The 139,960-nt window shown below is 31.0% G+C and overlaps 11 protein-coding genes, 1 long non-coding RNA gene and 1 other non-coding gene across 39 annotated transcripts; 9 read left to right on the top strand and 4 right to left on the bottom strand.

The window, feature by feature from the left end:
• Positions 1-2,100: 2,100 nt before the first annotated feature.
• On the top strand, positions 2,101-11,438 carry LOC122513730 (epidermal retinol dehydrogenase 2-like). 4 transcript variants are annotated; one of them, XM_043630197.1, is made up of 9 exons: positions 2,101-2,238; positions 2,704-2,847; positions 2,915-3,077; positions 3,264-3,401; positions 3,460-3,654; positions 3,762-3,891; positions 4,066-4,183; positions 4,369-4,494; positions 4,618-4,981. In XM_043630197.1, exons 2-9 carry the CDS (start codon positions 2,720-2,722, stop codon positions 4,685-4,687), a joined length of 1,068 nt encoding a protein of 355 aa, XP_043486132.1. In that variant the 5' UTR covers positions 2,101-2,238; positions 2,704-2,719; the 3' UTR covers positions 4,688-4,981. The 4 variants fall into 4 exon arrangements, with proteins under 4 accessions (XP_043486132.1, XP_043486134.1, XP_043486135.1 ...); XM_043630199.1 differs by lacking the exons at positions 2,101-2,238; positions 2,704-2,847; positions 2,915-3,077; ... (3 more) ...; positions 4,369-4,494; positions 4,618-4,981 and adding exons at positions 8,045-8,241; positions 8,835-9,197; positions 9,943-10,051; ... (1 more) ...; positions 10,406-10,516; positions 10,990-11,438 and having other exon boundaries at positions 4,102-4,183; XM_043630198.1 differs by lacking the exons at positions 2,101-2,238; positions 2,704-2,847; positions 2,915-3,077; ... (4 more) ...; positions 4,369-4,494; positions 4,618-4,981 and adding exons at positions 6,416-6,671; positions 8,045-8,241; positions 8,835-9,197; ... (2 more) ...; positions 10,406-10,516; positions 10,990-11,438.
• Positions 11,439-11,590: 152 nt separating this feature from the next.
• LOC122513818 lies at positions 11,591-12,356 on the bottom strand. Its single transcript, XM_043630295.1, has 2 exons — positions 12,215-12,356; positions 11,591-11,925 (listed from the first exon to the last, which is right to left on the bottom strand). Exons 1-2 carry the CDS (start codon positions 12,278-12,280, stop codon positions 11,620-11,622), a joined length of 372 nt encoding a protein of 123 aa, XP_043486230.1. The 5' UTR covers positions 12,281-12,356; the 3' UTR covers positions 11,591-11,619.
• Positions 12,357-12,783: 427 nt separating this feature from the next.
• Positions 12,784-21,081, top strand: LOC122513727 (sodium/potassium-transporting ATPase subunit beta-1-interacting protein). Of its 6 annotated transcripts, none has more exons than XM_043630183.1 (7): positions 12,784-13,170; positions 14,644-14,781; positions 14,884-14,964; positions 15,032-15,223; positions 15,343-15,403; positions 15,751-15,798; positions 19,481-21,081. In XM_043630183.1, exons 1-7 carry the CDS (start codon positions 13,117-13,119, stop codon positions 20,245-20,247), a joined length of 1,341 nt encoding a protein of 446 aa, XP_043486118.1. In that variant the 5' UTR covers positions 12,784-13,116; the 3' UTR covers positions 20,248-21,081. The 6 variants fall into 6 exon arrangements, with proteins under 6 accessions (XP_043486118.1, XP_043486121.1, XP_043486119.1 ...); XM_043630186.1 differs by lacking the exon at positions 19,481-21,081 and adding an exon at positions 16,297-17,020 and having other exon boundaries at positions 12,785-13,170; XM_043630188.1 differs by having other exon boundaries at positions 12,791-13,170; positions 15,765-15,798; positions 19,481-19,573.
• Positions 21,082-23,109: 2,028 nt separating this feature from the next.
• Positions 23,110-32,331, top strand: LOC122513728 (glutaminase kidney isoform, mitochondrial). 6 transcript variants are annotated; one of them, XM_043630190.1, is made up of 12 exons: positions 23,110-23,444; positions 25,248-25,345; positions 27,387-27,422; positions 28,294-28,393; positions 28,724-28,866; positions 29,066-29,439; positions 29,538-29,818; positions 30,022-30,198; positions 30,270-30,430; positions 31,209-31,349; positions 31,426-31,566; positions 31,984-32,331. In XM_043630190.1, exons 1-12 carry the CDS (start codon positions 23,385-23,387, stop codon positions 32,159-32,161), a joined length of 1,890 nt encoding a protein of 629 aa, XP_043486125.1. In that variant the 5' UTR covers positions 23,110-23,384; the 3' UTR covers positions 32,162-32,331. The 6 variants fall into 6 exon arrangements, with proteins under 6 accessions (XP_043486125.1, XP_043486126.1, XP_043486129.1 ...); XM_043630191.1 differs by having other exon boundaries at positions 25,254-25,345; XM_043630193.1 differs by having other exon boundaries at positions 23,112-23,444; positions 31,224-31,349.
• Trnal-caa lies at positions 26,103-26,225 on the bottom strand. The gene is made up of 2 exons: positions 26,188-26,225; positions 26,103-26,147 (listed from the first exon to the last, which is right to left on the bottom strand). It is a non-coding gene; the product is annotated as a tRNA-Leu (tRNA).
• Positions 32,332-38,843: 6,512 nt separating the features above from the next.
• On the top strand, positions 38,844-45,160 carry LOC122513765 (spidroin-1-like). Of its 6 annotated transcripts, none has more exons than XM_043630235.1 (6): positions 38,848-39,289; positions 39,474-39,782; positions 39,916-40,716; positions 41,238-43,016; positions 43,131-43,517; positions 43,717-45,160. In XM_043630235.1, the coding sequence occupies exons 1-6, from the start codon at positions 39,220-39,222 to the stop codon at positions 43,983-43,985; spliced, it is 3,615 nt and encodes a 1,204-aa protein (XP_043486170.1). In that variant the 5' UTR covers positions 38,848-39,219; the 3' UTR covers positions 43,986-45,160. The 6 variants fall into 6 exon arrangements, with proteins under 6 accessions (XP_043486172.1, XP_043486170.1, XP_043486173.1 ...); XM_043630238.1 differs by having other exon boundaries at positions 41,238-41,879; positions 42,117-43,517; XM_043630237.1 differs by lacking the exon at positions 43,717-45,160 and adding an exon at positions 43,592-43,708 and having other exon boundaries at positions 38,844-39,289; positions 41,238-43,517.
• A 1,578-nt stretch (positions 45,161-46,738) lies between these two features.
• On the top strand, positions 46,739-47,373 carry LOC122513788. Its single transcript, XR_006302862.1, has 2 exons — positions 46,739-46,825; positions 46,893-47,373. It is a non-coding gene; the product is annotated as an uncharacterized LOC122513788 (long non-coding RNA).
• Positions 47,374-49,747: 2,374 nt separating this feature from the next.
• LOC122513697 lies at positions 49,748-51,850 on the top strand. Its single transcript, XM_043630133.1, has 4 exons — positions 49,748-49,898; positions 50,928-51,061; positions 51,265-51,496; positions 51,676-51,850. The coding sequence occupies exons 2-4, from the start codon at positions 50,980-50,982 to the stop codon at positions 51,725-51,727; spliced, it is 366 nt and encodes a 121-aa protein (XP_043486068.1). The 5' UTR covers positions 49,748-49,898; positions 50,928-50,979; the 3' UTR covers positions 51,728-51,850.
• A 4,242-nt stretch (positions 51,851-56,092) lies between these two features.
• LOC122513768 (kinesin-like protein costa) lies at positions 56,093-59,470 on the top strand. Its single transcript, XM_043630244.1, has 2 exons — positions 56,093-56,220; positions 56,308-59,470. Exon 2 carries the CDS (start codon positions 56,322-56,324, stop codon positions 58,869-58,871), a length of 2,550 nt encoding a protein of 849 aa, XP_043486179.1. The 5' UTR covers positions 56,093-56,220; positions 56,308-56,321; the 3' UTR covers positions 58,872-59,470.
• Positions 59,471-62,481: 3,011 nt separating this feature from the next.
• LOC122513686 (protein ECT2) lies at positions 62,482-76,892 on the bottom strand. Of its 5 annotated transcripts, none has more exons than XM_043630107.1 (15): positions 75,819-76,892; positions 74,014-74,224; positions 73,607-73,742; positions 73,335-73,544; positions 73,088-73,234; positions 70,662-70,796; positions 70,339-70,588; positions 69,821-69,939; positions 69,169-69,565; positions 68,636-69,076; positions 68,366-68,520; positions 68,055-68,140; positions 66,312-66,486; positions 63,923-64,041; positions 62,482-62,675 (listed from the first exon to the last, which is right to left on the bottom strand). In XM_043630107.1, the coding sequence occupies exons 1-15, from the start codon at positions 75,883-75,885 to the stop codon at positions 62,633-62,635; spliced, it is 2,691 nt and encodes an 896-aa protein (XP_043486042.1). In that variant the 5' UTR covers positions 75,886-76,892; the 3' UTR covers positions 62,482-62,632. The 5 variants fall into 5 exon arrangements, with proteins under 5 accessions (XP_043486042.1, XP_043486041.1, XP_043486043.1 ...); XM_043630106.1 differs by having other exon boundaries at positions 69,821-69,948; XM_043630110.1 differs by lacking the exon at positions 62,482-62,675 and adding an exon at positions 65,162-65,188 and having other exon boundaries at positions 63,953-64,041; positions 69,821-69,948.
• On the top strand, positions 75,341-81,806 carry LOC122513687 (TBC1 domain family member 13). 3 transcript variants are annotated; one of them, XM_043630112.1, is made up of 13 exons: positions 77,751-77,847; positions 78,027-78,211; positions 78,774-79,075; positions 79,189-79,262; positions 79,394-79,519; positions 79,599-79,752; positions 79,825-79,981; positions 80,073-80,075; positions 80,151-80,349; positions 80,431-80,632; positions 80,714-80,836; positions 80,923-80,980; positions 81,085-81,806. In XM_043630112.1, the coding sequence occupies exons 3-13, from the start codon at positions 79,056-79,058 to the stop codon at positions 81,160-81,162; spliced, it is 1,194 nt and encodes a 397-aa protein (XP_043486047.1). In that variant the 5' UTR covers positions 77,751-77,847; positions 78,027-78,211; positions 78,774-79,055; the 3' UTR covers positions 81,163-81,806. The 3 variants fall into 3 exon arrangements, with proteins under 3 accessions (XP_043486048.1, XP_043486047.1, XP_043486050.1); XM_043630113.1 differs by lacking the exons at positions 77,751-77,847; positions 78,027-78,211 and adding an exon at positions 75,341-75,464; XM_043630115.1 differs by lacking the exon at positions 80,073-80,075.
• LOC122513688 (LIM/homeobox protein Awh-like) lies at positions 81,141-107,977 on the top strand. 2 transcript variants are annotated; one of them, XM_043630117.1, is made up of 4 exons: positions 81,141-81,222; positions 102,248-102,705; positions 107,188-107,642; positions 107,769-107,977. In XM_043630117.1, exons 2-4 carry the CDS (start codon positions 102,284-102,286, stop codon positions 107,972-107,974), a joined length of 1,083 nt encoding a protein of 360 aa, XP_043486052.1. In that variant the 5' UTR covers positions 81,141-81,222; positions 102,248-102,283; the 3' UTR covers positions 107,975-107,977. The 2 variants fall into 2 exon arrangements, with proteins under 2 accessions (XP_043486052.1, XP_043486051.1); XM_043630116.1 differs by lacking the exon at positions 81,141-81,222 and adding an exon at positions 99,263-99,530.
• Positions 107,978-109,644: 1,667 nt separating this feature from the next.
• On the bottom strand, positions 109,645-122,512 carry LOC122513689 (LIM/homeobox protein Awh). Of its 2 annotated transcripts, none has more exons than XM_043630120.1 (6): positions 122,266-122,512; positions 116,362-116,645; positions 111,769-111,986; positions 110,987-111,232; positions 110,684-110,854; positions 109,645-110,526 (listed from the first exon to the last, which is right to left on the bottom strand). In XM_043630120.1, the coding sequence occupies exons 1-6, from the start codon at positions 122,269-122,271 to the stop codon at positions 110,459-110,461; spliced, it is 993 nt and encodes a 330-aa protein (XP_043486055.1). In that variant the 5' UTR covers positions 122,272-122,512; the 3' UTR covers positions 109,645-110,458. The 2 variants fall into 2 exon arrangements, with proteins under 2 accessions (XP_043486055.1, XP_043486053.1); XM_043630118.1 differs by having other exon boundaries at positions 110,987-111,235.
• Positions 122,513-139,960: the final 17,448 nt, after the last annotated feature.

Consider the following 139,960-nt stretch of genomic DNA (forward strand, 5'->3'; position numbering starts at 1 on the left):
TTTTTATCAACAATAGACATTTTTATCGATTAATTAACAAATATTTTAATATTTTAATACACTTTCTTTATATTTCAGATTGTTTAAACATATATGTACTAGTATAAGCATTACATACTTAGTAACATACTTTAAATATTAATTAATTTCGATTTTATGTTTTATTAGATGAAAATTTTACCCCTTCCCTCCGAAGTCATCACTGCGCAGGAACATTAAAACAAATGTAAATTAGTTTAAATTATTACATAAAAATAATAAAAATACTAAAATCAGAGCGTTTACATTTTAATTTCACTATATTATAAATAAAATTCTCGTTACACACATAAGCAACTTTCGTAAAGCCATGTACATAACATTGAATAAAAAAATCTTTTCTATATGACAACGTGTCAGTCTTACTGTAGATTTCGAAGAGGAAGGTTCATCAAAAGGTACCTCCATATTTTTAGATTACAATATACATTTCTATCGTTTAATTAACAATTATTTAAGGTATATTGAACAAAGTATTATTCTCTACTAATACTTATATATATAATTGCTTAAACATATATATACGTTATTTTAAATATTACATACTCTCCTATTAACGTATTTTGAATAGAAAATAATTTTAATATGAATTTATTTTTATGATTTTAGATGACTGTGTCTTCAGCTTGGTTGCGTTCTTGGATTGTAACATAATTATAAACTTCTCCAATTACTTAGATTGTTTTTCAATCATTGTTACACAAAATTTAATATCAAACGTTTATTAAAATTTTATTATTTCTTTTTAGAAACAATTCAATGGGTAGCGGGTGGATTTCTTCTTCGCAAAGGGCGCCATTTGTGAAGAAAAAATCTACTTCAGGGATGCGACCCTGCCCACGCGAGCCTTGATTCTATCTTACTCCCAAGGATAGAATCATGTCCTTCCCTTAGCTTTTTAAAGTGAAACGCCCTATTCTTTTTTTTTTTTTTTTTTTTATTTTACTTTGCTTTTTTAACTCGCGATTTTGCAAGCATAGATGTGCACGTAGCATAGGAACTGAAACTGCATTAGAAGGGATGTCTACCAGCGCTATTAGTAAGACGGGCCCAGGGATTAAGTTCTTCAAGCCTGCAGTAAATATAGCACCGGTGGGCAAACTGTACGTGCAGCGTAAGTTCCTCGTAATTAAGATTAGAGTCAGTGGATTAGTCCAATCGGTGGGAAACCACTTAAAAAAAAAACGTAAAAAGTTTCACTTTAAAAAGCCTACTTTTCAACTTCTTCCCTATCCCTTTGCTTTTTTTGTTGCAGGTTACATAGGAGGAGGATCACACCAGGACAGCACGAGGACCACACCAGGACAGCACGAGGACTTAGTTATAATAAAGGATAGTGTAAGATAATTATTTTTATAATTAAATGTATAATTAAATGTATAATTTTACATGTATAATTTTTATCTATTTATTCTTCTCCCCTTAGCATTACACCCGTGTGACATTTATATTTAATGTATTTTATTTGTTCACAGGTTCCATGTTACTTCGATTCCATTCATATTTTACTCCTCGTTTATCATTTTGTTATTTGGTATTCCATCTATTCTCTTCATTCTCGATAATAATTGCAAGGATTTTCCGAATAAAACTCTTAGGGTGGGGCCTAAGAGTGGGGCTCATTAAAAAACGTTCTCAGGGTGATCATTTTCTTTGGTTTCAATTTAATTCGGATGGGGACATCTTCAGGATGCACATCCCGGGTCTTCAGAAGCGGTTACCTCCTCGTGGTTAGACCTGGGCAATGGTATTTTACTTTCAGTATAATGTTTAACATATTTTATATGTTATACATTCCATTGCAAGTAAAATCTAGCCAAAGACCGCTTACCCATAAACATTATAATTGTAATTAGTTTCTTTTAAATCCCTAATTAATATCATATTCCTTTATACTCCTTTTTTTTATTTCTTTTATCCATTTCATCTATAGAAACTAATTACTTTATAATGTATGTTAATATCTTTTATATATTTGCAGGTACTACGTCATACGAACGAAAATTATTTTAATGTAGTTTTCATTTTACTTTTTTTCAGAGAAAGAATAAGAGAGAGAGAGAGAGAGAGAAAGAGAGAGAGAGAGAGACATAGTTAGACTTTGTACTTTTTATCCCTCCTATTCGTAAAAAGAAATTCTTTTCTGTTATATATGTATATAAAATATTCTTATGTATCTCACATGTATTAGGTTGTCCCGTAAGTTCCTTCTTTTTTTTTTATGCGACTTTAATGAACGATATTTGTTGTTTAAAGTTGACTTACTGTGTTATATATGAACCTTTTTGCTCTATTATCTTCTTACATCTTATTTACCGTAATCCAAAGAAACAAAATTACACAATTTAAAAACATTCGATAGATAATTTATTATATATATATATAATATTAATATTAATATTATATATCAAATATATATAAATATATATTTAATTATTAATTTATTTATTAATTTATTAAATATATATAAATATATATAAATTAATATTAATATTATATATTAAATATATATATATAATATAAAATGGTGGAGAGGTTAGAATATTTCCAAAAATTCTTATGATAAAATATTCGATTAAAAATATATATATATATTATATATATTATATATATTATATATATATTATACATATATATACATATTATACATATATATCATATTAGGAAAAACAAAACACGAATGGAATGGAGGAATCGTTTCACATCGTCGTTAGATATTCTAAAATTTTTTGCCATGTCAAGTTATGTTAATTACAAGTTCATCGATATGTCAGATATTAAACCGATCCTGCATAATTCTAATAATCGGTAAGCTTTAAAAACAATCCTGTTTTTTCGAGAAATCATTATACAATATGTTTTTATTAACCTACAGAAAATGGAATATGAAAAATATCTTTCGATTTGTCTGTTATTTTCCACGAGTCATTTCAGACTTGATTATTTTGTCGATAAAAATAAGCTTGGCAATGATAGTTGCATCTTTCAAAATTGTCTTACCTACCCCTGAGAAGAATTTAATCGGAGAAACAGTTTTAGTAAGGGAATATGTTACTTTATTTTTTATATATTTTATTATGTATTTTTGTCAGTATTTTTTTGACAATCATAATTATTGTTTATAATAGAAATATTTATCAGATTAATAATTAATGATTAATAATATATTACCGATTTAATGAATTTCAATAATTTACATCTTAATTAATTTTATATTTTCGAAGATTACTGGTGCTGGCCGAGGTATTGGTCGAGAATTAGCCATTCAATTAGGCTTAATGGGCTGTATAGTAATTTGTTGGGATGTGAATATTGATGCGAATCTTGCGACGATGTCTGCTGTGTCAAAAAATGGTGGAGAGGTTAGAATATTTACAAAAATTCTTATGATAAAATATTCGATTAAAAATAATTTTGAAGGTCTACGGTTTTGTCCTTGATGTTTCGAAAAGATTGGAAGTAAATGAAACGTTAAGAGAGATGACAAAAATTGGAATACCGCAAGTTAGCATTCTTATTAATAATGCTGCCATATTGTATCACCGTTCTTTTCTCAATCATAGTTCCGATGATATTGAACGAACGTTTAACGTTAATGTTTTCTCGCATTTTTGGGTAATATATTATAAAAGCAAAAAATTAATTTAAAATTCATTATTAACTTTTCTTTTTTATTTTCAAAATATGATATTTTATTATACAATTTTATTTTTTGCGCGAAGACGATAGAAGGAATACTTCCATCAATGTTGCAACGAGGAAAAGGTCACATCGTGGCCATATGTAGTATGTGTGGAATTTATGGAGTTTCGCAGAAAGTTCCTTACTGTTCATCGAAATTCGCAGTTAGAGGTTAATACAATGATTATATGTCAATTAATATAATAAATAATATTATTAATTATTAGTTTAGTTTTATTTTTAGTTTTTTAGGTTAGGTTTTTTTGTTTTTTATTATTAGTTTTTTTTTTTTATTATTATTTATTTGTTTCTGTATAATATTAGAAACTTTTTTTTTTATCGAAGGTCTAATGGAAGCTCTGTACGAAGAAATAAGAAGGAATCCTTCGAAACCTGACATACATTTTACAACGATTTATCCATTTTACGTTGATACAGGATTAGCAAAGGATCCTAAGTATAGGTTTATATTCAAATATAAATATACATACAAATTATTTGATTATTATATGAATAAAAAAGTAAAATTGTTATCGCAAATTATCTAAAACAAGAATTCGTAGAAATTAAGATTAATTGAAAAAATGATTGATTTGCTTTTGTTTGTTTGTTTGTTTTTCTTTTTTTTGTTCTTTTTTCTTTTTATAGATTCCCTTACATTTTCGGAATCGTTAGACCGGAATATGCAGCTTGTGAAATAATTCATGCTATTAGGAAAAATTACACGGAATATTCGATCCCACGATGTCTCCTTTCCTTGAATGCCATAAATAGGTTTTTCAAATTTTTCAATTAACTTACCGATTATTGATCATTTAAATTTTTTATTAAGTTTATAAGTTTTTTTTCTCTCCACTTATTATTGTTTTAGTATGTTTCATTCTTATTTTATTTTAGAATCATTCCGGAGTCTGCAATGCGATTGATCCTTGATTTTCTTGCAAACGTCGATCGTCGAATCATCTAAAAAAAATTTATTGCACCTGATTATTATTACATAGCAATTAAAAAAGTTATACAACAAAAGAAAAAAAAAAGGAAACAAAAACTTATTTGTTAGAAAAGATTATGACGCGTGGTTTGATCTCTTCGTGACCATTTCACTATTAATTGTAAATAATTTCAACTTTTTCCATGTTATTCAATGAGTTTGATATTTATAAAAACGGTCATTAAACGAGCGTCGACGAATTCCGGGAATGGATTGTGTATTTGTTTCGTGTAAAAAAAAAAACCATTCGATAAACAAACAATTCTTTTACATGCATTTAAATTAATTAATAAAATGTAATATAGATTTAAAAGATACTTAAAACTTTGATTATATTATAAAATTATTATAAAATTAAATAAATGATCGAAACTTTTGTTATTTTCATGATTAATTTGACAATATTAGACACAATTACTAAATTAAAAATAAATATAATTAATTTAATAATGAAATATATAAATAAAAATTAAATAAAATTAATTTATAAAATATTTATATAATTAATTTAATAAAATTAATAAAACTTCGGTATATATTTTATGGGCCTTATTAATAAATTGGCATTATTAATAAATTAAAAATAAATATAATTAATTTAATAATGAAATATATAAATAAAAATTAAATAAAATTAATTTATAAAATATTTATATAATTAATTTAATAAAATTAATAAAACTTCGATATATATTTTATGGGCCTGTATAAGAAAAAAAATGTATAAGAAAAAAAAAAGAATGTTCTAACAAATAACATATAATATTACACAACATTTCCATGCGAAATTCGATAAAATAAACGAGATACGAAAATTTAATGGACACTTAAATATGTTAACCTTGATTCAAGGTACCTTGCAGTCATTTACCTTTACAGTTCCCTACAGTTGTATTCTTTCTATCTTTCTTTCTTTCTTTCTTATAAAATCATATCTGTATTACTAACTTCAAATATTTCAGAAAGAAATTTTCGTACTCTCAATCAAATATTTGAAAATGTTAATATACTTTTTTCTTTTTTTCATAACAATTCTTTGTTCTCTTAACGAAAATTAAAGAAAAGTTTTATCGTATTATTGAACAAAAGTTAATGATTCAGTATTGTTTGCTATTAAAATTATTATATTAATATAATATTATTATTTATTTATAATAATTAATTATTATATATTTATTATATTATTATATATATTAAATTAATTATTATATATTATATTTATAATAATTAATTAAATATATATTATTATTTATATTTATTTTATATATTAATATATTATTATTATTATTTGTGAATTAAATCTAAATTCAAAAAAACTTGAAACTTTTCTTCTTATTAAATAAATATCATAATCAAATATCGAATTGCAAATAAAAATCGATCATTTATAATACGTAAAAATTGATCGTAAGAGTCGAGAAGAAATTTTTATCGAAAAATTCGAATAATCCGAATTTTGTAATTTTTAATTTTATTTCATTTCAACTTCGAGAACATTTAATTTTAATTAAAACAATATATCATTCGCTTTCATATTACAACATCATGCGGAAATGTGTAACGATAAACAAATGAAAAGTATAAATATGAAATAAAAATTCTTATATAATTGAATATATGAATAAGTAAGTGACAATAATGAAAGGAAAAATAAATTTGACCGTAATATAAAAAACACTTAAAGGGCCTTGAGAACGGCCTTGAATCAGGATAGGTAGAGTTTCTTCAGGTATATAGAAAATGAGAACCACCGCTCAGTCAAGTTCAAGCGGGCAAAGCAAGCTGTTAGAAACGTACGATTCTTTTCCTAGGTGGAAAATTATCCTTAAGATCACGAATATTATTGTTATATTTATTGTGTTCAAATATTTCTAATAATACCTAATAATCCTATTTTTTATTTTTTATTTTTGTGAATATAAAGTGACCGTGTTATTGTGTAAAGTGTATCTCGTTAATGGTAAACAGTTTTATTTTAATGTTATCATTAGTACCATTAAAAGTACCATTAAAGTTATCAATTAATTTTTAAGTTATTCAATATCATTTGTAAAGTCCTATTTTTAATAATTTATTTTGCAGATGAATGATAATTTAAACTAATTGTTTATATTTATTTATATATATTTCATTTTATTAAATTAATTATATTTATTACTAATTTAGTAATTGTCTGATATTGTCAAATTAATCATGAAAATAAGAAAAGTTTCGATCATTTATTTCATTTTATAATAATTTTATGATATAATAAAAGTTTTAAATATCTTTTAAATCTATATTACATCGATGAAAACATCAAAATTAATTGCCCCATATAATGTTCTTATTAGTGGGATTATTTATTTCAACATTGAGGGTTATTGAAAGTGATGAATTTAAATGAAGGTCACATTTTGAATACATATAATCGATTTATATGAACTACCGATACAATTAATATCATTTATATTGTACATTATTATTAATATCGTGTGATATTGTATATGAAAATTATTTGAAAAATCTTATAATTATTCCGCGTATTATACTTGAATATTTTTAAAATATAAATAATTATTGATTTAAATATATAATATATTTCTTTTTAATAAAATAAAAATCTATAATAATATTATATGAACATCATATATGTAAAAAATAATTTAAATAATAATGATCGTAAAAACAAAATATAAAACAATAAAAGATAGAAAGTTTCTTTAGTAAATTATAAAAATAAAATAAGTGTAATTTCTAAAGGGAAGTATTAATGCATTTATTGATCTTATCAAGTCAAAGCATGAAATCTCTAATGTAATAGCACGATATTGTATACGATTATATAATAAGTTTAGCATTATTTTTAATTCCTTATTTACTATCAATTTCACCTATCTACTTTCGATTTCTAAAACAGAAACTCGTATTCAGTAATTTAACGTACGCAATGTTCTTTCTTCGGAACCGGTTATTCTTATTTCGTTGTAAAATTAATTACAATTGTCAATCGAAAATTCATCGAGTTTTAATTTAATTATTTTATGATTTTATTTTTTGAGTGATTGTTTTTTTAAGAGCATACACTTCTTTCCTAAAATGTAACAGAAATTTCATGAAAAAATAGTTAGATCTTAAATAAATTCTAATTTAAATATATCAATCTATAAAATCTGAAAAAAAAAAAAACAAATGAGAGGACACTGCACGAAACGTCAAATTTATTGAAAAATTCAGAACTTCGATGTAATAAAAATCCGGAACATCTACTAATCGATTAATCAAAGACTACTGACGAATATTCAACAAAAACTATAATGGGAAATTAATGAAATTTACTTTTTCTTTTTTTAGATTTCACAATGATATCAGAAAGAGACAAATATGCGAAAGATGAGGTGAAAATTGGACCTCCTTCAATGAAGATCTTTTTTCTGTTTACCATTGAATACTGGATTGCAATTACACTCTACTCTCTCATAAGAATTTTAAATTATATTAAATCTTTTTTACCAAAGCCACCAAGAGATCTAACCAGTGATGTCGTTGTGGTAAATTAACAAATATTAATAATAATTATTAATAAAAGTGTCACACAGGGAAATTGGACAGGTTACAAATTTTTTTAGAATATTATTTCAATCTTATTTTAATATTAATTCGATCAATTTAATATAATTTCAATCTTATTTTAATATTAATTTTATTAATAATAATCATAATTTTTTGAGATTTAATCGTTCATTTTGATCATTTCTTTATTGATTATTTATATAATCAATTATTTCTCTCACTATTGATTGATCTATTTAATTATTTTAACATATTTTATATAATTGGAGCAACTTCAACTTCAATTTGATTAATAATAATCATAATTTTTTGAGATTTAATCGTTCATTTTGATCATTTCTTTATTGATTATTTATATAATCAATTATTTCTCTTTCTACTGATTGATCTATTTAATTATTTCAATATATTTTATATAATTGGAGCAACTTCAACTTCAATTTGATTAATAATAATCATAATTTTTTGAGATTTAATCGTTCATTTTGATCATTTCTTTATTGATTATTTATATAATCAATTATTTCTCTTTCTACTGATTGATCTATTTAATTATTTTAATATATTTCAGATAATTGGAGCAACTTCAACATTGGGCACATTTCTAGCCGAAGAATTTGCTAAAAAAGGATGTTCAATAATTTGTATAGACAAAGATAACAATTTAGTACAGCAATTAGTTTTAGATCTCCAATCTCGTTACACAGGTTTAAAGAATAATATTAAAGGAAGGCAAAGAACAGAAGGAGAATCTTTGACAAATCCAAGAATAATGGCTTATCAGTGCGATACTTCGAATCCTGTTGAAATGAAAGATGTAGCAAACAATTTCAAAAATGAGATAGGTGGAATCGATATTTTAGTAACGTGCATTAATTCACCATCCGTGGATATTTTTGACACCGCAATAAAAGTTTGGAAGAATCATTATTCGGTAAGCATAGTTTTCAAAATTCAATTTCGCAGCTTTTCAACAAATATTCATAGAATATTAATATAATTTGATATAATAATTAATAATAATTTTATTTAATTTATTATAATAATAATAATAATAATTTTTATATAATAATTCATAGAAATTCATCGCAAAAGAAAAAACAAAACAAATATTTCATTCAACAATAATAACAAATGTTTCATCGAAATTCATCGCAAAAAAAAAAACAAATATTTAATTCAAAACTCATTGGAAGAAAACTTTTTTTTTCGTGAACTTACACGATCAAAATTTGTTTAACGGAGAATCTTATCTGTAATAGGAATTATACTTCGTATGATTATGATACTAAATCGTTTGAAACATTTTATTATTCTTCACTGACGTAATATTTTACGTGCGTGATCAAGAAACTAAATATATCCCACCTGAGACAATCTAAACGTATTTATTAACGATTCATAACAGATCAAAGTTCGTTTCATGTTGCAGCGTGTAATTGTCGATTAACGATTTAAAATTATATAAGCTGTCGATAATGTCATTGTGTATCGATAAAAACAATTAATAATAATTATTATTATTATTATGTGTTAAATAAATTGATAATAGAATCGATTATATTGCATTGAACATTTTTGAAACGATCCAAAAAATTCACAAGAAAAATATCAACAAACTTTTCCTGACATTTAATAAACTGTTAATCTCTACCACTTAATTTTGTTTGTTTGTTTAGGCTATACTAGCATTTTTCTCTTTAATGTTACATCAGAAACAAGCTTATGTAATTGGAGTAACGCCTGTAAGCAAAGATACTTCTTTAAGTTCTGGAATTGCTATAAACAGTACGTATTTCTTTTCCTGTAATTTATGAATTTAATATATGCAGTTAGTTATTAAAAAATGAATTTTGTTATCATTTATAATAAAAAAAGATGAATTTTTCTATCTTACTTCTAGTTATAGTATACTTACTTATTTCAAATTACATGATTTTTTGCATGATTTGCAGAACTAATGGAATGCTTGTGTGAAAAAATAAGTGATTTTCTTAATAATTGTACAGTTCTTGCGATAACACCTATAACAGAAAAGGGGTAAAAAATGTGAATTTATTTATTACTAGAATAAAGGTATATATGTGTAAGACATAAATATTTATTATTTACTTATTTGACTTTTTAATGAATGATTTACAGATCGATAAAGCAGAATGAGCAACAAGTTGCAAGAGATATTGTGGAAGCTGTTAGAAGGAATCAATCGAGTTTAATTTATAGTTGGAATTCACGTTTTTTGTATCGAGCAAGGTTAGATAAAATGTTAATTAAACTGTTTTATCATTACATTTTAATTGGATGTATTAATAATTATTGTACGAGTCATATACGGTCAAACTTTGGATTACGAGTAACTTAGTTTCGTATTAGTAATTAAAGTGTACAGATTTAAGTGCAATTTTTATTATTTTTATATGAACAAATTGTGGTACAAATTATTCAATTTTTCATGATGTATTTCTCATGACAAACTTTGATATACGATTGCTTTGCATTAATGGCACCTTTCTGGAACGAATTATGCTCGCAAACCAAGGTTCCATATACATAAGAAATAATGTTTATTATAAATAAATTATTATTATAATTTATTATATTATATAATATATATAATATATTATATTATATTAATAATTATTATTATAAATAATAAACAAATAATGTTTATTATAAATAATGTTTATTATCGCCTTTAATTACACACAGAATTATTTTTATTCCAGTTGCGTAATGTTCGTTATTATAACAAAGTTAACAAAATGGTATCGAGATTGAAGAAACTGCGATAGTATATCAAGAAATAATGTTTATAATTAATAGAAAAATATGTGCCGAAGATTTTTAAAGACTGGAAGGAAATATAACGATGTTAATGTATTTCTGAACATTTCGTATTACCCTATAGATAATAATTCAATCAACAAATATCATTCGTCTTTGATAAAACTTATACATATTTTCTTTTTTTAACAGTTATAAGAAACACTCGATTAATTGTGAACATTAAATGTGAATGATTATCAACTTGTACTAACAATATTTCAATCTATAAAAGCCTTCTATTTATTACATATTTATAAACGATGACTGTGTACAATAACGATTTTAATTAACTATCGATTAATTTAATTTATAATTCATAGAGTGAATATTATACAATTTTCTATATTAATGTAAATATTTTTTATTTAAATCCTAGTACCTATCAATCGTATAAATTACAAAATGTATATATTTTATTATATTTATGTTTACAAAATCTTTTATTATCCTCACAAAAATACAATTTCTTTTTTTCTTTACAAGATAAAAATTATAAAAAGACAATATATAATTGTTATTGTATATGTAATTTACTCGTTGAGTAAAATATCGTAATGACCGCTGTCTGAATGTCCAGTGAAGAGCAACCTGGCAGTCTGACAATAATGATTTATATGACTGTAGAAAACACGTTCTAATTCATTCGAGCCTTCTATTTCACGATATATAGCGAGATTCATATTATAAAGCTTTGTTGCTACCGTACATTCGAGTTCACTTGCAAACGTCCCAACCATTCTCATGTGTTCATAATATTCTTCAGGATTTGATATATTCCATTCGGCCATTACGAAAGGACCATATTCGTGCCAATTATTTTTTATATGTCTAGCAACCTGTATTATAATTTATTTTATTATCTAACATTTTTATTCATCATAAAACAATAACTATGTTTTCTTGATATACGAATAAATTATTTTATATATATATATATATTTATATACTTTAACTAGGTAATATAAGAATTCACATGAAAGTAGTAAAGATATAAAATTAAAATTTGCTTTTATATTAATAAATAATTCGTAATGTTATTCTTTGTTTGTTTCATTATAAAAATGGCTTTTATTACCTATATCATATAGGTATATAAGGAAAGTAATATTATTTGTGCTAGCTAACCGTATTACGCAAATATTGATGTTTTTCTTCATTTTGCCAAAGAATATAGCTGAGCGCACGGAACATACAATTTCCATCTCCATAAATTTTATGCACGTGAAACGTGCTATTGTTACACCTTAAACGAGCCGTATCTGCATTGAATTCATTTTTTTTTCCCAGAGATTTTCTATATAATATAATATAATCGTTACTTCTTTTTTTGCATCTAATTAGACAAATACATAAATCTATTTATGTTATAATCTATTATGTAGACAGAATAGTAAATTGACACTAGCACTTTGAAACCAGAAATATATCTATTCGATTTCGATCGTCATTCTGATAGCAAATTGAATGAATGGTGTGTGTATATATATTTTATTGTTTTTTTTTCTTTTTCAAAATAAGAAAAGATAAGGGTTAATACAACTCATATTTTTGTACTCGAATAAAGATAGTTTGAATTTCTATTTCAAACCGCCAAATTGATACGTCTGGCTAGTCGAGTTGCGCAGTAGTTTACTGCGCAGAAAGAAACTCGTTCGGAGGTCGCTGATTGGTCTATAGCACGCGAGGAATAATAAAGTTGGTTGCCTGGACGACGGATGAAGCGATGCGTGTCATTGCGCGCCGAGGCAACCAGTTGTTTTCGAGAAAGGAGTGAAGAAGTGTATCGTTTCGGAAGTTAACATGGCGTCGTACCGAAACGTGCCATTACTGTGTACAAAGCAACATTAAAATAGCGATACGATATGCAGTTTACGTGTAGTGTAAGGAGATCTTTACCGTTTATCATCGAGTGTATTTAAAATTGTGACGAAGTTTTTAACGACGAAAAAAAAGAAAAAAGAAAAAAGAAAAATCAAAAATTAAAAAAATAAAAAAGAAGAATCACAACGATCATCCGGCCAAATGACATGGGAATTTGCAGCAGGAGACACTTTCTATTGACAATATGCATTCTACAACTCGTAAGTATATATTCAGTGTTAATTATATTAACGGAAATGCACAACGGACATCTCAGGTGCGTTGCAGTTTTCGATCATCATGCACGCACACACTCAGCACACACTTGTGTACTTAAGTACGTACTTCCATACCTACATGCATATACTGCACACATATATTCATGAGAAAGGATACATGCAATACGTTTTTCTAATCTGACAATGAGTCATAAGTTTTTTTTACGGATTACGAATTTTAAAAATCTAGATAAATCATCGCTTTTATCTCATCTTTTATTATATTCTTTTATGTTTTCATCGAAATAATCAATCCCCCATATTTTCATCATACAAATCATGCAAACCATGCAAACCCTATTTCTTTCTTCTTTTTGTCTTAAGATGAGGAATGAATTATATTCCTTTTTCTTGACTAATCGATGCTACGATAGAATTGGTATTACTTTACTTTGTTGATTAAACTCGTTTTATCATTTTATCGATCCCGGTTTCTTGATTTATCTTTCTACGTTGTTCTATTCTGATAAGTTGTGGTTTGCACGCGCGGAAGTATTATTATTATGATATATATAAGGGAACTAGGCTGCTCTTTCTTTTTTTTCTTTTCTTAGGATGATGCTTTCACTCGCAACATTCAAATACTTTTTATATATATATAACGATTACTTTTTATTCAAATAATTTGATATCATATATTTTGTGGTTTTTTCTTTTATTCTTCATAACATTCTAAAATTTGAAGAATACATTTTTATGCATATTTACTTAATTATATTTATAATTGATATATGTAAAACTTGAATAAAATCAAATCAAATATTTTCTCTTTAAGTATCATATATAATTGTTTATAATCTTTTAACACACATGTATGCACATAAGTGTTACAAGACTAATAGAGAATGATCAATCAACTGAGTATTTGGAACACAAGACAATTGGCACAGATTAAGAATACACTAAAAGGAAATGAGTTGAATCTAAGCAATTGTTGGCATACCATTATAAAATGCGTACTTTAATTTTGTTGTCGTTTCTCTTTTATACTTGATTCTTAATATACAAGATGTTCCAGTTTTTTCCTCGCAAAATTTGTTCACCATATTCTATACGTAAAAACATGAATAAAATGTTAGAAAACATGAGCTCTTAAATGCTTCATTAAAAAGTTACAGAAAATCCAATTAACACATTCCGTACCAAGCCATTTGATGTTTAGCGTATTAAATAAATATGACTACGTGTACCACCGGTGGTATACGTGGCCTGATGGTCAAGTTTAATGTGTACCATAAATGGTACATGTGGCATGGAACGTGTTAAATGCTTGCCTGATACATTATGCGCTACTAATACAACAATGGCTAAGCGATCATTAAACCCAACGATAAATAGGCTAAAGAGGATCAATTCCTTGGCGTCTAAGATCACCAGATATTAAGTTAATGGGTTATACTTTCTTTTTCTTTACAGATTACTACTGTAGAGCGTCAAGTTTTCGACTTTCTGGGGTTTATGTGGGCCCCGATACTGGTCAATTTTTTTAATATTATTTTTGTTATTCTGGGATTTTTCGGGGGCTTTCAATACAGACCTAAATATATCATATCGGTGCGTATACTTTATTGAAATTATTTTGATAAGAATATAATGAAAAATTAGGATTGATAATTTTCTACAATTAATGAATGCTCAATTTGTTGTTCATTTCAGTATTGTATATGGAACACACTTTGGTTAGGATGGAATATATTTATGATATGTTTTTATCTTAACGTAGGAGTATTGGATAAAGTAAGTAAATTAAAGTCAACAAATTGGATTCGTTAATTTCGACTACAATAGATATTTATTTTTTTAGAATAGTGATATTTTAAATCTTGGTACTGGTAGTTTTTCCTGGTGGCATGTAAATGGACCTGGTTGTAAAGCTGTATATGATGTGACTGAACCAGAATTATTCAGACCAGCGCGTCCCAGTAATGTGACGGATTGTGTACTGGATTATGAAGTAGTTGAAATCTTACATGCATCTACGCAATGTCTTTTAGGGGTACGTGTATATTATATAAAGCTTTATCTATATCCGTATATTTGATTCTATTTATAGAAAATGATTTATAGCAAATGATGTAAATATCATTTTTAGTAATTTATATTTGAATTTTTCAGTTAATGGCAATTATAGGAGGGATCTGTCTAAGTAAAGTCTTTCTAGAAGAAGATGATAGCTGTAAGTATTAATTTATATAAAAAAAGAATTTATGTTTATGTTTAATCTATTAGTTTTTATAATTTTTTTTTTTTATTATTACAAATAAGATAGAATAGGTGTGTAATATGAAAGGAATATATTTTTACAATTTATATTATTATGCGTTTAAATTTCTAAGACAATTTTAATAGGATTTAGGTATAATAATTAAAGTTATTAAATAATAGTAATATTTAAATCCTGTATTGTGTTATCCTTATGGGATCTAAGTTTTATCATAAGTAAAAGCTGCAGTAAACTATTTCTGCTAGTTTAGTGATAATTATTTAAGCTTATCGGATAATTTATTATTGCTTGAAAAATGGGTTATCAATTACAGTCGATTTCATTGGTGGATTTGATCCCCCATTCTGGTAAGTGCTTTGCCTCATACACAATTTGCACGCATTTATTCATTTGCTCGTTTCAGCACGATTGACTATGTTGTAAAATACAAAATTCTAGAAAAATGTAGTCTTATTATATATATATTTCTTTGATCTTTTTCAATGTACACTTTTTAGTTGGAATGTACATAAGTAGTAAGAAATAACTTTCTGCAGCTTAAAAATTTAATGTAATGTCCATTAGATGTATCGAATTATCATATTCGTGGAAAGTTTATCAGTAATTTCAGCATGGGAAAGAATTCTTGTCTTGTTATTAAAAATATTGGGTAGTCACTATATACATATATATATCAGTGAAGCAAATTCATTTTAATTGTTGAGAAATTGAATAATTAAACAACTTATCGTCACAGTTGTAGCGCTCTTTTATATCTTTTAAGTTGTATTTAAAGGTAAAAATTTCGTTTGAATCACTCCAGCAAATTTACTCTAATATTGTCGATTCTAAATGATATATTTCAGTTGACTTTGTGGGCGGTGATGACTTTGGGTTGGCAGGCCACACACAGTTGCATCCTATGTATGTTAGTTATTCGGCACTTCCAACACCTTCTTATCCGCATAAAAATTCCAGTCAAGATTATCCTGCGGGCACAACTAGCTCTCACCAATCTGTTTATCGAGACACTACTTTTCCAAAAAGAAATGAGAAATCATTTAATAGTACCAGTAATAGTAAAAATAGTAACAAAGATGATACTATCATAAGTAATAGAAGTAATCTATCCAATAACGATATGAAAAATGTAGAATATTCGACTGATTATTCGAATCCTTTAGATCATCTTCAAAGACCTATCTCACCATACGATGAATATGATTCCTTAGATAGTGCAGCAAGGTTAAAATATCAAAAGAATAAGTTATATTATCCACATTCTTCAAAATATGTTTCTGTTACAAATGCTAAATGTAAAACTCAGTCAAGTCATGGAAAACAAACCAGGACACCTAGCAAACCTAGAATTTTTACTGACCATATTCGCGAACAGCCTTTAAGATCGTTTTATTCCGATCCAAAATTGGCCATTGATCGTCATCAAAGTATGAATAATCATGACAGATCAAATAAATCCAAAAGAGAAAGTAGACCTTTATCGTTATGTGCAAGTAATTTTTAGAATTAAAAAATAAGAATATATTCTCTTTAAAGAATAATTATTATAAAAAGAGAAGTTTAGTTCCTTTCTTTTTTTTTTATTTTGTTATTTTATATATGTACGTAGGTACGTGTAAAAATATGAAAACATAAAAAAAAAGATATAGGAAAGAGTGTCTTTGATTTGATTTTAAGTTTTGCTTTGCTCTATACTGCCACTTTTTGGGATATGAAAATGTAACATGAAATTCCTATACTTGCCAAATAGATAAAACAATTGATTAGTGTAGCTAGTTGAAGTGCCACTTCCTTTCGTAACAACTTCCATTTCCCTGGAATTATCTTTTTTTTATAGTTAATAGCTTCACTATAATGATTTATAGTTAATATTCTTCATGTTTTACGTAAGAGATGGACTGATCTAATATTTACAAGTATAAGTTGTGTTAATTGTTGATTTTAATTTTAATTAAATTAATCGTTTGCTGCGTTTAATTTATACACATACGTATTAACTTCACAGTTGTTCAGGGCTTTTTAAATATGTATATGACATTTACTTTATTATTATTATTATTATTATTATTATTATTATTATTATTATTATTATTATTATTATTATTATTATAATTATTAGTTAATATTATTACTATATACTACTACTTTTATTATTATTACTACTACTACTATTATTATTATTATTATTATTATTATTATTATTATTATTATTTCGTCGATAAATTTATAAAACGTACACTGTGATAGATAGATGATTATCCATTAAGAATAGCTTTATGAAATATGCGCCGGTACAAAAAATATTAGATTTCAAATTATAAATTATTAATTGGAGCACAATTTTTGTACGACTTTGGACATGTGCAGAAAACATCAGATTTTGTTAGAATTTAAAATGAGAATTTTGTTTAATTTGTCTTTTTATCGAATTTTCTTTTTCTGCAATATGTGTAAAATAATGATTAACTCGTCCCGTTGTACTTTTTTATTATTATTATTCTATGATATATATAATAATGAATATATATATATATATATATTTTTTTTTATTATATTTTATTATATTTACAATTAGTAAGATATAAACTTCTCAAACATCACATTTTTCTCAAGTAATATGTTATTTTTTAAATTATACTTTGGAATGCATTTTATTAGCTTATTACATATAGCATTGAACGTTTGGTTATTATGTGGTGCTATGGAAAACTATAAATATTAAAGTATGTTTAGTAGTGCATGGTAGTTGGTCTCATTAAAATTTCATCTTCGAACTTTATGAAAATAATTATTTTCTATATATATTCTCATTAAATTACTTAATTTGAATTTATATACGATGCATACTTAAACAATGGTAAATCAATATTTCTCATCAAACAAAAATGTTATAAATTATATTGACATTTGAACAATAAGTATTTATTCTTGACTCGGTTCTTCTGCATGATCATTTTTCTTTTTTTGTTATTATTTTTTATTTTCATTTCTATTTTCTCTTTACTCGTGCGTTAATATTTACGAACTCGTTTCTGTGGTAGATGAAAATTATATCGAGTGTGATGAAAGAAGTGAAAATAAAAAGTTTATTTAGAATTTATTGTAATAAATAGAAAAACGATTATACACGAGTTAGAATATAGTTGTTAGTGTATATAAAATGTGTTCAGATTATATATATATATACATTTGAATTGGATAAATCTTTATCATTCTACGTAGAAAAGTACAAGTTTTCTTGTCACTTCAATTTGCAAAAAGAAAAATAACGCATAATCTTTTAAGAACGTAGGAATTAGTTTTGTATTATTATTTTGACTACTGTATTGCAATTTTGATGCAATTTATTAGTGACAATAAATGTACAATGTTACTATTGCTTGCTTTTTTATTTATTAACTCCCTTCATTTTTCTTCTTTTTCCTTTTTCTAACATTTTCCTACTTTCTACGGTTGGTTGTTTGGTTTATGGGAAATCTTATAGAATTTTGTGTGGCTATATAGCTTTTTGGATAATCATTTTTCTGAAATAATTTTGGGTACATTATTACAAAGAATATATTTTCATTTTTGCAAGGAATAATTATTGTTTACAAATATATGACATCAGTCATTCTTAATCAATTAACAATGAGTATGTTGGAGTGTATTTTACAATACATATAAGCCAGTGATTATGAAAGTAGCTTAAGTTTTATATATATTTATCTTTTTTTCTTTTCTTTTAAATACAATAAAAATACATAAACACAATGCAATTAAATTTTTCTTAGTAACTTTCATAATTACTGACACATGAATGTAAGAGTACATTTTTGTCAAGAAAATAAGTTGTGATTTGAAAAGTTTTGTGATCTCAATCAATTTGCAAAGATACGATAGCAGAACTTTATATTTGTTTCTAACAAAATTGATTTTGTTAATAATCAATTAATATCGCAGATAGAACCAAATACATTTCTTTAAATTTCTGTTTATTTCTAAGCCACTCTATGTACATTTGCTTTATATTTTTCTTTTCTCCAACAGTACAAATTAAGAGGAAGAAGAAGAAAAAACAGCCTCGGCCATTGTATAGCATCGAGTATTCTCAACCAGAACCTCCTGTACATGACGACAGTGTATCGCCTAAGCCAATGACACCTCGAAGAGTGAAGAGACGTTCTGTGATATCAAGAGATGGTACACGTCGATCCAGTCGAAGAAGTTCAGTCAGACAATCGCGTAGAAAAAATCCAGTTAATCGAATAATGGATCATCAGGAAAGTCTTTACGCTAACACAGCACCAAGTAATTTAACCAATCAGAATGTTAACTCTTTGTCCCAAGGAACATTGAATTATGATAGGATTTCGGTTGGTTGGGACAGAGATAGGAATTCCAATTGGCAACCGGAAGCTGTTAACATGGCTGTCTCTTCGCCAACGCTTTGGACTGCACAAGACAGTAACAATTATTCTAACACAAGTAATTATTCCAATCAGAACCTGCCCATTTGGGATGGAAGCAACTCGACAAGGAATCTCACTGACAATTGGCAAGGAAACGATTTGAATACCATGCAATGGCAAGGTCAAAGCAATCCAACTTTTCAACAGACTAGTACTCAAAGTTTGAATGGCGAGGATCTTGAAGATTTGTATAGCAATCGACCAGCTAGTGTTAGGTCAAGTTATAGCAATTATCACGGTGTTAGGGCTACGCCTCAGGTACCTAGTAGAACTGATATTGTCAGACAGAGTCAAAGACAATTTGTTCTTAGTGGACCACCAGCGTATCAGGATACAGTGATATGATACATTGATAATCTCCTAATGATAGCTTTATAATTACTTTTTTGTTTTTTTTTTTTTCATTTTACCATGTCAATGATTTTTAAAGCTTTACCCTAATATGGACTGATGGAAGAGGAATAGACTTTGTACAGATTTTATTTAAGATTTTTATGCAAACTCTTCATTGTGTATCGCTGTTGAATCAGGTGATTTTTTTTTTTTTCAAGCTACGATAATAATTTATAACTTTAAGAAATTCACAAATTACAATCCTAACTTTATAAACATTATACAATGTGAACTATATAAAACAGATGATTTCAATATCTTTTACAATAAGCTATGTCAGATATTGAAATATCTTGTTATGTGAAAAGTTTATTTAGTATACACATATATTAACTGACATCATGCCTTGAATCTCAGGTTTTAGGAACATTGAAAATTTTACACCACTAGGGGATACACGCATACTAGTACGATATACTACTATCAATATTATTTTTATCAACGAATTTAACGATACCGCCACACTATTGTAATTTAGAAAATATTTCTTTAAACGTTCTCATTATTAATTTTATTCTTAAGAATGATCATGGTCGTATTTGTGCGAATTAAAATCAACACTTTTTACTATATGCATCAAATCAAAATTAATCAAAGAAGACAATCGTTCGATATTCTCATTTTAATATGAAATATTTTTCACCGAGATTTTTAATAGAAAAAGAAAAAAAGAAAGAAAGAAATTTTAAAAAGATAAGAAGAGGAACGAAAACTCATACGTACATATCTAAACGTGAACGTGCTACGTTATTATTATAAACATAGTCTTCCAATCGACAGATTTAATTATTAGAATTAGGCAATGATATATATATATATATATATATATAATTATTATTATAATAATGATAATAAACAAAACAAAAATATCACGAGTAGCGTGCAATAAAAAAAAAAAGTTATTTGTCGTTGACTGAATATTTTTACAAATGTCAATCAAAAATATTGAAGGTAATTTGATTGTTTTATAGGAATATACAAATATATATAATACATACATGCGTACGTACATACATACATTATACATACAATTATAATATACACATATTGCACGTATCGTTGTTATTAATTACGCACTCGATAATGTTGTTATGCAACTGTAATACAATATGCGTAACAAGTTGTAGTAGAGAATGTAGAGATATAAACACCAAAGTATTAAATATTGATATAATTAGATACATATCTATAAGTTATCCGCGTATTTAGCATATCTACACTTAATACTTATTTCAAAATTTAATTAGACAAATTTTCTTTTTTTCTAAATCGCCTGGGAACAGAATTAAGTGAGAGCTGTCCAATATAATTAAAAATACAAACATTTTTATTTGAGACAATGAAAAATATTACAAAAATTAAACGTAATTTATATACTCTCAGGGTAAAATGAATAAATTAATGTAAAATAATAATAAGAAACAAGGTCTGATAAAAATGAACGCAATCAAAATGATTTTGACAGCTCTAATTTTGCATTAAGATAAATAATTGTACTCAATTATTGCAAATCATCTGCAATAATTGGAAGTAAATATTGAAATCTCATAATTTTAGTAAATGTCTATCGTCGATAAGACATATGTAAGTATCTATTTACGTAGTTATGTTCGTTACAATTACATATACATGCATACATACATACATACACGTTTCTCGCGTGTATATTATAATTATGAACTTGACCTGTCTTTTGTTTTTTTCTTTTTAATTAATTTTCTCACTTATAATATAGATCAACGTAACGCCAAATAAGTAATAAATGACATTTTTTTATAGATCTTCTTTATTTAAGTCATTCTTACAATTATTGGCACAATTAGAAATTTCATATAAAAAAAAAGTATTATATTGTTTCTTTTTTTCCAAAAAACAATTATAAGTACCTTACCGATAAACCTAAGTGTTATTTTTTAATTAAAAAATGCCGGCTTACGTACTTACGTTAGATATAATATGTTTTTTTTCTTGTAATTTGTTTGAAAAAAAAACAAGCAAATGTTAAATCGAGATTAAGAACTGCAAACCGAAGGTGTTTTTTTAAGACTTTACATTTCGACGAAGATCTTTAATATTATTCGTCAATAAAGCGATGAATTGATGCTCACACATCGCTCTCTTAATGTACAATGTATCATTATTATTAAATAATAATCGAAAGACAATAAATAATAAGTGTTCAACATTGATTACTGTGTGAATTTATAATTTGTACCGAGAGAGATATTAGCCGAAAAAAGAAAATCCAAATAATTAAAAGTCAATAAAATTCCAATAATATATGCATGCGTGGACCATTTTATAATTGTCTTCAATTATAAATAAAACATGAGAGAAAAATTATATAGAAGAGATTGTTGATGTGTGAAGAGATAGATGTTTGATTAAAAAAGCAAAGCAATATTGTGAAAAGAAGCTTAACGAAAATGAAAAGGAAATTTCAAATTCATTGTAAAGAAAATAAGATCTTTCATTTTCATTTATTCATAGACTTTGACTTATGTTAGCACTCTCTAATTCTGTCATGCATTCACATACGGGGAGGATGGGTGGGGGGTTTTCAAGATATGCAGTATATCTAATCATGAGTGATTTTCCTGACAATATAGTATTACTGTATATAGTATTACTGTATATATTATTACTGTATATAGTATTACTGTATATAGTATTACTATTTCATATAGACACTCGATATATAAATATCGAGATACTTCGAGAAACGAATTGGAACGATCGTTCACGAAGGGGTTGAGAAGAAGTAGGGAGAAGCGAGAATAAATGAAATCGCGCATGTCAGTACGTGCATGCATGCAACTACGTCGTCCCTTCGACCCTCCCTTATTACGACAGTTTTCACTGAACCGAACGTTAAGGGACGTCGTTCGTCTCTTTGCGCGGCGCCTTTAAGGCCGCATTACATTCATTCAATCGAATTATATATCAAATAAAAATAAATAATATCAATAAAAGTGATATAAGAAGCGTGAGATAACGTAATAAAAGATTTAACTTGAAGTGTTTTACGTTTAAAGTATATCACAAGATTATAAAGTTCAACGGATCTTTGTCATCTGATTACAATTAGGATGTTCAAAATTGTGAAAGCCGGTTGTACCGGCTTTAAGAGACTTCATACTACTAACAAGGTGAACAGTTAATTATTTATTTCTTTATAATCATGTTTTATTTTTCTCAACTTTCTTGAAATCTTTCAAACATTTATTTCATTACATCCCTAAAGTTAGATATTTTGTTTTCCCTCATATTTAAATCATCGTTATCACGAGATATTTATTTCTTTTGTGTTTTATAATATTGTAAATGCTTTTCGTGTATAGAAAAATTGTTCGATTTTAAACGTAGGATGCATTAAACATCCTTTTCTTTTTTTTTTTGTCTTTTAAGTTTTCTGTCAGCACCACCTGACCTACTTTATTTAAAGTTTTTTTTCTTTTCATTAAAAATGTACTAGGAAAATTGTTAGATTTTTAATTAATGTACAGAGATATAATTCTTTGCAAACGAAAGGTTACTGTTTTATCGTTATTGCTGTTATATTTACAATTTATATCGATATTTATAGAAATATTTTCAGCGATAATAATTTGTAACATTTTGCGTGGATTAATTTTGATCAATAATTATTGATTTATTGTTAATGTTGTGTGACAAAAATTGATATTTTATTTTCAATATATATACTATAGTCATCGTAAATGATACTTAGCGTAAATGAAGCTTATTATATCGATATAATATAATAATAACAATAGTGTTATACAGCTATTATAGAAAATATGATTGATTTAACAAAAATTGCATTGATTGTTAGAGTGTTTGTTAGGTAGGAACGTGCACGCGCACGTGGGCAACAGCAATGGCCTCTTTTAAGTGATAAAAATACCTTTGAAACTTCTCGCGAATGTCGCTTCAATAAGTGTTATAATTAACGACCTTGAAAAGGTTTAGAAACTTTTTCAATTATTTTTTCAATTTGGTCAAAAAATTTTTATGATATTATTATTAATATTATTATCATCATCTAATTAATATTTATGTATTATAATTAGTCATTTATATACAATTAATAGGAAAAATGAAATGAAAACGTTCTATTTGAATAGAATATTATTTTCTTTTGAGAGAGAGAGAGAGAGAGAGATCGTTTGTAAATTTTTTGGCAACTAAATAGACACACACATATACACGTAGAAAAATGATACAACACGTGCTCGCGTGTATTCATTCGCTATCCGATTTGTAGGACACGTGGCAGGTTTCTGCTTATAGTATTAGGGAGTTGATTCATCAAAGGATCAATACGAGGTTACATGGAAAATGAAAGGGAATAACTTTAAAAAAAAAAAAAGAATACTCCGATGGTTAAATTTTGTATAACAGTTTTTAAATCGAAGAGTATTTTCTTCAGATTTTGCATAATATTCAAATGAATAGAGAAAATATTATCATATATCCATTTATAGAAAATTCAAATAATTGTTGAGAAAAAATATAATAATTACTTTGTTTAAATCTCATTTTCAAAAAGATAAAATTGCTTAGAATTAAATTGAAAGTTCAAAAAATAGCTTCACTTTATTCCGTACAGATTGTAAATATTCTCAGATTACGTTAGATAAGTTTGATTAACCAGTTAACGGTGGAATTTAGTTTCAAAAAATCACCACAGGGTGCGAATTAAAAACAATCAACGACGTGTATACACGTCGAACGCAGGGCAAAAGGTACTATTATACATTTTACGAAAAACGAGGACGGGTTACACTTTTATTCGTCAAGAATTTTTTATTTTACACGACGTGTATACACGTTAAACGCACCACAGTAGAGATTTGGTTCGACGTGTATACACGTCGAACGCACTTAACTGGTTAAAAGTAATTTGATAGTCTAAGGGTGGAAATATTGTATTTCTATTTCATTGTCAGAAACAGCTGAATCCTGTGCCTACATCGAAGCTGGGATCATTGAGATACATGGATGTTGCTTTTGGAAGTGCCTTAGAATTAGAACGCGCACAGACACGGTAAGAATAATTTAACATTCGAAATAATATAATAGAATATTTATTTAAATAATTGATAACTATTGTACTGTGTGAAAAAAAGATCTAATCGGTCGAAAGGAAAAGAAGATTTAAAAAAAAAACGATTACAGATTATTATAATATTATTTCGATCAATCGAAGAATTCTATCGAATCGATTAGTTCTAACCGATCTGTTATTGATCCGAATCAATGTGGAACAATTTATCGATTACGAGTATGAATATCAAATGTCATGGCTTTTCATTCAAATAAATCCTATAAGAAGTATCTATGAGGACTAGTTCGAAATAGTAGCTAACTAAATCTCAGTGAAGTGAGTAATAATTATAATAGAACGAAATTTATTCTTTGATTTTACTTACCGTATAAGAAAAAGAAGTTCGAATTATAAACAAGATGGAGGATTACGAATACGGCGGTCATTACATCGATGACTTCGTTGCGTTCGATGAAATAATTTTTGCAAAACATTATTCTCTTTATGGGTAAGAGAAATCTTGATCAATTTAAAATCACATTATATTTTGTGTACGTTAATAATAAATCATTTCAATTATATCCAAAATTTGATAACAATCCCGTAAAGTAATTTGATTTTTCTATTTGAAAAATATAGATAATATTTTTCTTATATTTTGAATAATATTTTAACCGTCACGTTGGAAGGTACGATTTTTTAATAAAATATATAAGAATTATTAGTTTTAAGTGCATGTAGGAAGAAAAAAAAAATTTGTCAGAAGTGGGATTCGAACCCACGCCCTCAGAGAGGACCAGAAGCCTCGAATTTACTCGCATTGGCGAGCAAGGTATGAAAACCTTGAGTCTGGCGCCTTAGACCGCTCGGCCATCCTGACATATGGACGAGGTCCGAGTTAAAATGTTACTAGTACCAATCATAGTTAATATATTATATTGTATACTATGAATTCGCATTAACTTTCATAAGATTATTGAAAAAGCTTTAATAATATATACCTATTTTGTCTATGCTTATAATAGATCGAGGCAAAAATAACATAACCGGAAATTGTAGAAATAACTATTACACAAATAACTATTACAAAACAAAGTATCATCATCTATTTGGAATCCATTCGAATATTCTGAGAATTCAACGTTACCTGACAGATGGTCACTGACACATACGTCATACGACAATCCTAGTTCTAATCATGCTAATCGCTAAATTTATTTATCGCTAAATCCACGGGTGGTACGTACATTTTCTTCAAATTGACAATCATGACGGATTGTTTATATTTGATATATTTGTCTTTTTCCGATGGGATATAAGCTCGATATGTCGAACATTACTTTGACAAAAATTCTAGTTGCTTTACAGAGTTAACATAGATTAACACGTTATTTTTTCGATCCTGTGTCTTACAATCAGAGTATCGATCGCATGTGAATATATTCTGTGTGTGGGCCTGTGCCTTTTTTTTTTTTTAATAATAATAATAATAATATAATAATTTAAATAACAAAATAACGAGAGATAATACACATTTTATCGTTTGTATTTTATAAATTGTGATCGAGAAGAAAGATTAGAAAAATTAATAATCAACTAATCGTTGAGATTCATTCTTTCTTTCGTTTTGTTTGCGATACAAATTTTTTATATAAATTCATTTGATTGCATCTTTCTTTCATTTAACGATCAAACATTCCCTTGTACAGATAGCGATTAAAAATATAATATTAAGATTTACGGGATAAATTTGGGATAGAATTGTGTTGGTTTTTATTTTGCAAAGAAACAAAATACGAAATATTTAAGCATGCCTTATATCGACACGAATGGTCGAGATTCGAACGTAAAATATGATGATTCGTATATGGATTATTCGATAAAATCAAAGATCACTTGTTCGATATGGTTAGAGAAGAAAAATGAAAAGTCGAATATGGTGTTGGCACGATTTCTTAGGTAAAGCTAATTTTTATATTTCTGAGGTATTTGCTGTTATACTAATCAAATTTCTTTCTCCTTTCTGCTTCTCTCTTTTCAGCGAATACAGCTTCATTCATGACAGCCATTACATGTAGTGAGTACCATGAGTACGATGCATGTGGTGTTAACCATTTACACAATTTTTTAAATCTTAATTTTTTTCTTTTCATTAGACACATTAATTCCTTTTTTTCTTCTTTTCATTTGCTTTTCTTATCACAGCTAAAAGAATTTGTATTGTTTTTGTTGGTTCATGAAAATATTTTACAAATAAAAGTGAGCTTTTGACCAAGAATAATGATTTCTTCAATATACACCCACGTATTATTTGTTATAGAAAATAGGAGATTAAAATATATATTGCATGTTATATAATTATTATTAGTCATATTTGACACTCACACATGTGGCTTAAAAGTATAGTAATTTATTGCAATTATAATATTTAATTTTAATTTTATTCTTGTTATAATGATTTGTCATAAAATAGAAAAAAGAAGATTAGTATTATATGAATGATAATATTTGTTTGTAGGTTTTGTAAGTACTTAGATTTAGTTTTGACACGCACACATGTGGCTTAAAAGTATAGTAATTTATTGCAATTATAATATTTAATTTTAATTTTATTCTTGTTACAATAATTTGTTATAAAATAGAAAAAAGAAGATTAGTATTATATGAATGATAATATTTGTTTGTAGGTTTTGTAAGTACTTAGATTTAGTTTTGACACGCACACATGTGGCTTAAAAGTATAGTAATTTATTGCAATTATAATATTTAATTTTAATTTTATTCTTGTTATAATGATTTGTTATAAAATAGAAAAAAGAAGATTAGTATTATATGAATGATAATATTTGTTTGTGTAGGTTTTGTAAGTACTTAGATTTATTTAATTGCGAAAAAATGATTTAATTCGACGAATCTAATTATTAAAAATATTCAAAATACTTTGACAGCACGAAAGATCACGATCATGCTGCGAATGCTGAAGACGTTCTCTTTGACATGTTCAAAAACGAAGAAACTGATCTTCTCCCGGTTGGCAAGTTTATCGCTGTAAGTTTAACAAATTTCAAAATGTTTCATAATTAATCGTTTTGTTTATAAGAAATATAACGATTAGAATTGATTCCTTTATCGTATTCCATGCTCTTATTGGGCTTGGTTACTTGTAAAATAATAGAAACATTGTTGGCGACGTAAAACGACAGTTTTATTGTCGAAGACACGCATATATTGTTACGTAATATGCATGCAAATGACGTATTTAAGATCGTTCTTTTATACGTTCGATCGTATTAAACCGAGTGCAAGCAAAAGGTTTATAGTTTAATCATCATCATTTTGTATATCTTCCGTTTTTAATTTTGTACGAATAATTTGTAGGCACTTAGGACAACCGGTCTACGAAAAAATGATCCTAGACTACAAGAATTTTGCGACAATTTGAGAAAAGAACATTCGAGAAGTGGGGGACACGAAGGTGCGTCACACGAGACGCAACAATTAGATAGGGAACAATTTAGAAGGTAAAATCAAATGAAATGAAATAATGCATTTGAATAAATGCAAAATGAAGTTTGCCCATTCAAACTTTTTTCCCTTTGATAAAGCAACAACTTCACGGGCCTGATTTTTCATCAGCTTTTTATCTTGACATAAATTTATTCTAAAGATTTGATTTTGATTAATAATAACATTATTGTTTTATTATTTTTGTTCGTTTAGAATCGTAAATCCAAACATAGTGTTAATATCGCGAGCATTCAGGCATCAGTTCATCATTCCCGATTGGCAAGGTTTCACAAAACACATAGAAGACTTTTATTGGAAATGTAAAACGAATACGGAAGGCAAAGTCGCATCCTACATTCCACAATTAGCGAGAATGAGTCCGGATTATTGGGGAGTCTCAGTTTGTACGATCGATGGTCAAAGATTCAGTATCGGAGATACGTCAATTCCCTTCACATTACAAAGTTGCAGTAAACCGTTAACATATGCCATAGCATTGGATAGGTTAGGTCAAGAAGTTGTTCATCAATATGTTGGCCAAGAACCATCAGGAAGGAATTTTAATGAGCTCGTTTTGGATTACAATAGTAAGCATTTGCCTAATAATAATAATAATAATAATTAATTGCTTGAATATTAAACGAGGACGAGAACGTAAAAAAGAAAGGTTAATTTGTTAATACAGAAAAACCGCATAATCCGATGATCAATGCCGGTGCGATATTGGTTTGTTCATTACTGAAGACACTCATCAAACCTGAAATGACATTGGCGGAGAAGTTCGACTTTACTATGAACTATTTCAAGAGATTGGCAGGAGATGAAAACTTGGGCTTCAATAATGCAGTTTTCCTCTCGGAACGTGAAGCTGCCGATAGAAATTATGCTCTTGGTTTTTACATGAGGGAACATAAATGTTATCCGGATAAAACGAATCTTCGCGAGATCATGGATTTTTATTTTCAAGTATGTATCCTGGTTTTATTGAACAGTATAAACAAATAAATTAGAAATTAAATTCAATATAAAATAGAATAATAAGTAGAAAAATCAATTCAAATTTTTCTTATAAGAAGCCTGTGATTTTTTATTTATATACAAAGAATATTATACGAATTATTATATAAATTTATTTATTTATTATTATACATCCCGTTTATCTTTATCAGTGCTGTTCCATGGAATCAAATTGCGAGACTATGGCTGTTATGGCAGCGACATTGGCAAATGGTGGTATTTGCCCTATCACAGAAGAGAAGGTCCTCAAACCAGACAGCGTCAGAGATGTATTGAGCCTAATGCATAGTTGTGGAATGTATGATTATAGTGGTCAATTTGCATTCAAGGTTAAACATAAATTATTACTTTAATTAATATTATGACTATTTTCATGACCACTCTTTATTCATATGCGTAGGTTGGAATACCAGCAAAATCTGGAGTATCGGGAAGTCTTCTCGTAGTTATACCAAATGTCATGGGTATTTGCACGTGGTCACCACCTTTAGATCCTCTCGGAAATTCTTGCCGTGGCGTACAATTTTGCGAAGAACTCGTGACCGAGTTTAATTTCCATAGGTAGGAGTCACATTTATTTGAATCATTTTCAAAACGTATGGAGAAATAAATAAATAATCGTTTCGATTTTTACGATCACGGTACTAACAATCCCATTGACACGTATACTTTTTTTTTATAGACTCGTATCAATTCGTAAAGACGAGTATGAATTCGTATATGATAGATTTTAGATTAGTGGTTTGTATCAACCAGTTTACAAACACCCAGTCAGTATTTGTAAATATATTTAATTAGTATTTTAAATAAATGATCAATATATATATATATGTGGGATGCAAGCACCTCCTAGCCAAAACTTAAATAGGCATTCGTGAGGAGATTGGACGGTGGGCCCTGGATAGCTCAATGGTTAAAGAGCAGTCGCATTTTCCCGAAATGCGGAAGATCCGGGTTCGAGTCCCGGTCCAGTCGGTTCTCAACGGCCCAATTTTTTTCACGAATCCTACATATATACATGATTATTTATTGTGAAAAATACTCGCATATAATAATTAAACAAATACTGAACAAATAAATAAATAAATATATATTTTAGTATTGGCAGCTGATAATAACACGTATCTTTTTCTGTTCTTTTTCTTCTTGGTCTTCCTCTCTGTTTCACGACCCTGCCGTACACTAACCTGCATGCGTACACCCGCCAATGCGAAACCACAAAAAATATAAAAAACAAAAAACAAAACGAATATAACAAAAAAAACAAAAACGATGATCGACGTCGGCACACTATTCGTTCTTCGCACTCCTCCTCGTCCTCGGTCGATTAGTGAAGTAGCTACTATGATCATAGGTACGATAATCTGAAGCACGCGACCAACAAGAAAGATCCGAGAAGACACAAGTACGAAACTAAGGGTCTATCAATCGTAAATCTTCTCTTCAGTGCTGCCAGTGGCGATGTTCCCGCAATGAGAAGGTATTATTATTAAATTATAATAATAATAATAATATAATTTTATATATTTTGTAATGTATATAATTAAATATCGCAGGCATCGGCTCAGTGGCATGGACATGACATTGTCCGACTATGATGGTAGGACAGCTTTGCATTTGGCTGCCAGCGAGGGTCACTTGGATTGCGTTGAATTCCTCATCGAACAATGTAGCGTACCTCATGATCCTAAAGACAGGTACAGTTATTTTGTTAAGTTTATGTTAACACTTTGTTCACAGGTAATTTCGATAAACTTTCTTAGTTAAAAAATTTAAAATTATAATATATATATATATATATATATATATATATATATATATATATATATATATATTATAATTTTAAATTTTAAATAATATCAAATATTAAATAATATATAAAATTTTAAAATATATATATTATAAAATAAATATAAAAATTTTAAATTATAATATATATATATTTAATTTAGTTAAAAGTTTTAGTTAAAAAATTTGGAATAGACAATTTTTATTAAATTCATGTATTAAAATTATATCTAGCTAAAATCTGTGGGGGGGGGGAAATAATGTGATTTTTACGAAACAAATATATAAATTGTCTTAATATGAAATATTTCGTATGCGTTATTTAGATGGGGTAAACGACCGATAGACGAGGCATTAAATTTTGGTCACATGCAAGTCGTAGATTATTTGAAAAATTATGCTGTGGCGCACAAAACTAATTCCGAATACGAGGAAAAGCAAGGAAACGAAACGAATGAAGGAACGAAACCACCTGAAAAGGTGGGTCAATCGCCATTACCGTAGAATGGGTCTCATCAATTTAGAAAGTCTCCAAGGATACCAGAAATATCAGCGTCGAAAAAGTCAAAAACTATTATCGATAGATTCGAAAAATTTGCTTACGAGTTGTGCTTACAATTTCCTACATTATCGACTTGTTGTTAGTATGAAATACAAGTCGATATTAACATTTCTCTATCGATTGAATTTACATTAGATTTTTTTTTGGTTTTTTTTTGGTTTTTTTTTTTTTTGAAACAAACTAAGCAATACTTTCTACCTCTATTATATTTCGTAAGGATTACGCGAATCTCTTCTCTATTTAATTATTAATTCATGAGTAATTCATTTATTACTACTTACTTACCTGTACTACTAGTATTCGTTTTTTAATTTATTCCTTCCTTTTTATAGATTTGAATTCTTGGAAGCTTCTACGCTTCTACGATAAATTAATAAATTAAGATTTAAGATCTAAGATCGAAGAAGAGATATTAGGATAGGCGTGATGTCAATTTTTTCGTGATTGCACGAATGTCTAGTACAGAGTAGATTTAATATTATTATTAATATTATTATTATTATTATTATCATAGTTATGCTAAATATGTATATAAAAATGGACATTTTGTTGGATGGACGACAAAATTGACAATAATTAAAATACTTGTGAACGGGTAAAATTACGTGAACTACACACCGGGCATATACGATCGATTAAACTTTTTTTTTCTCAACGATTTATATTTCATAAAGAAATTCAGTTTTGTTTTATATTCGTATTGGGATATAAAATAATTATTCGTGTCTATATCGATTCGTTCTCCGTTGTTAGATTTAACAACGCTTACTTTTAATATCTATATATATATACAAGAATATTTATATAATAAATTTATTTTTATGAAATTATTTATAAAATATCTTTGACAATAATTATTCTGAAAACTTACTCTTTATACTCGGTTAAGAAGTACAAAATTATTATTATCTAATCTCTGATCTAACGGTATAATTAATACTTCAGACACATACGTATTAGTGTACGTACTATGAAATATTTTTATAATATATTATAGGAAAATTGAATTTTCAGTATTAGTAAACTTGAATTTAAGTTATTTTCTCATTTTGTGATACTCGATATTTTCCATATTATAAAATGGAACTTTTGTTTATTTCAATGATTTTACTGCTAACTATTCTCGATCAATTCATGTATTTGCCAAGTTTACGAAATAAATATTATTAATATGTAATCAATATTTTGTTCTAGTTTTTCTAATATTATTCCACACCCATTTTAATATTTATATCTAATCCAAGTAACATGTTTCACTTATATGAAGTAATATTATTTCGTCAGCTCGTATTATAATATAGCTTGGTTTTATCTATGACGTCACATGTTTGATAAAAACAAATATATTCATTATCAATAGACTCTATTTCGTTAAGTTCGATCAAATAATAATTTTTGTATTAGATAATAATCTGAAATTATAATGTTATTTAAAAAAAAAAACATTCTTTTCAAAGAATTCCCCTAATAATTATGAAAATATAAAAATTCTCTCTTCTGAACAAGTTCTCTTTTGAACAAGTTATGGTAAATGACTTAATATTCTATAGAATAACGAAGATTAAAAGATAAAAACATGAAAACCTTGTTCTTCTTCAGCCTTGATCCCACACATTTATTTGCGTTATCTCGTCGTATCGAAGTTCGTTGCATTTTTTAACGATCATTTCTATTTCATTGAATAAGATAGAATTTCCATAGTAGAATGATGTAAGTAAATTTACGAACTAGAGAAATCGGATAAGACTTTATTAGAAAATCATTCTTACCAAAAATTCTATTAATTTTCTATACTTATTTGTATTTTTGCGTTAGTGTGTAAATAAAATAAATATTATTTTGAAAAAAAAGAAAAAGAAAAAAGAAACAACACAATTTATAAAATAATCGCAATTTCTTCTATACTTATTTGTATTTTTGCGTTAGTGTGCAAATAAAATAAATATTATTTTGAAAAAAAAAAGAAAAGAAACAACACGATTTATAAAATAATGGCAATCTTTTTTTCAATGATTTATATATTTTATATTTTCTATACTTATCTGTATTTTTGCGTTAGTGTGCAAATAAAATAAATATTATTTTGAAAAAAAAGAAAAAGAAAAAAGAAACAATACAATTTATAAAATAATCGCAATTTCTTCTATATTTATTTGTATTTTTGCGTTAGTGTGTAAATAAAATAAATATTATTTTGAAAAAAAGAAAAAAAGAAACAACACAATTTATAAAATAATGGTAATTTTTTTTTCAACGATTTATATATTTTATATTTTCTATACTTATCTGTATTTTTGCGTTCGTGTGCAAATAAAATAAATATTATTTTGCAAAGAAAAAGAGAAAAAAAAACAACACAATTCATAAAATAATTGCAATTTCTTCTATACTTATTTGTATTTTTGCGTTAGTGTGCAAATAAAATAAATATTATTTTGAAAAAAAAAAGAAACAACACAATTTATAAAATAATGGCAATTTTTTTTTCAACGATTTATATATTTTATATTTTCTATACTTATCTGTATTTTTGCGTTCGTGTGCAAATAAAATAAATATTATTTTGAAAGAAAAGAAAAAGAAAAAAGAAACAACACAATTTATAAAATAATTGCAATTTCTTCTATATTCATTTGTATTTTTGCGTTAGTGTGCAAATAAAATAAATATTATTTTGAAAAAAAAAAAAAGAAACAACACAATTTATAAAATAATGGCAATTTTTTTTTCAACGATTTATATATTTTATATTTTCTATACTTATTTGTATTTTTGCGTTCGTGTGTAAATAAAATAAATATTATTTTGAAGAAAAAAAGAAACAACACAATTCATAAAATAATTGCAATTTCTTCTATACTTATTTGTATTTTTGCGTTAGTGTGCAAATAAAATAAATATTATTTTGAAAAAAAGAAACAACACAATTCATAAAATAATCGCAATATAACATTACATATTTAAAAACATTACTTTTGTAATTAATAATATCTTAACACCATTGATTTAAAATTTGTCAATAAATTGTATCGTAAAAGACATTTTTGTGTTCTACGAGATGGAACGAAGGAACGAACGTGTGTTACTGCAGAAATGACTACATCACCGTTTACATCGTCTGTTTTATAACGTAACATAACCTTTGGGGTTTTCCTTAGCAATACCGAATTTCTACGTGCATGGACTCTACTCGGTTCTAACGTAAGCGAGAATGAGAATGAGTCATAGTGACGAGATTAAAATGAACGAAGGTCCTTCACGTCATTCTCCAGTTATAGTACGTCTCCTTTTACGGTATTTATCGGTTTCATTTCGTAACGATATCGATCAATAAATAAATTCTTTAAATGTTGATCAAATAAATTGAACATTTCATTCTTCGTTTCACGATTTTCATGAATAAACTAACAGTTCTCTTAGATTTAATTATAATTAGGTGCATTGCGGAAATCATTTTGAAGATAATTCTTTTAGATCATACATCAATGTATGAAACGTTAATTAAATTCTTTGATGTTTCTTTCTCTTTCTTTCATTCTTCACATTTTTTATTATATTAATCATCTAAATAACGGTTATATACTTTTTTCTTTTTCATTCTTATCCGGTTCTATATATCTTGGACAGATCTTACGTAATATCTTTCTTTGTAATATTATATTTAACTTTTAATATCAATCATTTTATTATTATTATTATTATTATACAATATTTTATTGTATATGGAACATTTATTATATTGTTTGTAAATAAAAGTTAATCGATGTTTCTGAGATAATGAAATATGCAAATTATTTGAAAAATTGTTTTACAGAATAGAACAATGAACAGATTTTCTTTTCAGCAGGTATAATGGCGACATTCTTTCTTATTATCGTAATTATTGAAATCGATTTATTATTACGTTTACAATGCTTACAGTTAATGTAATATATTCTCTTATTCTCAATCTTCCTGATATTTATTCTCATGGAAAAATGATTTTACTTTTATTCGTACTGGAGAAATTAAATTCCGTAATGAAGGAACAGTCATTGAACCTAACCTTGAAAAACCGGAACGACTTTAACAAGAATCAAGAAATTGAGATTTATATTTATTATTTTGTAATTATTACTATTTCAGACATGCTATTTATTATGTTGGAATCGGTATTTTGATATAATTCAATTATTATGGTTGACTTCTTAACAGATATGGGTATAAATTATACCTAAATTTTCCAAATTTTCCAATTACTAAGAATCAAATACTTTGATTTTAGAACACTTTTGTAAAAGTGAAAAAAAGAAAGATAGATTATATAAAATACAATTCAATTAAATAATGTATGAAATATTCTATATGAAATAATCAAATAAAATCAATAATAAATAACGCAATTTGTAAGGAATCCAAACAGAGTGCTTTGCTTCAACAAAACTTTATTAAAGAAAATCGTTATGAATAATTATGGAAATTGAAATAATCATAATAATAATCATAATAATAATCTATCTATCTAACATTAAGTATATTATTTGTTAATATAATATTATGTATAATGTACACTAAGGTACAAAAATATGGAGATACTTTGGCTTTTTTCTAAAATAACCTGTTTAAATGAAAGGAGAATAAGAAGAAAAAGAAGAAGAAGACGAAAAAACAAAATCCTGTTTGTCCACATTACAAGATATCGCAATGTAATCGACCTTCGAGTATGGCAGACGTTGCATCCATTTTATGTATCTGGTTGGGCCAAACTCGTTCCTTCTTCCAAGTAAAAAATAATAGAAAGCGACACTACGGCTTATTAATTATTATGCTTTTTAATCTTCCTATTAACGACACGCGGCAATAATAATAATAATTATAATATACACGTATTCGTAGATTAAATATTACGGCAATAATAATAATATTATATTATATATATTAATATATAATAATAATATATTATTATTATTATCATTATTAATATATTATATATTATTATTAATTATTATTTATTATTAATTATTATATATTATTAATATTAATATATTATATATTAATATATAATAATAATTATAATATACACGTATATTCGTAGATTAAATATTAATCGAGAAACGCAATTTTCTGTGTGCGCACTCGCATGGTTTTTCCCGGTGTTTAATATTAATGGCAATAATATTAATAATAGGAATGATACGGCGCCTATATCTCGAGTCTTCATTAAATGATGATCTCTCTTAAATAAATTTTTTAATGGGATAACGAAAAATACGTTATTTGTTTCGACAGATTTGCCCTGTACTGTAATTTTACATAATAATTGATTTATTTTTCATAATAATAATAATAATAATAATAATAATAATAATACGGAAGGATTCGTCAATTTGTCATTAGGTTTTCTTGAATACTCTTATTGAGAGATTACATCCTTTTAAACATTGATTCATCTGCAAATAATGATTCTCCCACGACATTACTTTATGACGTTAGATGTGTCTTTCACTTAAAATTCGAAGGCCGTATCCACGTACGTGAGTGTAAGTGCAATAATATTGGTACATCAGCAGTGGCCGGATATTCCTATGAATGTTTGAGAAAGAGAGAGAGAGAGAGAGAGAGATTCACAAATCCAACTCGTTCCTCTGTGCAATTGTCACGCAAACGAACGAACGAACAAAAAAACAGGCTCGAATCGAGATTTTATTCGGATTCACGCAACGATAAAGTATTTTTAATTTTATACTTCTCGTTATATGATCATCTTAAATTCATTCAATAAGATAAATAATATAAAAATATAAAATAGGATATGTAAGATTTGTTCGAATTTAATCGTATACTTAATTAATTGAACTTAAGAAAATTATGGTTAAATTTTTAATATAAATTTAAAAAGTGTCGTGATAAATATATATGATACTATTTTTTTTTTTATAGATAAACACAATTTTGCTTGTATTTATAATTATAATGAAATAAAAAAATAAAATATAAAATAGGATATATAAGATTTGTTCGAATTTAATCGTATACTTAATTAATTGAACTTAAGAAAATTATGGTTAAATTTTTAATATAAATTTAAAAAGTGTCGTAATAAATATATATGATACTATTTTTTTGTTTATAGATAAACACAATTTTGCTTGTATTTGTAATTATAATGAAATAAAAAAAAAACTCACTCGAAGATTCATATTATATTAAACTTATACAAAATATTTCTTATTTACATGAAAAGGCATATTAATATGAGTTTTATCTTTTCCGGATACACATTCAAATAACACAAACGAAAATATACAATTTATATACATCTTTTATAAAGTTAACATGTACACACAATATAATAATTGTTGTACACGTGTTATTACTATAGATTCAATTATTATCAAACTTTCCAATATAAAATTCCCCTGAAGTGATACTTAGAAAGATGTGATACGAAAATGCCGCTTATCATAGTCGTAAATGTGATGTTTCTCAAATAATCGATGGAGAGGGATACCCCAAGATCGAAAAATGTAAAACGGTTCGTTGAAACGAGTAGACCTTGACAGTGTCGAGTTTACGCTTGAGTTTATACCAGTAAAAGTTTAGTCCAAAGTATCCAATATATTTCTTTAACTATAAATCTTTAACCATTATTACAAATAAAATATTTCATTCCAAAATTACTATGATCGTTGCAAATATATATCGAGTTCATCGATATTTTATTATTAAATATTAACAATATTAACAAATTATCTAAAAAAAATATCTATCTAAAAGAAAAACTAGCCGATTGAAAATTATTGGCAATTATTCTCAGACGTAAAATCCACTTGTGTGCGGTATATAAGATCTTGTCCCGTGCAAGAGCTTCAGTCGTTCTTAACTCTTTGACCACAGAGATACTCCGATCGTAGAAGAAAAATTAAAAAAAATTCGAAAAAAAAAAAAGAATATAAATATATATACATATATACATATATACGTATTTATATTACAACGGGTTAACTTCTAAGTGAGAACCATGAGATTATTTGTGTATTTTGTGCCAGCGTTGGTACTAATTTTTATTCAAGATTCTTCGGCTAAACCTGGTGAGTTTATAAAACTGCAGCAATATTATATTGAATAATATTAACATTAAGTGACGTCAATTCGACAATTCAATTCAATTCACATTTTTTATAACATTTTTGCTAAATATAAATGTATTCATTTATATTAGTGATATTATATGGCATAGTATTAGTATAAATATGTTTATCTGTATTTGTTTAGGTCTTCTTGGTGACCTGAAGTCAAGTTTAAGTGGAAGTATCTTGGATCCACTTGGAATCCTAAGCAAAAAAGATAAAAATGGAGCTTCCGCTAGTAGTAATGCTCAATCGTTAGGAAGCAGTTTCAATCTTGGACCTTTGGGCTTATCCACCAATTTGGCATCATCGTCGGCATCGGCTCATGCCGATGGAAAAGGCTATGCATCCGCCAATGCCAATGCTCAAGCTCAAGCTCAAGGAAATGGTTATGGGGGAGCTAACGCCAACGCTGCTGCTAGTGCTGGCGCTGCAGCCAATGGTGGTGCACAAAGTAAGTAAAAAATCAGTCATATTTCAACATCTTATCGTATAATCGTCAAACAATTAGCCTATTTTTTGATGAAATTATAAATGACCGGTACGAGAATATTTCGTTATGCATAATTCTTCTATTCACAAACTAGGATACGATGATTCTTCGAGTCTTTACAACAAAGGTATCAGTGGCAATTATAATTTGAAACCAACTGACTATAACGATCAATCTTATTCGAACAATGTTATTCCTTGGAATGGACAATATAACGGTTACGATGGTTCCTCACCTAATACCGGAAATGCTCAATCCAATGCTAACGCACATGCTAATGCAAATGCTAATGCAAATGCTAATGCAAATAATGGTTACGATAAAGGTGTTGTCATTCCCGTGTATTCGGGCCCACCTTCGGGACCAGTTTATAACACTAATTATGGTCCATCTTATCCTGACTACCAAGGAAATAGTAATTCTGGAAACTCTAATGCACATTCCAGTGCTCACGCAAATGCAAATGCTAATGCTAATTCTGGTAGGAATGAGCATGGATATAGAATACCCGAATCAATTCCAATAAACATTCCACAAGTCATTCAACAACCCCAACCTATCCTACAACAAAGACCAGTACCCCAACAACCTAGACCAGTACTCCAACAACCTATAACAGTACTCCAACAACCTAGACCAGTACTCCAACAACCTAGACCAGTACCCCAACAACCTAGACCAATTATTCATAGTGCTCCCGAGTACCAAAATTCTGCAACACTACCAATAATTATCGTCGAAGATCAACAGCAACAACCAATTGGCAGACCAGGTAGATACCAAAATCGATATCCTCAACGTCGACCTTATCACCACCATCATCCAAATAGACCAAAGCAACAACCCATTCAAATCATCGTTATCGAGGAGGACGATACTCCAACTCAAGCTCAAGGTGAGCTTCGTTAACGAATTTGAAAGGTGTCTTGTTCTTCGTTGACATTTCTATCCATATTTCTTATTCTATTTCTCGCATTCTTCTATGAAGATCAATTCGATCCAATTGCAAGAAGGATTTTATATGTATTGCTATCTCTTTCTTGCTAACTTTCCATGAAGAAATCCGACTATTTGTCAGATATCTCGTTCTGCATTTCATTTGTTCTCAAGTGGACATATCCTATTGTTATCTGCATGTTCCAATAAAATGCAGAATACTTTCGCTTGAACCTTGTGTGGCTTTGTAACCATACTGACTAAACTGATATAATTTTTACAGAATTACGATAAATTACTCTTCCATTGTATTCATCATCGTGTATTGTATTCATCGTTATGTATGTATCTGATTTACTTACCAGGTTTATGTACCGCACTTTTGTTTTTCTATGCTTAATTATGTCTGATTGTTGTTTTCTGTAAAGGTGTGAAGATACGTTGTAAGAAAAAATATTAACAATTTGTTATTTTTTTCAGGTCATGGCAATTACGGTGCACATTTAGGTGGAAATGGGCAGTATAATGGAAATTACGGTTCTGGAACAGGTCAAGGACAAATTCCTTCCCTAAATGGTGGATCAAATGCCAATGCCAATGCCAATGCCGCAGCTACTGCTGCAGCTAATGCGAATGCTAATACCATTGGTCATTCTGGATACAATAATCAAGGTGGTTATCCTGGTAATATTGGAGCAAACAATCCTTTCCTTAATGGACATGGAAATGGCGGTGGAGCAAGTTCGAACGCAAACGCAAACGCAAACGCAAATGCAAATGCAAATGCAAATGTTAATGGATACGGTCAAAAACCAATTGGAGCACAAAATCCTTTCCTAAATGGTGGATCTAATAATTATGGTGGAAATTATCAAGGGCAAACGAATACTCACAAAATACCTACGACAATTCCATCGAGGCCTGGTTGTGATGCCTTGGGATGTAACAACGGTCCTTCGGTAATTATAAGTGAACCAAACAAACCTAAAGGTATACCAATGTTTCTACCTGGATCAAATTCTGGACATTATACAAATTCTGGTGGAAGTCAAGCAGACAGTTCGGCGAATGCCAATGCTGGAAGTTATGGTGGTGGACAAGGAGGTTCAGGAAACTTGGGTGGTTACGGTGGTGGACAAGGAGGTTCAGGAAACTTGGGTGGTTACGGAAGTGGTAGCGGCTCGGCAGGATCCAGTGCAAACGCCGATGCGTCGGCTAATGCTGGAAGTTCTGGATCTGGTTACGGTGGACACGGAGTCGGACCAATCAAAGGTGTTCCTAATTTGAGTCTTGGAGGATCCGGATCAGGAAACTTAGGTGGTTATGGTGGTGGACAAGGAAGTTCAGGAAGCTTGGGTGGTTACGGTGGTGGACAAGGAGGTTCAGGAAACTTGGGTGGTTACGGAAGTGGTAGCGGCTCAACAGGATCCAGTGCAAACGCTGATGCGTCGGCTAATGCTGGAAGTTCTGGATCTGGTTACGGTGGACACGGAGTCGGACCAATCAAAGGTGTTCCTAATTTGAGTCTTGGAGGATCCGGATCAGTAAACTTAGGTGGTTACGGTGGTGGACAAGGAAGTTCAGGAAGCTTGGGTGGTTACGGTGGTGGACAAGGAGGTTCAGGAAACTTGGGTGGTTATGGAAGTGGTAGCGGTTCAGCAGGAGCCAATGCAAATGCCGATGCGTTGGCCAGTGCTGGAAGTTCTGGGTCTGGTTACGGTGGAAACGGAATCGGATCAATCAAAGGATCCGGATCAGGAAACTTGGGTGGTTATGGTGGTGGACAAGGAGGTTCAGGAAACTTGGGCGGTTACGGTGGTGGACAAGGAGGTTCGGGAAATTTGGGTGGTTATGGAAGTGGTAGCGGCTCGGCAGGATCCAATGCAAATGCCGATGCGTTGGCCAGTGCTGGAAGTTCTGGGTCTGGTTATGGCGGACAAGGAATCGGAGCAATCAAAGGATCCGGATCAGGAAACTTGGGTGGTTATGGTGGTGGACAAGGAAGTTCAGGAAACTTGGGTGGTTACGGTGGTGGACAAGGAGGTTTAGGAAACTTGGGTGGTTATGGAAGTGGTAGCGGTTCAGCAGGAGCCAGTGCAAATGCCGATGCATCGGCTAATGCTGGAAGTTTAGGATTTGGAGGAGGTAGTGGATCTGGAGGTGCACCATTTGGAGGAAGTAATGGCGGAGGAATCGGAGGAGGTAGTGGATCTGGCGGTTTAGCATTTGGTGGAAGTAATGGCGGTGGAATTGGAGGAGGTAGTGGGTCTGGCGGTTTAGCATTTGGTGGAAGTAATGGCGGAGGAATCGGAGGAGGTAGTGGATCCGGAGGTGCGCCATTTGGTGGAAATAATGGCGGTGGAATTGGAGGAGGTAGTGGATCTGGCGGTTTAGCATTTGGTGGAAGTAATGGCGGAGGAATTGGAGGAGGTTTAGGATTCGGTGGAGGTTCTGCCGGATCGAATGCCAATGCTAATGCCAATGCTAATGCCAATGCAAACGCTGGAGCTTCCGGTGGATCTAATGGTTTTGGAAGTGGAAACATAAAGGGAATTGGATTCGGAGGACAAGGCGGCTCAGGCGGCTACGGTGGAAGTCAAGGTGGTTCTGGAGGTTTAAATGGAGGATACGGTTCTTCTGGATCGAATGCTGGTGCCAATGCTGGTGCCAATGCTGGTGCTAATGCTAATGCTGGAGGTTCAGGTTACGGAAACATCAAGGGATCTGGTTTAGGATTCGATGGATCTTACGGAGGATCAGGTACATTTTAATCATTCTAAATAACCCGAAAAATGCCAATTAACATTAGCTTCATTTCATTCATTCATCTGTAGATCTAACGAGAATTGATCGTCACTCGGGATCAAACGACTCGATGAAATCATCCTCAGCTGCTTTTATGGAAGCCGTTTCATCGGGTATGATCTTAATTAAATGATTGGTGTGTTCCCTTGTACAGGATCAAACGCCTACTCCAATGCCAAATCTACTGCTAATGCTGGCGGATCATCCCATGCCGATGCAAATTCCAATGCGTATTCGAGTGGTGGTGGATCGGCAAATAGTTCCAGTAAATCTTCCGCGTTCACTCATGGATCTGGTTCGGCCAGTGCCAAAGCCAACGCTGATGCATCCAGTAGTTCTTTAGGATTCGGATCTAAGTCATCTGCATCCAGTCACGCATCTGCAACTGCCGATACCAGTGACATGCTCATATTCCCAGACTGAACTTAACGTTTCAACAACGATTTAGCAGCCATTCGATAACGCGATTCTTGTACGTTCAATCTTCGTTAAGTAATCGATAATATCAATTGCACGATCCAAATTTTGATTACTTTCTTTTATTCTGCAACTCTAGTAATTAATGTATTATTATTATTATTTTACAATCATTGATGAAACAGTCTTGTTCGCGTTTTTATCGAATTATGTTACAATTGTTTTCCCAATTCCAATAATATATACGTACATTGAAAAAAATGCGTGTTCATTTTTATGTTTTCATTTTTATTCGAAGATATTTCGAGTAGGAATCTCGTGATTTTATTTCAATATGGATAAGAATCGATTAATGACATAATACTCGAATCATATATAATATATCTATTTAACTTTCGATAGATCACATGATTAATTATTGTTGATAACGTCGAATAGAAGATTATACGAATCATTTGTTCACATTAGAATAGATTTTGTGCAACGAGTATGGTAATTTGTAATAGATGTTAACAGACGTATCCTTGTAAACTATAATTTTATGTTCATTCCTCTGTCTTCTTTCCCTCAAGCTATTTGTCGATATTATTAACGTAAATATCTAATGTTAGATTAAATATGTATACGTTCGCTTAGATAAATGATTTCGATTAGGAAATAACCACGAAACCGAGATTTATTTCTTATACCTATGATAACGTGATTCGTCGAAATCGTGTTGATATTCGCAAAAATATGTTTAGAAAAAAAAAAGAAAAAAAAGAAATGTATAGACAAAACAATAAAAAGAAAAATTACACAGTATTTTATATTCCTGCGTATATTTTACAAAACGCATAAATACGTTCATAAAAGTGTGGAATCAAAAAAAAAAAAAAAAAGACAGATTTATTTGATGAATATAAAACAAGAGACAACCGGAAAGAACGTTTCATTCGTCTTATGAATTTTCTTGTAATTTCTTAGTAATTACCGAGAATCATTTTAAAATCAAACATTATGTTTCGATTTTTCTTAGAAATTCTCCTCTATTATCAACTTCTTATCTCGTGTACGCGTTCGACGTAAACATTCTCTCATTTACGTATTTTTTACGTAATATGTTATTGCGCGTTTTATTTGTAAACTCGAAAATAATAGAAAAAGCAAATTAATTAAATATACTTTCGATGTACTCGGAATTGTCGTAAAAATGATTTTTCCTACGAGTAAAATCCGATGTACTATTAATATAAATTGCAATTTTATTCGATACTAAAATATTTGATTTGGAAAGTGATCCCAATGGAATATAATTTTACAATATTGGGCAAAAACAGAAGCAATAACTGTCAATAATATGGAAAAGATATTTGGTTTGGAAAATGATCCCCCAATGGAATAATTGAAATTTAATAAATAATAATATTTAAATTTAATAAAAATAGAAAGAATTATTATATAAAAATACAATATAAATTGCAATTTTATTCAATACTAAAATATTTGATTTGGAAAGTGATCCCAATGGAATATAATTTTACAATATTGGGCGAAAACAGAAGCAATAACTGTCAATAATATAGAAAAGATATTTGGTTTGGAAAATGATCCCCCAATGGAATAATTGAAATTTAATAAATAATAATATTTAAATTTAATAGAAATAGAAAGAATTATTATAAAAATACAATATAAATTGCAATTTTATTCGATACTAAAATATTTGATTTGGAAAGTGATCCCAATGGAATATAATTTTACAATATTGGGCAAGAACAGAAGCAATAACTGTCAATAATATGGAAAAGATATTTGGTTTGGAAAATGATCCCCCAATGGAATAATTGAAATTTAATAATAATAATATTTAAATTTAATCAAAATAGAAAGAATTATTATATAAAAATACAATATAAATTGCAATTTTATTCAATACTATTATAAAATATTTGATTTGGAAGGTGATCCCAATGGAATATAATTTTACAATATTGGGCAAGAACAGAAACTATAACTGTCAATAATATGGAAAAGATATTTGGTTTGGAAAATGATCCCCCAATGGAATAATTTAAATTTAATAAATAATAATATTTAAATTTAATAAAAATAGAAAGAATTATTATATAAAAATACAATATATCTTGTAACATTTGTATAATTGATATATGTCTCGAAAGTAACTTTAAAACGTGTTTCGAAAAAGTCTTCTCACTTATATCAATAATATATATTTTGATTGGTCCTCGAGTTGGTTGGTCCCCCAATGGAATAATTTAAATTTAATAAACAATAATATTTAAATTTAATAAAAATAGAAAGAATTATTATATACAAATACAATATATCTTGTAACATTTGTATAATTGATATATGTCTCGAAAGTAACTTTAAAACATGTTTCGAAAAAGTCTTTTCACTTATATCAATAATATATATTTTTTTATTGGTCCTCTAGTTAGTTGGTCCCCCAATGGAATAATTTAAATTTAATAAATAATAATATTTAAATTTAATAAAAATAGAAAGAATTATTATACAAAATACAATATATCTTGTAACATTTGTATAATTGATATATGTTTCGAAAGTAACTTTAAAACATGTTTCGAAAAAGTCTTCTCACTTACATCAATAATATATATTTTTTTATTGGTTGGTCAACGAGTTCGAAGACATTCAAATATATATACTTACACACATCTTATTATCGTTGTTTATTTATATGCAGGAAGAGACTGAGAAAGAGAAAGAGAGAGAGAGAGAGAGAGGAAAGAAAGAAATAAAGAAAAAGAGGGAGAGAAAGAAAGAAAGAAAGAAAGAAAGAAAGAATCGTAAATGCACGTAGGCATTGTACCATTGAGGTAAGATTCTTTTGGGTACGTGTGAAAAAGAATAGACAAAGGGAAAATGAATCTTCTTGGTTCTCAGGCGGTCCAGCAAGAGCAAAAGTAGAAACAGCAGCAGCAGAAGCAGCAGACGGACAGACGAATGTACGGATTAACTCGTTTTAAAGAGATTCAGACCGTGTTCGGTCGTACGATTCAAGCCAGTTATGCAAGGATGCACCACCGGTTTTTCATTTTAAAATTCGCACCTACACGATCTCTCCTTCGTACTTACCATAGGTCTCTTTCCAACATGCTTTTTAAACAACAGGACATCGAGGACATTTAAAGATGTCGATCTTTAATATACTTCTTACCTTTCTCTTTATTTTAACATTTTATTTTCAATGAATACATTTATTTCTAATTTAAATACGTGACGCGAGATGTTTCCATTTCAGGGGTCTTTTAAATACGTTTTAAATATTTTATTTATTATTATTGTTATTATATTAACGATCGAGTTGCTAAAGAAGTTCCGATAAAGGGATGAAACGTTCAATAAAATTGAAATAACGTTCTACAAATTTTTAACCTGTCCAACTTCCCTGTGTGTTTGTGACACTTTTATTATAATAATTTTATTTATTTACAAATTTTTAAACTTTCCAACTTCCCTGTGTGCGTGTGACACTTTTATTATAATAATTTTATTTATTATTTATTTATCTGTTTTCTTTTGTTCTCTTCGTGTTTCATTTCAGGGGACTTTCAAATACGTTTCCAATATTTTATTTATTGTTAATGTTATTATATTAACGATTGAGTTGCTGAAGAAGTCCTGATAAAGGGATGAAACGTTCAATAAAATCGATATAACGTTTTACAAATTTTTAAACTGTCCAATAATGTATCCCTGTGTGACACTTTCTTTTATTAATAATTTTATTTATTTACAAATTTTTAAACTTTCCAACTTCCCTGTGTGTGTGTGACATTTTTATTAATAATTTTATTTATTAATTATTTGTTTGTTTGCTTTTGTTCTCTTTGTGTGGATCTTTCCATTTCAGGGACCCTTTAAATACGTTTCCAATATTTTATTTATTGTTAATGTTATTATATTAACGATAGTTGCTGAAGAAGTCCCAATGAAGGGATGAAACGTTCAATAAAATCGAAATAACGTTCTACAAATTTTTAAACTGTCCAACTTCCCTGTGTGACACTCTCTTTTATTAATAATTTTATTTATTATTTATTTATTTGTTTTCTTTTGTTCTCTTTGTGAAATTGATGCATATATAATTGCACGATAATTTATTTTTCTTATAACATAGGTCATTATAAGATTGAGAAAATTGTCAGCAACCCTAATTGTTTACAATAAATAAAGTGCACAGTTAAAACAAGAGAGAAACCACCCTCTTCTCTCGAGATTTCCTGAGAAGCAGCAAGTTTGCTTTGTACCGATACCAGTCACCAGATGTTCTTCAAAATAAAACCAACGAAACAACGCCAGGTTCGATGCAAAGAGAGAAAGAGAGAAAGAGAGAGAAGAGAAGAAGAAGAAGAAGAAGAAGATAAAGGGGGTTGGGGTTTAACAGCACAAAGGGAAGCCAAAAGGAGGAGGACTTGTAAAAAGCAAACACGTAAAATGTAAATCCGAAAAGCATCGAGCAATGACCGGACGATCTGCACACGCGATCTTCTCAGTACCGCAGTCTCCGATTTGTGATACCCTTCTCTTCGTTGAAAATTCAATTGACTGAATGATCAATACGCGCGAATGCTATTCGATAATAATAATAATAATAATAATATATTTCCAAAATAATAATTATAATAATTATATTTTCAATAATAATAATATATTTTCAAATATTAACAGGTTCAATTATATTTTTAAAGGTTTCAGCATTTGTTCTTATGTCTCCACAATACATTTGTATAATATTTCCAACCAATTAAATGCAATCTCCTATTAAAAACTAAATTATATTGTAATATAATTGTGAAATTAATTGTATATATCGAGAATTATTTATTATTTAATTATTAATTGTTTGCAATTAAGTTACACACATTTTATTACGAAATTATCGAAAACATATTAATCTCAATAAATTGAAAATATTCATTTAAACGGAAAGACCTTCTTTTTTATTTTTTAAATCGTATTACAACCCAAGTCACTTTCATGAGGACAGATTGACTGAATGATCAATACGCGCGAATGCTATTCAATATAATATATTTTCAAATATTAACAGGTTCAATTATATTTTTAAAGATTTCAGCATTTGTTTTTATGTCTCCACAATACATTTTTATAATATTTCCAACCAATTAAAAGCAATCTCCTATTGAAAACTAAATTATATTGTAATATAATTGTGAAATCAATTTTATATATCGAGAATTATTTATTACTTAATTATTAATTGTTTGCAATTAAGTTACACACATTTTATTGCGAAATTATCGAAAACATATTAATCCTAATAAATTGAAAAAATTCATTTAAACGGAAAGACCTTTTTTTTAATTTTTTTAAATCGTATTACAACCCAAGTCACTTTCACGAGGACAGATTCGTTTAAGAAAAAAAATTTGTAAAACACCGCGGCTAGTTTTCTTCTTCCAGCTGCTAAATAAAAAATAGTAGACGCGAACGAGTCAGAAGAATAAAGAATAAGAATAAGAATGAGAAGAGAGGTTGTTACTCCCATCGTTAACCACAATTTAGACGGCCCTGTTCTCGGCCACGCGATTTTACCAGCCGGTAAACCAGTCAAGAATAAGACCGAGATAGAATCAATGCAGACATGGCGAATTGTATGTGTAGGAAAGAGATGGAATATAAATGTAAGAGAGTAAAAGAGAAAGAAACAGATTAGGAATAAAAAAACCAAATAGAAAGTGGTCTGTCCAGTGCAAGAAACTACAGTCTCCGACGCTTTTAAAGCACCTCCTCCTCCCGTATGCGGACCACGACGTGTTCCTGTTTTCCACGCACTATAGCAAGGGGTACGGTGCTGTCTTGAAACTTCTCGCATCACTGTGCCCGCATTTCTCGTGCGGTTGTCGACTCGGAAAGTATCTTCTGGTGAGTAGACAATTTCTTCCTTCGTTTCTTCGTCTTTATTTTCCAAATATTATTCTTAATCTTCGTTTGAAATATTAATGTTTTATATATATTTTCAAGAGTGACGTTAAATACATTTCTCTTTCTTTTTATTTTTAACCTTTTTGCTCTCGTTTATCTGTTATACGGTCCAAAGTTCGTACAAGTTTTCGATAATTTATTTATTAACCCTTTGCACTCGAGGCCTTTTTCGCTTGCGCGAACCAGCAACTCGAGAAGATTTCGGCCAAATTATTAAGTAGACATTTTATGGGTACTTTAAAAACATTTATAAACAAACAAGCGTATAGAAATAATCAAATATCATCAGTTTATTCATTTATATGTCGAAAAAAAACAAACTTTGATAAATACTACACTCTGTAATTAGTTTTGTTGTGATATTTAATGAAACTTGAAATCAGCTGGGCGCCGTATCGGCGCCGCTCGAGTGCAAAGGGTTAACATCTCGCGATCAGTTTAATTTAAAGTTAATGACTGTGTAATAATTATAGATATGATAAATATATATTATTACATCGACAAATAATATTTTCCTTTTTTTTATTTGGAATATTAACCCTTTGCACTCGAGGCCTTTTTCGCTTGCGCGAACCAGCAACTCGAGAAGATTTCGGCCAAATTAAGTAGACATTTTACGGGTACTTTAAAAACATTTATAAACAAACAAGCGTATAGAAATAATAAAATATCATCAGTTTATTCATTTATATGTCGAAAAAAACAAACTTTGATAAATACTACACTCTATAATTAGTTTTGTTGTGATATTTAATGAAACTTGAAATCAGCTGGGCGCCGTATCGTGCAAAGGGTTAAATGTTTGTTCGTCAGACCTCGGTTCGTACACGTTTTCGATAATTTATTATTAAATGTTTGTTCGTCAGACCTCGGGCAACAAAGATTTTTGTTCCGTGAAGATTTTAACGTATTATTCCCTTGACATTTGTCTATTGATTATTGTCTTTGTTTCTTTGTTTCTCTTCGAAGGTTTGAAAAATTCAACATTCTTGGAACACGCGTATAAATTACATTTAGAAATATGAGGAAGCTTTTGGCTCTTTCGGTAATCGTATTGGCATGTGTAATGATCAACGCTCAAGGACAGGTATCCCCTCCAAAACGTAAGTAATGCAACTTGCAATGCCGTGCTGTTCTTTGTTCGATGTATTTCTAATGAAATGATTTCATGCGTTTAGATAGATATTAAAGAAAGAAACGTTTTATTGTGTATATAACATTAAAAAAATGGATTTTCGTGTTAAGTTTTTCAAATAAAATGAATAATTCGATGTACGACGAGTAATTTTTCTAATCGTTCGAATAGCATCAGTTTATGGAACAACATTCGGCGACATCGTCGTATCGTCCGATTTAAGTGTACGAAGAAAATCTAAGGAAAATCGTCAAGGCAAAAGATTACTTTCAAATGTACCATCCGGTACTACCGGTTCGCCTGAAAAATCAACCCCAGTTGCATCCAGGCTCGTGTCCAACGACGGCAGTCGTGTTACACCAGTGAAAAGAACTAAACGTGGATCTATTACACGCCAAACAAGGTAACAGTTGTTTCAATGATAATTAAACGATTGAAATATGATACGTTTTAAATGAAATCTCAACTCAAACTTCATTCATTTGTTATCCAATATTAGCAATATGTGTCTCGTATATTTAAATTTATAGAATGATTATAAAAATCATATAATTATGACAATTAATTAAATAAATATCTTAGATATTTGGATCTGGGAGTAGCGGGATACTTGCTGAAGTCTCAGAAACGATAAAAATTAAAAAACGAGGACAACCGCACAATCCCCACACCCCCATCTGTGATCACACCTTTCGACTAACTTTCGGACTCGGTTCATGTATCAAAAATTCAATAAAAATTTGTCTGTTTCATAACACTTTCGGTGTATCAATATCCTGCTGATAAATATTCCCTATTCTTATCCTTTTTATAGTTTTCAATTCTTATATTTTCATGCTCGTTTATTTCTTAGTATCCAAGATAATCAGTGTAGTTGTAATAATACTTGTTCATACTTGCGTGATAAAAAATAGACAAAATATTTATAATTTATAGAATGGTTTGAAAGGTAAGAGTCCAGCATTAGGAAGGGCATAAAATTTCACAGAATGCAATGCTGAAAAGTGCTCACTGCTGTGTCATATTTTTGATTTGGTATAGTTAGAGTGAACAAATTTTAATATTAAATTAAAATACAATCTTTTTTCTACGTGTATGTGAATACCCTATAAAATTTTATATCGAGCATCTAAGTAAGTTAAAATCAGAACGTTATAATCTTAAATTCTATCTATTAGGAATATTATTCCCGTTATACACATGAGCAACCTTCGGAAAGTCATATAAACATTTAATAAAAGTACTTTGATAAAGGACAACGTGCCAGTCTGAAGGGGAATTTAAAGGACAGTGCACCGAACTTATAATTCGTATTGTTAACCACAATATACAATATTTACAATAAACTATAACCATAATTAAACTGAAATAATAAACACAACGCGTTGTTTCGGCTGTTTTAATTTATTTTGAATACGTTTCTACAAAAAGATCTCTCAATACTAATCGTAAATTTAATATTTCAAACAATGCAGAATAGAAAAAATAATAATAGACTTGATCAAAACAATACGGAGGAAAAATTGTTGAAGGATTTTGGAACACATTCGCCTGAATTTTCGGACAAAGGTAAAATAATAACAATTTATTTTATTTAAGCTCAACGATAAAACAAATTCCAATGAAGATAATACAAATAAATAATAATTTACAAATATATAAAAGTGTGTGTTTGAGAAAAGTATTTAAAAAGAAAAAAGAAAAAATAATCACATTTGTTGACAGATAAAATTGAGGAAACTTCTTTATTAAAGAAAAAATTAGAAAAGGATATAATGAAAGAATCGGGCAATATAAAAATATCCCAAAAACAATTAGATAAATATGAACATACTTTAAATGTATCTTCAAATGCTTTTGATAATATCCCAAATACGAGTATTCATTTGAAAATAGATTTATACAGATTTTTTGGAATGCGATGCGTCAAAATGAACAATATTAAAGTATTCGAATTTTCAACAGGGAGAAAAGTTACGAACGATAATTTATTTTGCGTAGAAATTTTGACTACCGATGATAATTTGAAATTAGGAAAATGGGTGATGCCATTTTCGACTGATATGGAGGATATTCTTTCGGAATATCCTTTGGATAAAAATACTGATTTGAAATCATTTTTAAAATGTTGCAAACAACACGTCAATTGTTATAGTTATCGTCAAGAACAATACAACAATTTAAAGGTTATGTATAGAATAAATTGTTTCAAATTTAATGATTAACATTTAAACGTAACGTATTTGTATTTTTGTGTTTAGAATATTCTCTCAAATATAGAAAACTGTTCCTTAGACGCCAATCTTGGATATACACGAATTCATTTACATATGTCAGGAATAGAACAGATCGATGATCCCCGGGAAATATATAATATTATTTTGTTTATGGCTTATAAATCAAACGAAGCACTTCCATATTTAATAAATATTGAGACACAAGATAATACTTTGTCGCCAAAATTGAATAAAATATTTAATAAATATTTTAAACCATTCAAGATCGTCAATTTGAGTGCTGCATTCGAACAGATTATTGGTGATAATCGTCATTTTATTTGGAAAAAAGTATCTAAAGTTTCCAATAACTTTGATGAATACATAACGGTATATACACGTTGTTATTCTTTTTTCCTTTTTTTTAACATATTATAGACTTGATTATAGATTGATAACGTTTTCATTAAAACGTTAATTAAAATACAACTAAACATATAAAAAAATATATTTTAATATATTTTAATTATTATTTTATAATAAAAGAAAAATAAATATATTTATTACTATATAATATATTAATTATTTATAATTATATATTCATTTATAATTATATATACTAAATAATATATTTATTATTTATAATTATATTTATTACAAAAAATAATATACTTGTTGAATTTTCTGTATGTTTGAGCTATTCTAATTCTCTATTTAATTGAAAATAATGATATGTTATATAAAAATTATTATTATTATTATTATTATTAATTATTCTTCTTTTTTTTTAATTACTAAATGTATAGGAAGAAAAAGATGAAGAGAGTACTCCGAAAGATATGAAAAGTAATGATACAAAGAAAGTAAATTCAGAAAGTAGCCTTGAAAACGATTTAACAGAGTTACAAATCGAAAATGGAAATAGTAATTACTCGTTGAATTCAATTGAGGATAAAACAAGACCAAAATCTAATAATAGAAAAAATAAAAATAAACTTGTCGAAGAAAATTTAGATGCAATTATTAAAACCCAAAAGATTAACAAGCAAAAGAAAGATTTTCGAAAAAGTTCTACGAATACTGTAACGAAGAAAAAAGTAAAAGAAGATATTTCAGTCAAAGAAAACAAGGTGCAAGCAACTTTAAAATATATATTTACAAAAAATAATATAGATCAATCCAACAGAAATGAGGACAGCCACACACATGAAAAAAAGGAAAACAAATCTCCATCGACAACAGAGAATTCAGTCAAAAATTTGCGTAGGAGAAGTACACGAATAAATGATACAAATAAAAACAAATCAAAAACAGTTTTAAACGAAATGTTTGATAAAACAAATGTGCAAACAGTTGAGTGTGAAATAAACGAATCTGATAAGAAAATGAATCTTCCTATGAAGTCAACGGAAACTGTTTTGCTGAAAAATGATGAAGAAACTTCGAATACAACGAAAACTTCTTTAAAAGAAAATCCTTATAAATATTTTAGCAGCACGCCAAAATTAAACAAGAGGAAAACAAAATCAGACGATGTACGTCTTCCAGAGATTAGTGCAATTGCGTCCTCGTCAACGAATCTGGGATCAAAGAAAAATTTGACAAATATTTTGAATGAAAATGACGATAATTCTTTGTCGGTCATCGATCACGATAGTGAAAAAGAACAATTCAATGAAATACAAACGAGCGAATTATTGAGAGACATTAAAGTGGCTAGTAAAATAATAAAGGAGAAAGATAGTAAAACAATAAAGGAGAAAGATAGTAAAACAATCAAGGAGAAAGATGATAAAAAAAAGAATATTAGCAGGAAAACAAATAAACGAAAAAGTGTTAAAAAAAAACAGAACAAAAAGGTCAATTGATCGTTTAATAATAATTTGGTTCCTTTTCATCCGATTATTTTATAAAATTAATTTAATTTACGATGTGTGTTTTTTGTTCTTTTTTATTTACGGTCTATAAATGAAAATCTTTTAATTTCATTCTTTTTTTATCCTGATTGAATTTGTCCTTCCCGCTCCTCTGCAGAGAATTAAATTCCATGCGTAATGAATTTATCGTAATCGGTAAATTAATCTTTTTTTTCTACTTATTTAATTTGTTTTAATAATAATTATAATAATATTATAATAATATTTTAATAAATTTTAATAATATTAATAGTAATATTATTATAATATTATTATTATTATTATTATTAAATAATAATAATATTATTTATGTAAAAATATTTTATACATTTTTATATCTAATATAAAAGTAAATAAAAATATATATATATATATATATATATATATATATATGTATATATCGAACGAATAATTAGCGAGAAATATCGATCAAGATGGCAGCAACGAACGTGAATAAGTGACAGCTACTGGTCTAGCTTGTTTTACTACTGTGCGTTATTTCATTTTATTATCATCGAAAAGTATTTTTATAAAATATAAACAAATGTATGTAACTATATTATTCTGTATTTATTTCATGTTACAAAACGTAGACAAGAATAATTCATTTATTCGATTATCCATATCATATATATATTTAAAGTAATAATTAAGTTAATAGGTTAGAAATTTATACTAGTGACTTAATTTTTATTTCTTTCTTTTAAATGTTATTATATTTTCGAAGAAAAAAGAAAAAAATAGAGAAAATCATTACACGAGTTTTTTCTTTCTTCAAAATATTTGATATAATGGAAAATTATAATGACTCTCTCTTATAAATTTTCTTTTCTTTCTTTGTTTATATTACAGAATGCTGGTGGGAAAATTAAATGCAAATGAAATATTTTCTTGAGGTTTTTTTTTTTATGTGTAATCTGCTAAGCAAGAATTAAATATGTAACTTCTTGAAGATAGAAAGGAAATTTGTCATATTCAATCGCTAGCATTTCAATGTAAGTATTTGCAATAAATAATACATTATTATGACAAATTACCTTTATCGTTATACATGTGATTATTCTATTTGATTGAAAAATTAGAATCATTCATCAAAATGATGCATTACGGGCCTTGGATTCATCAACAAGCAATTTTGGATAACCATCAGTATTACACCCCATATATCGCTGTGCTGCCACAATTTCAACATCGTAATCAAGAACAACAAGATTTGGATGAAGAAGAAAGCGAACAAACTGGAGATGAAACGCACGATACAATGACCTCTGCTACATCAGGAGAACGCAGTTCTAGCGCTGACCTTTTCAGATTGCAATTTGCAGCAACGCAATGGTCTAAGTTAGTTTCTAATGCGGAAGGATTATTCAACAAACTTATGACAAGTAATATCTTACCGCATACGGAACAAGATCAAATCGAACAATGGCTTTGCATGAAACAGGAATACGAAGAGTGTATTACTAATGATGATACGGCTAGTTTACATGGTTTTCCTGAAAATACTAGAAAATCTTTAGAAAGAATTGAAGAGGTAACGGAAACTGATGAGAAAACTGACGAATCTATAAATAGAGGAGAATTAAAAAATAATTCTAATAGTTCGTCAGTCACGGATAGTGATATATCAGAACCCGAAGAAGATGAAGATGACGAGGATGAGGATGATCATAGCGATGTAAGCTCAGAAAGTCCAGACTTTTTAGAGAAACTCAACGAATGTATGAATAAATTGAAAATAGATACAGATAATATTGTTGAGTCAAAGAAAGATATATTCAGAGAAACTAATATAGAAATTCTTCCAACTATGATCAAATCTATTAATGCTAATAATAATTATGTTCCATTAGCAAAACCAATCCCTACTAGGAATCCAAATTCCAGGCGAAATTCTATGCTTCCTGGTTCAGAAATGTGTAAGGAAGTTTTAGCTTTTAATGATAACTTCAAACCGTATCAAAATATGCTTAATAAAAAAACAACTGAATTCACAGATACTAATATTTTTGACAATTACGAATCTGTAACACTCGGTAATGAAAATCTTACTGTTCAAAATGATAACTCTCCAGATTTATTAATAGATGCTCTTAAAACTTCAAATATTCCAGAACCGATCAAAGAATTAAAATCATTGGCATTAAATAACGAAGCTAAGCAAACACAGGTCAGAAAAATTCAATCAGATTTAGATGGAGCCCATAAACGTATCGAGGAATTACAAACGACTATAAAGATCAAGGAACGTTTTATTGCAGATATGGTCAAAAATTCAGATGCTAGAGCGAGTGCAAAATATAGATTTCAAAGAAAATGGAGTAAATTAGAGGAAGAATATTACAATACCAGATCTCAATTAGCACAAGCAGAAAATGCATCCATATATAAGGATTCAGAAGAAAAGTCAACCCATAAAAAGGAAATTGAGTTATATAAAAATTTGGCGATACATTATGAAAAAAGATTAATGGATATAGAAATGATCAAACAAATAGCCGGTGATTCGGCTAAGAAAGTTTTGGAGCTTGAAAGTTCATTAAATACATCTAAAAAACAAATGGAAAAATTAAAAAAGCAGTTGAAAAAGGAGGAAGAACGTAAAAGAGCATTGGAAGATGAATTGGCTGAAGATCAGAAAAAGATTCGTGAATTAGAAGAGAAATATAATCTAACGGCATCTAAATTAAAAGAAATTCAATCGGAGAGTGAAGATGAAAAGAATAATACTAAAATAAAAGCTGGTTGTTCCGAGAAGAAGAAAAATTTACAAGATGTAAGCGCTAGAATATCTCATCTTGATCACGTTTTAAAAGAAAAATCAATGGATTTAGAGAGAACAGCAGATACAGATGAGAAGGAAGCACTTCGTCATGAAATTCGAAATTTAAGGCGTACGAGAGATTGTCTGGTTGATGAAAAATGTGATTTAGATGAAAAATTTCAAAAAGAAAAAACTTTGAGTACAGTAGAAGAACGCCAACTCTTAGAATGTGGAGAAACTATCGAAGCAATTGATGCAATGATAGAGCATAAAAATGAAATGATCTGTGGAAGGAAAGGTTTTGATGAAAATCAATCCCAACGTGAAAAGGGAGAACGTATGTTAATGGAACGATTGGCAAAACTTTCTGACGGTGAAATGAGAACTTTGTTTTATAAATATTTTCTTAAGGTGATCGATCTCAAAGAGAGTTCCAAAAATTTGGAAGTCCAAACTGCTGAACTCGAAACTCACGTTGAGGTTCAGGAATGGCGTATACAAACTTTAACTAATGCTTTAAAACAGACTAAATTGGAAGCGGAAAGAAGAATTGTATTGATGCAAAGAGAACACGAAGAAAGATTACATTTAATGTTTAGGCATATCGCTGAGGAAACCAGTAGTTCGGGACACGAGAGATTAGATAATGATACAGAATTAACCAAATATAAAAGAGAAAATCGAGCTTTAAGAAAACGATTGGCAGATGTTGAAGCTTTGATTAAAGGTCCAACGGCACCACGTACGGCAAGTCCAGCCAAAATTCCACAGCAGGGATTGAAACAAATTTCTGCCGCTGGTCGTCCTGTAACCAAAGTAACTAGACAACGTAATAAGCTCATAATACAAAAGACTACTGACTGTGAAAAGAGAAAACAGTGAGTCGTATTTAATTATTTATGTTCATATAAAGAGAGTCATTTACGTCATTTTTCTATTTACGTGAACATTTTTTGTTTCTTTTATATATCTGGTGAATCGCTTAAGACCAGTGTTACTAGAATAAAAATGTAAAAATGAAGTACTTATATTAAGTCAAACTTGTTGAAAATTGTTGCCATAGTTACATGTATAATAGAAAAATTAATAATGCATTTATTATTATTATATATAAAATTTAGTAAAAATGATTATACCAATTCATTATATATGAATATTCTGTGTAAAGAGTCTAGATCGAATGCATATTACGACTTATTGTATATGTATATTATGTATCGTATATATATAACTGTAGAAACTTAAATTCATTATTTTTAGAGCACGAGATATGTATAATTTTTTAAGCTCAAAATAACTTAAATCTCATCTTTTTTGTAGTATTTATATAAATTCTATATTCAGCATTATTGTTTATATATAAATATATGTATATACATATGTATATTTATATATTTAAGATTGTCATCAAACGCATAACATATTTTCTGTATCATTAAAAAAACATTCTATTTCAAAGTAACAGAATAAGCATATAAAAATGAATTAAGTATATATAAATTGTGTGAATATATATATAAAAAAAAGAAAGAAAAACAAAACAACACAAAAATATTATAAATAGAAAAATTTCACGTTACTGTGCCACTGTATTTTATTAAATTTTAATCTATTTTAATTATTATAATTTATTGTAATCGTTGTAAATAAAAAAAAATTCGTGTTATATATTATTATAAATTTAATAGAATAATTCATTGCGATAAAAATTTACATTTATTTACAAATCAATTTTTACCTCGTTATTTTTTTATTTATCTATTTATCTATATGATGTAATTAATATTATAAATATATGTAAAATTAAATTGATTTACTCTTATAAAATACTTTATAAGGATGGAATATAGAAAAAAAGAAATGTTTTTATTTAATACAGGTTTTATATGTTTTAAATTTGTTTATATAATAAAGATTAAATTTATACATATAGAGATATATAATAGTACTTAACTGATAATGACTAAATGAAATTTACTTAACAGTTTTACAATACGGTTTGTATGTAAAAAATACTTTCTATATTATTGACTTCACACATATTGATCTTTTTACTAATATTTACAATATAAGAAGAACAATAATGTGTAAATGTCGTTACTGGAACCCTGAAATGGCACTAAAGCGATGCAAAAATCTGTAATCAATAAATAGAACTGTATTTATTAATAATTATTTTATATGTACTCTCTTTCTATTTAGAGAACTGCAAATTGAAGATACAAATTCATTATTAATTAATAATATTATGTTGTTTTCAAGTACCATTTCTGAGTTAAATAATAATAATTATGTTTTTTATTATGATTACATTACAAGTACTAAAAGTACTGTTCATTTTTCTTGTTTTTCTTTCTTTGCTTTTTCTTTAATACGAACAAGCCATTTTCGTTTTAAAGTTTTAAAGATTATGCGATATTTCATCGTACAAACTATTTATTAGAAATCTCAAATATTATTTCCTCTTCAAATATATATATATATATGTAATCTCTATAAAAAAAAACAATCTTAAAATCTTTTTTAATCTATTGTATTCAATATCTTCTGTTAAAAATGTTACATTTAATAAGGTGTATTAAAAATAATGAATACCATGATTTACTTCTTTTAAGTGACTTTGTTTACTTTTATAACTTTTTAAACAGAATAAAAATTATTCTGAAAAAATTAGTTATAAAAATTAACGTTTGTCTTGGTAATTCTTATATAATATATATATATGTATAATATCTTTTCTTTTTGATACGACATTTGAAGAGTTAAAATAAAAAATATTTAAAATTGATGGAAATGTATAGAATATTAACAAATAATGATTACACACAGAATAATATAGACCATATTAATTTTGATACTATTTCCAAACAATTTATCATTACTTCACATACTGATATTTAGAGCATATAACAAAAATTTCATTATTACAAGGCTTCACCGGCAAGATAAACAAATAATCTTTACAATATATACTTAAAATTAAACTAAATGTTTAATATTATACTAGCAAAAGATAATAATAATAATTATTATTAAACTAGTTTCAAATAACAAGATAATATACAACGAACAAGTTACAATAGACAACTGCAGTATTTTGCATTGAGAAAAAAAAAAAGAAAAGAAAAGAAAAAGTAATCGAACAGTGTGCTATCTTTAATAATAAATTTATGTAACATACTGTAATAATATTATATAGTGCAATTATACCCTTTGATGTTCTTATGCATACATATAATTATAAAACTGAAAAGGGATCTTTTAATACACATACATACACACACATACACACACCATATATCTATATATTTATATTTATATATAATTTTTAATTTATATCCATATATATATATATATATATATATATTGGCATATAAGAACTGAATAAGTAAAAAGATGCAGAAAAAATAATTGGCATATATAATATATATATATGTATATGTATATATGTATAGATAAACAATGCAGAAAAATTCAAAGTCATATACATTCTATCTGGTATTTAGAAATGTGTTGATTTGTGAAACCGATCTATTAATTTTCCAAAATAGTTAATACAAAATTCAACGTGTATTTTCTGCATCTTTATTAAGTTTTTATAAAGAAGGAAATTAGGTGAGCTTTGTTTTTTTTTATATTTTTATGTGATTCAATATTTACGATATATAGTTTTTTATCAAATCAAATGTATATGTTTATATATACATACATATATATATATATAAGTATGCATATATAAATATATATATACATATATATATATATATATCACACACGCTGCTAATAAAAAGTACAAGAATTATTGTAATGATATGTTTTGTAGAAGTAATTATTGTATATCCAAAATATTACAATATAGAAAAGGTCAACTTTTATTCGTCATTTAATCCATTGCTATATAAATATGCAATGAGCATAGTATATATTTTCTTCTGTGGTCCAATGTAGATAATTTCACGTATATTGTTTATTCTTTTAATATATATATATAATAGACATATTTTATATATGAAGTATACATAGAAATAATATGCGAATATTAGAAAAAATATATGCATATATAAAATTTAATATGAATATTTAACATTTATGTATATAGATAAATAGAGTAATTTATCAATATATATGAAATTATAAATTTTTCTTTTTTATCAAGCTTTAATATAAGCGAATAAATTTGAAGAATGAAATTATACAATTATAAAGTTACCAATGAATTTTAATTGTTGTCTAAAAAAAATTGGTTTCATTTAAAATAAATTTATCTAAATAATTACCTTCTTTGTAATGTTCGTAAAATCAATAGAATCATAAATATTAAGGGATGAATAAATAGCATTGCAAATGATTAACTTTAGTCATATACTATGTTAATACATAAGATTACATAAAAATTATTTAAGCATATTAAGCAATCATCTGATTTTACTCCTATAAGATGCGTATAATAAAGCAACATATGGCAACAAAAATGGAAGATCCAATTTAGTAATAGTGGTAATATAAAGCACCATTTGCATTTATTGTTTTTCTTTTGAATATGTTTAATAAAAGTAGCCAACGAGTAATTTCCATTGTAGACTTCACTGAGATTGAACGAAAATAAGAGCAAGGAGCAATATGTGATATAGACGATCTGCTTCTCAAAGATCAGACTTGTCCTGAACAACCACTTCCGAACAATTTCTAGTAAATAAAAAAATAAACATGAAACAACTTTAATAAAAAGATAAACTAAATCAATACCGTTTATACATATATTTTAGACTTTTAGTAAGGAAAAAAATCACAAAAAAATCACAAAAAAAATTATTATAAGACAACAAATGTTTCAATTTCGAATACTTTTCCATGCCTTCAATTAATTTCAATAATTTCTATTCAATAAAGCGGTAGAGATAAATTTGTTTAGTTGATTCATTTGCTGGTGTGACGTTATAAAAAAAAAAGTACATTGAGAATAGTGAACTATATAGAAAAAATTTAATAAATACTTTATTAAACAGTTAATTCTGTATTATTTTACAAAATATGCTTAGAGAGAACATTCAATATTAAATGAAATATGTAACAAATACACTGAATGGTATGTGTTATGAATCAATAGAAACAGACAGATATTTATATAGACAAGTCTCGTCAAACAAATTTCAAATACATATTGTTTTTTTCTTCTTGCATATTATCATGTCCGTAACAACAAACTTGCTCGCCAAATTAGTTTTAAATATGTAATTAATAGATTAGTAAAATGAAAATGCCATAAATAAGGCACTTTGACACCGACATCAACACGATGATGTGAATAGTAATATTAGGCACATTCTTATATTTCATAAGTGTCACGTGTTCTTATCTTCAATAAATTTACAAAATGGTAATATTGTAAATAATTATACTAATTAAATTCACAACGACATAAATGATGATATTTTTTGGGCTGCTACTACCATTTAATCTCAGACTATCTGCGCAGCAATATTTTAAAAAATTCACTACAAAGATTTTCTAAAAATATGCGTCATTTTAAGATAAATTATTTTGATAAACCCATAATATAACGAATATTATGAGTTTATGTAAAGTCTGAGATTTAACACTTTAATGTAGTGTAAATGGTATATTTTTTTAGAATTAAATTATACATCCTCCAATTATCAAACCACATTTGCAATTACCTTATTTTTTTCATGTGTATGTATATGTATATATGTATACACATAAGGGTATATATACATATATACAAATATTTGGATGTGATAAATAGGTTTGCAAATGTTGTCTGCAAGCATGATGGCAAAGATATTAAAAAAAAGGAAAAAAAAAGAAAAAGAACATCGTTCAAGCAATTAGACCACAGAAAAGCAGACCGAATACAGTGAGCAATGGTAGCAAAAAAAAGAATGTATGAATCCTTGTACATTGATTACAACCTTCGAAGTGAAGCCATACTGAGGGAGCTGCATTTGGCCTTTCGAGTCGGTTGAACCGACATGGGTGCCACTAGAACATCGTCTCTAGTGGGCGAGTCTGAACCACCATTACCCAGTTCCTGGAAAGATATACGAAGAAGTTTTTCTTTATCGCATTATGTTAAGACTGGAAAGAAAAACCTTTAAAGGCAGATTAAGAAATGTTTCTTAGGCAAACATGCATTGAAAATAGTTAAAATGTTTGCTATTTAGAAGAAAAAAATGAAAGAAAAAAATATTATAAACCTACGTAACTATGAAAAGAGAGAAAAAAAAATAAAAAAAACAAATAAAATTCACACAATCTATGCATCAAATTCTCGCAGATACAAGCTTAATCTTATTATATCATGATTTAAATTAAAACTTATTGCTGATAACATTGATAATTCATATTTATAATAATAGATCAAAAATATACGCATTGATTTTTAAAAAAAATTAATATAAATAAGTATTATACTTATACAATAACACCTTTTAACATCAATATATATATATCTGGGATTTGCAAAGAAAATATGTCTGCGCTGATAACTTTCAATAGTATATTTAACAAAAATAGAGAAAAAAAATAATAATAGTAATAATAATAATAATAATAATAATAAAGAAAAACAAAAATAGATCAATTACATATGTAAAAAAAAGTAGATCGATTTTATGAAACCTTTCCCTTTTTAAAAGGCGCCCTTAACAAAAAAAAAAACAAAGCTAAGGAAAAAAGAAAACAAAAGTTAAGAAAAATAACAACAAAGAAAGAGAGAGAAAGAGAGAGAGTAAAAAAAAAAAAAAAGAAATTAAACTGTTTTTAACATTTGGTTGAATAATAAGAAAAAGAAAAAGAAAAGTTTGCCATTAGTTTACAAGGAAAAGAAACATGCTCCTAGAAACTATATCAATAAACAAGAAATTTATATCGTTTGAAAGATATGTCTAACTATTTCTAAGAAATTAATAATGGAAGCAATAGCGATCATCTTATCAATTTAAATAGTGACACGAAGCGTTTTGATCCAGTCGAAACACCCCGAGACATCACATTCCTAAAAATAACATGTTCGTTTTTCAAAGAAATCATTTTAAAGTCTTTTCCCCCCTCTACTCCCTTTCACGAGAGAAGATATCTAATTAATTATATAAATAGTGAATCATTTAATAAGCTTATAAATTTAAATTTATTTAGTATATTATACTTACATTATATATATATGATAAAATTCATCCCTTGGTTTTGTACAAGCATGAACACATAAACTTTTAGTAATATTATATAATGGTTTCAATAAAGATGATACATGAATAATTAATGTTGCAAGCCCAGCGCGCCACTACCATGGGGATGGATTTTACATTTTTTCTTTTTATAATACTTTAATAATAAAAAATTAAAAATCTTGTTATCAACGTGTGTATAATCGTAAAATCAAAACAAAGAATTTTTATTGTTATTTTTTCGAATGCTTAATACTTTTTATAGTTTTGGAAATAAACGAGAATTTATTTAACTATAAAATATTTTTATTTAAATGCAAAGCAAATATTTCAAAGCATGACACTGTTCCTGTTTCATATTAAAAATGATTATCATCAATTTAATAACAATTAATAAATATTAAATTAATAAAAATGTATATAAATAAAAATAATGATTTTCTATTTCTTTTAAATATTAATATTCATTGTTTTTATTAATGTTTTGGAAAATTTTAAAAATGTTAAATGGAAGAAAAAGGTGGCGCACTGGGCTCAACAGCGAGCTAGCTCGTGACAATTAATAAATCCCATTTATATTTGATTTTAAACAAAAAAAACGTAGAAAAGAAGAGCATAAAATAAAACATTACATCTAGTTACTAGTCAAGTTTATAAAAAACAAAGCTATTAGACACATCTATTGTCATTTTATGTAGTATATATGTACATCGTACTGAGAAACTCGAATTCATTTTTGTTTGCGAATAAAAAATTCATCTATATACACGGGAGAATAATATTATATCGTTATAAAATACAGATATATATATATATACAATTTTATAATTAATAAAAAATTGTAGAAACTAATCATGCAATGAATTGTAAATTTCATGTGCCTCCTTTTTTCTTTTTTTCTTCTTTAGAGAAAAAAAATTATAATTAAGAATGTGAAATGCATGCATCAAAAAATAAAAAGAAAAAGAAAAGCGTAAGAAGAATAAAAATCTCCTGTCGTGAAATGAAGATGAGCAAGAGAAATGCAAGAGTGAAAGCATAGTAATAGAGAGAGATAAAAAAAAAAAAAAATAAATAAAAAAAAATAAATAAGATATATATATATATACACACAATAAAAAACGTATCAACTAACGTTAATATTGTTGCAACTAGCAAGTCGCATTTGGGCAAGTTGTTGGCTTGCTGGGGTGAGACTATTTGTTGATCCGAAAGGTGACATCATTGTAGACATAGCCCTCTTTAGTTTACTAGGAGTCTTGTTAAAACTAAACGCTCTACCAACTTTCCTTCTCGTACGAGATGCAAACCTGAGAAAAAATATGCTGTGTAAATGTGCTAAATGTATAGACACGTATGTAAGTTATGCAACACTGAATCTTTTCTTCCTCGATGCAATCATTTTTTCAATTCATTGTTTATAATATTGTAATATATGAAAGTGTAATACTCATAGAATATTTTACATCGTTATTAATAAAAACAAAAAAAAAAGATAAAGCACAAACAATATTATACTATTTTTCTAATATTGTTTAATAATAAATACTAAGAGGAAGCAAAGTTTCTAACAAATAAGGAGATAATGGCGGTAAAATACAAACTGAAAGGAACCCCAAAAATATGAAATATACCAGTTCAAGTGTAACCACATCGCGAATGCAGTTACTTGGACATAACTACGATCTATGTAATAATATTGACGTTTTTCATGCAAAGCCAAACGTTAATTCATTTACCAATATATATATATATAGATATATATAAAATTTCAATGTATATATAATCCATGCCAAATGATAATATAATACAATAGTACAAAATTAATTTGTGGATGTGAAGAAATATAGTTACTGAACACAATAAATACAAAAATTTTCAAACGCAAAAAAAAATGGAAATAGAGAAGAACAGATTTCTCTATGTAATAACAAAAAGGGTTAGTCTTCAACACTTTCATGTACAAATTTAAATACAAAAAACATAATAATTGAAATAAAAAAAAAAAAAAACACACAAGATATATGATAAATATTAAATAATAATTTACAAATATATATATGAAACATTTATATATAAAAGTACTAAAATTTTGTCAATACTGCGAACGTTTATGCTTGAACTGGTTGAATTGATATATGAGTATTTGAGTATATTTTTTTTCCCTTTTTTTTTTTTTTTTTGGTATATCTTGATTTCAAAACATGAGAATGATGGACTCTAAAAAGCAAGGGATTAAGGACCAAAAGCAAGTAAAAAAATGTAATCAGCCTGGTGCGAAAACTGACGGTAGTGGGACATGTAACGTAGTTTCACACATGCTATTGAGTAGGAACACATACGGGTCCATATACTCCAGGTAAAAATTATGAAATAGGCTCCTGCAACCAAACCAGTCGTCGCCCCATTATTTTTTCTTTTTCATTAACATGCAATACAGGAAAAGTTGAACTATTCTTTAGATTTAAAAAAATCCTTCATTGTGAACATATATACTTTGACTTATTTTTGTTCATAAAAATTTTTAAATAAAATATATAATCATTGAAAAATACGTATATTAAACAGATCTTTTTTTAACGAGCTAATTAATTTCAACATTTCCTTTTAAATCATATAAAATTTTCTAATAGTATTCATCCCGCCTTTTGTATCATATATAAAAATCTACATAAATATTTGATAATAAAACTATACTAAACTATATTCTACAAAACTGTAAGCACATTATTAAGTAAATATTACAAATCTAGTATTCATTGATTTCATAATGACACAAATTCAAAAATGTGCTTACAGTTATGAGATCATCTTGATCACATACAAGATGAAGAACTATAAAACTGTAATATATTTGAAAAGAGATACGTGTACTTACTTAAATGCTTTACTTAATGTTCCTAATGCTACATCACTAGTATCAATTTCCAGCTGATGCGAATCAAGACTTATCAGGAACGTATCCTAAAAAGAGGAAATAGATTCTTAATGTTTACATATTTTATTATTAATAATTTTAAATAATATTATTTTCAATGTATAAAATATTCATTAACATGTTCCATACAGAAAGCAAAATTTAAACTAGCCTAAACAAAAAGTTCAGAATAAGACCTATATGGCAGGGGGAAGAACGTGTTAATAATAAATTCTTATGCAAACATTTTACAAAATTATGTAAAAACATACCGCATCAGCCTTGCAAACTGTATTAGCCATTTGTCTACACAAAGTACGTAAATAATTTGTTTTGTTTACATCTTCATCGATAATTGTAAACGAAAATAATTTTTCCTTTAATTCCTGATTACTTCTTACCATTAATGCAAATACTTTCTGACATTCTATTAAAAAAGAATCATTTTTAATAATATATATTTTCTATTTTGTTGATAATTAATATATATTTACATTACTTATAAATACGTATTAATAAATATACAGTAATTGTATATGTACCTTCGGTTTCTCGAATATCCACCACTTTTCTAATAGTACTAAGGGGTAACAATTTGATATGCTTATATGGCTTTCCTTGGCTTAATTTAGCAGAATGTAATCCATTAGCCGTATTGGGACTCTTTAATGAATTGAAAGCTTTCGATCTTTTCTTACAAATTTCTAAAATATCCGTAAAGAGAAATAGAACTAAATGATCACCGCGACCACTTAGACCTTCGCTGAGTTCCATTACATCGCATTTTCCAATAAAAGACCTATGCGAGGATACTAAATGTGGTGGACAATTGTCGATCTCATTAAAGATATCAAACATTGCTAATTGGCCTTCAGTTTTTCTTTTATCCTCGTTGATGTAAGTCATAACTTCTTTAATACTGCTAATTGATAACTCCAACGCACTATAATCTGGATTACTTTTACTTGTGTGCTTGAGGATATCTATGAAATTTATTTTACAAAAATTATATTAATTACTTAATATACATTACAACGCACAAAGATTTAATAATATTTTTATTCGCTTTGTTTACCATTTAATAATAAACTAATACTGGGTAACCTCTGTACTGGCTTTATTAAGAGCTCTTTCAAACTTTGTCTGCCACATTCAGGTTTAGTCTGACAGATCTTCAAAAAAGCATGAAAACGTGGCTTGTTTTGATCACATTGGTCTAGCATTTCCTTAGTATTTTCGAAGAAATTCACGTACGGAGGGTATGCCTTGACTAGGTCAGGTGCAAACTTCAGAAATATATTACCTATACTAACATCTTCTGTCCAATAAGTAGCACTATAACGCAACTCTTCTAACATCTTTTTGTGGACCTCATAAATTGGTGGAAAATTACCAAATATAATTTTAACTTCTGTACTATTTACTAATTCACCGCTAGTTTCCGTAAGCTCTTCCAATGGTGATTTAAATAACTAGAAAAAAAATTCAGTATATAATATGTAGTATATATATATATACTACATATATATACTACATAGTATATAGTATATATATATACTACATATATATACTACATAGTATATAGTATATATATTTATATATTATATAAATCATTTATAGGCCAAAATGATTAGCTCAACTTTTAGAATGTTTAAAAATGTTTGAAAATGTTTTAAATATTCAATTTTCTATATAAAATAATATAATGTTATCAATTATTTACTTACCGTCATAATAGTGCTCAAAATACCAACATAATTAGATTCTGTTTGCACTAATTCAAGAAAAACTTGATGACGTGGAGATCGATTTTTTCTAGTACCGTCTGCGTTAACAGCTTCCACCTCTGGAATATCTATCAGTTATCAATTAAGTAAACCATCCAAGTCTTCCCTCTCGCATGGTTCGTATCGTAACAAAATTAAACAATATTGTTACGTATAGCATGTTATACTATGTTATTGATTTTATTGCAATTTTTCACTTGATAATATTAGTAATTAAGAATAAATACTAACTTTAAGATAAAGATATTTAATTGTCAATAATTTGATTATATATGTTAAATGAACCACAAGTAAAGGGAAGAAACTATTATTCTTTTAATAATTCAATTAAAATCCATGTTAATATATAGTTAAGTTTTATATTTAAATATTGTACTAATGAAAATAGGAAATATTAGTTAATTATTAAATATTTGATTAGAGTAATAGTTATTTCATTAAGATTCTAAATAACTCACCATCAAGCAACTGTTTATCAGGACTCGCTGTGCAGTCAAGAAAACTACCACTCACACTTAGATGCCCAGCATCACTGACGCTAGATCGTCTTTTGTGCACAGCTGGTGAGTCAGTTCCATTTTGAACTAAACTAGATAAAGTTTCAGCAAGTCGTTTACGTTTTCGTCTTGTGGATGCTGTACTTGGTGTAGCTGTTTGCTGACTATCTCGTCTGACCGATGCGCTTGGTGATAGTACTGATTCTAGATACTAAATGTAAAATAAACTATTAAAATCAATACTGATATATATACAAAATCAATACTGATCCAGTTTTACTTACATCCTCAAATAAATAATCTTTTTCATCGGCTGCTCCTTCATCTTGAACGGATGTCCAAAACCATTCTGCTTTTACAACATGTGCTTTTACAGATGCCAAATCTGGTAATGTATTTACATTTGATTCATCCACGACCTATAAAAAATTATAAAAACTAATATTTTCATGTTTATGATATTCTTTGATATCTAACATATGTAACATATATTTCCTATGTATTATTTTTTATTATTGTTAATTTACATGCTTCTGACGTATACAAACAAAGAAAATTATTCTTTAATAATATACTATTATATATGTTATAACAAATTGTGGACGAAACACGACTCTTGGCTACTCTTGGGAGATGTGGATTTACATTTTTCATTTGTCAACTCTTGTATGAACTTTGTATATGTGTGGGGGGTGTCATGTATAAAAAGAAAATTATATTTAAATAGAATAGTAGTATGTGTTTATACGGTATAATATATAATAATATATATATGTATATATAATTTAATTATTTTTGAACCATCATCTAATAGAAATTCAAACTACATTAATTAATCATTTATCTGTGCCAAATATTAGGGAAACCCCCTCCAAACCCGAAAAAGGGACGGAGTAAAGAATAAATAATAATAATTAGGGAAACCAGAATATATATAATAAACAATTTACGATAAGACAAAAATATGTATTAGAAACTACCTATATATTTATTTCATATAAACACATCATTCCATTTTACGTGACGTAACGTTAACTAAGAGAGTTGAATTTTTATATGTGAATACTCGATTAACACAAGTTTATAACGTTTGAACACTTGACATTTGACTTTTACAATCTACACAAATTGTATGACTTGTAATACCCTGTAATAAAAACAAAAGTACCACAAGTAACGGATCGTCCTCCTGTTTCTTCGTATTAGCATCTTTTAATACAGAAGACTTGAAAGAATAGTTGGAAAGTTTTCCTTGTTGTTTAAAGTCACTTGTCGGTGTGTATTTAGACTGTGATAATTTAGGTATTTTGGAGGGAATAATAGGGGAGTTAGGTAATGGTGTATACTTTTGTCTAGGTTGACTCTGCTCTATAGTTGTATCATTTAATACATATTTCTTCAACATCGGAGGAAAGTTGATATCGTGAAATTTGGAAAATATCGTTGAACTTTTTTTAGGCGAGTAAATATATTTCTTATTCTTTTTCTTAGGAATAGGTGAATCGTGTAAAAGAGAATCACTAAGATCGGAACAATGTTGCCTAAAAAGATTAGGATAAGAACAAATTTTTCTAAAATGCGATCTATTTGTGGATGCTCCTTTATAAATTGTATTACAAGACTTAGACTTTGTCCACTTTCTGTATCGCCTTTTAATTTTTTTATTTAAAATTATAGAATGATCTAATTCAAATGAAGCTGATTGATAAGGTTCTATTTCTTCAATAACTTCAGGTACGCATACAAGTAACTTAGTCTTATTCTTGTTTAATGTAGAAGATTTAAAGCATGCCAATTTATCATCGGAATTTTTAAAATTTTCTTTCATTACATTTTGGCTTGTAGATAATTCTATTTTAGAAATGTCATTATTAGGATCGCATACTATTTTATAAATTATAGGCAAATTAAAAGAACGTATCTTCTTCAAGGTATGCAAACCTGTAGTTATTTCCTGTCCATCTTTACTAGACATAGATGTATCAATACCCGAATCGGTTTGCATTGATGAAAAAGACTCAGAAGAGATAGTGTCAGATTGAGAAGACAAGGTTTGAGTATCAGAAAAATTATCATCCATATAAATATCTGAATCTTGACTAATATTGTCTAGAATATTATTTTCTTTCGCATTAAAATATTTATACGTAGATAAAAAACTTGAAGATACCCATCCATTATTACGTTTACTTTCAGATCGAATAATATTCTTAGCATTTAGTATGCAATATGATGCAGAGTCAATTGGAACAATGTTAGGGATAGCATTAATATAAGGATTATAAAAAATAAAGGAAAATGGACTACTAGATTCTGATGGATATGAAGGAGTGATGTTAAATGAATTTCTTTTATAAAGTAATCCGTTATTTTCAGTGCTGGATTTCTTGTTTTGCTGACTGCCTAAATCTGTTACCTATAGCATATAGTGCATTTTGTATGTAATAATATAATAAGAATAAAAACATAGCAAGCAGGTGTAGTAGATCGTAGTGTAGTAGACTATTCAGTAACTAATTAGTCACTTTAAGCATACTCAATTGTTACTTGAATAGTTAATTACAACTTAAACCTGATTGCTATCTTTTTTATAAATTTAAATGATTGACTTATGTTATTGTAATCTTATTTAAAAAAGCTTTTGTTTAACTTATTCTAGGATATATTAAAAGCTTATAAAATATTGATATAATTTATTTTATAAACTTACCACATGCGTACAATTAGGGTCGTCAATTTCTGTTGGCTCACCACCTTGTTGTTGTAGCACTTCACACATGTGCTTCTTTTCTTCTTCAGGAAAACCGAAGAAACACACTCTTGCACCAAAAAATGGTTTTAGCTTATGAGCTGTTATCTACATATATACAAACATGACAATAACAAAGATTATGCTATGTTGTATAAAGTAAACATTTTATGAATTTATAATTAATTGAATGTGAAGTGAAATTTACCAATTCTTCATTACTTCCATAACTGGAAACGTCGTCTCTAGTACTCCAGAGAGTAGTCACCCAATTCATCGACATAATGGGTACTCTGAATACAACAGCATATCTATACTTCTCACCGCCACAACAATTAGCAATAAGATGCGTCACTTTTGTACCCATTTCTTTCCTAATACTGCCACCCATGTTATGTATCATATTGATTAATCTCGTCTATAGATAAGAATATAAATATTATTGTTTATGCGATATATAAATATAAATAGAAAACTGACCAACTCATCCTTTTTTCTAAATCCTGTGAAGACAACAACTGCACCAACCATGGCTTGTGTGTACATTGGTCTTTTAATACTAGGTAATGAGTCCTTCTTCTCTGCCAACTGCAAAAGTGCTGTTGGTCCTAATATCCTAATATATATATATAAAGATATATATATTTTTCATTAATATACTTTTTCTTATTTTAAACATATAATAGGACTATAATTAACTAGCGTGATTGGGGGATAAATAACGCGGATAAATCAAGGTTCAATGGATAATCAAGACTAGCGTGGAATATCGATCAAATGTATGTGATAATAACATTTTTCACTTTTTTTTCTAAAAGTGCAGTTAATCACTTTGCTCTTTAAACGGCTCATATAAGAAACTTTGAACATATGATAAATATTTATACCTATGAGCACTTTTGTGTAGAACATCATATTCAGGTCCCTCAAATTCTTTGAGTATAAAATAAGTGCAATATGCAGTATCTTCTATATATTCCAGTCCTGTTTCCGATTTCAATACTGGAACACTAAATTGCTGCGCAGCTGCACCCAGAGCAGGATCATCACCAGCAGTACCAACCAGGCATATTCTTTTCTTACGTGGTATCACTAGAGCTATAAAGAAAAATAAACAAATAAATATTTATATATTTTTATCTCTCAATTTGTGAAACAAAAATAAAAATAAAAATATCCATTAAAATATATAAGTATAGGTAAAAGTTTTGGAATTTAAAAATTCAAGAAAGAGCAGGTATTTCAACATATGACTCAATTTCTAAAAAATGATTCATTAAATTTAGTGAATATATTATACAGCGTTAACTATGTAACACAATCATGGAAAACAAATTTGGATCTTTTCAAGAAAGAGCATGATTCTAATCTGCATTCAACCATATTGGAAACAGAAGAATAAAGGAATTGTGTAAGAAATTTAGGACTGGGATATTTGTTTTGTATCATTACACCTACACATTTTATTTATTATAGATTTATTATAGATTTATTATAGATTTGCTGCTTATTATGACAAATTTGTAATCTCTTATCTAAAATTTTCTCACAATGGGTCATAATATTAAATAACTATGATTCATTCAGAGATTATAGCATTGATAAATTTACCAATTAGCGCATCAGAAGAAAGTACAAAGGATATTGGGTAACAAAATGATATTGATCTATGGTGACCCTTATAAAAATTTTAAATATACAAAGAGACAAATTTGTATACGTTGATATTAATATTACACAAACAATAATAAAGAAAGTCTATGATAATAATTATTATTATTGTTAATCCGAAATACTAATTAACAGACAAATTTGATTAATTTTTCTACAATTTAAATTAAACAAAAAGGAGATATACAATATAAAAATAAATAAATTTACATATTGTTCTTTTTCTGATACTTTAACTGAATGTAAAAAAAAGGTAATAACAATAACAATAACAGTAATAATAACAATAACAATAATAATAATAATAATAATAATAAATCAATTTTTCTTGTTCGTTTCTCTTATCCTCATAATGTTAAATTAAAAACGTGTAAACAATAATCAGTAAGAATTTATAAAGATAGGAGGTAAGATAAGAAAGAGTATTGTTGATTTGAGGGGAGATGGGGGGAGTAAATACATACACCAATACATTCGATAGGAAAGAGAGAGAGAGAGAGAGAGAGAGAAGCATATAAGGATATATTCATCAGTAAGAAAATCGTTCGTGCTGACGTAATTTTGGAGAATAAGTCAAGGCCGAGGTAGGGAGAAACGAAATCGTGAAATATCGGTCTTTAGCTAATCCTCTAAACATAAGTCGTCATCATCATCAACCAATGTACAGGTATCGAAGACAAATTATCTAAGCTGCTATCTTTCGTGGAAGAAAGAAGATGACAAATATAAAGTGCAAGAAAGAGAGAGAGGGGGGGGGAGAGAGAGAGAGAGAGAGAAACATGTACACACATATTGTAAGAAAAATAGAGATAGGAAAGAACGAGCAAGTGAGTTAAGGTAGGGTTAGTTCTTACAGGTGCTTGCAGCATATTAGCAAAATGAAGATGCTTATGCTATAATCATTCATTGTAACGATACAAATTACGAATACAATTTCGTACTAATGTAAAATTTGTGAGAAAGAAAAAAAAAGAAGAAAAAAAAAAAAGAGAGAAATGATTGCAAGTCGTTGTTAACTTACGCTCACTTCTAACGGCTTCCTCACTATTTATATCACTGATACTGCTGTGAACGCTTTGCTCTTCCATTTTGACCGTTCGTTAAAGCATCGATTCGTTCGTAGTTACCTCTTTGTACATAAGGGAGAGAAAGATTTACCTGTGCACGATATGAGAAGAAAGAAAAAAAGAAAAGAAAAAAAAAAAACAGCAGATTTTCTCTGGAAGAAAAATTCGCAGACCAACACTTTCTCTCTCTCTCTCTATCTCTCTCTTTCTCTTCTTTTATCCTCTGTATCTTCTTCCTGTTCTTCTTCCTTCTCTTTCTTTATCGCACGCACGGACCACGGAATTATTTAAAATCCATTATGATTATGGCACGAATGCCACCATCCGCACTGCTTTTCCACCGATTTCAACCTCAAAGTCATGGAATCGCGCACTCGATCCTATTTACCAGCACCACCGCACGACGATATTATATCTCTGTCTCTTTCTTTCTCTAACTCTTTCAAGTACACTCACTCCTTTTCTTATTTCTTAGTTTATCTCACTCTAATTTGTAGCGTTCCTTATCTTTCCGCTCATTCGTTCGTTCGTTCCTTCGTTTAACGTTAACTATATACTTTTCACTCGTGTGTGCTAAAGTTCGATCTTTCTTCTCTCTCTTTCTCTCTCTCTCTCTTATATACACAATACTAATACATTGTCACACACGACACGCGTAGCAATTGATAAAAGTACAATTCACTTTTGACCAATCAGATTATATATCTCCCTCTTACTCTTTCTAATACACGATATATAAATATGAAAGAATAAAACGTTTATTCCGATTTGTTGTTTGATTCGATAATTATGTTAGCATCGAAAGTACATTAACTTTAATTCGTTAAACTTTTTTTCACCAAAAATATGTATAACTTCGTATTTAAAGAAATTTAAAAGAAAACCACGTGAGTTATTTTTATTATACTTTTCGCATAGAGGAAGATCAAAAACAAGAATGAAGGACAATGGTTGGCTCAGCACGCGTCCTCTTCCGTCGAACGTTACCCGCGTTTCTTTTCGTTCCTAGGACCAAATTGAAGTTGTTCACGATTAAGGTTCTTTTTGTTTTTTTTTTTCTTTTTTATCGATCTTTTTTATCCTTTTTTTTGTATTCTGCTCATTATATTGTATATATAAATATAATGTTTATCTTGTTATTATTATGTTTATATTTGTTTAAATAATATTAGGTTTTGTCACTTTCCTATAAATTTACTAGAAATATGATTTCTTTGGTGGCGTTAGGGTCTATTTTTATTCTTATTAAATATTTATTATGTTATTAAATGTTTTTTTGTTAATGTATATATGTAAAACAAGTCATTATTATTTATTAAAAAATGCGGCGTTCATTCATTTTTTGTATAAATTAATATTTTAGGAGAAATTTGGTTTTTATGAAGTTTAGGTTGCCATTCCTACAAAATATTCGATTATTGGTGGACTGATTGGCCATAGAATATATATGAAATAGTTTTTAAATATCGTTTTTATCATCAGAATGGTGTTAGGATCTACGTAATGTTATTTATTATAGTACAATTATAATTTCTATTTTTTGATATAAGTATGGTGAAATATGAAATTATTATGAATAATTATTATAAAAAATATTATTTTGATGAATTTCAGTTTTGAAATTCCCGCGGAACATTCGACCAGTGGAGGACTTGACCGAAGAACGAATAGAAATCGTTTCAAAGTTTTCTTTTTATTACCAGAGTGATCTTAGTACCTCCACAGTTTTATTTGCTATAATAAATTAATATATTTTTATTAATTATTAATTTTTTATATATTTAATTTATTATATTTTATTAATTAATATTTTTTTGATATAAGTATGATGAAATATGTAATTATTATGTATAATTATTATAAAAAATATTATTTGGATGAATTTCAGTTTTGAAATTCCCGCGGAACATTCGACCAGTGGAGGACTTGACCGAAGAACGAATACGAATCGTTTCAAAGTTTTCTTTTTATTACCAGAGTGACGTTAGTACCTCCACAGTTTTATTTGCTATAATAAATTAATATATTTTTATTAATTATTAATTTTTTATATATTTAATTTATTATATTTTATTAATTAATATTTTTTTGATATAAGTATGATGAAATATGTAATTATTATGTATAATTATTATAAAAAATATTATTTGGATGAATTTCAGTTTTGAAATTCCCGCGGAACATTCGACCAGTGGCGGACTTGACCAAAGAACGAATACGAAATCGTTTTAAAGTTTTCTTTTTATTATCAGAGTGACGTTAGTACCTCCACAGTTTTATTTGCTAAGATAAATTAAATAACTTTATAATATATTAATTATTCTTCGATCCAAGTATAATAAAACGTGTAATTATTGTTGTGCTAATTATTTGTTTTAATTATGAGTTAATATTACGTGAAAAATTGTTTTTATAAATTTAATTTTAAGTTCAAATACTAGAAGTTTAAATAATAGCGTGCTTTTCAAAAAGTACTTCTTGATTGCAAGCAATTTTTTATTAATTTTAAATATTATATGGATTTAAAAATATTTATTGCTTTTCTTTTAATTATAAAATATAAAACAATTTAAATATCTTGTTTGTTTTTTATAGCAGAATTATATTATTTTGAAAAGATCAAAGATTTAAGAATTGCATCTCCACTAACATATATATATATAAATAATAATTAATTTTATTTAATAACAAGTCACATACTTTTTAAATATAAAACATTATATCTATATAAAATTGTTCCTAATATAATAATTATTCATATATTAAAATATACAAATGATATATAAACCAATATAATATAAGTAGCTGCAACAAGTGATACATATGTAATATAAACATAACAGATTGATTATTAGCACGTTGAAAGAGTACGATATATACATGTATCGTTGTCTTTATCTAATACACAGTTCGTCCATGAGGTAAGAAAAGGATGGCAGATAGTGTTAAAACATATGTATTCTGAATTGGAAACTATGTCGAAGCACTATGGAAGATAAAGGAGCTCGTTCAATCCGGTACAAAACAATGGCAGTTAAGTACGTGGCTGTCATTAATTCGGTTATTTGTTGGCAATAATGCGAGAAATATTACGACAATACGCCCACACGTCTATCGAGTATTGATAACACGTTTACGACAGATTCTTCTTTATTAAAACCGCATGTATAAAAATAGTACACGTATACAAAATGAGCATTCTTCGAAAGAAGTAAGTTATTTTTCTTTTCTTATTCTATATAAATTGTTTATGTTATATGCGATACTGTTTAAAGAAAATGTTCTTAACCATATTAACGTATAGGAATGATGTTCGTATTTTAGGTTAAACGATTTCGATGATGTTCTCAATGCCGACGAAATTGATTTAACGAGTTTACAGCGAATATGTTTTCATGGTTTGTTATTCGTTACATTTATTTATTTATTTATTTATCTATTTGTCAAATTTTAATGTTACAAATTTGTCTTTCTTATCATCTTTTGTTTTGTATCTTTGTTTACTTTATTAATGTTTGATTATTTGTAGGAATACCGGATGAGGGTGGTTTGAGACCGTTATGTTGGAAACTGTTGCTTAATTATTTACCACCGAACAGAGTTAGTTGGTCGGAAACGTTAAGGCGCAAGAGGGAACTCTATAAAACATTCATCGGTGAGTAACCATAATTAATAATAAAAATGTTTAAGCATTGAAACGGGGAACATTGATTTATATTTGATATTAATTACAGAGGATCTTATTGTTACTCCTGGAGAAGCTAATGTCGATGGGGAAAGAGTCGATGTAACATTACACGATCATCCTTTAAATTTGAATCCGGATAGCAAATGGCAAACATATTTTAAAGATAACGAAGTCTTGTTGCAAATAGATAAAGACGTTAGGTGAGTCATAGATTCTAAGTATTTGTTTTTTATTTTGTATATTTTTATTTTTAATTGATATTTATTTTGCAGGAGATTATGTCCAGACATATCGTTCTTCCAACAAGGTACCGATTATCCTTGTCAAGATATAGTTAACAACAGCGGACAAAAGCGTTTACATCATAGAGTACAACATACCGTTCTTAGAAGTGCCAATGTTGAAAGAAAAGGTCTTGGAGTAACTAAGGTACGTAAAAGAGAACAACTATAATATTTTATTGTATTTTGCAACGAAAATTTAATAGTTATTATATATATGTGCTACTTTGGAAAAGCAGCAGGTATTGTAGAAGTAATGTTTCATATATTATTTTATAAATTATATAACATATATTACAATGGATTGTTATTTTTAGATAGCAGTATCAGTTAGGAAAGCTGCAGAAGACTATGCACCATTAGCCGAAGGTGGTGAGGCTCATTGGGAAGTTTTGGAGAGAATATTGTTCCTATATGCGAAATTAAATCCTGGTCAAGGATATGTACAGGGTATGAACGAGATTGTTGGTCCTATTTATCATACATTTGCTTGTGATCCAGATCAAAAATGGCGAGGTATGTTTGCAACATATATTAAACATAGATTAATTTTATATTAAATGGCTTATATATATATATATAAATTTTATTTTACAGAACATGCCGAGGCTGATACATTTTTCTGTTTTACCAATTTAATGGGAGAAATACGTGATTTTTTCATTAAATCCTTAGACGAAGCAGAATTTGGTATCAATTCGATGATGAATAAATTGACTTTGCAAGTTAAGGACAATGATCCTGAGATTTGGATACGACTGCATCAACAAGAGTTATGTCCTCAGTATTACAGCTTTAGGTATTTTGTTTGAAGTAAAATAATTTTGAGTACCGTTAAATTTGTATAATTTTAATGCCTTTGTTAATTTACTATTTTCAGATGGCTTACCTTACTTCTTTCACAAGAATTTCCATTACCCGATGTGATGAGAATTTGGGATTCCTTATTTGCTGACGAGAATAGATTCAGTTTTTTGATACACATTTGTTGTGCCATGATTCTGTAAGTATACAAAAATATATTTAAATTTTAATCATATAAATATTTATGAATATATTTGTTTTTATTTATAAAATTATATATTACAGATTATTGCGGGACCAACTTTTGGCTGGTGATTTTGCAACGAATGTAAAGCTCTTGCAAGTAAGATATATGAATATAAAATTGAATATATATTTTGTATAAAATAAAAAGTATTGATGGTATAGTTATAAAATTGAAGAAATAACTTAAATAATAATTTGTAGAATTTTCCATCGATGGATATTCAAATTGTGCTTTCCAAAGCAGCTGCACTGGCAGGCAAGACCTTAAATACTCCTTAACGAATGATCATCTTAATGCCCTCGTGAATACGTGACTAGTTTCTGGTAAAGCAACGAGACGTACGTTTTTTTCAATTACATTTTTTCTTCCTATGCAATATAGTATTGTTAATTATATTGTTATATGCCAACTATATATATATATATTTATGTATATATATTGGCAGCAATACAATAATTATGATCGTTTGAAGAGATTGAATCGAGAGACTCGTCAAATGAGATACATAATATATATACAATTTATGTATGTATATAACGTAACTCATTTTCCTTGATAAGAAAGAGTTTATAATGATTATCAAGAGTCAAATATTTACGTTTAGGGCATTTAGCGATTAATCGTTACGTCTCTGTTCATGGAAGTCATTTGACGAGATAAGAATAACGATACAGCAACGTTGTTTTAAAATAATCTAAAAGAAAAGGAGCGTATAAGTGTATATCGATACGTTATCAATGGTCTGATCTTGTAACATTTTTCTAACGATTAGACTACAATAGGATATTGTCACGTACGCGTGCAATAAGTACGTAATGCGTTTCATCGGAATATCATATTTTGTACGTCTTATTTTTCTAATGATCTGCGGCCATTCGTTCTACGTTTATAAAATAAACAATGTTATATTTGCATTATCGCATCTTTCCGTATTCATTAGAACCACAAAGCTTATATTAATGAATTACTAGTTATTAACACTAGATTTACGGACAATTTGACTCATTACAAAAATTTGTTTACCATATATATATATAACTTAAATATTATTTTTTTAAAAACATATGTTTGTTTTTAAGTTACTTAATTAAATATACGTAAATATTAATTCCTCCCCTTTACTCAATCCTCCATTCAAACAATGTTTCTAAGTCATTAGAAAAATAATGAACAAAATATCCGTAAATCTAGTGTTAAGCTGGTATTATTAACAAATGTTCTTTTTTACATTTACGTAAGTCATTCTAATATTTCCGAAGGACCATTTTTTTAACTTATCCCATTTTTATGATCAGTGACATTATTTAGAATTCGTTCAACTTTCATAATCCCTGATAGAATTGGTAAATTTCAAAGAAAAAAATGAAAAAAAAATCAACGTTCAATGGACGTTAAATCGTATTTCAAAAAGAAAGAAGAAGAAAATCAGTCCAAGTTAATATGATTATTGAAGTCCGTCATCGAAGTGTGTATATCTAGTGGTCGTATGCAGGGAACAAAATACGTGTTTTGCATTAGTCGCAGTGACGGCGACAAGAGTATACGTCGATCGTTATTGAATTAATAAACTCCCGGTGGAATTCGCGAGTGGAATAAATCGCAAAGCAGGATTTCATTTCGTTTTCGTCTCATCTCGCGAATACGGTGACGAGCGTAAGCACCGATGTTGAATACAAATCAGCATACCTATCGCTCTTCGTACTGCTCTCTCACGTACGTATTTACAAGTTTAACAAGACTGTGACGAATACAAAGTTCGTTCCCTATTAATTTTCCAAAAAGTTGTCCGAAATGGCAAGAACAATCTTCATTAACGATAGTGGCGATACTAGCGAGGTTAGATAAGAACGATCGAGGGTTAGCGAAATCTTGTATCCGAGTTGTGCATCAGTTTATTTTTTAGAAGAAGAAGCAGAAGAAGAAGAAGACGAAGACGAGTCGCAAGAAGACGACGAGTCGCAAGAAGAAACATTCGCTTTCTCGCTCTCGCAATGATCGCTGATTTATGACGCATTGTGCGTTCAAAGTCCTCGATTATATATGCGAGAGTTTAACCATCGGCAACAATGGCCGCCAGGCCCTGATTCCTTTTATCGCGATGCACCCTTTGCGGTTTTTGTTGGGGCAACAATCGAGGTCTCCGTTCCCTTTTTCCTTTCCTTCCCTTCCCTTCCTCCTACTTTCCCCAACAGCCCTTCTAAAATCGCGGACAAGCGTAGAGAAGAGGAGCCCTGTTCTGGTACCTTTCGCAACCCGAAAATAGAGGCATAATAAAAAATGAAAGTGCCCGTTTAAAAGTTGTTCGCAACGATTAGCGGAAAAAAGTCGAGACGCGATCGCGTGGGCGGACATTTATGGCGGTTGATTACTTGATTTATAATCTCAGTTTGGAGTACTGGATGGCTGTTAACGGTCGTAACTTTAGGGGATCGCGTAAATATCTGCGAATCATTTTGCGAAATTTTCAACCGCCCAATGCCCAACCAACTCGCGCTGTGCACCATATCTTTTTCTTATTTTCCTACCTCCATCTTGGCAATGAAACTTTCATTAAGGATGCCGCTGGGTCCTTCTGCTCCGTCAGGATTGCGTCAGATGCGTTGCAAAAACTAGGCGACATTGCCTACCGTAAACACGCCTCTGTCATTAAAAAAGCTGATCCCTTTTCTTTTTTACTTTTTTTAATTTACACTTTTCTTTTTTCTTATCCCCCTTTGGCTGGGACTTTCGGCTAATCAGAGATCGTGGATTTTATGCGAGACCAATATGGCTGCCTGCTGTAGGTATCTTCAAATAACTCGTTAACAAAATTTTCTCTCTAATTGCAATAATTATAATTATTAACTTGGAAATACGTACAGAGTGTGCATTTTTATTCGCCAATATACAGCTGCCTAGAAAAAAAAAACAAAAAAATTAAGATATGAACCAATTACAAAATATCCCAAGTATAATATTATTCGATCGAGAAAAATGCAGCGAAAGAAAGCGTATCAAGTGGAACACACAGAGATGAATACATGCGTGTGTGTCTGGAGACGTAACGAAATCCTCAGTCCCTTTGGTCTACGCCCTAAAGTTTAGCGATCTCTAATGAACTACCGGGCCGGTCCGTTAGTTATCCCGAGTCCGTTGGCCACCACAGTTGTAGCGTACTACATAGGTGGGGTACGTGCTAGTACACGTAGCAGAAAGAGGACCAGTTAAAGAGAAAGAGAGAGAGAGAGAGAGAGACAAAGGGTTGGGTGGGCATCGAAACGCCAGTCAGTCGTCCATATACATACACACATACATACATAAGTACATATACTAGATAGAAATAAATCCCGTTAGCCGTTTCTCGCTGTGAGAGATACTGGATGGGTGATGCAAAGCCGAATTTTCCTGGCACGATAGCACCAGCTAGCATCTGCGAATATTTGCGCCCATTGCTGCTAGCTTTGTAACGAGCATGTTCCCGACCTTACAAAGAACGGCGATATACGATCCGTAGTAGAAAGATATTTACATTTTTACGGGATTACACCAATGCCAATAGGGAAACGGAAAGGGAAAGGGAAAGGGAAGGACTACCGCTACACCGACGATCATCCTCCTGTCGAAGGGGAGAATTAAGGTTGAACAGTTACAACTGTAATAATAGAGTCCTCCGTTGAAAGGAGGGTGGGTGACGATTGACAGAACGCATAACCACCCTCCTGTGTTCTTGCGTATGCGTTCACGAAGCGTTCAGGACGAAGGGTAGCTACACCGAGTCTTGTTTTCTCTTCTAATCCTTCCACCAGGACTTGCTGGTAGGACGAATGATTTTTTATCCGATTTTTATAGGGGTTTGCCGTATGTAAGATAGACGCGTTACAATCTAACTACGTATTTTTTCTACATATTATATTATATATATGTACATATATACGTATATGCATATATATTATGAGAGAGGATGACGTTAATAATTTCGAGTAATCGCAGCCAGGAGAGACGGACAATTAAACGATCTTTTGTGATGCTGAGTATGGAATCGTACACGACGGGGTAGAATAAAGACGATAGCTGGCATGTAAATTCATGCAAATCATCGTAAGGACAATAATTATGGTCGGAAAAATGTCGACTCGAATGTTGGGGCTCGATCATGAATTTACCGTACATTACTTGGTAAAGAGAAGAAAAGATATAGATAGAGATAGGAGATAGAGGTGAGTGAGTGGGGAAGGAAGATACTTCATTGACGTTGAAAGAAAAAAAAAGGAAAAAAAAGGAAGCCTCTGACTGGGGATCGGGCCAATGGACGAAGATAGGAGTTCTCCTCTTTTAAATTTCTTTTAGCCGTTGTACGTGCGGCTAATTTGCGGTTGCGAGGTTGGTTTGGCAGGAAGGAAGGAAGGAAGGAAGCGAAACGATCGGAAACGAAGGGATCTCATGGAAATAAAGGAAGAAATAAACTCCTTTCTTTCCTCTCTCTCTCCTTGTGATTTGCATGCAATTTCGAATCGACAGCATTTCGCAATGCCGACGATCAAGCACTGTGTCCGCCTTTGATCTCGCTCTATCTCCTCTATCTCTTTGTATTTTTACCGATCGTTCCAGACCTCGTTATTAACTCTTTCGCTTAAAAATTTCAATTTGCACATTTTTTACTGATCTTTTTTTTTCCCGGTGTTGGTTTTTGATAACCAATAGGAATATTATGCTAGTTAATTTACCCTTTGCACTTCGAGGCCTTTTTTTTCGTTTGCTTGCGCGAACCAGCAACTCGAGACGATTTCGGCAAAATTAAGTAGACATTTTACGGGTACTTTAAAAACATTTATAAACAAACAAGCGTATAGTAATAATCAAATATCATCGGTTTATTCATTTATATGTCGAAAAAAACAAACTTTGATAAATACTACACTCTGTAATCAGTTTTGTTGTGATATTTAATGAAACTTGAAATCAGCTGGGCGCCGTATCGGCGTCGCTCGAGTGCAAAGGGTTAACATCTCGCGATCAGTTTAATTTAAAGTTAATGACTGTGTAATAATTATAGATATGATAAATATATATTATTACATCGACAAATAATATTTTCCTTTTTTTTATTTGGAATATTAACCCTTTGCACTCGAGGCCTTTTTCGCTTGCGCGAACCAGCAACTCGAGACGATTTCGGCCAAATTAAGTAGACATTTTACGGGTACTTTAAAAACATTTATAAACAAACAAGCGTATAGAAATAATCAAATATCATCGGTTTATTCATTTATATGTCGAAAAAAACAAACTTTGATAAATACTACACTCTGTAATTAGTTTTGGTGTTGAGTTGACACCTGAATTTTCGGCTGGGCGCCGTATCGGCGCCGCTCGAGTGCAAAGGGTTAATAGTTGAAATATTCTATTCGAATAAAATAAGAATTTCAATTCGAGAACATAAGATAACGTTATCGTCAAATGATGTTTGTCGTCTTTCTTCATCACTTCGATCAATAAAATAACTATGTCTCACGCGAGTCGAGATTCTTCTTCCTTCTTTTGGATAGAGTGCTTTTAAAGGTATTGTTTGTTGTCACACAGTGTGAAGAAAAAAGGGAGTACTAGGTTGGTTAGGTTAGGGTTGTTAGGTAGGTAGGTACATGGAAGCATTGTAGACGATAACAGGATTAGGAATGGGGGTGGATACGGGGTAACATGGGGCCCCTTTATCCGAGGGGTGCTAACAAGTGGACCGAATAATATTGCTGCTGGATACGTAAGAGAGAAAAAGAGAGGGAAAAAGACGGACGCACGACGAATAACAAATATCTCTTGCTCGTTGCTCGCGATTCTACGACTTTGAAAATTGTTTAAACAAACGAACCAACGTTTCCTACATTTTCTCTATCGTTAATCAATCGAAGAATTTACGATAAATGTATATTTTTATTTAGAAAGATAAAAAAAATATAGGAACCATTAGAAATGAAAGATAAAAGTCGATCATTATTCCGAATTGCAGTCGTAATTACGCATACGTCCTCGTTATTGCGATAATGGAAGATTATAGATTTTTCGTAGGAAACGTTTTGAGGAAAATAGACCGCCCCTTTTGGAATTTTGCCCATATGGTCTCCTCTAACTCGCCTTTCAAACATTTTCCATTCCTCCTACGTCATTTTTACTCGCTTCAAAATAGAATAATCGTATAGTCGATGGCCTTTTCAATGTATTCATAAGTTCCTTGCATCAAACGAAAATTGTTATCATTCGAAATATCTCTATCTGCTTCTCCCCCTCCTCTCTCGAATCCCGATCTAACCCTCTTCCTGTTTTACGTTGCTCCGTCAAATTGACCAATCGTCCGTAGGGTGAATATATTTAGTCGCGTAATTGTTGCGCGATACATTGTATGTAGGTATGTTACGGTCAATGTAGAAAATCCGGGCATTGTACGAAATATTTAGAAGTTTCTTTGGGTCTTGCCAATTAATAATAGGTAGATAATAAGATAATAGATAGAATAATAGAATAATAATAGAAGATAATAATAGAGTAATAGGTCTTGCTTATAATAACAGGTAGAATTTTATTATGATCATATTTTGCATCCCCCTTTCCTATGCGTAATACATTTCTTTCATCAAAAAACAAAAAAAACAAAAAATTCGTCGTACTTATCTTGCCTCAGTGATTGCTGATAAGAATAAAAATGAGACTTTGTTATTGGTAATACGATCAAGTAGTATGGTGAACATCTTGCAAGTTACATTTTCAATGGTATATGAATTAATATTTCTTTTTTTTTGGCAAGAATAGAATATTTGAAATTGTCGATTTTTCTAAGTCGTGAGAAAGAAATCCGAAAAAGGGAGAAAAAAGTGTAGTAGGTACACTAGAGGTTTCTTTGGGTCTTGCCAATGTGCTTATAATAACAGGTAGAATTTTATTACGATCATATTTTGCACCCCCCTTCCTATGCGTAGTACATTTCTTTCATCAAAAAAAACAAAAAATTCGTCGTACTTATCTTGCCTCAGTGATTGCTGATAAGAATAAAAATGAGACTTTGTTATTGGGTAATACGATCAAGTAGTATGGTGAACATCTTGCAAGTTACATTTTCAATGGTATATGAATTAATATTTCTTTTTTTTTGGCAATATTTGAAATTGTCGATTTTTCTAAGTCGTGAGAAAGAAATCCGAAAAAGGGAGAAAAAACTGTAGTAGGTACGTTAGAGGTTTCTTTGGGTCTTGCCAATGTGCTTATAATAACTGGTAGAATTTTATTACGATCATATTTTGCATTCCCCTTTCCTATGCGTAATACATTTCTTTCATCAAAAAACAAAAAAAAACAAAAAATTCGTCGTACTTATCTTGCCTCAGTGATTGCTGATAAAAATGAAAATGAGACTTTGTTATTGGGTAATACGTTCAAGTAGTATGGTGAACATCTTGCAAGTTACATTTTCAATGGTATATGAATTAATATTTCTTTTTTTTGGCAAGAATAGAATATTTGAAATTGTCGATTTTTCTAAGTCGTGAGAAAGAAATCCGAAAAGGGAGAAAAAAGTGTAGTAGGTACGTTAGAGGTTTCTTTGGGTCTTGCCAATGTGCTTATAATAACTGGTAGAATTTTATTACGATCATATTTTGCACCCCCCTTTCCTATGCGTAATACATTTCTTTCATCAAAAAACAAAAAAAACAAAAAATTCATCGTACTTATCTTGCCTCAGTGATTGCTGATAAGAATAAAAATGAGACTTTGTTATTGGGTAATACGATCAAATAATATGGTGAACATCTTGCAAGTTACATTTTCAATGGTATATGAATTAATATTTCTTTTTTTTTGGCAAGAATAGAATATTTGAAATCGTCGATTTTTCTAAGTCGTGAGAAAGAAATCCGAAAAAGGGAGAAAAAAGTGTAGTAGGTACGTGTCTCTGTATGCCGTATAAGTATCGCGATGGAGAGGATGGAGAAGACGAAGGGTAAGCGCAACCAGGAGAAGGGGCATCACGGGAGGGTGGATCGCAGAGGTAGAAGAATAAAATGATCGAGTTATGCCTGATTGCCGCTTGTTGTTCCAGCTCGATAAACCGGATCCGAACGGACCAAATTCATCCTCTTCTCCCCAATTTTACGATTCTACTATCTCCACCGTCTTTCTGTACAGTCGCTTTATTTCTCTTCTCTTTACTTCTCTTCTCTTATTTTTTTTTTTTTATTCAAATTCTTCAATTATTCCCTGATTACATACGAAATCATGAAATTATTGAATATGTATCTTCCCCTATATATTGTTTCACTTAACATTATTATTTGTTCTATATTTTCTAAATGAATAATTATATCCAATGTTCAGTTTAGTCTAAAATATTTCTAGATTTTCTCATGGGGGGGAGGGGAAACTGCTGAACAGTCTCGTAAATTCGATTTATCTACAATTCCAAATTGAATAGGAAAGAATTCAGAATTGCGAGTATATTTCGCAAACGTCAGCAAGATCTGTCTATCTTGTACGCGTTTAATCGGATTCCTAGCGATTACTATTCTCCTCTTTTCTTTGTGTCTTTTACATGCACGTATTATACTCATACGTATATTTACACAGGTATTATATTCTCATCTTTGAGCATAAACCAGTTTTCCATTTTATCGGGTTATCGTTATCATTCAAATTTAACTTCAAATTAATCCTACTACACACTTTTTCCTTATTTAACTCTTTGCACTCGAGGCCTTCAGTAGACATTTTACAGGTACTTTAGAAACATTTATAAACGAACAAGCGTATAGAAATAATCAAATATCATCAGTTTATTCATTTATATGTCGAAAAATAACAAACTTTGAATTAGTTTTGGTTGAGTTGACACTTGAAATCAGCCGGGCGCCGTATCGGCGCCGCTCGAGTGCAAAGGGTTAATTGTTGTCTTATGATTTTAATTAATCTATTCGTTTGATAATATTTTGTAGATGATACAAGTTTGCAACGGGGTTGAATAGAAAATTGAAATAGTTGATTTTATTCAATTTTGTATCGGTATGCGAGCTTATGTTTAACATCCAATGAATATCGATACGTATGCATGCTACTTGTTGGTTATCTCGGAGGAATATTTTTGTCTCTCGAATGAACCCTCACTCAGCTAGCTCGCCGTTGTCAAGGACGGTTAATTCAGCGTGTAACCGTACGCGGGATCGAGTTAACGTTAAGATCAAATTGAATTTGGCGCCGGCGCTGGCCCAGCTAAAACTTAGTCATCCGGCAGGACCCTCCTAATCCGTTTAAGCTCTTCATCCTCGGATCCTGTCGTCTCGACGTCTACATCCTTTAGAGAAATAAAGAAGACTGAGAGTTCCGTTCGAAGAAAAAGAATATTAAGAGAAAAGGATTCATTTTCATAGTGGGAGGGATATGTACACTTTTGTTTCTTGGGAATGTGATTCGAAAGGGTTTGATTGGTATGCGTTTACGGATTCTTATACTTTGCTTTTTTTTTTTAATTATTATTATTTTTATTATTATTGGAAATAGAGTTAGAAGAGGTGAATACTAAGAGAAAAGGATTCATTTTCATAGTGGGAGGGATATGTACACTTTTGTTTCTTGGGAATGTGATTCGAAGGGATTTGATTGGTACGCGTTTACGGATTTTTATACTTTGCTTTTTTTTTTTAATTATTATTATTTTTATTATTATTGGAAATAGAGGTAGAAGAGGTTTGCATAGTTTCCATTGAAATTTGTCTTCCTATTCGTTCCTTTTTATTTCCATCATTATCATCTTGATCTCCGATAGAGTTTGTCCCTCGTTTTTTTCGCGAGAGTAGAAATTCGCGTGGTGATTCGCAGGGCGTTGCGGAGTTGGCACGAAACGGACACGCCCAGCGTCGCGACGCTTTTATCGATCAACAGGAACACCGCCAGCAACGACGACGACGACGACTACGACGACTACGACTACGACGATTACGTGGATGTATATACGTACACGAAACGGCCATTTTAACTTTCCACGAGTGGATACTTTTCCAAGTTTCGATTTGCGAAAAGTTGACATTATAGAAAATAAGTTTTATTTATAAAAGTTTGAAAGTTTCATCTCCTCGAGGGTCTCTGATTAAACAGACTAATTAATGAAGTTCAAGGTATAATCTCGTGGCAGCTCAAAGGTCCCATCTTCTCTTACATTAACCCGAGATGGCGAGTGCGAGTGCGAGTGCAAGTACGAAAAGGCGGTCTTATAGACTCGTATATCTCTCTATAGAGTCTTATCATATTTATGGGAGTCAGTGAAAGAGCGCGACATGGAAACCGCATCTGTCGGCGCGCATATTTTTAAATACCAATTCGGTTAGCTCGCACACAAGAGTCAAAGAGAGAGAAAGAGAGAGAGAGAGTTGTTCCGTTCGATGCAGATAGCAAGGCTCGTTATTTATTTACCTTCGCCGACGCACACGTAAAAAGATCCTCTCCGCGAATCCTTCCTAAATGTCTTCATCGAACCAACAACTTTCAAATTTCGATCCGACTTTCCAACCGAACGTTACGTCATTTATTATATCATATTATATTCGACATTCGTAATTCTCGAATAGCGTTCAATAATTGAGCCGTTCAATGCACACATCGATTAACTCCATTTTTTTTGAAAAATCTTCAATATATGGTGTCAAAGCACACTTGTGGTATAGTCATAACTTTTTATATTTATAATAACTTTCCTTAATAATTAAGATTAATACCATTAAATGGCAACATTTTGTTGGCCATTGAAAAATAAGTAATTTATTTCAGAAACCATTTTGATTATTTTTTGGCTATTCTTTCATCTTAATTTTATACACCGTCAAATGAAAGTTATATTTGTATTTATGCATTCTATATTATATATGCGAATCTATATATCATAACAGGAATTTTAAAAAACAATATACATTATTTCATCGCGTTTCTCGACTTTTTGTTTTATGGAGAGTTAATCGATGCGTGCACTGAACGGTTCAATTATGTTTGCTATCAATTTTCCATAGAAATATACGAATACATTTTAACAGGTGCAATTACATGTGCAGGAAGGTATCGGATACAAAGGATAAACATCACATGAACCATCATTTAGATAAAGATCTAAGTATAGTTTCGCACGAATCCATGGGAACAAATGATTTCCATCGATGTGCGTCGAGTCAAATTAATCCCCATCGATGATTCAGCGGGATCGTTACGTTTCGTTTCGTTGATAAACCGCGCCGAGATAATTAAGCGAGCCGCAAAGGTTCGAACCAAAGGATAAGATCTACCTTCCGAGGATGGCCCGTTATCCTGGAGAACCGCACCCCAAAAAATGACAATTATTTTGTTAACATTATTTCAATAAAGATTACGCTCGATATGATCGCGTGTGATTTGGGTGTAGCGAGTTTCGAACTGGGGCCACCAAGGTGCACGACCCACGGGGAAAGAGGGGGGGGTCTTTTTACGCAATAGGGTCAGAACAAGCACCACGTGTCTCGGTACCAATTGAATTCGTGTTCGAGAATCGAATTATTTGCCTGAACGATCGAAAACCTTTCCTCTCTTTCCTTTTTTCTCTCTCATTAAATCTTCATGTCGATTTCCTTTTTTTTCCTTTCTTTTTGAAGTTATACTTCTTTTGGCGCGTTTGGGAAAATGTAATGAGAGTGGGATTTTTTTCCGAACAACACCACGAAGTTTGTCGGTATTTACGATACGCGGCAAAGCGATTTCAAATTTACGGCATGAAGTTGTCTTCTTCTCTTCTTTTATTCTCAAGCGGGTCACCCATCCAAGTACTAATCGTACTCAGCGCTGCTTTACTTAAATGATCGAGCGGGAACTAATACTCGCGGGAACTAATACTCGCGGGAACTAATAATAATCTATATTATGATATTTTATTATTCTTTCTAATATATATAATATATCGATCGATTGAAAATATGTTTCTTTCCTTTTTTTTAAAATAATAATAATAATAATAATAATAATAATAATAATAAATTTTCTTTTTTTGTTAACTTATTTTTTGAAGTTATTTTCGAGGTTATTGAGGTTATGTTCGTTTTGGTACGGCAAAGAAGTATAACTTCTTACGTGCGTACATAAGTACACACACCAGTTTTTTCTTTTTCTTTTCTTTTTTTCTTTCTTTTTTCTATCTCCGTCTGTCACACTACTCTCAGCACTTTTAACCTTTTTTCCCTTCGTCTTTGTCTTTGTATTTTTGAATCGTAGTTCATATAACCGTGCGAGTCTTTCATCCCTCTCACGAGTCAACCTATCGTACAATGAACCGAACCCCGCATGGACCTTTAATCCGATTATTCCTTTCGAATCAACGACGCGTCGTTGCTTTCCGAAAGCCACGCAGACGAGAATAAGAGAAAAAAGAAATCTTAGGAGGAGTTACTACGCCCACCTACAAATCCACGGCTCTTACCCTCCTTTCATTGTTTCCAAATTTTTTCCGATGTAAAACGAAAAAGGAAAAAGAATAAGAAAAAAACTGGTGTCTGCACTTATGTACGCACGTAAGAAGTTATACTTCTTTGTCGTACAAAAACGAATATAACCTCAATAACCTCAAAAATAACTTCAAAAAAATAACTTAAAAAAAAAAAAACATAAAAAAAATAATAATAATTATTATATATATATATAAGAAAGAATAAAAAAAACTGGTGTGTGTACTTATGTACGCACGTAAGAAGTTATACTTCTTTGTCGTACAAAAACGAATATAACCTCAATAACCTCAAAAATAACTTCAAAAAAATAACTTAAAAAAAAATAACATAAAAAAAATAATAATTATTATTATATATATATAAGAAAGAATAAAAAACTGGTGTGTGTACTTATGTACGCACGTAAGAAGTTATATTTCTTTACCGTACTAAAACGAGTATAACCTCAATAACCTCAAAAATAACTTCATAAAAGAACTTCAAAGAAAAAAAAAACTATAATAATTATTATTATTATATATATATATATAAGAAAGAATAAAAAAAAGAAAAAGAATATATCAAAATATAGATATCAGTCCACACTAAATATAAGAGAGATATATCGAATTACTTCACGCGACAACAGCTATGGCACGGTAATAGTATTAGTTCCCGCTCGATCATTAAGTAAAGCAGCACTGAGTGCGATTAGTACTTGGATGGGTGACCCGCTTAAGAAAAAAAAAAGAGAAGAAGAGGAAGAGAAGAAGACAACTTCACGCCGTAAATTTGAAATCGCTTTGCCGCGCATCGTAAATACCCGACAAACTTCGTGGTGTCGCTCGGAAAAAAATCACACACCCATCACATTTTCCCAAACGCGCCAGAAGAAGTATAACTTCTAAAATCACCTCCGTTAATAACAATCCATTACGTAATAGTATTTTTCCCTTTTGAAATACGATCAAAATACAAACGAGAAATGAGTGTAAGCATGAGATAGCTAGAAAAATAGTCAAAGTAAGATAACATTCATTCCAGATGACGTATTCGAGGTCTGATATTACAGGTGAAGTTGAGACAACCAACCACATAGGCATGCGCTATCAAAACTTACTATTATTATAGTCTTCTCATCACTCTTGTCATCGTTCAACATTTATTATGAAACGTCTTTGATATAATACATTATATCACGAATAATAATAATAATAATAATAAAAGATATTTCCAACAAAAATACATATAACATAATAGAAATGAAATGTATGAACATTTCCTAAGGTTATTTTCTCTTGAAAATCCGTCAAGGATGTTAAGAAGGAAGTCGGTACTTTTTATTCCATCAAAGGTAAAGGAGAAAGATGGATCCTTCATCCCTGCCTCCCTCCCACCCTCTCTACCTATTTCGCAAGGGTTTTCAAGTATATAAGTGAGAGTAAGAGAGGGAGGGAAAGGGAGGGAGGGAGAGGGAGAGGGAGAGTGCGAAGGGAAGAGACGCGCTTTCGTTAGGTCGAGCACAGTTTTGATGATAACGAGCGGATTTGCAATCACGGCTACATTGTGCAGGATCCTGCTGTTAGCTAACTTCAAGAGGGATGAAACTCAGACGCTCGGAGATCACAGAGCAGGAAGCTGAGGATGAGAGCTTGACTAGACTAGGAGAGAGAAAGTCTTCCTCCTCTTTCTCTCTCTCTCTCTTTCATTTTATATATATGTATATGTATATATATATATCTTATCTTGGTTGGATGCTGGAACGTGGAAATCCGAAAATTACAGAACTACATGGGACTACAGGCATCATGCTATAGTATCTTCAGTTTCTCTCTTTCTCTTTCTGTCTGTCTGTTTGATTGACGTCATTTTCTTACCGATGCGTTAACGTCAATATAAAGTAACGTCAAGTATTTTCTACATCTTATTTGTTTATAATAATGTTACAGTATTTATATATAATATGTCGTTTATTTTATCAAACGAATTGAATAATAGTATAAATCACAACTTTTGTTCTATAAAATCAATCGTTACTCCGTTTATATGTCTTCTTTTATATATATATCTTATCTTGGTTGGATGCTGGAACGTGGAAATCCGAAAATTACAGAACTACATGTAATGGGACTACAGGCATCATGCTATAGTATCTTCAGTTTCTCTCTTTCTCTTTCTGTCTGTCTGTTTGATTGACGTCATTTTCTTACCGATGCGTTAACGTCAATATAAAGTAACGTCAAGTATTTTCTACATCTTATTTGTTTATAATAATGTTACAGTATTTATATATAATATGTCGTTTATTTTTTCAAACGAATTGAATAATAGTATAAATCACGACTTTTGTTCTATAAAATCAATCGTTACTCCGTTTTATATGTCTTCTTTTATATATATCTTATCTTGGTTGGATGCTGGAACGTGGAAATCCGAAAATTACAGAACTACATGTAATGGGACTACAGGCATCATGCTATAGTATCTTCAGTTTCCCTCTTTCTCTTTCTGTCTGTCTGTTTGATTGACGTCATTTTCTTACCGATGCGTTAACGTCAATATAAAGTAACGTCAAGTATTTTCTACATCTTATTTGTTTATAATAATGTTACAGTATTTATATATAATATGTCGTTTATTTTATCAAACGAATTGAATAATAGTATAAATCACGATTTTTGTTCTATAAAATTAATCGTTACTCCGTTTTATATATGTCTTCTTTTATATATAATAGATTAATAATAATACGATATAAATTTCCATTAAAAGTCATATGTATTTTTTTTTCTCGTAACAATGAATTCTCAATTATAATAACAATTACTTTTCCCACAATTAATAACAATTAATTTATATTATTTTAATAACAATTAATTAATATTTTTTTTATTAATATTAATTATATTTTAATTTATATTAGTTTAATAACAATTAATTAATATTTTTGTATTAATATTAATTATATTTTAATTTATATTAGTTTAATAACAATTAATTAATATTTTTGTATTAATATTAATTATATTTTAATTTATATTAGTTTAATAACAATTAATTAGTATTTTTTTATTAATATTAATTATATTTTAATTTATATTAGTTTAATAACAATTAATTAATATTTTTTTATTAATATTAATTATATTTTAATTTATATTAGTTTAATAACAATTAATATATATATATATTATTTCTATTATTCGTTAATAGTAATAATAATAAATAACGAAACATTTCTCTTTCCTTGATTTGTCATATTTGATTAAAGAGAGAAAAAAAAAAGAAATATTCAATGTAATTAATCACATAACAAGTGTGTTTTCCAATGTCGCAATAAAAATGTACATATGTATATTTCTATATATATATATATACATATATATACTCGGTATATACATTTACGCCATTCGCGATTACGAAGAACATCGGTTCGGTTTAAGGATTTTGTTCTTTTTTTTTTCTTGAAAAAGTAATGTTTGTTTGGACAGCAGGTAAACTCGTGTGTAATGTTTTTGAATATCCCGATCGAATATTCAACCGACGGACGGACGGACAGACAGACAGACAGACAGACAAACAGACAAACCTAACCGAACCTCGGAAGAATATCCAATTCTTCTAGGTGACAATGGAATCGCGTTTATTCACCAGAAAACACGCTCGACGATCTTACCTTTCGAATTCGAACAGGTATTCGAACAGGAGAGGTACCAGCCAGCTTTATCATGATAATTAAGTATCGTTTTGGCCCTTATTTTTCGATGTTTTCTATTTTTTTTTTCTTTTTTCCATTTACCTCTCTGTCTCCCTGTCGAAGCTCTTTTCTTTTTTTTTTCTTCTCATTTTTCGACAACAAAAAGGAAAAATGATAATTAAGCACCCTCGTCTCGTGGGTGCATGCGTGCGGGCTGTTTTCAATTTTCTGACAATTTTCAAGAAGAATTTTGTTTAGAACGAAATTCAAAAGGGAGACGACATTTCATTGGAGGAAGCGTTCGCGTGGCAACGACGAACCTGTAGATAGTTGAAAAGAAATAATGTTAATATGTTAATATATGGAATAACTTATGGCATGACCAAAGTTCGATCGTGGATCCGAATTTTGTTGGTAGATGGCCTAAATAAAATGTGTCGTCGTCGTCGTCTTCTTTCTATTTATCTCTACTTTTTGGGTAATATTTACACAGTCGTTAAATGTAAGGAGTCAATTATTGGTATAACGATTAAAAATGTGTAAACAAATCGATTATCTGTAAGAAGGAAAAAAGAATTTTTTTTATATCGTAAAACATTTTCGTCGGAGAAATTTTCATGACAGCGTCAAGCGGGAAAGTTTGTTAAGTTTTGAAATTGCGTTATGAGAAAAATTCCACTCTCGTTGTAATAAAATAAATTACTTCGATAGTTTGTTACACGCATATAAATGATATTTTTGAAGAAAGAATTGAGGTAGAGGGGTAGGGGTTGAGGTTCTTTTTCTTCTTCTTTTTCTTATGGTGGACTAGCGAGAATTCGTTTGACACTTTTCCAGACACTCCACAACGAAAAATTCATATTCATCTTACTGGCGTGGGCGTATATGAGTCCCTTTCGAATGGAATCGAAAATATATAAGCGTGAGATAGAAAGAGAAGATCTATCTACCTAGCATCGAAAGTTAGGCAGAAGGACTGCATATGCTGCAGTGAATATGTGGCGTTGGGCAAAAGGAACGTGAGAGTGGTGGGCCTATAGCAGTGATAAAAGGCGTTAGTCCATTCCAGAATGATTTATGTGTCGGCAGGCTGAAATACAAACAGGTGCTCGAACCCCCTCGAGAACCCAAACTCATCGAAAAAATAAAAAAAAAGAAGGAGGAGGGAAAAATCGAATACATCGATGGTTGTTAGCTGTGTATGCATTTATTGTGTTGTTGTAAGCGCGTGTAGCTATCTCATATATTTTTGTATTCTCATTCGAGAAAGGATGATGATCAAAGTGGGAAATTCTAAGTAAAGGAATAGATAAGTGATTGTTTATTTCGTTTCTTGCTACTTTTAGGGGGTGTTGATGGAAATGATTCTCGGAATGTTCACAGAAGGGAATATGTTGGGGGGTCGTACGAATACATTGAACTTATTGTTTCCTCTCATAATTGTCTATGATTATACTATTTTATATAACTAATGAATTATCGTTACGTACTCTGCATATTGAAAAAATTTATATATAAAAAAGAAATGACACACCCGTTGTTCTCTTCTCGCACAAACACACCCTCGACAATCTAAAATTCTGTTTAGATTGTTTTTCTTCTTCTTCTTCATCCCTTTTTGTGTGCACACATCTCTCGATATCTTATGCCGCACGAGAGATCAGAAGGAAAGTAAGTTTAGCCGAGTAAGAGAAAGATGGAGGAACACACACGGGAAACGTGAAGTTTGTGCCGAATCACCGCTGAAATTCCATCAGAGTTTGCGATTCTTAGAGTTTGAGAAAAATTCAGCCAACAGTAGTGGAAACGGGGTGGGCGGAGGAGGGGGAAGGGGAGAAGGGGGGTAGCAGAACGGGAGTAGTAAAGAGGCAAAAGAAAAAAAAGGGGGAAAAGGACAAAAGGAAATAAAAAGCGTGACTAGGGGGTGGGGAAGGTACGAAGGTACTAGTCGAACAGTTCGTAAAACGGGGGATGAGATTTAACTCGGCACATGCGTCAACTTGCGCGAGAGCACATTGCCCAACCAGAGTTTGGGTTGGTTCAACGGTAGGAACGAAAGAACAGGGGCGTGCTCTCGATAGGCGGAGTCCGATGTACCACCCTCTCCGAATATCCTAACTGAGAAAGAGGTATACACGTATCTCGCGCTTTTGAAGTAGTAGTACGAGGGGGGATTACTTGTCCAGCAAGTTTGTGTTAGTACACAACCATAGTGGCCAGTGGTAGGGGCACGCTCGAGGATGCCAGTCTTCTCCGGGACACGGATCCGGACAGGGATACGTTTTGGTATTTCCTCTTTCTCGTTCAACCGCGACCTACAAAACTTTCCTTTTATTTTTTGTTACTTTCTTAAATCCCACTGGCTATTTCTATATTCGTTAGATTTGAAAAAGGTGACTGTTGCTTTGTGAACGGGGCAATTTTTAATAGTGTAAAGATGAAACCGAAGATCGAGGATTCGTGACCCTTCTTCTTTTTATCGACGGGATAAAAGATGAAGGTAAGTTCTTTCTTTATTCTCCTTTTTCTTCTTCTTCTTCTTTTTTCCTTTTCTTCGCTTTAATTCCTATGCGGTTTCTTTTAACGTTTCGTCGGGAAATATTGTTTATAATAAATTGGATAAATCGAATATAGGCTAAAAATGTGGGCTAAATTGTTAAGGAAAAAATTATTCGCGGTTATGGAATGAATTAATTTTGACGAATTTATCGTGAATAAATTGGAAGGAGAGAAAAAAATGTGTGGATAGGTGAATTATTTATAATATTATGGTGTGTATGGGGGTGTGGAGTTTAGTGTCCTTAGAGAGAGGGCGGTGTTGTGGTTAAAGGTGCAGTTTCGATATTCGGTAGTGAGTAGTCGGTAGGCCGAAACTCGTTTGACCCTTGCACTCGGACATTTCTCATTTTGTCAGCTCATCTCCGTCGCCTCGGCTTAAAAAATGACTTCTATTATTCTTTCTCATTACTGCTTGATTGCGTTGCCTGAACCACCTACTATGGCAAATAACGTGCTGGATATTTTTCATTGACAAACATTTTCTTCGACAAAGTTAATAAACTTCAATTCTATTTAACGTTATTGTCTGTCATTTGAATCTTCACAAATGTGTTCATCAAATTAACAAGCTTGGAAATATTTCTTTTAATCCCAAATATATATTGTCTCTTGAATATTTTTTCCGATTAAAAGAAAATAAATATATCGATACTCTTCGTATATTTTTAATACTATCTTCAAATATTTCCAAAAAAAATTTACAGTTTACAAATCATCGAATAATTTTTCAAAAGAAAAGTTAATGTGTTTCCTGTAGGAAAGATTTTTTAAGGTTCCTTAAGGTTTTTATTCGGGTTAACCTGTTGTAAGTTTTATCTTCGATTGAAATCAGTTAAAGTACAATAGATTTCTTTTTTCACATAGAATTTTCTTGTCCTACATTTGTCTCCTTTTTCCATCTCGACCATTTAAACATTCCAACGGCTTCTAAAATATTCTTCTAATCCTTGCGACAGGTAAAAATGTTTTATTCTCTTTTTCTTTCTTCCTTTAATCCTATTCAGTTGTATAATTTTAAACGATACGAAAGTGTTACGAAATTTTGCATACAAAATTCATGAAAAATTCTCAATTTTGTATTCGTAACCACGTAAACGTGTGGTGTTAATTGGAAGAAAATCTTTTCAAATCGTAATAGGAATATATCCTGTGTTACGTTGTAGAAAGTCGATAGATTTTTGTCGATCGGTGTTGACGTTAAATAGTTGATGATCGAAGGAAGGTGCGAAAAAAGAGAAAGAGAGAATAAAAGAAACGTGGAGAAAAAAAATCATCTTAAAATAATCGACGTCACTGAATCTTTCCGTCAGCATATCGAAAAGCTAGAGGGCATAAATCACAGGTGGGAAGTTCGACTTTGCCTTCGGCAGATCATAAATCAATGGCCGTCCAGTTATACGTGAAATGATTACCACTCGACGTGGAACGGACAGAAAACGAACGAGGAATAGAAAGAGAAACAAATGAACAAAATCAAAAATAATATTAAGAGCCGTCGGATCCTCTCTCTCTCTTCCTTTACTTCTTTTTCTATTGAAAATTGCCTGTCTTCGATGTATCAAGCTTTTTATTTATTCCCAATATCGAAATTCTTAAGCAAACAGCACCTTATTTGCATCGATCCTCCTTTTTTCATCCGTTGGTAAATTTCATTAGAAATCTATCATAGATAATTGGTCGAATTATTTAACGTCAAATTACATATGTAATTTGTAATAATGAATGTATCGTGTAAAAATGTTGTTTTCGTTTTAATTTAGAATTGCAATGAAATTGTCGAAAATGAGGTTTCGTAAAAGAGGAGAGTTAGTTCGATTAGTTAACGAAAGAGTGTATCGTTTAATCACTTGGATTGACCTAAAGGATAGGTATCCGTTTGTAAGAAGTTAGCTTAGCAAACAGGATAAGCGTGGGACGTAGGGTTTTTTTAGGGTAAGCAGCACACTCTGGTGTAACACGTAGCATGGTTTTCTTCTCCTTAGCCAGGAGCAAAGCACAAATGGCAAAACTATAGGCATCCCCACGCATGCATACCTTGGTATCCTGGCGGCTAGGGAGAGCAACGTCATTTATCAACTCGAGAGAGGCTTCAGACTCTCCTCGGTTGATTATTTTTCTTTTTCCTCGTACCTATATTAATTGAGATTTGGAGCCCGCAGCAAAAGACTCGATGCGACTTATCTTGCACAACCCGGAAACTTGCTCTCGACACAAAAGGCTATTTAGAAAATAATAATAAAAAAAAAAAAATGGAACTAACAACGTTTAGATTTGCTTTTCGATTTTCCACGCTTTGTTCGGGAATAAACTGCGCACACTTATTGCTATTGGAACGGTTTCTCGCGTTTAACGGACTACTACTACTACTTGGAATTCTTTTCAAGCTTGTGTGCTGTTGTGTCCAGTCAGCTGGCCTTACAGCACCGCGAACGATTCAATTTTATTACCAAATCAAAACGACGACATACTGATTTTATGGATCGAATAATAAATCCTATCGAATTTCATCCTCCTCCCCCTCCCCTCTCCACCTCCTCCCCGATTCTCCATATATTCAATCTATAAACGTTCCAGCCAAATTTATCAAATATCTCATACATATTTATTGATCTTCGATTGGAAATTCATTTCAATTCGTTTATTTTTTCTTTTTTTTAGGCCGAATTGGAAATAGACAGCGAGTGTTCGGATAGCATGATCTGTTCTACCAACAACAACAACAATAATAATATTATCAGTGCCAATAACAACAACAAAAGCAACACTCAAAATAACAATAATAATATTAACAACAACAACAACAACAGTAACAACAACAACAACAACAACAGTCATGGGTCTGGTAAGAAAGGAAACAATGCAAACGCGTTGACGAAGGGTACTATTATGGTTGGGAGTGGTATTGGTGTTAAAGAAAATGGTCAACAACAGGATAACATGGAAATGGATTGTGGCGGTTGCGGAGAAAGTGTCCGAGAACGTACCGTTCTATGTGTTGGGGGTCGAACATGGCACTCGAGATGCCTCAAGTGTTGCGCCTGTGCCAGACCCCTGCACGATCAACACTCCTGTTTTCTTCGGGGAATGAGACTTTATTGTCGACAAGATTACGCATTGTAAGTTGATTTTTTATACTTTTTTGTCTTAATCGTCATTATTTTGATTAGGAACAATTAGATTGGAATTGCGAGCTTTCCCCCATTTTTTTTTTGTTTAAAATCACATTGATTAATTCTTTTATACACCCCTCCGCCCCCCGCCCCCCCCGGTGAAAAACAATAATAATTTCTTAATTGCAATAATTAATTACTCGATCATATTTTTTAATCGAACCGAGAATTCTATCACACCGGACTGGAACGTATTTTTGTTTTCAACGAAAACCTTCGAATAGGAAAATAAAAGAAAATTATATACAGCATTTTTGTGTTATCTCCTGTTTTGTTTTTTTTTTCTTTTTTTTTTTTTTTTCTTTTGAACAATTTGTTATCCGTTGATCCTGATGATATACGATTACATCCGTTTCTACGTTGCGTTCCATTCATAAGGAGAACGGGATAACGCAGGATATTCGGCCGGGGTAGTAGGCGATCCAGTAGTTGGATTACGGATTATCGATGGAAGCCAATAATATTCGTTCGTATCGAAGAGAGCGCGCAGTGTGGCGCCCTGCTGATTCGAGGACGGTGCCCAAAGCCGATCTTAAGAAGACGTTTCTCGGCTACCACTACGGGAGCTCGTCTCAAAAACAGAACTACATTTAATTTTTTCCTCTTTGGTATCACCTACTTTTAATATTATTTCAAATATTTAATAATCATTATAATAATAATAATAATAATAATAATAATAATAATAATAATAATGTGAAATATATATATATATATTTGTCTTCAAAATAAATCATATTGTCAATTATTTGTTAATACAATAGTTTGCATTATAGGAATTGCAATTTTGCATATTAACCCCGTTCAAGTAAACGTCCATTGTTACTCGTATAATTTCAAATTGTGATTTCAATAGTTCCTTATAATTATAAACGTTAATTTCCTTTGTTGTCATCCGTGATGTGATTGATCGTGAAAAATATGAATAGGTAGCAGCGTCTTCCGTGATATTTGAAAATTGTTAGAAAATTCTTATCGGTTAATGGTGAACTGAAGAAAGGTTCACGTTGCTTGCGGATCTATGAGCGTAGGAAATTTACAGATCACACATGTATGTGTTGTTACCGTGGCTTATGTTGAACGTAAGAGTGCTTCGCCGTTGGGTGATTAATGTCTTCCGATACTTCTTCTTCTTCTTCTTTATCTTCTTCCTTTTCTTTTTCCTATTCTTTTTCCTATTCTTTTTCATCGTTGTCGTCGTCGTCGTCGTCGTCTTCGTCGTCGTCGTCGTCTCCTCCTTCAGACCTCACGTACAGTCGGCTATTCACATCACTGTACACTCATGCTCGTGCACGACCTGCGAAGTCACGTTGACGTAGAAGGTGTCCCGATGCCGGTGAACCCGAAGAAAAAGCCGAACCGTGTCTTGGGGCCTTGTCTTGGGACCGTGTCTTGGGACCGTGTCTCGGGACCGTCGGGATCTATGCTCGATCATCGCAACATTCGCGATCCTAAGGATCTAGAGATTCAACAGGAAGGATCATTGGGTTGGAATTCTTCAACGGAGAGAGAGAGAGAGAGAGAGACAGAGACACATTTATCTTGGGGTATCTATGGGGGTTTATGTTCTCATATAAATACGAACAAAAATTAACTTTATAACTTTCTTAATAAATTATTAATCGAAAATGCGCGTGATTAGGACATAAACTTTTAATAGGAAACTTTTACGACGAGGGTTTATTATAGAATGTTTCGATATTTTAAAAGGAGGGGGTGGGTAGTTTAGGGAGATAGAACAACGGGTAAATATTCTAGCAGTACGTTGTACGTGTACTACGTGGGTGCCGAGTCACGAGTCGAAGCTGCCGAGTGTCAGTGTTCCAAAGGTCTAAGGAATTCGCCTCGTAAGGCCCCGGTCCTCGGGGCCTTATTCTTTTTTCTCTCTTTCTATCACAAGGACCCCGGCGCTTTTCAAGTCGCGAGAGCTGCCTTTTAAATTAATAAATATTCACTGACACTTTCACCCATCCTCTCGCGTTATCGAGCGCGCTCCTTTAACCCTATCGTAAGGGCCGACGAAAAAAGAAAATGAAAAAAGGGAAAAAGAAAAAAGAAAAAAGAAAAGAAAAGAGAGAACAAAAATTGTTCTATTAGCAAGTTCTTTGCCATCGACCGAAATGATTCAACTTGGCTTCATTTAATGTGTGTCCATTGGCCAGAGAAGAGGAAGATTAGTTACGAAACATTCTAACATAATTAATATATTTCAACTATTAATCCCGTTTGTAATTTGTATCGAAATGATAATAAACTGTAAATGAAGATAATCTTATTGAGGGTAAAAAGTTGATTCGATTGGTCGTATATTTCGTTTGGATAGGTACGGAAAACTTAAGAGTAAATCGTAAAGAATGCATCGGAAGGGCTAATTACTCGGCAAGTCGCACGATCGGCGTGTACCTCGGTCGGCGAGTAGGAGCATCGTGATCGTGATCTGCATGCAGATTGTAGGTAAGAGAGTGCTGCATTACTGGGGTCGGCTAGCATCCGACTTAATCCTCCGTTGACTTATAGGGCCCGCCTATGTCGAAGAACAAATGAATAAATTAGGGCGGAGCCGTTTGGTAGCCGACGTACGACTCTCAAGATTTATAGATACCCGATACCAGTTCTCTCTCTTGTACCTTGGTTACACAGGCCTTTATTTTACTCCCTTCACGAGTTAAGAGTATAAGAGGGAAAGGGTGGCGCCACTGTTTATGCAAATGGCACCTTACCCAATCTCTTCGAAGATATCGCGATTTGATTCGACTATGCGGTAGCTGTTGTTTCTTTCTCTCTCTATCTCTCTCTCTCTCTCTCTCTCTCTCGTCTAGGTGTCCGAGACAGGGCTTCTAGGCGTGCCCTTTACACGATCAACATAACCCCCCCCAATAATACCCCGAAAATATCTTCGATACGAAGATGACTGTGCACAGGACCGAGACTAATCCCTTCCCTGGCTTACCATATTTTTCCATACAATAACCCTACTCTCGATGGAGGACCAATGAATTCTTTTTTTTTTCCTTCTCCTCCTCCTCCTTATTCTTTTGCGTGTGGTTGCTCTTCCCTTTGAATTTTTATATTTCCAGTTTGATCCCGTCCAACTGTTTTTCTTCTTTTCTTTTCCACTAGGAAAACGTTGAAGGTTCGTTCCTTTGTAAGAAAGTTACGGCTTCAAGTTTTCTTTATAATACTTGGAAATTTGATATGTGTTACAATTTTACATGTAAAGTATTTTCAAATGAGGTTATTGTACAATTTGTGATGTTACGAGCCTGGTAATTGGAATAGAAAAAAGTTTTCAAAATTGGATCCCTTTGATATCGAAGTGCTCGAAAAAGGAAGTTTAGAATTACAAGTGGCATTTGTACACGCGTGGCACGGTACACGAGTTGATAGAAAACTAAAATAAACGGGTTGCGGGCTCGTTAAAAAAAGTAACAGTAATATAATAACGTATTGAGTTATTTAATAAACAATTGGACCCGTTAAAGGGCTATCATCGTCGGTAGGAAATCAAAGGGTTCGAATCATTTGTTGAAGCCGTGACTGAGACGTCGAGATAATCTCGACGTAATCTACTTCCCGAATCGCGATGGCAACCTCTCTTAAACGGTGTGCGGTGGTTGTTGCCCCTGCTTTCTGACGCGCGCCTTTCGAAGGGCCGCTGGTGGACGTAGTATGTTAATGAGGACAGGACCGTGTTGGGTCCGTGTTGGGTCCTCCGGCGGTCCTCAATGAACCTGCTTGTTGCGAGACGCGAGATCAAAATAAGCTCAATTTTTTTCCTCTTTCCGCTACAAAACTCGAACCTTTGTCCCCCACCCCCCACTCCTCCCATCTCGTTTCGTTACCTTTGGCTAAAATATTATTTGACCTCGGAGTATTCGTGAAAACGTTTCGATCTTTTTTGAAGTTATACTTCATTTGGCGCGTTTGGAATAATGTGATGGGAGTGATTTTTTTCCGAGAGACATGATAAAAATCGACACCATGAAGTTTGTTGTTGGTATTTGTACGATACGCGCGGGAAAGCGATTTCAAATTTACGGCATGAAGTTGTCTTCTTTTTTCTTCCTTCTTCTTTTTTTTTTCCTCAAGCGGGTCACCCATCCAAGTACTAATCGTACGTACTCAGCGCTGCTTGACTTAAATAATCGAGCGGGAAGTAGTTCTATCACCGCGCCATGACCATTGACGCATAAAGTAATTCGATATATTTCCCTTATATTTAGTGTGGACTGATATCTATATTTTGATATTTTTTTCTTTTTTATTCTTTCTTATAATATATATATAATATATCGATCGATTGAAAATATGTTTCCTTTCTTTTATTTTTTTTTTCAAGTAATTTTTGAGGTTATTGAGGTTATATTCGTTATTGGAGTTTGTTTATTTTTTTTTTAACGAGTCCCTTGAAAAATTGTATTGTTTCAGAACATTCGGTGCTAAATGTGCCAAATGCGGACGAAGCGTTGGCTCAGGTGATTGGGTTAGGAGAGCCCGCGAAAGGGTTTACCATTTGGCTTGTTTTGCCTGTGATGCTTGTTCGCGTCAGTTATCGACCGGTGAACAATTTGCACTGTTGGATGCTCGATTACTATGTAAGGCACATTATCTCGATGTGGTCGAGGGCAATAATACTTCTTCCTCGGAAGATTGTGATTCCGAACACGGTGGGAAGGGTAGCAAAACGAAAAGGGTTAGAACGACCTTCACCGAAGATCAACTTGCCGTATTGCAAGCGAATTTTCAATTAGATAGTAATCCCGATGGTCAGGATCTCGAAAGGATAGCACACGTTACTGGTCTGAGCAAGAGGGTTACCCAAGTTTGGTTTCAAAATTCTAGGGCAAGGCAGAAGAAACACAGCGGAAAAATTAAAACTCAAAGTGAGTTTTATTCATATTTATTCGATTGAATTTGTTTATAGTCTCTCTCATAGTATTCGCGTATCGCGGTATAATTGCAATGGAACGTGATTCCATAATTCGACGAACGTTTGGTTCTTTTCGCAGTGCACCATTCACCGCCAATGCATCACCCAACCGAATTGTATCCCAGTGGGGTGAGCGTGGTCGGAGCCTACCTAGGTGGTTACCAAGGTGGCAGTGCCGGAAGCGAGAGTCCCGGAAGTCCATTAACTCCACTGACACCAATGCCACCCTTAACACCAACCACTCCTACTCATCATCAGCCACAATTTTGTCATCAGGCGGGATAAAAATCTACTCGATGCTTTTGCCGATCTTTTCTTTTTTTATATATATATAATATGTATATAGAGAAAAATAAGACGAGAGTTGAGTTAAAAGAAAAAGAATGATCGGTCGTAAAAAAGGTTCTTCGGAGTTTTTTCGGAAAAATTCGTGCTATATATATATATATATATATATATAGCACGTATATATATAGCATATATATATATATATATATATATAGCATATATATATATATATAGCACGTATATATATAGCATATATATATATATATATATATAGCACGTATATATATAGCATATATATATATATATAGACGTATATATATATATATAGCACGTATATATAGCATATATATATATATATATATATATATATATATATATATATATATATATATATACGATATTTATTTTTAGAAAAAAAAAATTATATTGACTGAAATTTAAATATTATAAATTAAATTAATTTATTATGCACTTTTAATTGTTATATAATTTATTAAAATTAATATATATATATATATATATAAATATTATATATATATATATTTATATATATATATAAATACTTATATAATATATATAATATAAATAATATATATATAAAATATAAAATATAAAATATATATTATATATATATACTAAGTACTTATCTGTTTACAGATTGGCATGAACTTTCCCACGACAACTCTAATAATTTAATATCATAATCTAGCTTTCGATCTTTATTTATTTGACGTCAGCGATTTATATCGGTGCAAATTTCGAAGAAGAAGAAGATAATGTTAATAATAAAAAGAGAAAAGGTATGCACGAAAAAATAATGAACGAAATCAAATCTCTTCTATTATCCTTCATCAAAACAAAAAACGTAAAACGTAAAAATGAATTTGTATGAATTAAAATAAGTTTAAAGAAGAAGAAGAAGAAGAAGAAGAACATACGTATAAGTAAACTTGCTTTGATATTTTTTTATATAAATAGGATTGTAAATAAATCAAATCCACCTTCTTCTTCCATTCTTATCGAACCTCTTTTGTACATAAACAAAATCTTCTTAAATAATGTGCGATAATAATACGTAAGGATAACGTTCTTGCACATTTATCATTGCAATGTTGTAAGCCATATTGTTAATAAAATAAAAATGTCTTTTTGCTGTTATACAATACATGCATTTACGTTATTGGCATTAATCTTTTTTTTTGTCCTTTATTTCTAACAAATATAATAATTAATAAAAGCAAGAGTACCTTAAACTGTTTTACGAAAGATTACATAATAGGAATGTTCGTTTTAAGGATTTTCAGGTACTGTAGGTATCTATATATATGTATACATATACATGTACATATACATATATGTATTTGCGTGTTCGTATACTCAACCGTATATTTTATATCAGCATAGTTTACAATATTTACATCATAATACATTTATATTAAATAAAATCATTACAACATTTTTATTTTCCGTTCTCTAATCGTAAGTATTGCAAAAGATACTTTCACTGGAAATATTGCTTCGTGACGTTACATTCAAAATGACGTCAACTATTACAACCTTGTGTTTCAGGTTGATTTTCTTTTGAATAAATGTAATGTTTACATTTTTTTTTTTTAAAGATTGATAATCAAAACCAATGAAAATTTATCAGATAAAAGATCGAACGATTTACAAATCAAATTATTTATTTACAACACACCCTAAAATATCTCTCTTTTGCACTATCGTTGCAGGAGAATCGAAGCCATTTTTTTTTTTTCAATGAAATTTCAAAGTAACCGATGGAAAACTAGATTTAATTAGCAATATTTTTGCAGAGCATGGACAAAAACGAATTCCAATTCGCCAATCCCGTAATCTATCGATCGATCATCGAATGATCCATAATTGTCGCGATTATCGATTTTTATTTATAAAATTATCATCTATATAGACTATATAGATTCATAAATAATTTCTAGATGTCTGAATTTCTTTTTTTTTTTTTCATGATAATTTCATCTTTGAAAAAAATGATTGATTTAGACATTACGAGTTCGTTCTCGAGTTTCGCGTGGTAAATAATTGGCACGTTTTCATCAATTAATCGAATCCTTTCGAAATTCTTGAGACAAAATGTTCAGAATGAAAAAAAAAAAAAAAACAACAAAATCGGCTCTAACAGCCTCTTTAATTATCCTAACGCAATTGGATTAGTTAAACAAACGTTTTTTTTTTGTTTCAAATCCACCACTTATGCTAGAAACAAGTAGGCATTTATAAAGATGAAAAATAAAGGATGGAAAGTATACCTTAGATCATCTCGTCGAGTTCTAAGATAAATGAAAATACAACGCGCCGTTGGATGGTCCATCCGGAATTAGCGTTAGAACGAAAGCTCTGATAATATATTCGAAAGATAAGAAAAATATAACACAAAAAAAAAAAAAGAAAAAGAAAAAGAGTATATACAAAAATACTCAATCGATCCAACGGCGCCAATTATACTTCGTTCGGCATCGATAACATCATGGAATCTTGCGAGAGTTCATCCATTGATTGTTCCGAACCTAAAAATAGGAAGAACAAATGCATGCAGTGCTCGAATAAAGTTTGTTTTTTTTTTCTTTCTTTTTTTTTTGGTCGTTTCGAAGAAATCTCGTCGTTGAAAAAAAAAATTAAGAAACATTTTATTTGACAATAATTTTCTAAGATTCTTTGGCATACCATGATTATGATAAATCGAAGGCGTGGGACTTTTACAGACAGCTGGACTGAGTTGCACCGGTTGCTGACTGTGCTGATGTTGCTGATGTTGAAAGGAATAGGTCAGGTGTAAATTGATGTGTCGACTGAAGTCAGCCGGTGATGTTGTAGAATTTGGTGGGGATTGGTGTACTGTAATAATCGATAAAAAAGAAAAAAGATATATGATCGATTATTCGAATGCAAAAATTTGACTGTTGTAAAAAAGAATGGAAAGAAATCGATCGAGAAAATGTTGAAATTTGATAAATTCTTGATTAATACCGTGCTGGCCTTTCATTTTTCCCGTATGAAGATGTTTCTTTTGCCTCGCTCTTGAATTTTGAAACCATACTTGCGTGACCCTTTTGCTTAGTCCAGTCACGTGTGCTATCCTTTCTAAATCCTGCCCATCAGGATTGCTGTCCAACTGGAAATTAGCTTGGAGAACGGAAAGTTGTTCCTCGGTGAATGTTGTCCTTACCCTCTTTGCTTTGTTACCACCCTTATGACCGCTCTCGGAGTCACCGCCTTCTGCGAAAGTATTCATTAGTTTTGCTCCCTTGCTTAGATTATCTGAATAAATGTGTGGAAACTTTCAACTGTGACGATTAAAGAATGACCATGATCGCTAAATGCAAATAGGATTTTCATTAACCAACGTGAGTGAATTTAGATAAATATTTTCAAATGCTTTCTTCTATGCAAAAGAATATGTTTTTGTTTTTCGTTTTACATTGCATTGGATCGTTATTCGTGAACATTTGTATCGTTTATGTGTAACATTTTGTTCTTTTTTTTTCAGAAGACACAACGCGTTCGTACGGATGAACTTTCAGACACCCTGTATTATTTGGGGTAGGCCAATAAATGATTTATTAGGAAAATTTGGAATGAGAAAGAAAAAAAACCGCACATACTTATTGGCCAACTTAATACATTAACGTCTAATATGATTTAAAATATTTTCATTGAATTTAATCATTCGAGTGTAGAGGAGATTTGTTAATGAAAACAATTAGTGCAATTGTAAAAATTGATTGACTATAATTCGTGAGCAGTCTCACCATCGGATGAAGTGTTGTTGCCTTCGATGACATCCAAATAGTGAGCTTTGCAGAGTAAACGTGCATCTAGGAGAGCGAATTGCTCCCCAGTTGACAATTGACGTGAACAGGCGTCGCAGGCAAAACAAGCTAAATGATAAACCCGTTCTCGGGCTCTTCTAACCCAATCGCCTGCGCCTACGCTTCGTCCACATTTCGCACATTTTGCTCCGAATGTTCTGGAAACATATTATCAGAATTTTTTTCAATAACAATTTCTACACAAAGTTTGTGTATTAAGTTGCCCGAAAAGTTCGTGCCGATTTAATAACGATTTACAGTCGACGTGTATATTTTTCATTTATTTAATTGAAAAAAAAAAAACTAGTGCGTGTAGTTATGTACGCACGTAAGAAGTTATACATCTTTGGCGTACCAAAACAAATATAACCTAAATTTAATATAACCTATAAAATATAACCTCAAAAATGACTTCAATTATCCTGCGTGCCAATATAATACTTCACATTTGTCGAAAAGATAAAATGATAAAATAAAATGAAGATATTAAATATTGATAAAGGTTTAATTAATAACTATAATCTAATTAATTTATTTACGAATTACTTCATGCCGTAAATTTGAAATCGCTTTGCGCGCGCATCGTGAATAACGACAGACTTCTTAGTGTTGATTTTCGTGTCGCTGTGCGCGCGCATCGTAACAATTCACTCTCATCACTTTTTTCCAAACGCGCGCCAAAAGAAGTATAACTTCAAAAAGAATAAAAAACAAAATATACAGGCTAGAGTGGATAATGCAATGCAATATTATTTTTATTCGTTCGTATTGAAGAGAACATCCGGCATTGATAAATAAAGCGAATTCGCAGCTGCATAGAAGGATTAAAGGCAAAAAAAAAAAAACAAAAAAAAAAAAGAAATAATGAAAGAGAAAAATGTTTAGTAGAGTCGCGTGCTTGCTGGAATATATCCATTGCGATTTATCAAGGATCGTCGCGTACAAAAATCTTACGCGCATGAACTTAAATCCATTATCGATGCACGATGCATTTATGTTCTAATCAATTTAATGGTCTTCGATTTATGATTGCAAAACGAGATGGAAATATATGTATATTGTATAAAACTTATATCAAATGGTTATATAAAAAAAAGAAAAGCACAGAAAATAATGAGCGTAGTTAAATAAAGGATTTGAACATTTTGTACAGTCTTTTTTGTATTTTCATTGGGTAGAGACCCTTTGGCATTTAAAGGAGAGCAAAGGGATCCTTTTCTCGCATTAATTACCGATATACTCGCGAAGTAGAAAGCGTAAGACAAGGGGAAGGATCGTAAGGGGGTGTATTGCTGTTAAATGAAAGCCGCTCGTAATCTGTTGAGCTTCTTCGTTGACAAAAAGAAACAAATAGAAGAAGAAGAATAAGAAGAAAAGAAACGATTTCGCAGGTTTCTTTTGGTTCTCCAAGTTCCACTCGCGCGATTAGATAAGACCCTGTTTAGTTGGGGAGAAGGAATAGTCCACCGAGATACGACTTCTTACTCTTACGACAAATAAACAAATGTTTTTAAAAATAGTGGACAGTCTACTGGAAGTAAGTAGCAACGACCAATGTCCCGCGTGTTTCACGGTCATTTATTATCTCCTTTAGCACGTGAAAAGCGAACTGAGATCGTTCCTCTATAAGTGTATTCCTTTATAGTTGCAATATCTACTCGCATATAACTTCTTCGAAGATTGCTTGTAATTAATTCTTATATATATTTTTTCTTTTATTTTATTAATGACCATTATTAATAATCGAACAATAAGATGAATATTATTCGTTTCGCGGAATGTCTTCGAATAAGAAATAGTTAATACATTTGGAAGAAGAAGTAGTTTAGAACAATCGAAATTGTTTGCGAATTGAAAAGTTAATAACAAATGTATCATTTGTTTATTAAATTAGTTTAATTTAGGAATAAATAATGGATTTGTGTTTTAATTTTGGGTAAAATCCTTGCACCAATAAGAAGAAAATAAGAAATAAAATAAAATCAAGATAAAAGGTAGGGGTTCGATGTAAACGGTAGCCATGTACCGGCAGCGACACGAGCGTGCTACACGACACACGCACGTATAGCACGTATAGCTAGATGAATGGCACTGGAGAATCTTTCCCCACCAATTCCTCCTCCTCCTCCTCCTTTCTTAACTCGATGTGTGTGCTTCGAGCGGTAATTAAACAACGACTAGCCAGCCATTAGCCCATTATCATATTCATGAACACGGAAAGTGCATCCCGATTCCTCGTCCGGTTTCGCCGGACTAAGCGAACGAACGTTCTAAGCATGAAGGGACGCAAGTCGGACCCTTCCGCCCCCACGCTGAGATATCTTATGAGGCCACGCGACTACCCTGGTGGGCCTGACACCTCCAGGGTGGTGGTGGTGCTGGTATCTGGGCCCCAAAAGAGTACTAACCTCTTCCCTATCATCAAATATTTCATCGATCTTTTCCCATCATCATTCGCAAAGAAAATTTCGTCTAACACTGAGTTCGTCTAAGTTGAATTTGTGGGATTTCGTGGATCGTTAAGGAAAAAGAGTACCAGGGTGGTGCTGGTAGTGGTGGTGGTGGTGCTGGTGCTGGTATCTGGGCCCCAAAAGAGAGTACTAACCTCTTCCCTATCATCAAATATTTCATCGATCTTTTCCCATCGTCATCCGTAAAGAAAATTTCGTCTAACACTGAGTTCGTCTAAGTTGAATTTGTGGGATTATTGTGGATCGTTAAGGGAAAAAAGTACGCGTTAATGTCGCGTCAGTATAGTTTAGAATCATTTATCAGGCGAGAGGGAAAAGGAAGAGTGCTCGTCGGATCTTTCGAAATCCCTTGTTGTCGACGACTCTACGGGTCGTGGATCTCGTCGACCGGGTCATCGTAAGGCAGCATTACGAGGCGGAAAGCACGAGTCAAAAAATTACGTGGCAGATTCCTCGGGACCTCCCGCATGTTCGTTCTTACCTTAAAAACCGTGCCCATTTCTTATTCGTAAAACGCGTTAATTATTCTCGCACCGTGTTCTTTATACGTCGACCTATATGATCAAACGAAAAATATCGTTGGAAATATTTCAACGATCTATCATAAACTCGAATCGTTCAGATTCCTCTATTGAAATATCGTTCTCGAAAAAAAACGAAGCTTTCATCGGGTTCGTCGTAATTTCATTACACCTCCCCGGCCGGGGGGATTCATTGTCAATCGAACGGAACATTTCCGACTGTCAATTGTTAAGATTTTGTTCGTTGGCTCTGTTATTTCTACTCTTCCCTTCCGTCGATTTTTCCGTTTGATAATGCCGACAGCGATATCGAGCTTGATATCCGTCGCGATCGGATATCACGATACTTGACCAAAGTCAAGTATCAGCAATATATTGGTGAGCCGGCCAGGTGACTGTGCTAACTGATTGACAGTTGGATAAACACGTTGGGAAGTCTTTGCTCGAGGATCGTCTATACAATCGATGAGTCATTTCGAGCTCTTCGAAGTCCTATGCGAGAGAAGAGAAGAGAAAAGAAGAGAAAAAGATATGCGTCCATACACACGAGGCTACTAGCGGGATCACGCATGCTCCTTTTTTTTTTTCTCATCTCCTGTAACGAACATTTCTATGCCAAAGTTCATCATTTATATAAGCAAACGCGTTTCTACTAATATTATTTTCTTTCACGTGAAATTCTGACAACATCGAAAGCTCAACGTGAGCAATCAAATTACACACGAGTCCCCCTAATTAAAGTGTCGTTAAATACAGTCCTACAGTAAAAATGTAAGTAAACCAAATGTGAGACTGTTTTATCTTTTTACATCGCATTAGTGAATAATTATTTACGCCAATAGTAATATTAAAAACAACGAGACGTTACACATATTTTCGTACCCGGCAGTTCTTTACTCTTTCTTTTTTTCTTTCATAACTATAAACGCCTGTACACACATACTCACACATACACACACACACACACACATCTAATCGAATCCATTTCGATTACGTTTCTGTCAGGTAGGGCACTAAATCGAGAAAAGCCAGGAGATATCTCGTATATGAATCGAAAGTTGGGTTCGATAACGGTGCCAATTACACGTTGTGTTCCCTTTCGATTTATGTCCTCCACAAAATACTCCCTTTTATTGGTCAACGAAGATCCTGAGATTCGACTTAACTGCGTTTGCTTAATGAGCGGCACATATTATACCTAACAACGTATACAATCTCGAGTAATAGGTGTGTATTGGTTAAACCCTGTATCTGTATCATCGAAAGGACAACGATACTCGATTCTCAAACGTTTCGCATTCTACAAGGTTGCCGGACTAACCGGTCTATCGTTTAGATTAAAAGTAAGAAGATCTCTGGCACCCAATAATTTTCATCTAAGTGTTCACGGTCAAGTATGGTCAATAAAAATGACGATGTTTTGGTTGCAAAACAAACGAGTGTCCACTTTTATCAGGGAAACCGTTTGATAGAAGATTCGTTCGGATTTTTCATTGGCCTAGAGGCAAATAATACAAAATGAAGAATAGAAAATGACTTACAAAGCGTAGTCGTGCCTGCAGTAGAGTCGCATGCCCCTTAAGAAACAAGAGTGTTGATCGTGCAACGGTCTGGCACAAGCACAACACCTAAGACACCTCGAGTGCCATGTACGGCCGCCAACGCACAAAATAGTTCGTTCTCGGACGCGTTCGCCGCATCCACCGCACTCCATTACACCAGGGGACATGTCCGATCCGATGAGGCCACCGGTGCTTTCCGTCGGACCCAGACTCGGACCTGTACCTTCGCACACGCCATCGCCGTTCACATCCTCAACTTCCGTCTATAAATAAGCACACAAGATATCGCATGGTTTTTTTATTTTTACATTTATTTTTGTAAAAACAATTCAACATCAACAATAGTATATTTTTAAGACAATAATAATTTTTTGACTACGATAACTAACACTGGTCGTTTGTCATGCAATCGAAGAGAAAGAAAAAGAAAAGAAAAGAAAAAAAAAACAAAACAATGAAACGTTCGACGTACAAAAGCAAGCCTTTCACGCATTACAAAAAATACAAACCTCCGTCTGCGACTCGTACAGATCGTATTGTCCCACCCTGTATAATAAATGCAGACTCGATCGGTGAAATTCAACGTGTCACGAAAAAGCATGAAGGATGCTACTTTGATGGATGCGACTCTTTCCTACGTTTTCTGACAATGCCCTTTCGTTCTGGACGTTAAGCATATTTTTGATCGGTTAACCGGCTCGAGAAAAATCAACTATCTTTTTCTCATCAGGAAGGATTACAATCGGTATTCCATCTTCATTTTTATTTCGTCTAAATTTCACTCGGAAAGGGAGGGGGGTTTTTTATTTTTTAATAATTATTTGTTAATATTAAAATTTACGAATTTACGCGAGTATTAATTGGAAAAACGATCTGAACGAGTTTGACGGATAAACAGCTGGTTGAGGGAAACAAGGCATGGCAGGGGGTATTTTTTCAATTGTCGCCAAGATTGGTGCCTTGTCAGAAGTTACCCTCTTCATCTATCTTTATCCCAACGTGAACGATTATCTTCCATGAATTGATCAACTCTCCCCGTAATAATAACGGGGTTTACGTTGATATTTTTCTTATTAAGAAAATATGTGCGCGAAAAATCGCAGGGTTTACCACCGTTCGATTCGTAAATTCGGCAACGATGCGAGAAAAGCCGATCCGACGAATGACGAGGAATATAATAACAAAGGACAGGGTGTCGCGGGATGTTTACCCCCACCCTTGGGTTTCCCCCGGTGAAAATCACGCCCCTGACAGGTCTGTCGCACGCTCGGAACGAACTTTACGAGTGGAATCCAATGCATTACAAATGGCTCTATGACGAAAGAGGGGTTGGGACTACGGTTGGCTACTACGGGGTGGCTCGTATCGCTGTACACACGTATTTGCTTTGGAAGCCATGCTCTTAGAATTCTTTCAACGTATACTACGCGTGTAAGGAGTACCAATACAAACATATTCTACGTGTATGTGCATAATGCCTACTCGTAGGAAGCTGCTAACGCGTGTATCACATTACAATGACATTATGTAACTCCGCACACCCTTGTGGAACTGTGACGTACGGTTAACCAGCAACCATAACCAACCAAATGTTCGCACGTCGAACCGGCTGCAGTTACCACCCGTTGCTCGGTACTCGCTGGCTATTGGTTCAGATGATAGAACGTCCTAACGTTGCTTAGAGTAAAATAACCTCCACAAAACAGATGTCTAAAGTACGATCCAAAGAAACGTTAGATTCGATCGAGAGACTCTTTAACCTCGGAAACGTTTGACAATCATTATTATCAATTATTTTCAGGTTAAATAATAAGAAGAAGTTACGTATACACGAGTATCCATGTATTTCATTCGATTAGAACGGATTCACAATGGTGCAATAGGGTGTAATAAATATCGGAAATTGCACTTGCCACTTGGTTTGCGAGCTTGGAATAACTCTAGTACCGCACCCACGCTAAGGCTCAGCTTTCGGAGAGTTATAGACGACAATAATGACCCCTGCTCGCATGCGAGTCAGGATCGTAAAACGGAGGATTAGACTTCTTTTCATTATCCGTCTAATATACTGTATATCAGATATGAATTACGTGCCTACGCTAAGAGTAGTCAAACTTTAAGTCTTATCGCCAAATATTTTCGCTTATTCATAGATCTTCGCTGTTGTTTATGTCCAAACAATGTTAATCGGATACTTCGAATATACAATCTCGATTTTATAATAAGATTTGATTTGTATTAAACAAAGATGAAAAAACCGAGATTAATTTAATTTTTCTGTTAATTTTGATATTATTTAAAAGATGACTTTTTTAAACTAACCAAATCATTGGACTACATTAAAAGTATATAACACATGTATATGGTGGAGGCCTTTTTATTCTTCTTTTTCTTTTCTAGATAGATTCGGTTTGCGGGAAAATAAGTATCGCTTACAATGGGAATCGTGTCGCGAACCCAAAATGACAGGGAACACGGAGAATCGTAGGACGACAGACCTGGGCCCTTCATAGAGAGCCTGTTAGACCCCCTGTTGATCGGCTTTAAGCTTTGGAAGTCATACCCACTAAGGCCCCTCTTTCTTACCCTCTTGAAAAAGGGGACTGAAATCCACTCGAATGAGAGAAATGGTGGCTTCATGACCATTTTGTATAAAAGCGTGTGTAAGAAAGGAGACCAACGCGAATATGTGTTTCAATCTAGAATTTGTTGTAGCTGGGAAAGTAGGATTATTCCCTTGGAATAATTTTATACGATTATCCGATTATCCTGTATCAAAATGTATACCCATAAATACTATAATAACATGCTAAGAAACTTTCCCTATAGGTATCGACAATTCTGAATAAATTCAGAAATAAATGAAAACCAATAACGCGAGCATCCAATTTATAAGTTGAAGTTGTCTTTAATATCGGATTAGTAATACATTACTATCTAGTTTTCTTCTCCGTTTATTCTCACACCCACCCCGTTCCCCATTACTCCTCCACTTCGCTTTGATTCCAAATGAAAAAGGGAAAGAAAAAAATATCTTTGGACTTCCTGGTGCGAAAAAGAGCGAGTCTCGGTTTCTTTTTGCGTATCTGAGGCGAGTCCAGGTGACAAGTTGACAAAGTGGTCCGCTACGGGTATCCTTGCAGAGTTCTTGCAGCTAAGACGAGGATACTAATATAAGAGTAAGAGAGAGAGAGAGGGAGAGAGGGAGAGGGAGAGGGAGATGGTGAAAATAATACTTGTAAACTTTTTGTATCTCTCGAAGGGACTTTCGAGTGTTACCCTACGAGAAGGGCACGAGCTTCTTCTTCGTGGCTTCTTCGTAGAAAAGATAGGCCCCTATGGTGAAACTCTCCGCAGGTATCTATGGTGTTCCTCCTCCTTCTTTTTCTTCGCTTCTTTAGGCTTGTTCTACCTTTCAGGGGAGAGAAAGACAGAGCATGTGTAAAACGCCGGCCACTCGAAATCCATTTAAATCATCATCCGATTTCTGCTTTTGCGTGGACAATGTCAGCGGTCTCGTCGTTTCTCTTCTTTTATTGTGAACATCCGAGGGAGAGAAAGAGAAAGAGAAGCTGTGGTTGTTGCTGCTGCTGCTGCTTCTGCTGCTGCTGCTGCTGTTGTTGCTGCCATTGCAAGAGAGAGAAAGAGAGAGATAGAAACTTCTCTTCTTCTCTATATAGTTCTATTGAAGAATCCGTTTCACGATTAACTCGAACCACGTATTAACCACGCGACCAAAACCGATCAACGATCTTTGCCAAAGGAACGAATGAGCCGTAACAATACTGTGTACCGAATGCTTTATCCCGCTCCTCTTTCTATCTTTCTTTCTCATTTTCCTTTTCCCTTTATCCCTACACTCTTTTCTTCGGATAGTTTAAGTTTACACGCCCAACGAATTTGTAAGCCCTCGAATCCGAGGTGATACTTTGATTCGGGATTTGTATAGGGAACCTTTCTAATGTTATTTGCTCGTGGAAACTGGTATAGTGTGCCTTTCTTCGTACTATTTCTAGTTTATTGTTGAAAACTCTACATCTTGATCATTAGAGAAATTAGCACCAAAATTATTTTGTTTTTTTTAATTTTTTTTTCTTTTCCTTTTGTTTTGTTTTTTTTATTATTCGAAATAAACTTTTCTTTTTTAAACAATACTTTTTTTTTTAATACTTTACGTTTCCTACAAATCAGTTATTATAAAAGGTGTTACGTATTACTCGTTCTTTTGAGCTGTTTTTTTCTTTGGTTTGTTTCTTTCGTTAATATTGTTTTATTTGTCTCCGATCCGAAGAAGCACTTTGTCATCGACGTAGCAAAATTCCCACTCGTGTGGCTTAGAGAAATAAAATCGTTCTACCGATTAGCATAACCGCATTGGCTCGGCACAAACGCGCATCCTCGTGTGCGTGAGTTCGTCTCTTGCCCATTATTAATTCATCGTCGCAGTGCAGTTTCGAAGGAAAAAGAATAAAAAGAGAGAAAGAGAGAGAGAGTCATTTACATATTTTTCACATGGCTTTGTCCCCGATCCTACGCTTTATTATCATTTTATAACACCGTAAAAGTCAACGTTTTCTGGGAATTTTGAAAGGAATACGACGTGTTGACGATCAAAGCACATTCATTTTTTTTCTCCCGATCGTTCGAATTTGGTTGTCAACATTTTCGGTCAGTTTTATAACTTAATATAAATGATTTTAATACAAATATTACTTCTGCAAACAGTTTTATAGAAAGAATGACAAAACATATATATTTATAGGTTCATGTCTATTCAATAATTGAATATAAATAAAAGTTTAGTTAAATTCGTAATAAAAAGAAATAAATACCTTTTAAAATAAGTTTAAAATGAAAGATATAAAAGGGTTAGAATAATCATAGTTCATAGCGAGGAAAAGGAACGCGTAGCTCGCGTTGCATGTACGTTCTTACGTACTCCCATAAGATATTTGAAAGCAAATCCTATAGAGGAGGGCAAAGCGCGACAAGCTAAAAACCGCGAAGCCGTTATAACTTCGGATAAGGCTGATGTCCAGTCGCCATTTTGCGCTTTACGTTGAGAATTTACGTCGAGAATTTACGTCGAGAATTTACTTGGAGAATTTACTGGACCACACACGTCGTACCATAGCTGCGACGGAACTTTAGCCCACACCTTCTCGTGTGGGTTGTGGAACTGTCTCACGGGTAACACTGTGAACGACGAAAGATGAACGCGAGTATGCATGTATAGATATCTGTTAAACCGGATGCAATGCACCAATACCACCACCAACACCACCAAACTTCATTTATATTGTCAACGAAGAAGTCCTAACACTTTTACAATCACAAACACTTAATAATCTAATAACATAATAAGAATCATGACAAGACCATAATGATTAAATATTAAAGATAAGATAAGAGTTTTAACGCGTAATATCAAAAAGCCACAAGTAATGCGTCAAATTGTCCTAATAAAAACGCGTTTTACTTTTCTCCTTTTAAATTATTCCTAGGAGCGTTATACAAGATTCTTCTTATCGTTCATCGTGTAAAACTAGACAACTCTTCTTGTCCACCGACGCTCTTGTCAACCTTATCAAGCTTCCCACGTATTGTAATGTCTGTGTAAAAGTATTTGATAATACTTAAAAACATTGAAATCAACGTCACGTGTATATACCCAAAATGACAACTCAATCATACGATGAAGCAATAATTGCGTGCACTGTTAATTTGATCAAATTGGAAGTTTCTTTTTGACATAATTTAACCTACGATCGACCTGACACATAAATACACATAAATATATTCTAACAAAGAGGATAATAGGCTTTCGTATAAATAAAGCGCAGGTATAGGCGTTGGTATAAACATACTATAAGTCAACCGTACCTTCATAATTGTATTTTCTGGAAGACTGGTCAATGGACCTTAAAAGGACAGAAGATGAACTCTGTGGGACACCGTACAACAACACCGTACAATTGTAGAACTGTCAAAATCACAAAATAATAAAATACTTGCGACGGGCCATTTCTGAGATCGCGGTATCGCGAAAAGTGACACTGACAAATCGAAAATAATTTTTGGCGTAGAGTTTGGCGCGCGCACACACAACCGTTGCGCGAAACGCAACGTTCGCGAGTAGAGTTTGAATCGAATCGAACAGAAAACCATAGGAAGCTTCCAACTGGTGGTAGGAGGCCACGGAGGCGTGTCACTTTTCATCTCCGTCCAATTTAGACGGCGCTATAATACTTGCCACTGATTGGCCCATTTAAGCCACGCCTATTCCACTCCGAGTGCCGACAGCAGTGCCGCCACGCGGTCGCCAAAATCCTTCTATTGGTTTTAGCGTGCGCTTTGGCGTGCGCTCAAGCATGCGCTTAAGCGTGCGTTTCGCACGACTCTCTCTCATGGATTGCCTTTAAAAACTACTTTCTTCCTTTGCTCAATTCACAAATGTTTATTATCGAATTTTAGAATTTTAGTTTTCTTTTTTTCTTTTTTTATATTATTCCTCTTTTATTTCTAATGCAATAAACAGAATAGTAGCTATGTGCGTTTGATATGATGTTCACGTATTGTATAGATACAATTTTGATGAATTCATTTTTGTTATTTACTAAATGAATAGAAAATATGTATTTTCTCGATATTATTGGTGCTCGATATTAAATACAATAAATGGACTAGTATTTATTTGATTTTTGAATATAAAATTCAGGGGTATCGCAAAATTTTTTTTATTCGGTAATTAAAATCTAAACAATGATGGAATTTTGTCTTTCTTCTTTTTCTATTGGTCGTTATTTAATGTCAACGTTAAATTAAATTAATAGAAGTCGTCCGTTAAGAAAATATAATATATGAAAGGAAAAAGAGAAGTAAGGTGACGATAGTAGTAAAGTTCGAAATTGATTAATTGGAGTCGCCTCGGTTGCGTAGAGGGCAAAAGAAAGCTTAACATAAAAAGACAAAAAACAGGTTCGCAACTCGTTCGTTCTCTCGTTCGTTCGTTCTCTCGTTCGTCTTTTCATAGACTCATCCCGCGGCATATCCCGCGACTTCTCGCATGCATATAATCGTGTATATATGTATAGGTAACATAATAAATAAGAATACAAGGCTGCCTACAGGTACGGGTCTCGGATCCCGCCTTATATATATTTGAACTGCTACGGTGCGTCATTAAAATTATTTATGAGGAAATAAGAAACCAAAAGGGTTCCGAGAGTCCTCCACCTACCAATGACTTTCGCGATGACGACAACGACGACGAACGAGTAGTAGAAGAAAAATAAGAAGAAAAATAATAAAGAAAAAAATCAAGCTCAATCCCTATCGAGTTATTTTTATTATAACGATACGTTTCTGCAGTAGGTCAGTGGAATAATTTTTCTTACAGAATCACACAGAAATATCCATTGTGCGCCTATAAGGACATTCAAACAGCTAATTTGATAATTATACTTTTAATTAAATTTAAACAGTTCCAGTAGACCACTTGTTCAATACAACTACAGTGAACATGTAACCATAGAGTGACAATAATATTCCAGCTACAGACAGATGCCGGATGGATTAAAAACTAAAGGTGAAAGTTACGTCTGGCTGTCTCTTGTCTCGTCTTTAAATAAGACAATAGCTTCCTGCTTAAGCAAATCCGACGGGTAAAGATGATTTACATAATCGAACCAAAAGATATACGTATTTACTCGTATATTGTAAAAAAAAGGGTGAACGGAAAGGAGCTCGGTCAAGGAGGTCTTAGGAAAGAAACAGAATGAGTACGTGTGCTTCGCAAAGATGAAGAGGTAACGCTGTAGGAGGTGAGAAATAAAAATAAGAAGCCAGGGGAATTCTCAGCTGGGGGTCATCCTTGACGGAAGGTTTTGGAAGAGTAGTATATCGTTCGACCACCTGGCCAAGCATAGTTCTACCTTGTAAACGAGCACTGCTACGATAATAAACATAACCGACACCCTAACTGCCATCCCTTTTCTTCTCTATTCTATTTGATAGAGATTAATTAATCGGTTAATTATGAAATTATTAACCTTCTTCTCTCTTGTAAACTTCATCTTTTAAGAAAATATTTCATTTAGATAATTGACGTCTATCTTCATTCTTATCGCAATTTATAAATTCCAGTAGCGTTTAAGTTAATTCGTATAAACAAATAATTGTTATACAAAAAAGAAAAAAACAAACAAATGTTCACATCTCGTCTCGAATGTTGTAGCTAACGACAGGAGAAACGATTAATACCCCGCTGATATCAAGGGTGCCAGAACTAAAGTACCACTGCTCCCCTTTTAGAAGGTCCGAATCGGACCAAGATTTGAGATCATTGAAATCGTAGCACTGCGACAAGTGTTACAGAACCAACCGAGCGATTATCGTTCAATACAATAGCGATTCGGTCGATTCATAAACGATCAATCTACCCTTATCTCGGTGAGAAGAGGCTCTATTTCTAACTCGCACGTGCGTTATATCGTTGACGGAGATCTGCATACTCCAATGTCAAACCCTCGAACAGCGAACACTTTTTCCTAATCCTCATTTTTTTGCTTCCCGATCGATCAAATTCGACATTTTTGTCTCTATGAACACATAATTTTGATCATAATTAACTTGAAAAACAGCCACGAGAGGAGAAGAGAGGAAAGGTATATAAATAGATGCGAAGGTGTGATGTAAAGGTGGTATGTAATACATACATAGATATACATAGTTAACTAAATATCGGTGGAGGTGTAACGAATACGTGATACGGAGACAAATCGATCGTTAGCACGTTGTTGCTCGCGCACATCGAAGGTAAACCATACGGACCCGTAGAGTAACGATTATTTACTTCGAAACATTTATATGGTATTTCCACGTGAGTCTATTATCAGCCGCGAAGGAACCCCATGATAAATGCCCCGCATGAAAAATCGATTTTATTGTCGGCAGAGACTCGGAACGAGCGAACGAACGAACGAACGAACGAACGAACGAACACATTCCACCCGTCCGTCCATCCGTCCATCCGTCCGTCCACCCGTCCATCCGTCCGTCCGTCCATCGTCCATTGGAACACGTTTGTTGGCAAGAGTGAACGTTTCGACACGCACACTCTTTCTCTTGTCGGTGGTGGATAACGTGCGGTGGTCCGAGCGGGTGATGGATACGCCTACTTTTGATATTTCGGTGATCAATAACGCTTCTCGATGCCATTCGCGCCGAAGGAAGATCCATTATTCAGGCGCAGTTGCTGGTGAATATATAATTTACCACGTCATACCACCACGCGGGCATCGAGACCAGCTAAATAGAGAAGGATAAAAGAACGGAAAAAAGAATACGCGAGAATCGAGCAGAAGATGATGTGCTGGTAGATGGACAAAAAGATCAACAACGAGAAAGAAAAAAGGAAAGAAAACAACGAGCAAAGAGAAGAAAAAAGAAGAAAAAAAAAAAAAAGGTACTTCGGTGATATTCGAATTTATTTAAAAGGAAACATTACTAATCCTTTTAAACGTATTGATTCATTCGTTTGAGTTTCTCATTTCGACGCCCTCCCCCACTCCTCCCCCTCCCCCACCCCCCCTACTCTTCTTTTTTTTTTTCATCCGCGAAAGAAAAATGACTCGACGAAATGAACTAACTTTTGCGATAAAGTTTTGTAATTTGTTAGGTAAATGTATTGTTTCATTAGCGTCAAGTTTTTTTCATCGATTTATCTAACGTTTTTACTATTTCCGAAGGTTGTGGAAGTATGGAGAAGAAATTTTTTGACAAATATTATAAAATTTGAATCATTTGTATTGGTTAATTAATATTTTTTAATAATTAATATTTAATTGAATTTCTAAAATCATTTTTAATATATAAATTTTCTTATTTCACACAAATGCATTTAAACTTATAAATCAGAAATTTCGACAAAGCTTGGTTTCACGATCAATCAAATTAGAAAATTAGAAATTCTGAAGGTTGTGGAAGAATGGAAAAGAAATTTTTTGACAAATATTATAAAATTGGAATCATTTGTATTGGTTAATTAATATTTTGATGTATGTCAATGTATTAGCGTGTTCCTCCTATCAACACTTTTCTAATTTGTACGAGAATGATTTTCGAAGGTTTTAATTGAATTTTTAAATCATTTTTAATATATAAATTTTCTTATTTTAGACAAATGCATTTAAACTTATAAATCTGAAATTTCGACAAAGCTTGGTTTAACGATCGATCAAATTAGAAAATTAGAAATTCTGAAGGTTTTGGAAGAATGAAGAAGAAATTTTTTGACAAATATTATAAAATTTGAATCATTTGTATTGGTTAATTAATATTTTGACGTATGTCCGATGTATCAGCGTGTTTCTCCTATCAACACTTTTCTAATTTGTATGAGAATGATTTTCGAAGGTTCTAATTGAATTTCTAAAATCATTTTTAATATATAAATTTTCTTATTTCACACAAATGCATTTAAACTTATAAATCTGAAATTTCGACAAAGCTGGTTTAACGATCAATCAAATTAGAAAATTAGAAATTCTGAAGGTTGTGGAAGAATGGAGAAGAAATTTTTTGACAAATATTATAAAATTTTAATCATTTGTATTGGTTAATTAATATTTTGACCTATTTCGATGTATTAGTATGTTTCTCCTATCAACACTTTTCTAATTTGTACGAGAATGATTTTCGAAGGTTTTAATTGAATTTCTAAAATCATTTTTAATAGATAAATTTTCTTATTTCAGACAAATGCATTTAAACTTATAAATCAGAAATTTCGACAAAGCTTGGTTTCACGATCGATCAAATTAGAAAATTAGAAATTCTGATGTTTTCTAATTCAAATGCGGCCTTTTTTTTGAGTAGAAAAAAGGTATTCGAAGTTACGAAATTGAATTTATGAAATTTCACGCGTATCGTCCCGTTCGTATAAGTAAGTTTTTCGTCTCATACGAATCCGAACAAGGTTTTGACAAAACCGGTCATAATTAAATGACCAACAATGAGTAGTAATAAATTCGAATATCTTATAATCGATTATACAGCGTTGAAACGAAACGACAAAAGCAAAAGAACATTTTTCGAGGAAGAAGAAGAAGAAGAAGAAGAATAAGAAAAAAAAAAAATGTCTTAATCGGAAAAAATCCATCAATCTCTCGTGAAAGGAACAAACCATACAAATTTCCAATTTGTTTTCTCAGCGAAATGAGAAATAAATCGAAGCTATTTGAAATAATCCTAGGATTTTGCGTAGACAATAAAAAAGAAAAAAAAAGAAAAAAAGAAGAGAAAAAAAAAAAAAGAAAAGATATTTTATGGTCATAAAACAGTCCAACGAGGTGGCCTTGTCCCGATCCGAGATTTACGCGTATTAAAAAGGAATTACAATATTAATAAGGCTCTTTTTAATGGGCCAATCGTCTCGATCTTTCTCCAAACCGTCCGCCCTCGGCGCAGGTTCTTTTCGCCTTGGAACTCGTTACGATTCTAAAAGAGACAGAAGTCGACATAGAAAGAGAGAGAGAGAGAGGAGGGAGGAAGGGAGGGAAGGAAAGACACGCAGCCGTAAATATCGAAGAAAATATCGTTTATCGTTATTCACACGAGGAATTACCCTTCGAACGATTTATCATTCGATGGTCGAATCATTTTTGGTCAGCTTATGTTAATTATTTTTCATTGAAAGAAATCTAATCGATACGATTATTGGAAATCAACGAAATAAAACGATAAAAATTACTATTTTCTATTGTATCGATTGGTTTTTTGAGCATATTTTTTTGTTTTGTTTATTAAAATATGCTAAGTAGTTATTTAATAAGCAAGTTTTCACTCGAATGCATTAAAGATAGGAAGAGAGAGAGAGAGAGACAGAGAGAGAGAGAGAGACAGAGAGAGAGAGAGAGGGAAGGAAAGACACGCAGCCGATATAAAAATATATATATTATATATTAAATAAATTAATATAATAAATAATTAAATATAATATTATAATAGATATAATAATAAATAATAAATAAAATTAAATATAATTAATTATAATAAATAATTAAATATATAATAATATAATTACATATTTATAATTAAATTATTATATATATATATAAATTAATTATATATAAAAATTAATATATATATTATATATATATAATAAATAAAATATATATATTATATATATTATATATTTTTTTTATATATATTGTTTTATATATATTCGATATAAATATCGAAGAAAATATCGTTTATCATGATTCACACGAGGAATTACCCTTCGAACGATTTATCATTCGATGCTCGAATCATTTTTGGTCAGCTTATGTTAATTATTTTTCATTGAAAGAAATCTAATCGATACGATTATTGGAAATCAACGAAATAAAGCACTAAATATTACTATTTCCAATTATATCGATTGGTTTTTTGAAGTATATTTTTCTTGTTTAGTTTATTAAAATATGCTAAGTAGCTACTTAATAGCAAGTTTTCACTCGAATGCATTAAAGATAGGAAGAGAGAGAGAGAGAGAGAGAGAGAGAGGGAAGGAAAGACACGCAGCCGATATAAAAATATATATATTATATATTAAATAAATGAATATAATAAATAATTAAATATAATTATAGAGATATAATAAATAATAAAATATAATATAAATTAATTATAATAAATAATTAAATATATATATATATATAATATAAATTAATATCTAATAAAATATATAATAATATAACTACATATTTATAATTATATTATTATATATATAAATAAATTATATATAAAAATTAATATATTTATTATATATATATTTTTTATATATATTCGATATAAATATCGAAGAAAATATAGTTTATCGTTATTCACACGAGGTATTACCCTTCTGAACGATATATCATTCGACGTTCGAATCATTTTTAGTCAACTTATGTTAATTATTTTTCATTGAAAAAAATCAAATCGATACGATTATTGGAAATCAACGAAATAAAACACTAAATATTACTATTTCCAACTGTATCGATTGGTTTTTTGAGTATATTTTTCTTGTTTAGTTTATTAAAATTTGCTAAGTAGCTACTTAATAGCAAGTTTTCACTCGAATGCATTAAAGATAGGAAGAGAGAGAGAGAGAGAGACAGAGAGAGAGAGAGGGAAGGAAAGACACGCAGCCGATATAAAAATATATATTATATAATAAATAAATTAATATAATAAATAATTAAATATAATTAATTATAATAAATAATTAAATATATACATTATATATATATATAAATTAATATATAATAAAATATATAATAATATAATTACATATTTATAATTATATTATTATATATATAAATAAATTATATATAAAAATTAATATATATATTATATATATATATTTTTTTATATATATTCGATATAAATATCGAAGAAAATATCGTTTACCATGATTCAAACGAGGTATTACCCTTCGAACGATTTATCATTCGACATTCGAATCATTTTTAGTCAACTTATGTTAATTATTTTTCATTGAAAAAAATCAAATCGATACGATTATTGGAAATAACGAAATAAAACACTAAATATTACTATTTCCAATCTTATCGATTGGTTTTTTGAGTATATTTTTCTTGTTTAGTTTATTAAAATATGCTAAGTAGCTACTTAATAGCAAGTTTTCATTCGAATGCATTAAAGATAGGGAGAGAGAGAAAGAGAGAGAGAGAGAGAGGAAGGAAAGAAGGGAACAAGAAGGCAAACGACCAAGGATCGTAGTATTTCATATTTAACGCGAAATCGTAACTCGCCGCGGTTGCCGTTTATAGTTGCTTCCTTTTTTCGATTTGTAATTTATAGCGGTTCCGTTCGCTGCCGGTCGTCCGAACGAACCCGAAGGAATACCTATACCTTTTTCAAATACGTTACAACTTATATATATGTGTATGTCTGTGTGGAAATGTGCTTCTACTAAATTTACGTGTAAGTGGTTACGCGTGTATGTGCGAAAGGACACGAGTAGATTTAATAGTTATACGTTAAAAGCTGATGAGTCGTTTAATAAAGTTGGCCGGAACGAAAATTTAACGTCGATGAAGTTTCTAAGTCGAGCAACAAATATTTATTATAACGCGAGTTAATATTTATCGTAATTTTTTTATTTTTATTTATTTTACTTTAGAAAAGATTTTTCTTTCTTTTTTTTTCTTTTTCATACAAGAATAAATGTGTCCATAATTATGAAAGTGGTCTAAGTTAAAATTAAAAACAAAATAAGTTTATTATAGTTATTTCACAGCACATTATTTGAAAATAAATGAATTCAATGTAAATTTCACGATATTGTGAAAAATAAACCGTTAGATAGTGTTTGTTATTTCAATATTATATAAAATTCATTGAATGTTCAAATGTAATCCTTTAAATATCTCGAAAGATATGAAAAGAAATGATAGTACGAACGTTTAATATAAGTTGAAGGTTTAATTGAAATTTTACGAATATTTTTTGAATATTACGATGATTGTCGTCAACTAACTGAACATCGAAACCACGAAACTATTTGATGTAAGTTAAATAGAAAATATCCGAAAGAAAAAAAAAAAAAGAAGAATAAAAATTCTTTTTGCTATTTTGCAATTGGAAATAAGAGTAAAACAACGTTTTTAAAGTAAAGTTACTCTTAGGAAAGTAAGCAAGTGAAAATTTGATATCGAGAAGGAAAACGTTAGTAAGAATAATTCGAGGGTACGAATAGAAAGAGGCGTGCAGGTTGATTGGATTAGCACTTAGCTCCGTGATTGCCGTTTGTGAGTCCTTTGCCATTTCGTTTCGGAACACACCCTCGGAGTTTTCGAAACTTTAGACTCCCCCGAGTCAGAACGAGGACGAGAGGACGAGGTGAACCGGGCAAAAACGAAATTCCTCGAGGAAAAAGAAGGATAATAATAATAATAATGAAAAAAAAAATGGAAAAAAAAGAATATGAAAAACTGGCAATGGCGGAACACACAACAAACCACGGATGGCGTTTATAATCGCAACGACCAGTCAGCAGCCGTCGGTTGCCGACGAGTTGCTCTCGTAATCAGCGATGCAAACGATCTACGGCAAGTAATAAAAATGGAGAGGGGTATCTATAATGGCGATGACTATCTTTCTTTCTTTCTTTCTTTTTTTTTTTCTCTCTTTTGGTTTTTGCTCGTAAACGTATAACCCTTGATGAAATACGCACTAATATAACGGAGCTGAGTGAAAACACGCTGCTATGAGATTTTATACTTATGTTAGTAACCACGTTGGACTGACTCTATCTCTCTATCTCTCTCTCTCTCTCTCTCTTTTATTCCAAGTGGAAGAAACTTCAAAGAGAACTCATTCGTTGGTAAGTACGTTATTACATGGTAACGAGTAAAACGTTAGTCCCTTACGATCGACTGCTAATGATAATTGCGGTATTCAACATCACCAACTTTGGTATATCGTTATTTCTTTTTCGTTCGAGTTTTACTTGGAAATCCTTTGACCAAATATTAATGTCAGTAGTATTACCGAAGAATATATGTATTTTATACGGTATATAACAAAAAAAAGAAAATAAGGAAACAATACTCTTCTCAAGTTTCAGCAGCTACGAATATTTTTGACCGTACACGTTATTTCTTTCGATAATATTTATTACGAATTTTTTTTTTTATATGTATATCAATAATAAAAATTGCAGTTGTCGATGAAGTCCCAATAAAAGGGACGAAACGTATAACAAGATCAAAATAACGTTCTTATCGTTATTCCTTTTTCGTTCGAGTTTTACTTGGAAATCCTTTGACCAAATATTAATGTCAGAAGTATTACCGAAGTATATATGTATTTTATACGGTATGTAACAAAAAAAAGAAAATAAGGAAACAATACCCTTCTCAAGTTTCAGCAGCTACGAATATTTTTGACCGTACACGTTATTTCTTTCAATAATATTTATTACGAATTTTCTTTTTCTTTTTATATGTATATCAATGAATTATAATAAAAATTTCAGTTGTCGATGAAATCCCAATAAAAGGAACAAAACGTACGACAAGATCAAAATAACGTTTAAAAAGAATTTTTAATACGTTCAAATTTTCTAAGACACATATTTTAATAGTTTTATTTTCTGGACAAGATAAACAACCAATTTATTACGAATGTGAAATCAAAAATGATTATATTGAATATCTTTTGCGAATAACAATACCTAAGCTTTGTTATACGAATTAATAATATTTAATTTAGAATATCTTTCGTAGGGTGTGAAAGTATGACGAAAGGAATAATGGTCGTTGACAGGAGAAGTCTATCAGGACATGGTCGATAAATTTGAAACTATCTTGATTCAACTGTCTGCACTTTGACTGTGCTTTGACTGCACCTTGTAAAATATATCTAAAAGAATTTCGTGATTCCGTATTCTGGGTTCCTCGAGATTTAATGACGAACTCGTGACATGAAAAATACGAAAAGATTTTCATTCTTCAATGCTATTATTCCAAATAAAAAAAAGGAAAATATTATTTGTCGATATAATAATATATATTTATCATATCTATGATTATTACACAGTCATTAACTTTAAATTAAACTGATCGCGAGATGTTAACCCTTTGCACTCTAGCGGCGCCGATACGGCGCCCAGCTGATTTCAAGTTTCATTAAATATCACAACAAAACTAATTACAGAGTGTAGTATTTATCAAAGTTTGTTTATTTCGACATATAAATGAATAAACCGATGATATTTGATTATTTCTATACGCTTGTTTGTTTATAAATGTTTTTAAAGTACCCGTAAAATGTCTACTTAATAATTTGGCCGAAATCGTCTCGAGTTGCTGGTTCGCGCAAGCGAAAAAGGCCTCGAGTGCAAAGGGTTAATATTCCAAATAAAAAAAAGGAAAATATTATTTGTCGATGTAATAATATATATTTATCATATCTATAATTATTACACAGTCATTAACTTTAAATTAAACTGATCGCGGGAGATGTTATTAATCTACTATTTAAACGTAATAAATAGTAAAATAAAAAGTATGAAATTTTGGCAAAAAAAAGAAGAAAAAAAAAAAGAAAAGAAAAGAAAAAAAAAAGGATTGAAGGAGTTTGGAGCTCTCATCCGTTCTCGCTTTCTCTTTCCTTTTATCATCTCCTCCCAAGTCCGTTCATAGTTCATATATCAAACGCTTAGGAAAGGCGGCGACACATAAATACCATGCGCGGTATATAAAAGGCAAAGGGAGAAAAAAAGAGAGAGAAAGAAAGAGAGAGAAAGAGAGAGAGAGAGAGAATATATCCCGCGCGTTGGCTGGCAGTAGATAAAATATATTAACCCCCCTTGGTTATAGGATATACCCTAAGAACCGACCACTGCCAGTACAACGATCTATGCACGATTATAACGTGGTCGGATTTCATGATTTTTCGGCGACACCATAGAAAAAAAAAAAGAAACAAGCAAACAAGAAAAAAGATGACAACGAAAAATATATGTAAATGAAATACTACAACAAATGGAATGAACAATTACACGATAGGCTGTACGAGGGTGGGGGGGGTGGTAGAAATTAACCCCCTTGGTTATAGGATATACCCTAAAAACCGACCAATGCCAGTACAACGATCTATGCACGATTATAACGTGGTCGGATTTCATGATTTTTCGGCGACACCATAGAAAAAAAAATAGAAACAATAAAGCAAGAAAAAAGATGACAACGAAAAATATATGTAAGTGAAATACTACAACAAATGGAATGAACAATTACACGATAGACTGTACGAGGGTGGAGGGGGGGGGTAGAATTGTGTCGTACACTTTCTTCTATGCAAAAAAAAAAAAAGAAAATTTAAATAGTAAAATAAATATATGTTGATTATCTGTTCGAGGGTGGGGGGGGAGTGGAATTGTGTCGTACACTTTCTTCTATGCAAAAAAAAAAAGAAAACAAAATTTAAATAGTAAAATAAATATATTATGTTGATTATATTCTATACTGAATGGAAAATAATCCGATGTTTAATACGGTCAGATCGAAATCGAGATAATCGAATAAAAAGAAGGAGAAAGAAATAGGCATTCCGCAGGATTGTCCTTATGGTTGTTCACTATATTCCTTGTAATCTATAATCCCGCGATGCTTGAGCGTGGCAAAGGAGAGGACTTAAAGCGTGCCGCTTGCCATAAGTCATTCGTTCGGAAGAAAAAGGAGAGTGACGGTTAGAGAAAGCATAAGAGGAAGAAGAAGAAGAAGAAGAAGAAGAATTTGTTCAACTCTTCTCTCCAACTTTCTCTCATTTTTTTTTGGTCTTCCTCTCGCGTTATCTCGTTTTATTTTTTTTATATTTCTTTTTCCCTTTCTTTTTTCCTTTTCAAATTTTACCCTTAGCGACGGATCAAAAACAAAAGAAATAAAACAGAGGGTCGTTAAGAGAAAACTATAATTCCCCAGAGGAGGGGGTGGGAGGGGAGATGGAAGGCCTAATCGAACGATCGTTTGTATCGTTTGCAAAGATAACTCGAGCAAACGTCTGCCGAGTGCCATTATAACGGCGACAATGAAGTTGTAGGCTCGATAATTCTAAAGGGAGGGAATTCCGGTGATCAGATTATCCTAGAAACTATCCTAGAAACTACTCTGTGAACAAGGAAATGTGTATCCTTATTGAGGAGAATTCGCGTTCGATCGCAACTATGCCGAAAGGGATTCGACATAAGGCATTGTTAACATCCCAAGGGATAAACCGGGATTAAATGCTGTTAGTTTCGAAGAGACTGTTGCCACTTGGCCTAAGTTCGTTTCCATTCTGGATGCCATATTTAGGTTTTCGATGGATACTCATACTAACTGTACATAGTTCCATTTCCTTCTTCGACATATTGTAAGCCGCGAGCGTTTGCTTGCTCATTTTGATGTTAACTACTTCAACAACGGGATTCAGTTTTCCGAATAATAATTATTAACACGTTCCTTGCCATGTGTACCACCGGTGGTACACGCAATAATATTTATTCGAATGCGCTGAAATATCAAATGACCTGAACACGACAAGTCAGGCAAAAGTAACTTTGCACTGAACTTTTTAACCATTTCGAATTATATATAAAACAAATTATCAATTTATATATATATTGTAATGTGGACAAAAAGTAATAATATAAAATAATGTAAAATATCTCTTAGTATATTTACTCGAATCGAAACTGAACGAATCGATTATAAGGAAGAAAAATGAAGAATTCTCTCTCTGGTTCTTTGGAGGATAACAAGGCTATGGGGACTATCAAAAGGATATGGAGAATATCAGCGACGGCGTCGTCGTCGTCTTCGTCGTCGTCGTCGTCGTCGTCGTCGTCGTCGTCGTCGTCGAGGTGCAGATCACCGATCTTGCCCAAGGCGGCAATTAAAACCGTTTGTCGTTTCATCGCCGAAGATAAATTCATAAGTAAGGCCCGTGTGTATACTCGTCGCTATCGGGCGACTTACATACATCCATACACATATATACATATATACACATATACACATACATATAGATATATAAAAAAAAAAAAGATAAGAGAGAGACAAGTAAAAACGGACTCGGTGAGCAGAACACGTGATTTACATATTCCTTAGACCGGTATATACTCTCTTAAGAATCACTATAAATATGCCGAAGGTGGTTTAATATGCGGTAGCCCTTTAATTTATAACAACTTATTAAATAAAAGCCCAGGGCCATTTACGCGCACCGTGTAAGACAGCGATCCTGGACGATAAATAAAACGGATCGCTCGAGTTAAATCCCACTGTTAAATCTCTCCTTTATCGATTACGCATACTTCGGAAATATACAGGACGCCATTTTGTTTCATATCGATCGTATTACAGATTGATGGATCATTTATGTATTCTCGGTATTACGTACATATATTCGAAAGTTCGGATAAATCAACTGCAATATCGATTTTTCCTATAAATTCATTTCCCTATGTTTCATTTAACACTAGATTTACTAGCTATTTCGATATACTTATTTCTACCAAAACCAGTCAAAATGACTAGTCTTTAAAAAAGTGCTTATAATTAGTGAGGTTAAAATAGTAATAGCAAAATATATATTGATTACAAATATAAAATGTTATATATAAGATAATATAAAGTTCATAAAACTGATCCTTTAGTTATAGTTACAAAAGTCATGATATCATTGCGGAAAGAAAATGTTATATGTCAATTGAAATTGCAAAATCAGTCATTTTGACTGGTCTGGTAAATCTAGTGTTAAATTTCGAATGATTTTATTAAAAAGAAAAGACTAGTGTGTATGTCTGTGTATTTATGTACGCAAGTAAGAAGTTATATTTCTTTGGCGTACCAAAACGAATATAACCTCATTAACCTCAAAAATAACTTCAAAAAAATAACTTTACAAACAAAAAATAATAATAATTATTATTATTATTACTATCATTATTAATTTTTCTTGTTACTTTTTAATTTTCCTTGTTTATATTAATATTTTCAATCGATCGATATATATATATATAAGAAAGAATAAAAAAATATCAAAATATGGATATCAGTCCACACTAAATATAAGATAGATATGTCGAATTACTTTATGCGTAAACGGCCATGGCACGATGATAAGAACTACTTCCCGCTCGATCATTTAAGTCAAGCAGCGCTGAGTACGATTAGTACTTGGATGGGTGACCCGCTTGAAAAAAAAAGGGGAAGAAGAAAAGAAGACAACTTCGTAAATACCGCGACAAACTTCATGGTGTCGTTTTTCCATGTCGCTCGTAAAAATTTCACTCTCATCACATTTTCCCAAACGCGCCAAAAGAAGTATAACTTCAAAAAAATAAAATAGGTGTACACGCTTCTCCTCTACAGCAGTTGCACTATATTAACTAGTTGCATTAATCATTGGAGCATATAAATTCTAAAATAATGGGCGAGAACACACAGTCGAAATCGACGAACGTGAGAACGTTGAAAATGTTGTCGCTTCGTCGAGTAATCGTTCATTGCCTGCGGCCATAGAAAAGCATTTAGTCCACCCCAGGATTCTTTATCCTGGCGCGTGGCTGCATCCTTTAATAGACCAATAGCATTCCGCTTGGTGAAGCAGCGGAACGTGCCGACCGGGTCTATCTATTATTTATTCTTTCTCTTCTTCCACCTTCTTTTTTCCCTCATCGGGAGTCATCCAAGAGACGACGACGATCTTTCCATTCGAATGCACGCCTTCGTCTAATCTTCATTAGAAAAAATATACTATCTCACCTATGTTTTTAAATGAAGATTACAAGATTTCATAAAATATATTAATTACAGTTAACATAGATCAATTCAAATGAAAGAAAGAAATATTTCCGAGTATGATAATGATAAGATTAAAATTAATAATAATAAGATTAAAACGATACTCCGATTGTGAGAGTTTGAAAATTGAGTTTAGAAGATAAGATCAAGGAAATAATTACAAATGTAATATGAATAATTCAAAAGAAGAAGAAGAAGCAAATATAAATGCACACGTTCGCTGTAAATAAGATTGAAATAAAATAAATGATATGAATTGAATCACGAGATGATACGATTAGAGAAAATAAAATCACGAAAATAATTACCTACAAATAACACGCATCTGGCTAGCTTTACCATATATAATAAGAAAATAATGAAATTATGAATTAGCGAATTTGTAAGGTGTGATTAGTAGATTAGATGAAGGTATTTGAATGCAACAGAGAACGGTTTGGAAATAGGTGCTTCTATCACGCACGGAAGGAGTGAGAAAGCGTTTCCAACAAGCGAATACACGTACGTGCGCGAGCCAATTAAGGGTCCGAGAAGGGATGTGTTCAAATGTGTGAGTAAATGCCCTCAGGTTTCGGGCCGCGTTCAAACTATCGAAATTAATCCTCGCGTAATTCCCTCGGGAGCTTGCTGACAATGAGATGGATACTCGTCGTGATACGCGAGGAGGACCTACATGAGATGGTTATCTCTTATTTTCTCCACACATACGTTTCTTTAATATTATTTAATATTCATACATTTTAAAGTCATCAATATTTCTCCCTGCTATTTATTAAGTCAATACTTTTGTTTTTCTTTTTTCATATATTTATTCAGTGCATTCAATAAATCGCGAATACTTATAATAAAATATCATCTAATTTTTCGCGTACCTAACCAATCAAAATAAATTGAATATTGATAAAATACATTTGATGCGATATCAATTGGTTGGTCTTTTTTTATTCTCCCTTTTTACGAGAGGCGAGATATTTATTTGTAAACGTCATTTCAAAATGAACGTCTCAAATATTTTCAGCTCGGGGCTCCGTCTGTCTGCTGTTTATCTGTCCGTCTCTGTGATCCGAAAATATTGATGACATCAACGCAGTTAGAAATTGTATTTCAAAAAAATGTAAGATTTAAGACGAGAGACGCGGAGATAAATCGGTTTAACATCCATCCCCCTTCAACGAGAGCATACAACTTACGTACATAAACGCACGTGCGCGTTTCACCTTGCGTAAACGCATGGACGTTCCAAAGTAGCGCCCTCTGACCTTCTTTAACACCCTTCTGACGCACGTGTCGACGGCACACAGAATGTGGGCGTCAACTCACGTTCTCTCTATACGCCCACACATCGAAAGGGAGAAGGTAACTGTTATGTAGAAATCATTTTAACTTGGTGCATATGTGTATGCGTTTGTGTGAGTCTAATGCGTAGAGTAAGTGTGTAAAAACCGCGTATTTATGTGAAGGGAAAATATATTATTGTGGGTGAAAGTGTATTTATTTCTCAGTGAAAGTATATACATGCAAGTCAAATTGTATGTGTGTGTAAGAAAAAAAAATATATATATATATATGTATGTGTTCTCTGACTGAAACGAACATAAAGTGTCAACCCTTACCGAGTGACGCGACTGGCTCCCTCTGTTAGGGTTGCACAATCGCGCCCTGATTGATAATTTATACGGTGCGTGCAGGTTATTTGATTATCTGTCCCCAGCTGGGCTCCTATCCGCCCTATCTTCTTTTTTTTTTATCTCTATCTTTACCTTCCTCTCTTTTCTTGATTTTTTTCCTTTTCAGTCTTGTCCTTAACATTTCTAAAGTAATATACATGGTACTCAATTTTCTGCTATAATTATCGTTGGATCACATTGAAAATGAATTTATCTTGATATTAATTAAAGTTTGAGTATAGAAAATGATCGATAATTGAAGTAATAATTTACGATGTAAAGAAAAATACAAAATGTAATATCCAATAAAACGCGAAATCTCTGATTATAATCATTTTCTTCTGCTTTTTATTTTTTGTTTTCCGATCAATGAAACGAGAAAAAAGGGAGACGTATAAATTAGTATACCCAAATATGGATCTGTGTGATAGCAGAAGCCGAATGTTGGGTTACCTCAAAAGAAGAAGCAGAATGATACCAATTATGTCATCAACGTAGCGTACGGAACCCTCTTTTCTGTTACGTTGCTGTCACAGCATAGTCTTCACCCGCATGTTAACCCCT

The sequence above is a fragment of the Polistes fuscatus genome, unplaced genomic scaffold, assembly GCF_010416935.1.
Source record: "Polistes fuscatus isolate 324 unplaced genomic scaffold, CU_Pfus_HIC Scaffold13, whole genome shotgun sequence".
NCBI classification, from domain to species: domain Eukaryota; kingdom Metazoa; phylum Arthropoda; class Insecta; order Hymenoptera; family Vespidae; genus Polistes; species Polistes fuscatus.

Bases quoted from the DNA above. Each gene is read 5' to 3' on its own strand.
- LOC122513765 (XM_043630234.1), top strand. From the start codon at position 39,220: ATGAGATTATTTGTGTATTTTGTGCCAGCGTTGGTACTAATTTTTATT. The intron at 39,290-39,473 runs GTGAGTTTATAA...GTATTTGTTTAG, and splicing joins AGATTCTTCGGCTAAACCTG to GTCTTCTTGGTGACCTGAAG. The intron at 39,783-39,915 runs GTAAGTAAAAAA...TTCACAAACTAG, and splicing joins AGCCAATGGTGGTGCACAAA to GATACGATGATTCTTCGAGT.
- LOC122513689 (XM_043630118.1), bottom strand. The intron at 111,987-116,361 runs GTAAGTCATTTT...ATATGTTTCCAG, and splicing joins TGCAGGCACGACTACGCTTT to AACATTCGGAGCAAAATGTG. The intron at 110,527-110,683 runs GTATGCCAAAGA...TCCTATTTTTAG, and splicing joins TTCGATTTATCATAATCATG to GTTCGGAACAATCAATGGAT.
- LOC122513686 (XM_043630106.1), bottom strand. From the start codon at position 75,885: ATGGAAGAGCAAAGCGTTCACAGCAGTATCAGTGATATAAATAGTGAG. The intron at 73,235-73,334 runs GTAAATTTCACT...GTATATATGTAG, and splicing joins ATGGAAGTAATGAAGAATTG to ATAACAGCTCATAAGCTAAA. The intron at 69,949-70,338 runs GTGAGTTATTTA...GATAACTGATAG, and splicing joins TGATAAACAGTTGCTTGATG to ATATTCCAGAGGTGGAAGCT.
- LOC122513728 (XM_043630190.1), top strand. From the start codon at position 23,385: ATGTTCAAAATTGTGAAAGCCGGTTGTACCGGCTTTAAGAGACTTCAT. The intron at 23,445-25,247 runs GTGAACAGTTAA...TTTCATTGTCAG, and splicing joins GACTTCATACTACTAACAAG to AAACAGCTGAATCCTGTGCC. The intron at 28,867-29,065 runs GTAAAATCAAAT...TTGTTCGTTTAG, and splicing joins GATAGGGAACAATTTAGAAG to AATCGTAAATCCAAACATAG.
- LOC122513730 (XM_043630197.1), top strand. From the start codon at position 2,720: ATGGAATGGAGGAATCGTTTCACATCGTCGTTAGATATTCTAAAATTT. The intron at 2,848-2,914 runs GTAAGCTTTAAA...ATTAACCTACAG, and splicing joins CTGCATAATTCTAATAATCG to AAAATGGAATATGAAAAATA. The intron at 3,655-3,761 runs GTAATATATTAT...TTTTGCGCGAAG, and splicing joins ATGTTTTCTCGCATTTTTGG to ACGATAGAAGGAATACTTCC.
- LOC122513768 (XM_043630244.1), top strand. From the start codon at position 56,322: ATGATGCATTACGGGCCTTGGATTCATCAACAAGCAATTTTGGATAAC.
- LOC122513688 (XM_043630116.1), top strand. The intron at 102,706-107,187 runs GTAAGTTGATTT...GTATTGTTTCAG, and splicing joins TGTCGACAAGATTACGCATT to AACATTCGGTGCTAAATGTG. The intron at 107,643-107,768 runs GTGAGTTTTATT...TTCTTTTCGCAG, and splicing joins CGGAAAAATTAAAACTCAAA to TGCACCATTCACCGCCAATG.
- LOC122513697 (XM_043630133.1), top strand. From the start codon at position 50,980: ATGAGGAAGCTTTTGGCTCTTTCGGTAATCGTATTGGCATGTGTAATG. The intron at 51,062-51,264 runs GTAAGTAATGCA...TCGTTCGAATAG, and splicing joins ACAGGTATCCCCTCCAAAAC to CATCAGTTTATGGAACAACA. The intron at 51,497-51,675 runs GTAACAGTTGTT...TAAATATCTTAG, and splicing joins TCTATTACACGCCAAACAAG to ATATTTGGATCTGGGAGTAG.
- LOC122513818 (XM_043630295.1), bottom strand. From the start codon at position 12,280: ATGTTCCGTGCGCTCAGCTATATTCTTTGGCAAAATGAAGAAAAACAT. The intron at 11,926-12,214 runs GTTAGCTAGCAC...ATTATAATACAG, and splicing joins ATCAATATTTGCGTAATACG to GTTGCTAGACATATAAAAAA.
- LOC122513727 (XM_043630183.1), top strand. From the start codon at position 13,117: ATGGGAATTTGCAGCAGGAGACACTTTCTATTGACAATATGCATTCTA. The intron at 14,965-15,031 runs GTAAGTAAATTA...TTATTTTTTTAG, and splicing joins ACGTAGGAGTATTGGATAAA to AATAGTGATATTTTAAATCT. The intron at 15,404-15,750 runs GTAAGTATTAAT...CTTGAAAAATGG, and splicing joins TCTAGAAGAAGATGATAGCT to GTTATCAATTACAGTCGATT.
- LOC122513687 (XM_043630113.1), top strand. From the start codon at position 79,056: ATGAGCATTCTTCGAAAGAA. The intron at 80,633-80,713 runs GTATTTTGTTTG...TACTATTTTCAG, and splicing joins CCTCAGTATTACAGCTTTAG to ATGGCTTACCTTACTTCTTT. The intron at 80,981-81,084 runs GTAAGATATATG...AATAATTTGTAG, and splicing joins CGAATGTAAAGCTCTTGCAA to AATTTTCCATCGATGGATAT.